This window comes from Acinonyx jubatus, chromosome A2 (assembly GCF_027475565.1).
Source record: "Acinonyx jubatus isolate Ajub_Pintada_27869175 chromosome A2, VMU_Ajub_asm_v1.0, whole genome shotgun sequence".
NCBI lineage: Eukaryota > Metazoa > Chordata > Mammalia > Carnivora > Felidae > Acinonyx > Acinonyx jubatus.
In genome coordinates this window covers 107,137,459-107,281,637 of record NC_069383.1, presented here as the reverse complement: position 1 = coordinate 107,281,637, position 144,179 = coordinate 107,137,459, and the positions used below count along the sequence as shown (strand labels likewise).

Below are 144,179 nucleotides of genomic sequence, written 5' to 3'. Positions count from 1 at the left end.
CTACATAATTTCCCCCACCTCATATACCCTGTAATCTCCATGTGTTTTTTGTTTGTTTGTTTGTTTGTTTGTTTGTTTATTGTCCATTCCCAATCATCAGGTGTAAGCGCCATGAAAGTATGGTATATTTTTAAGAACTGTTCTTTGCTGTATCCCCAGTCTGACTGACACATAGCTGGTACTCAGTGCATACTTATCAAGAGAAAGAATGGATTTTGACATATCTGTCTCCCTTCCCTGACTTTGAACTTCAGGAATGATGGAAACTTGCCTTTTTATCAGAGTCAAAACACAGTGGGCACTTGTTTAAATGTTGTTTGAAGTCAGTGGCCCATCTGCTGCAGTGTGGAGATACCAATAATTTCATGAAGCTTCAGAAAAACCCTTACAGGAAACTCCCTGCACCAATGGCAAAGCCTCATTCATGCTCCATTAGCAGCATTTCATTAGATGACCTCACTGGGGCTTACTCACTTTGAGCAACAAAAAATTTCACAAGCACACAGTGTCTTCTATCATGGAACTATCATGGGGAACTTAAAAATACAGGAAATTGGGAGCAGCCCTTCCTTGTCCAAACCCCCAGCAACAGGGAACCAAATGCTTTAATCAAGCTCATCGGTAAACCTAGAAGTGGAGAGATGTCTGTCTGTGATCTTAACCAGACCTGGTCTGACAAGGCAGCTTGCCAGAGGACTTGCGAGACCAGGAACACGGTGCCTATGTTCCTGTTTGTTTGCTGTGGGACTTTGTATGTGCAATACTAGTTGCTCCAACAAAGGCCATTGGGGCCCCCATCTGGAACTGAAACCAGAGCCTGCAATCCCTGTGTCTTCTTCCTTCCCTTCCTGACCCATGTTCCTGTTTCCTGGGCCAGCAGGGCCTGCCACGGGTGGCTCTCCTGGTCCTGCCTGGCCTGGCCCTTCTGCAGCCTATGAATGCCCCTTTCCCCTTCTGGTGTGTGGTTGCTTTCAGGGTCTGGAAATGGGGGCCCAGCCTGGGTGCAGGTGGGGACTTCAATTAAACCACCCGGAAGGTAGGTCCTGAGGGCACAGATTCCTGTGCCCCTAGGGTCCCAGGGAGATATCCAAGGGTCTATTAATCAGTTCACTCTAAAACTTATTGAGCACTTCCTACTGCAGGCACTGTGTTGGGTGCTGGAGATATAACAGTGAGCTGGTGAACATCTATTTCTAGACTGTGTATGGAGACTCTTTAACTGATATGCCCTCAAGTGCATGCTATTGGACAACTGAACACCTGCTCTTGCCTGCATCTCTCCTCAGTCTATTGCCATGCCTCTCCAGGGTAGCTCTCTTGGAAGCAATGGCTCCAGGACCCTACTGATGTGTTCTGTGACTCCATCACTCCTCTCCTGGGGGACAGGGAGCTAGAGAGTTGCATGCATGCTCTCAAATCCTTCAGTCTCCAAGTGACGTTTCTGTTCCCAGCCATTGGCTAGAAGAGTGGGGCTGACTTGGGGACGTGGGAGTTGCAAATGGGGATCTGGGGGTGGTGGTGCATAGATATTTGGAGAGTAGCAAAATGTCTCAGGCACTACCTCTTCCTACAGAATAAATATTCCATAGCATGGGGGTTGGTGAGGAAGAAGGGTAGAGTTATACTCACCAGAGAAATTCTCAAAGGTGATGGGCTGCTCCCAAACAGTACCTGAGTCACCATGCCTGGGGTGCCCTGAGGAAGAGCCCAAGGAGATAGACTGTCATTAGCCTCTGAGCCATCCACTGGTATGGCCAGCATGCTGTCCACAGACCTTCTAGCCAAGTAACTCCTTTGTGTGGGGTCAGGCCTCCCACCTGACCGCATACAACTGGCTGATTCCTTTCAGCATTCCAAGACCCCATAAATAGCAGTATATGTGGGGGGTGGTGGGGAGCCCTCAGTACCCGAGTAAGGTGAGCTTGTGCTAGACCTACCTGGGGTGAATTACTCTGCCCAGCACAGACTGTGGTGGCAATCAGCTAATGAGTGGGAATTGGGTGCATTGAGACCAGCTCTGCAAAGGGAGGGGACATGGTGCTGTGAAAGGGAGAGGTCAGAGAGGACCACTGTGACCTAAGAGTTTAACAGAAAAAGAGGGCAAGGGTCGTAGGAGAGCACACTCAAGGGACTGAGAGGAACATAAATTAAGGTTGTGTAGGCAACCAGAGCAAGTGAGTTGTTGTCATGTCCTGGACACAGGCTCATGCAAGAGTCCTTGAATTGGGAATGTGACTGGCATGTGACTGAGAGACAAGCAGGGGACAGAAAGGAGAGAAAGCAGCAGAGCAAGCTTGCTTCTGGTTGCTTGATCCCATGGAACGTTCAGCAATGCATCTCAGATTTGTCTTTCAGGGGAGGGGAATCAAGGGCTGCTTCATGGGACATGGAGAGCCCTCATGTCTGGATTGCCCACCAACCCTTAGCCAACTGTCTGGGAGCCCCCAGGTGGGAGGTGGGAGGTGTTGACAGCCTTTCCTGACTGCAATGCTGCCAGCACTCACAAAGAAACAAGAGGAGGCCACGTCCAAATGGACAAACATTGTGATGCTTGCTTAACAGAGCACCTTCTATTTCCTACTCTGACAAATATATTTCCAGAATGATCTGGAAGGCCAGGTTTGAGTGCAAGCTCTTAGGCACTCACAGCACCCCATGCCTTCAGGGGCCCTTAGGAGAAGCTTGGAGTTGATCTGCATGGAACTGGGCCAGTTCTGTGTGGACCTTTGTTTTTACTTTCCTTTATTTTAACTTTTAAAAGAAGTTACAGAGGGTCGCCTGGGTGGCTCAGTTCATTAAGTGTCTGACTCGTGACTTCAGGGCAGGTCATGATCTCATGGTTTGTGAGATCAAGCCCAGCATTGGGCTCTGTGCTGAGTGCTGAGGGGGGAGCCTGCTTGAGATCCTCTCTCTCTCCTCTCTGTCCCTCTCCTACTCATATGTGCATGTACATGCACGCTCTCTCTCTCTCTCTCTCAAAATAAATAAACCTAAATAAATAAATAAATGAATAAATAAATAAATAAATAAATAAATAAATAAAAGAAGTTACAGAGAACTTTGGTTGAAAGACATCCTTCAGATCCTTCTTCTCATTGGAGAACCCCTTTCACTGTTTTGGACATTGAACAGCCAGGCACCCACCTGGTGAAGGCATTCTCTGTTACTAGTATTGAACATAATTTGGCTGCTTATATTTGATAATTATGTAAGTTTACTTTGATGCATTCATTACTTTTAATTGCTGTCTCTTTATCCCAACTGTAATTAGTGAACAATACCTTAATTCTCCAATATTTTTAGAATCTTCCTTGATTACACATTGAATTGGAATGTTCTCACCATCTCGTTCCACCCCATTGTTCTGTGTGGGGTTGAATAAACCTGCCAGAATCTTAGCCCACCTTCACAGTGCCTCCAGCGCTCCAGTGGGCATTGGGGGGCTCACAGGGTCTGTCAGGGGCATGCCCCTTCTAGGCCAGATGGGGTTGATGTGGTCTCGGCCCACTGGGCCTGGGAGAGGCCAGAACCTCTAAGAACTTTTGCATGATGGGGGTAATGTCTTCTGTGACTGGGAGAAACACCATCTTTTCATCATACCTGTTCACTTTGTTCTGCAAAAACAAAAACTCATCTTCATGCATGTGTGTTACTATAAAGGAAATTTAGTGTAGGGAACCATGCACCCCATATCTTGTGCTGGACTGGGGCAAAACGGGGGACTACTTTGGACTTGAGGAAAGGGGAAAAAGAGGGTCTTGAGGACACCTTCTGCTTAAGGGGCTACCTCTAGGGGGGGGTCTCCATTCCTATATGTGGGGTAAGGAAGCACCAAAGTTAGCCTGAATCTGCCTTTGGAGATTTTCTAGTTCCTTGGTAAAAAATAGATTCAGAGTGCCTGCCTGCCTCTCAGCATTCCTGCTGAGGAACTGGCAACTGGCAAGGCTATGAATAATTCCCTTGGTTGCTGTAGCAACAGAGATTTCCCAGAAGCATAATCGGCAAGAGTGAGGTCGGGTTTGCTTTGTTGTCCAAAGCAGGTAACAGAACAGAACAACCTGCTTCTGCTGCACGCTGGATCACATCTACCTGGTGGCCTCACCTCAGTTCCTGCCTGGACTCTGTCCTTGCCTTCCCTTCATCTTCACCTGCATGTGGCATTAGATCATTTGAAAACACTGCAACCAGTGCTTTTAAACCAAGGAGTTTCTCTACTCCAGTCAAGAAAAGGCTGGGCAAATAGCCCAGAGCTCAATGCCGTGGTCAGGGATCCTGCTCTGGCACCCCAGGCAGGCGCCCTGTCCCTCCTGGTGGACAGAGAACAATGGAATTGCAGGCACAAGCTGGGATCAGGGACAGGATGTGGGCGGTCCTTTCCAAGGACATTTGTCACATCCCACCTGACTGTGTCTCACAGACACTTGAATGGCACGGGAGGAGGGAAATCCTGTATTTTACTTTTCTTGTCCCTGTAGAAGAGAGAAGTAAGGAAGAAAGCAAGTAAGAATGAGTGTTAAGTGAGCCAGCCTAGAGTTTCTGACACAATTATTAATGCTTGTTTTTATAGAAACAATACGTGGACAGAATTAAACATTCAAATTGCACTAAAAGCATGTGACTGACAAAAATGACCAGCCCATCACACCACACCTGTCCACTTGCTGGCTTGGCTTTACGGAGGCACTCACATCCCCTTCTTCAGGGGCTAGCTTTGCTCACCCTCATGGCCCAGTGCCTAGAACAGTGTCTGCCACATGGTAGGCATTTTACAAACTATGAGTTGAATACTGAGTTGATCAAGATTTCTAAATAATATGCTTATACTATTACTACTCCATGAGACATTTTTGACATGAGCTGTTGAGAGTCTGTATGACAGATAAGGATTTAGTCCTTATCCGTGACCCCCGTTTCACTCTCTGTATTTTCCCTCTCTCTCAACCTCCACCCCCTCCCCATCTCTCCACTTGGGTATAGAAAAATTTGGGTAAAACTAATAGTCTGTTATAAAATTAATAATTTGCTATGGCTATGGCTATGTAATGTTATGCACTGCAGAGGCAATAGCAGTATACTGTGGGGTTTTTTTTTCTGGTCCTACTTTTGTTATTCTTAAAGTTGCCTTTAAAAATTTGCTTCATTGTCCAGGTACAGTAGTCCCCAATTATCTGTGGTGCCGCTTTCCACAGTTTCAGTCACCTCCTGCCCCGTCAATTGTGGTTCAAGAAGGTCAGTAGTAGCCTAATGCTACATCACATGTCTATGTCATTCACCTCAGTCCATCTCACCACATGGGTATTTTATCATCTCACTTCATCACAAGAACAAGAAGAGTGAGTATGGTATAGTATAGTAAGGTATTTTGAGAGGGAGAACATATTCACATATCTTTTATTATAGTACATTGTTATAACTGTTTTATTTTATTATTTGTTATTGTCAGTCTCTTGCTGTGTCTAATTTATGAATTAAAGTTAATCATAGGCATGTATGCATAGGAAAAACAAAGTATAAAGAAGATTCGGTAATATCTGTGGTTTCAGGCATCCACTGGGGGTCTTGGAGCATATCTCCCCCTAAGGGGGGAGGACTATACCAATCCTTATTTTTTGTTTTTAAAAAATGCCCTATTAGACCTGTCAAATGCATAAAGACATTCTTTCTAAGGTGCTTCATCCCAGCAGAGAACCTGTCAGTTTCTGTCCTGGCACCTCCAGCTCATGCTTGTCGTCCAGGCTGGCCTGCCACATTGAGACCACCTTTAACCTATTTCTTGTACTGACCCCCCCCTTCTTCCTTGATGCAAATATTGCTGTTTCTTGGTTTATTCTGTTGTTTTCCTAGCTTACGTACATCAGTGGCTTCTAAAAAAGAATGTGGTGTGTGTGCACACGTGTAAATTCGGTACAGGTCTTCAAAAGTGCTCCTTCCACTCTCTCCATGTGTTTCACTTTGAAGTGGGAATAAAATATGACTGAAAGAAATTTCTCCTCCTTGTTTTGAGCACAATCTTGTTAATCTCGCATTGGGAAGATTACTATATTTGCTCCCCCATGTCTTCATGTCTGACCTGTTTGGAGCTGGTTTTCAGTATGTCCTCTTTTTCCTGGGTTCTGAGGTTGTACAGTGCTTTCCATCTTGATGTCCTGGTCCTTCCATTCCTACATAGCAGTTGACCTTACCTTCTGAGGGTGAGAGGAGGTGCCATGATCTGAGACTTTCTCAAGTGATTTATTCTTCATAGGAATCTTGTTTCAGAACATAAGAGACTTTCTTATTTCTTGGCTGATATTGATTTATTATTTGGAGCTTTTTTGGGTCCTCTTCAATGTCTCTAACTTCTTCAAGGTGTGTGTGTGCACGTGTGCATGTGTAAAAGACACAACGCAGGCAAAAGTTTAACTTTTATACTCAAAGGGCTTCTATAAATTGACAAAAAGAAGACAAAGAGAAAAAAGTAAAATGCAGGCAAATTACAGAAGAGGCATTCAGATCACCCATAAACTGTAAAAGATGATTATTTCCTGTGGTGGCCAGAGAACTGTGATCTCAAAACCACAGTAAGATTCAAGTTTCACAAGTCTGATCAGCAAAAATGAAAAAATCAGATAACATCCAGGGCTGGCAAGTCACTGCTTCCTTACACTGGGCTGTAAGGGTGGATGAAATGTTATATTTTACAAAAGCAAATTTGGTAATTCTATGAAGGGGTGCCTGGGTGGCTCAGTCAGTTAAGCAATTCAACATTTGGAAGACTAGCCTGGAGAAGAAGTTCCGGCACAGAAGGGTATTTACTACAATGCTGTTGGCTGTTGGGAGTTGGGATTACTGAACTGGGGTGATGTGTGTCAGAATGACTGAATACTCCAGGACACACCCATGTGCATTCCGTAGCAAATGAGCCCATGTCCTTCAGCTGTGAGCTTGTGTATAAATGATGGTGCACAAACTCAGTGAAGTTGTCTGCAGATACACAGAGGAATACTAAAAGAAAACATTAAAAGTATTTCAGTCATCAAATTGTCAGAGGTAGTGTCAGTGCAGTTATTCTTTACATGGTTGTATGGTATTGTGGGATAAAGAAGTGCTCATGACAACGGGTGTCCTTGGGAACAGGATTTTCAACAGAGGAAGAAAGTGATACAGATGTGAGATCAAAGGGGTTCAATAAAGTGTTGCAAACCTAAATTTGAATGGAAAGTTTCCATATAAACTTTTGATAAATTCTATCTTGTTGAAAGTATTTCCTATGACTGTGCATATTGGGCACATATTAATTTTGTAATTTGAGGGGTACAGGTCTCTTGAGAAATAGTTAATTCCTGGTCTGAGGTAAGGGATGTACAGAATGAACCTGTCACATCCTCTCATGTCAGAAAGCAAGGAACTTTCAAACACTCCGGGATGGCACAGTTTCCACTGGCTGAGACAGGACATCTGAACAATAGGAAATAATGAAAAATAGCCAACCACAAGAATAGGAGTACAGAAAATACTCCAATTCTGTGAGGTCATAACAGTGCGTAAGAAAAATTATTGACACTATTAGAGATGCTAGGGAACCTCATAAAATGAAATAACAGATCCTGTCTATCAACTTTGGTGACAACTAACATAAATAGACACAATCAGATATCACACATCTCTTATGAAAGTAGCAACACTACTTAAGAAGTTTTCTCAAAAAAAAAAGTGTTCTCACCAACAAACACATGAACAAATCAAACCTGAGTCTAATAGGGGTGCCTGGTGGCTCAGTCAGTTAGGCGTCTGACTTAGGCTCAGGACATGATCTCGGGTTTGTGAGTTCAAGCCCCGTGTTGGGCTCTGTGCTGACAGCTCAGAACCTGGAACATGCTTCAGGTTCTGTGTCTTCCTCTCACTCTGTCCCTTTCCCACTCTCACTCTGTCTCTTTCTCTCAAAAATAAACATTAAAAAATTTAAAAACAAAACAAAACACCTGAGTCTGATAATGCTTCTAGCTCCAGCTACAGATTTACAGCAAAGGAATGCAACCCCCAAGTCCAGCAGAAAACTCTACAGGACAATCCACTCTGTTTCTTCAACAAGTAAATTGCAAAGAATTGACAGAATGGTGTTGGAGGGAGACAGGGAGAGGAAGGGAGGAAGAAGGAGAAAGAGGGAGGGAGAGGTTGAAAGGACGAAGGGGGAAGGGAAGAGGGAGAGAGAGGCTGAAAAGGACTTAGAGACATATCAACAAATTGCAGCATGTGAACCTGACTCAGACCTACTAAATGTACTATATGTGACAACTGGGGGAATTTTAATACATACAGGATGTTTGATTATATCAAACAATTATTGTTAAATTTTAGGTGTGATATGATGTGGCTATTTCTTAAAAAGAATTTTATCTTTCAGAGAGACATACTGAAATATTATAAACGGCATGACATGATATCTGGGTTTTCCTTCAAAGTAAGCTAATGTTGGAGAGGAGAAAATGGGCACAAATGCACAAGATTGGCCATGAACTAATAATTTTGAAGTGGGATGATGGGAACATGAGATTTTATTACACTCTTTTCTCTATGTATATGTTTAGAATGTTTCATAATAAAAATTCAACCAAAAGGAGGTAAACACATGTAACATACATTTAATAAAAATTTCTAAAGCCAATACTTTTTTAACTATTGAATCTCCTCAAAACTAAGCCTTTTAAGAGTAATTGAAAAAGCAATACAGTAAGTAGCATTCTACAATATTTTTCTACAAATTCTGAATATATACATGCAACACGGTTTTTAAAAACCCATCAATGTGATGTAATGTGTTCTTGTAGCTTAAAAATTTTCTAGCGACATTGCAGATTTTAAAGCTGCTGTATTTCACTCCGACTTGAAGATGATGAGCTCTGGAAGAGCCTGTTAAGGACTAGACAATGGCCCTGTAACGATAATAAAGACACTTACACGGTATCCATAAAATTGTTTCATGGGGCAAAATTCAGTTAGATTCCCTACCTGCTCACTTCTAGGGACATCTGTAATGCATTTTTTTACATTGCAGGGGAAAGGAGAACTCTCTTAGGCTGTTGGTAGGAATGCAAACTGGTATAGCCATTCTGGAAAACAGTATGGAGGTCCCTCCAAAAGTTAAAAATAGAAAACTACACTATGTATGATCCCACAATTGCACTACTAGGTATTTGCCCAAAGGATATAAAAATATAGATTTGAAGGGGTACATGCACCTCAATGTTCATAGCAGCATTATCATCAATAGCCAAGCTATGGAAAGAGCCCAAGTGTCCACCAATTGATGAATGGATAGAGAAGATGTGGTATGTATGTGGAATATTACTCAGTTATAAATAACAATGAAATCTTGCCATTTGCAATGACATGGAGGGAGCTAGAGTATATTAAGTGAAATAAGTCAGTAAGAGAAAGAAAAATACTATATGATTTCACTCACATGTGGCATTTAAGGTACAAAACAGATGAGGGAAGAAAAAAATAAAGGTAAAAACAGAGAGGGAGGCAAACCATAAGAGACTCTTAAATACAGAGAACAAACTAGAGGGTTGATGGAGGGAAGTAGGTGGGGGATGGGCTAAATAAGTGATGGGCATTAAGGAGGGCACTTATTGGGATGAGCACTAGGTGTTATATGTAAGTGATGAATCACTAAATTCTACTCCTGAAACCAATACTACACTATACATTAACTAACTAGAATTTAAATAAATATTTGGGGGAAAAAGAAAAGGAAGAGGCATTGCAGAGTAACAAACATAGTCACATGACTTCAATGTTGTTAAATAAATGATAGTAACATTAGGTATGTCAGGGAAGTCCAAACGGGGTGGGTGTGTGCATAGGGGGAGGGGGGAATTATTCTTTAACCACCTCCCCCCCCTTTCAAAAAATGTTTATTTTTGAAAGAGAGAGGGAGACAGAGTGTGAGCAGGGGATAGGCAGAGAGAGAGGGAGACACAGAATCTGAAGCAGGCTCTAGGCTCTGAGTTGTCAGCACAGAGCCAAATGTGGGGCTCAAACTCATGGACCATGAGATCATGACCTGGGCCAAAGTCAGATGCTTAAACAACTAAGCCACCCAGGTGCCCCTCCTTCCCTTTCATCCATAAGTCACAAACTGCTGTATAAGCCTTTTATAAGTTCCTTAGTATTTTCCCTGTTGATGAACATTTGGGTTGTGTCTTTTTCTAGGCTATCATGAATAAGACTGCTGTGAACACTGTACAAGTCTTTGTGTGGATGTGTGTTTTTCTCCTCTTGGGTAAAATATCTAGGAGTGAAATGGCTGGGTGACAGGGCATGTGATTAATTTTTAATAAAATAATTTAAATAATAAAGCTAGAAAGCTATAGCAATTAAAAAGCTTGGCTGCTGTCCCAGGAACAGGCAAACATCAATTACAGGGAATACAAAAATGGGGCTCTTTCAATTGCCAACCTCAAATGGGCCCTCACTGCCATAACCTAATGATGACACTTCCTTAGAACTATGGTCGCCTAGAACCCCTCCACTTCCAGAACGACTGATTCAAGCATCCCTCTCCTCCCATTCTCTGTCCACATGTTCTCTCACTCAGTCTTTGGCTCAGCTGCTCCAGGATGACTGTTCACTGACATAAATGAGAACTCTAGTTCACTGACGTTTTTAATTTCCCCTACCCACCAGCATTTTCCTTGCCCAGCTTAGCTTCTGAAGTTCATTACTGCCCTTTGTTTTTCACTGAAATCATCTGGGCAAATTTCCAGGCTTGCATGAACCCAAAGACCTGTTTCCTTTTCCTTAAGGCCTACTTTTTGAGTAGCCTGGGGCTGCTGGCTGAGTGTCTCAAAACAATACAGATTGGTCCTATTTATGAACACTAACATCAAATAAGCTGTCAGTATTCCCCCATTGCCTGAACCAACCCACTTTCCTGTATCCCATGTCAGCAGATAGTTTCACCTTGTTCTTTACAAAGGGAAGGAAAGCTGTGAGGTGAGATCTACCATCTTATACTAACATGAAAGTCAATTCCACCATCCATCCACCCACCCACCCATCCATTCATCCATCTATCATCTATCCATTACATTTCCCTCCCTGCCTGTCTCCTTCCCTAGATTTCATCTACCATCCATCCATTCATTCATCCATCCATCCTGCCTGCCTGCCTGCCTTGTTTCCCTCTGGTTATAGTGTCATTGAAGGCCACTCCATGAATATGTTTTTGGGTACCTTCTCTTCCCATCTTTTCAGGAAATTCAGGCACTACAAATTATCTTCTTTCTTTCTTTCTTTGTTTCTTTCTTTCTCTTTCTAAAATGTCTATTTATTTTGAGAGAGAGAGAGAGAGAGAGAGAGAGAGAGAGAGAGAGAATGCTATCAGGGCAGGGGCAGAGAGAGAGGAAGAGAAAGAATCCAAAGCAGGATCCACACTCAGTGCAGAGACCAGTGCCGGGCTGGATCCCACGGGCTGGATCCATGATCTGGATCCCATATCATGACCTGAGCTGACGCCTAACCGGCTGAACTACCCAGGCGCCCCAACTCTTTCTTTCTTTTTATTCAATTTTTCCTTCTCAGCTGAATCCTTCCCCCTGGATTTTTACACTAAGTCTGTCTCATGAAAAACCTTTCCCTTGACTCCAGGTCTTTGTCCATCACGCCTTTTCTCATTATCTTTCCCTTCACAGTCAAACACTTAACAAGTGCTTGCCTCCATGTCTTCACTGTACTTTCACTTCTCCTTCCCTCCATGCTGGCTCTGTTCCTGTCACCCACACAGTCCTCACTGAGGTCACCAATGATTTTCATGTTGCCAACCTAATGCATATGCTTTCTTCCTCATCCTAACCTCTCCATAGCAGTCAGTACCCTTGGCCCCCTGTGTCAGCCATGTGCCTGGTTGCTCTCAGGTCTGTTCCTTGTCTCTTTCCCCTCTGCTCCACATTACAGGTGCCCAGGCTCAGCAAACACATTTCTCAGGCTCCCTTGCCAAGTGAATGGCTTCTGGTTCATTTGGGCATTGGGAAGCCCTTGGTGGGAGATGGGAAGAGAGTGAGCCAAAGCCAGGATATTTTCCCCTTCTCTGCTTCAGGCAACATCTCCAGGAGTAGCTGTGTCTCCTCCTTGATCCAAATCTCCTTGGGCAGCCGTGCCAGTCCCAGTTTCTGAGTGGTCCTCTTTTTTTTTTTCCTCTGCTGAGAGACTCCAACTTCAGAGGTCTGTTATATAGAGCAGAACAGGACAAGGATTTTGAGCAACCAAGCACATGGACTGACATGGGGCCAGCAGCTTTGACTATAATGGATAGGTCAAATGGGGAGAAAGTGTGTGCGTTAAGTTTGGCAACATGAAAGGCATTGGTGACCTCATCTTTCCTTTGTCCATCCATCTGGCTTTAGAGTGGGGTCAGCTTCCTGTCTGTTGCTAACCTCTGAGTTGTCTCATCATTTCTCATTTGCACTCTTAGCCCTTTTAACACTTTTGTAACCATATATTAAGTTCCTTCATTGAACTTGAATGAGCTCTCTCCTAACTGGGTGGTATTGATGAAGTTCTGGGGTGATGGTGGGGCCTTTTTTTCTGAAATTAAGATGAATGTCAATGGAAACTGACTTAAAAAAATTAATTGTGGTAAAATAACATAAAATTTACCTTTGTAAGCATTTTTAGGTGCCCCCTTCAGTGGCGTTAAGTACACTGATGCTGTGCAATCCCCACCATCCATCTCCAGAACTCTTTATCTTCCCAAACTGAAATTCCATCTCCATTAAACTCTAACTCCTTATTCCCCTCCCCCAGCCCCTGCAATCACTGCCCTACTTGCTGTCTCTAGGAATCTGTTGACTCTAGAGACTTCAGATAAGTGGAATCACACAGTATTTGTCTATTTATGTCTGGCTTAACTGGCTGCATGGTGAGTTATCTTCCTCCTTGTTCCTTAGAAACTACTCACACTCACACTTCCACCTCCACGACCCCTGCATTCATTCTTACTTTTCTCTCTAGCTGGAATCTTTCTCATCTTTTCCCTTAGTTATTCATCCCAGTCTGCCCTGGCTGTACTATCACATCATTTTCCCCACTTTCATTTCTGCTGGGTCTGCACATTCATGTCCTGTACTAGGCTACAAGCACCTGAAGGAGACTGCACCTGCCTCTCCCCCATTCTCATTCATTCTTGTGCCATGAGCTCCTGGGGCTATCTTCAGGCTAGAGCTGTCCCAGGCACTGGGATACAACTCCAAAACAACCCCAAGGTTTGATTTAACACAGGAGTCAACAAGTTCTGCTGGAGGCTGGCAAGGTCCTCATAGGAGATGGCTGTGAACCTCCTGACCAATGGCTTAGCTCCACAGAAACATGTTTGTTTGTAATTCTGGGTCCTCAGATGGGCCCTAGTTCAAGACCTGGAGTGGTATTAAAGCTAACTCATATTTTTACCTCTATATGTGATATGGTCTGAATGCTTGTGCCCCCCCCCCTATAAATTCATGTGTTGATATTCCAACCCCCAAAGGAGGTAGGATTAGAAGGTGGGGCTTTGGAGGTGATCAGGTACTAAAGGTGGAGCCCCCATGGAGGGGATTAGTGCTTTTATGAAAGAGACTCCACAGAGCTCTCTGGCCCTTCCACCAGATTGCTGAGGACACAGCAAGAAGTCCCCCAAAAGAGGGCCCTCACCTGATCATGCTGGCATGATCTCAGACTTCCAACCTCCAGAGCTGTGAGAAATAAATTTCTTTTGTTTATAAGCCATTTGGTTTGTGGCATTGTGTTATAGCAGCTGGACCAGACCAAGACAATATGTAGTCACAGGCTGCCCATTTTAAGAGGGAATATTGAGGAAAACCCTCCTGAGTTCTCAGCTCCCACTGGGAAGAGATTCTAAGGGATCAGACATCAAGTGACACTATGAGCAATTCACAAGTTCTAAGAGGAGTGTGGAGTGGTCTTACTTTGCCTCTGAATGGGAGGCCTCAGGAGTTCAGCAAAGGGCAGAACTGGCCCAGATTTGAAAAGAAAGTTCAGGACATACACCCTGCCTGCTTTGATTTCCAAGAGGCCATAGACCTTGGCAAGTTAATGTTTCCTTTGTAACATACACACAACACTCAGTTACTGAGTTCCCAGAAGATAAGCTGAATCATCATTACACAACAGAAAGAGAATCCATGTCTGTATCTATCTGGTCACCTATCCATGTGGCCCTGAGCCAGACTCAGTCATCTTCTAAACTGCCCCTAGATTGGAGCAGTAGCTGTATCCCCTTACACAGCACAGGACTTGCAAGCACCCAGTATCTTTGAGCCACTGGGGGACCTGCAGAAAGCTCAGGCAGAGGATCTCTCTGTTGGGACACACTCACACCCTGGTTCCTTTTCCGAGTGAGGTCCTGTGGAAGGCTTTGGGGTACACAGATGAAGTAGACCCTGTTCCTGCCCTCAGGAGTCTTAACATTTGAAAGACAGAGAGAGAAAGAGAGACAGAGAGACAAACATAAAAGAAATTATATTAGAGTGTGATCTGGGCTATGGGAATTCCCAAGGGAAGAGGGCTGGGGAGGGCTTCCCAAAAAAGATAATGCACAGACCAATTCCCAAGGCATAAGTCGGGGCTCAGAGATGAAGTGAAGGGGCATTCTTGGTACAGTGAACAGAACTGGCAGAGGTGGGCTCACTATGACTCATTCAGAGAGTACCAACCTTCAAGGTTACAGAAGAGCTGGCTTTGCCACTCTGGACTCAGGCCCCACTTCTCTCTCTAGTCTATGAAGGGATAGATATAGAAGTCACATACTGTCACTTCCATACACCTTGGGTATTTCATTTGTTTCATTTGTTAGAAGCAAGTCATTGAGTCCAGCCCAGAGTCCGGGGCTCAAGGAATGGCACTCCTCCTCTTGAATGCAAGGAGTGTCAAGAGCTTTTAAACTATCACAGTCTACCCAGTGGCCACAGGTATGACCTCTTGTATGCAAAACATATTCACCCTTCCAAACATCCCCTACCCAAAGTCCTATCCTACTGCAGAATCAGCTCAGAGCCCAGACTTTTTGTGTCTAAATCAGGCCCTGATGTGGAGGAGGCTCCTGGGGCACATTTCCTTTTAAGGAGCTCCTTGAGTACAGTCACTCTCTATCTGAAGAACTGTGGATTCAAGGGACAAGCTATCTGTGCCCCTTCCCCCCTACGCAACCCAACATACAATGGCGGGACAGGTGCAGTATGACCACCATAGACATCCTGGTTCAAAGGGGGTAGGGATGGGAGGCACACAGGCATCTCCAAGACACACACTTCTGAACCCCAGTTCGGCAAATGTTGGGAGTTCTTTGATTAGTCTCAAGCCAACTTTGGTCTGAACGTGATTCTTCCTGCTCTTGGTTCCACCCTTTGGACTCTTCAGTTTGCTCTCCAAGTTGTCCTTTTCTTCATTTTTTAAATGTTTATTAATTTTTGAGAGAGAGAGAGAGAGCATGAGTGGGGGACGGTTAGAGGGAGAGGGACAGAAAATCCGAAGAAGGCTCTGTGCTGACTGCAGTGAGCCCAATGCTCAGACTCAGGAATCACGAGATCACCACCTGAGATCACGGGTATGATGCTCAACTAACTGAGCCACCCAGGCACCCCTCCAAGTTGTCCTTTGGTTTCCCTGAAATATAGCCTATGTTTGCATCTGTGTGTTTTCTCTGGCTGCTTCTCACCACTAGAATTTGAGAGGAGGGGGTTCCAGAAGTCTTTTTTCATGTAGTACTATCTCTGATCGTTTCAATCCAAGCTGACACTGCTTTGTCAATGTAATTCTTTTGAAAACTTTGTGTACCCTCTGTGAATCTTACTGAGCTTTATTTTTTTAGCCAACTGGCAGCCCCATGGGCATGTCTTCGAGATAAGCCCTTCTCCATCTTGGGCTTCTGCTGAATGGCAATGTCAAGTTTCTTGGAAGGTCCTATTGTTTAATGGAATACTCTATAGCACCACATTTGACCTTTTTGAAGACTTAACAAAGAATTTTATAGCTACCCTGTGGCTTTGAGACCATCTTTTCCTAGCATGGCCCTGCATTACATCTTTACCTAAACTGTTTGTTAATTTTGGCATCATTTGGCATCTGTAGAAGCTGGAAATTTTCAAATTCAGCAAGCTCTTGTTACTTCTTATTTAACAGTCCTTCTTTTGGCTTATTTCTCTTCCCTCGCATTTTCATCTGAGCAGCAAGAAGAAACCAGGAGGCACCTTCAACATTTCACCTGGAAGGCTTAGCCAGACCATCAGTTTCCTCTGGCACATTTTCCATTTCCCATGTTACTGCAGGTGGCAGTGCTGGAAACTTTCTGTGTAAACTTCCCTCCTCTCCAGCTCTGAGAGGCTAAGAGAAAAATTACCAGGTGTACTCACAACTGCAAAGAAAAGATCTTTCCCCTCCCCCCACCGTTCCCAAAACCAGCCAGGGCACGCCCTGGTTGCAGTCTGACCTAAAGGCAGGAACCAATCAAGTTCTGCTGAGTGGTTTGAAATAAAGGCGGGAACCAAACAAGTTCTGCTGAGCATTCAAATTTAAATGTCAACCAATAACAGCTCTGTAACCTCAAAAAAATCCCTAACTTGTTTGTGCCTGTCTATAAAAGAAGCTGTAATATCCTTGCTCGGGGCCTCTTAGCGTCACCGGCAACGAGTGCGCGGAGGACCGGGTTCGACCCTGCAATAAACGACCCTTGCCGCTTGGCTTTGACTCTGGACTCTGGTGGTTTGTTTTCGGGGGGTCTCTTGAATTGGGGCATATCATCTGGGGGCTCGTCCGGGATCCCCCCCCAAACCCACCAGACCCCAAGTCAACGGGTCGTCCCTGAGACGGATCGGTAAGTGAGCCGGCTCTGTCCGTTTCTGTTTGTCTGTTCGTTTCTGGCTCTCCCACGCGGGATCTGTATTGGTGACTGACACGGCCCTGGTGGACGCGCTATAGGGCAGTCCGTCAGGTCCAGTAGGAGACGTCCACTGGCACCCATCTGGAGCACTTTTTGGGCCCATCGGAATTTTTCTGTTCGGGTAGCAGACACCCGAAACGCGCTAGCGATCTAAATGTTGTGTTAAGTGTTGTGTTCTCTATTCTATAACCTTTAAGTGTTAAACTCCTTCTCTTTCACAGGTGACCTGGCCTGGCCCAGCCAGAAATCCTCATAACTTTACTGTTTCTCCTTTTAATCCTTTCCTCCACCTCCAGGATACAGATGGGCCAATCTCAAAGCACTCCTCTTTCTCTCCTCGTTGCTAACTTCAGGGATGTTAGAACCAGAGGACAGAATTTGAGTTTAGACATCCGGTGGGGAAAATTAATAACCCTCTGCCGCTCTGAATGGCCAACCTTCGGCGTTGGATGGCCAACTGAAGGAAATTTCTGCCTCCCTATAATTGCTAAGGTGAAATCAAAGATTTTTCTACCAGGTTGCAAGGGACATCCGGATCAGATTCCCTACATTCTTGTATGGCGGAGTTTAGTGGAAAATCCACCCCCTTGATTGGCTCCCTTCCTATCCTCAGGAACGTGTAAGGTCCTTGCCATGCGGCCTGCAGGTCCCCCAAAATCAAGATGCCAGCCGCACCCTTGTATCCCATATTGCCCGACAGTCAGGACCTACTATCCCTAGACCCTCCACCCTATCATCCCCCTCCCCTCGCACCCCAGGCCCTGCCCGCAGCAGCCGCCCCACCAGTCGCCCTGCTAGTTGCCCCCATAGGGGAACCGGGAGGACGGGAAGTGGCAGCTGCGCCAGACCTGGGAAGATGGGAAGCGGCAGCTGCGCCGGAACCAGGAGGACGGGAGGCAGCAGCCGCGCCGAGCCCCATTGAAAATGAAACCAACCGCGAGGGGCCAGCCGGCCGAACCCACGGGCGCACCCAGCGTGAGCCAAACTCTCGCCTCCTTGACTCCACTGTGGCCCTACCCCTGTGGGAAATAGGACCCCCCGATGAAACAGGCAACCCCCGACTCCAGTATTGGCCCTTTTCCACCAGTGATCTTTACAACTGGAAAACGCAGAACGCTCAATTCTCTAACCCTAAAGATCTAATAGCTCTTCTAGACAGTGTCATGTTCACCCACCAGCCCACCTGGGACGACTGTCAGCAGCTCCTCTGCATCCTGTTCACCACAGAGGAGCGAGAGAGGATCCAATTAGAAGCAAGAAAGCTGGTTCCCGGAGACGATGGTCGGCCGACATCTAACCCTGACCTCATTAATGCGGCTTTCCCCTTAACCAGGCCTCCACAGGACGATTGGGACTACAACATGGCAGAAGGTAGGGGAAGGCTACTCATTTATCGCCAGACTCTAATGGCGGGTCTCCGGGATGCAGCTCGCAAGCCCACCAATTTGGCTAAGGTATATTCGGTGGTACAGGGAAAGGCAGAGAGTCCAGCTGCTTACTTAGAGAGATTAATGGAAACCTTTAGGCAGTTTACCCCCATGGATCCAGAAGTCCCTGAGAACCAGGCTGCTGTCGTTATGTCCTTTGTAAATCAAGCAGCTCCTGACATTAAAAGGAAACTCCAAAGGCTAGAGGATTTAGAAGGTAAACAGATCCAGGATCTACTCCGTATAGCACAACGGGTCTACAACAACAGGGACGCCCCAGAAGAGAGACAGATCAAAGCCACAGAGAAAATGACTAAAGTCCTGGCCGCTATAGTCCAGAAAGAACAGCCACCCCCAGAAGGCATTCAAACAATGCGCCCTCCAAGGCGACACTTAAAGATCAATGCGCCTATTGTAAAGAGAAAGGCCATTGGATACGAGAATGCCCCAGGAAGAAACAACCCCGCCCCAGCCAAAAGCAATGGCAACCTAAAATAGCCCCCATACTGCTTACCCAAGATACAGAATAGGGAGGACGGGATTCGGATCCCCTTCCCGAACCTAGGGTAACATTGCAAGTGGAGGGGACCCTGGTCCAGTTCCTAGTTGATACCGGGGCACAGCACTCAGTTCTGGTCAAGCCCCATGGAAAAGTATCTGAAAAATCATCCTGGGTACAAGGGGCCACCGGACAAAACACCGGTTAGCAAAACATCGCGCAACCCTATTTATAGAGGTTAAGCCCGGGACGGACCCCGTCCGCATGCGCCAATACCCTATGCCCACGGAAGCCAAAGATGGCATCACACCGCACATCCGCTGCCTCCTTGACTTCGGGGTCCTAGGCACCTGCCACTCAGCATGGACTACCCCCCTGCTGCCCATGCGCAAACCCAATAGCGGGGAATACAGACCAGTGCAGGACCTGAGAGAAGTCAATAAGCGGGTGATGGACATACATCCAACCGTTCCTAACCCCTATACTCTCCTGAGCGCCCTCAGCCCAGAAAAACAATGGTATACTGTTCTGGATCTAAAAGATGCTTTTTTCAGCCTACCACTAGCGCCTAAAAGTCAAGAGCTATTTGCATTCGAGTGCACAGATCCAGACAGGGGCATAAATGGCCAGCTCACTTGGACCTGGCTGCCACAAGGATTCAAGAACTCTCCGACCCTGTTCGACGAGGCTCTACACGAAGATTTAAGTGAGTACAGACAACAACACCCTAATATAACTCTCCTACAGTATGTTGATGATCTTTTAATAGCTGCCGAGACACCCGAAACCTGTATCCAGGGAACCGAAGGTCTCCTGGGAACTCTGGGAAACTTAGGCTACCGCGCCTCAGCAAAGAAGGCTCAAATCTGCAAGTCAGAGGTAACTTACCTGGGTTACTTACTGAGAGGGGGGCAACGCTGGCTAACAGATGCCCGGAAGGAGACTGTCCTTCGTATTCCCAGACCGCAGACACCACGACAGGTGAGGGAATTCCTAGGGTCGGCTGGGTTCTGCAGACTATGGATACCAGGGTTTGCTGAATTAGCAAAACCTTTATACCAGGCAACAAAAGATCAACAGCCCTTTAGTTGGATGGAAGAAGCTGAACAGGCCTTCCAACAAATCAAAACTGCCCTGCTATCAGCACCTGCTCTAGGACTCCCCGATGTCTCCAAACCCTTCCACCTATATGTAGATGAAAACCGGGGCATAGCCAAGGCAGTGCTAACCCAGCATTTGGGTCCTTGGCGCAGGCCAGTAGCCTATCTGACTAAAAAGCTAGATCCAGTGGCCGCCGGATGGCCACCCTGTCTCCGGACGATTGCAGCCACTGCCCTAATGGTAAAGGACGCTGATAAGCTGACCATGGGCCAAGAGCTACAAGTCACCACCCCGCATGCCATCGAGGGCATCCTCAAGCAGCCGCCTGACCGATGGCTAAGCAATGCCCGACTCACTCATTACCAGGGACTGCTGTTGAGCCCCCTCAGGGTCGTCTTCACCCCCCCAACGGCCCTGAACCCAGCATCACTGCTGCCAGACCCAGACATGGGAACCCCACTTCATGACTGCGCCGACATACTGGCTCAAGTTTATGGGGTCTGGGAAGACTTGCAGGATCAGCCATTATCGGATGCAGATGCCATCTGGTTTACCGACGGAAGCAGCTTCGTTCACCAAGGACAAAGGTATGCGGGGGCGGCTGTGACTTCAGAGACCGAGGTGGTGTGGGCAGAAGCTCTACCCCCTGGAACCTCGGCCCAGAAAGCTGAGCTAATATCCTTAACCCAGGCCCTAAAGTTAGGAAGAGACCGCAAGCTAACCGTGTACACTGATAGCCAATAGGCCTTCGCCACCGCTCATGTACATGGGGTGATATATAGAGAATGGGGGCTCCTCACAGCTGAAGGGAAAGACATCAGAAATAAAGAAGAGATTCTAGCCCTGCTAGCAGTCTTATGGGAACCCAAAAAGCTAGCAATTGTGCATTGCCCAGGACACCAGAAGACAACCGACCCAATTTCCCGGAGCAACAATTTGGCCGATCAGACTGCAAAAAACATAGCTCGGCCCCCAGCGCAATTGCTGACCCTACAGCTGCCAGACCCCGGACCCCGGGAATTGCCCCCCAGCCCTGAGTATTCAGAAAGCGACATTCAATGGATGAGTAAACTTCCTATGACCCGAATCAAAGATGGCTGGTGGAGAGACTCTAAAAGCAGCATTATACTCCCAGATAAACTAGGATGGCAAGTTCTAGAGCGGATCCATCGCAGCACCCACTTAGGTTCCCGGCGAATGTTGGACTTACTGAGACAGACTGGACTAAAAATCAGAAATGTCTCTGATAAGGTCGATCAAGTAGTCACTAAATGTACAGTGTGCCAACTCAACAATGCGAGTAGCAATCCTCAGACAACAGGGGTAAGACAAAGAGGGAGCAGACCGGGGACCTATTGGGAAGTAGATTTCACTGAGGTAAAACCAGGAAAATATGGGTATAAGTATTTGCTAGTTTTTGTAGATACCTTTTCAGGATGGACTGAAGCCTTTCCAACCAAGAATGAAACGGCACAGATTGCAGCCAAAAAGATCCTAGAAGAAATCCTGCCCAGGTATGGTTTTCCAGTAATGATAGGGTCAGACAATGGACCTGCATTTGTCTCTAAGGTAAGTCAGGGACTGGCTTCCATACTTGGGGCTGACTGGAAATTACATTGTGCATACCGACCCCAAAGCTCAGGACAGGTAGAGAGAATGAACAGAACCTTAAAGGAGACCCTAACCAAATTGACCATGGAGACTGGCGCTAATTGGGTGGTCCTTCTTCCCTACGCTCTGTTCAGGGCGTAATTCCCCATACAAACTGGGACTCACACCCTATGAGATAATACATGGTGGACCACCCCCCATCATCCCTACCTAAAAGATAACCTTATCAAAGCTGAGAACGATAATAGTCTTGAATTCTTGTTCTCCCTACAAGCCTTGCAGAGGGTCCATGAAGATGTATGGCCCAAATTAAAAGAACTCTATGAGACTGGACCCCCACCTATTCCACATCAATTCCGGCCAGGGGATTGGGTCCTCGTCAAACGTCATCGACAGGGAACTCTGGAGCCCAGGTGGAAAGGACGCTTCCAGGTCATCCTGACAACGCCTACTGCCATCAAAGTAGACGGAATCGCCACCTGGATCCATTTCGCCCACGCCAAACCAGTGGACCCGTTCTCAGACCTCATCGGACCTTCAAAGACAACCTGGACTGTTGATCGGACTAAGGACAATCCTTTAAAATTGACCCTATGCTGCCAACGGACTGAGCTGTAACTATGGTACTTACCCTTCTCTTGATTGTTCTGCAAATTCTGTCTGTAAATTCAAACTCCCATGACCCCTATAATTTGACATGGGAAATTACTAATTTAGAGACTCATGAAGTCTACAACAAAACCCTAGGAACTGCCCCATTAAATACCTGGTGGCCAGATTTATATTTTAATTTAGAAAAAAATAGTCCATTAAAAGAAATGGAAGGAAGTAAATGGAGGCAACTGCAAAGGAGGGTAATAAGTAGAAGTGGATTTTATGCATGTCCGGGATTTAGGACGGGGGTGATGAAGCACACATGTGGAGGGTTTGAGAACCTCTATTGCGCAGCCTGGAGTTGTGTCACCTCCAATGATGGGGAATGGAAGTGGGAAGTAAAACCCCAATTTATTGAAAGGTCCTATGTCCAACCATGTACCCGCACCAGGTATGATGAAAACTGTAACCTTATTCGTGTGAGATTTACAGAGGAGGGAAAAAAGGACAGGCGGTGGGTCTTAGGACTCACTTGGGGACTCTACTTATATCAATATCCCCTCTTTGGGACTGCCATTCAAATAAAATTAAAAGTCTCCCCTCGTGTACAACCGGTAGGGCCAAATCAGGTATTAAAAAAAAATAAGAAAAAAAAGAGACTAGTCTATCCCAGAAGGTATAGACTCCCTATGGAAATTGCTAACAGCAGTGTATGAGGCCTTAAACCGATCAGACCCTGAGGCAACAAGGGCCTGCTGGCTATGTTATGATATAAAACCCCCCTTATACGAAGCTGTAGGACTAGCTGCCCCTTTTTCACAGTCAGACGAAGATTCGCCAGCAGCTTGCAAGTGGAATCGAAAGGGCTCCCGCCTCACACTACAAGCGGTCACTGGCAATGGGACTTGTATAGGAAAGGTCCCCTCTAGCCATATTCAGCTCTGTGCCCAGACTAGTCGCCCTATAGGTGAATCTAAATGGATGATTCCAGCTCCTGACAGCTGGTGGATTTGTTCTAAGACAGGACTTACCCCATGTGTTAGCAGGGATGTTTTTAATTTGTCACCCGAATATTGTATCATGATATTAATATTTCCAAAGGTTATTTACCACCGAGAAAATGTTATCTATGATCTGTGGACAGAAGGGACAGAAGCAAGAGAGTCAATAAGAACAAAATGGGAACCCTTTACGGCCACAACCTTGGCCACCTTATTTGGCCTCGGTGCCATAGGGGCAGGAACAGGGATCTCATCACTAGCCATTCAGCACTGAGGGTTCAATAGCCTAAGGACAGCCATTGATGAGGATATAGCCAGACTTGAGGACTTCAATCTCGCACCTCGAAAAATCTCTGACCTCCCTTTCTGAAGTGGTCCTACAGAACCGAAGGGGGCTAGATCTAGTCTTCCTCCAACAGGGAGGTTTATATGCAGCCTTAAGAGAAGAATGTTGTTTTTATGCTGACCACACCAGAGTAGTCCGAGAGTCCATGGCTAAAGTTAGAGAAGGCCTGGCCAAACGGAAGCGTGAACAAGAACAACAACAAGGCTGGTTTGAGTCTTGGTTCAATCAGTCCCCATGGCTAGCCACCCTGCTTTCTGCTCTAGCTGGGCCCCTTATACTCCTCCTTCTCCTCCTCACCCTCGGGCCTTATATTATTAATAAACTAGTTGCCTTTATCAAAGACCGAGTTAACACGATCCAACTGACGGTCCTTAGGACCCAATACCAACCCATCATTACTGAAACATTTGAGTCAGACACATAAGATCCAAGATTGGCTCTTAAGGCACGAAAGAGAGGGGGGAATGAGAGGCTAAGAGAAAAATTACCAGGTGTACTCACAACTGCAAAGAAAAGATCTTTCCCCTCCCCCCACCGTTCCCAAAACCAGCCAGGGCACGCCCTGGTTGCAGTCTGACCTAAAGGCAGGAACCAATCAAGTTCTGCTGAGTGGTTTGAAATAAAGGCGGGAACCAAACAAGTTCTGCTGAGCGTTCAAATTTAAATGTCAACCAATAACAGCTCTGTAACCTCAAAAAAATCCCTAACTTGTTTGTGCCTGTCTATAAAAGAAGCTGTAATATCCTTGCTCGGGGCCTCTTAGCGTCACCGGCAACGAGTGCGCGGAGGACCGGGTTCGACCCTGCAATAAACGACCCTTGCCGCTTGGCTTTGACTCTGGACTCTGGTGGTTTGTTTTCGGGGGGTCTCTCGAATCGGGGCATGTCAGCTCCATACACTGCTAAAGCTATGGGCTCTTCTCTGATTTCCTGACACTTTTTAGTGTGTCCAATCTCAAAGCCATTTATTCAGGAGTTCCTGTCACCTATCGTCTGTCTTCTCTATTCTAGCCTCAAAGTTCTGCTCATGCTACTTTCCCATTCCAGGCTCCTGACATCCTCATTAATTCCACAAATTTTATTAATCCTCTTCTATACACAAGGCACTAGTGTTGGGGAATTCCTAGTCTTTACCCTCGTGTTCTGTTGGAGAGACATGTCACTCAAATAATCCCAGAAGCCGTGATAAAACTGCAACTGAGTGGGGTGCATGAAGGAAAATCAGTGGCCCTCTGTGGTCACACAGTGAGGGGATCTGTCCTAGTGAGTGCGTGGCTGGGGAAAGCTTCCCTGAGGATGTGACATGTACATAGGGAGTGGGGTTCCCTTGAGAAAGAAGATGAAGAGCACATGGTGAGCTCATTAGTCAAGATGGTCAGTGTATATGAGGGACAGGAAGGAGAACTGGAGGCAGGAGCGGAAAGAACAGGAGGACCCTTCCTGAGAATCGCCTAAGGGGCTCAATAAGGACAGGTCACCTCAATCCTGGGTCTTCATCCAGGCAGGTGAGCATTAAGCCATTTGACAAACATTTAACATCTACTTTGTGCTAGCACTGTGTCCTGGGGATACAATGGTGAATGCATCACACAAGTTTCCTGCCCTCAAAGAGTTGTAGTAGCAGGAGAGACAGATTAATAAGCAAATAATGAACTAGAAAATGTCACATGTACAGTAAGTGCTGTGAAGGAAATAAAACAGGGTGAAGTGATGGGGACTGGCTGAGAGACTTCCTTAGGTTGTGTGACTTGGAAAAGCTTCTCTAAGGCTCTGCATCAGATATTGGATATATCAGGTACTATGTGAAGACAGGAGGAGGTGTGCCTCTGTAGTGTTTGAGAGAGGAATATTCTGGCAGAGGCCCTGAGGCTGGAGCATGCTTGAGGTGTCCAGGCACTGAGTAGAGGTCCAGGTAACTGGAGCTCAGGTAGAGACAGCCTCAGAAGTGAGGCTGGGAAGCAGAGTCCAGCGGCAGGAGTGGAAGGAAGGACATTCTTGACAGCTTGTTCAGGATACACTGGACATAGGCTCACAGTCAGGAAACAATGTGCAGATTTATCTTCCTCTATTAATTTGTGCAGACTTACTTTGGCCCAGAGTGGAACAGATAACCCTGCCTGAGACAGGCTTGGTCAGGTGGGGAGCTAGAGGAGGGGTCAGCGGCACCCAGACTGGGTGGAAGGGAGCAAGGAGAAGAGGAGTAGCCTAGGGGGAAGCCTGGGGCTGTAGAAGGCAGGAAGGGCACAGGCAGAAACCCCAATATTCATCTGGACACACTGTCACTGTCTCCTGCAGGCGACTGCAAGTTTGCAGAGGGCGAGGATCTTGTTTGGCTCAGCTCGGTGGATGGCACACGGTAGGAACTTGGCACATGATTCTTGGATGAATGAATGAGTGAGCGGGTGAGAGAGTGAAATGATTGGCGAGTTTCCTCCTACCAACTCAGCCTTGCAGCAATGCCTAACCAGGAAGAGCCTGCGCCTTTTCAGAGCCCTGTGAATTCTGAAGGGTCTATCATAAGTCTTTTCGCCTATAAATGCAAGCAAGCCCAGAGAGGGTGAGTGACACACCCTGGCCACTGTCACACAGCCATTGAGAGCTCTCCCCACCCCTGCCCAGGGTGACTTTATGCCCGCCCCGCGCCCCCGCCCCTCTCGCCTCCGCCCGGCGCCCCTCCCTTCCCTGGCTCTGGCCTTGCTCGAGGCCCTGGGACTGGCAGAGGCGGGTCCCACCTCTCCGCCGCCCTGGGCCGGCCTGGGCCAGCCCCTTGTCCCCCGACCGACGCTTTCAGAGGTCTCTTCTGGCCCGCGACTCCTGCGCCTCCTCCCGCGCTTGGTGAGTGCCCCTGAGCCCCGACGCTCCGAGGGAGGGAGCCTGTCCCAACTCGCGACTCCAGGGACTCTGAGCTGAGGTCCCTCAACTGGGCTCCCGGTGGACGCAAGAGCCTCGCCGCAGGGACGGCGGGTCTGGAGTCCGGATCCGCGATTCCCCCTGGGGCAGGTGAGCCTCCAGTCTAGCTAGGGGTCCTCAGGCTAAAGGACCATGGTATGGGGGCGGGGCTCGCCGAAGGTGGGGCCGGACCCAGCGAACAGGGTGCTTTACCGAGCCAGCACAGCCCAGTGAGTGGACGTTATCTGACCAGCTCACAGAAGAGAAAACTGAGGCTCCCAGAGAGAAAGGGACAAGCCGAAGGTGACTGGGCCGGTCTGTGGTGGAGGGGCAGTCTGCCTCCGGGTCTAAGTCCCTCACCCCATTATCGGGTGTGGAAAAGATCCCCCCTGATTGGCCAAATCTGGGGGCCGTGCACAAGGACCTCTTGTGATTGGAGAGCTCCCCTGGTGTAGCGGGGCACTAACCCCTGGGCCCCAGCTTGACCCCAACCCCGGGTTCCCAGGGTCGCACTACTTGGAACCCAGCGCCCCCACCCCCACCCCCCACCCGCACCTGTGCAGGCCCCTCGTTTGTCACCTTCCTAGAAAAGGCACCTTTTCAATCAGGTGCAGATGGAGACAGAATTTAGTATTCTCACACACTGGGTTAAGAGTATGGGCTTGGCGTCAGGTGACTGTTTTCTCCCCACTCCCTCACTTTTCAGTGACCTTGGGCAAGTTTCTGGAACTCTGACTCCGTTTCTTTGGCTAAAATTGGGGTGGGGGGGATAAATACTAACAGTACCTTACCTGCTAAGATTGTTTCAGGATGGCATGAGTTTATGCACTAAGGCCCTAGGCCCTCTGTGAATGTTGGCAGTCTCCCCCCTGTGAGGATCAACCTTCACGACAATGTTGGGAGACAATCCTGTGACATTTTGGAGACAAGAATTTAAGCCTTAGAGATGCAAATGATTCGCTAAGGTTGAATACAGGTCTACAGGCTCAGGTGGTCTAGGGGGCCTGCCCGTGTGCCCAGGATAGTGAGAAAGACAGCGGATGAAACATGAACCCCCGCGGACCCTGGCTGTGGAACCGACAAGCATCTGCCCTGCCAGTGGCCGAATGGAACAGATTGACTGCAGGAGAGGAATCAGCTCCCCCCCCCCCCCCCCCGCCCCCGCCGTCATCCCCAAAGGGCAGCTGGTGGAAGAGGATACCTTGTGGCTGTGCCCTGCAACTTGGCTGAGCCTCTGCCCTCTCCTAGAGCTGCATTCTTTTGTGGGTCCCCAGACCAAAGCAGGAAAACAGATGGCCCAGAGCTGCTGTCCCTGCCCTGGGCTGCCCCTCTTGAGCAGGATCTGATAGCTGGGTCCTGGGGAGCCAGGTCTGGGCTGGGTGCTTGGGGTGGGAGGCCTGGGAGGCCCTGAAGCTCTACAGCTGTACCCACGCACTGCCGGGAACAGGGGCGCACGCCCCTGCCAACTCAGGAAGGAGGTGGAGGCTTGCAGGCTGCCCACTCAGCCAGCCCAGCTGCAGCAGCCCACGTGGGGCTCTGTACTCCCTTCCCCGGCTCCACCCCCCGCCCCCTGCGCTTCCTGATCTTTCTGCTGGCCAAAGGTCAAGATTGGCTGAGGCCCCTCCCAGCGCACCTGTCCCTGCCACACTCAGCTTCCCTGGACTGTGACCACAGCCTTCCTGGTGGCTACCCTGACCCTGCCTCCCTGCTTCCAAAGGGATCTTGTTTGTATTGCTTTCTTTTCCCACAAGTAATACGTGCTCAGTATAGAAAAAGCCAGAACATTCAGGTAAGAAAAAGGTAATTAATGATAATTATTGAAAATACCCTAAATCCAAAAAACTCTTCTCAGTAACTTTTAACATTTCTGTGGGAATCCTCCCAGGTTTTTACACTGCAGGTGCACAAACATACACACACCCACAGCACTTTTAAAAATTACAGTGGTTTGTCACCTGTGGGGGTGTTTTGACCTACATATTCCAGGTAGTGAAACAGCGTGTTGCCACTTCTAACTGACTGCGCTGGGTTTACCCAGTGTGAATGTATCATAATTTTACAACACTCATGCCTCTATCTGCTCATCCAAATAGAATTTAGAAGTGAAAATGCTGAGTCAGAATTTTCTAGGATTTTGGTATTTATTGCCAAATTTTCCTCCAGAGAATTGGTACGAATTTGTTGTCCCATTAGTGCTACAGGAGCGCAGCTGTTTTCTCATAATCTAGACAACAGCTGATATTTATATTGCTTAAGCCCCTTCCAATTTTAAAGGAGAAAAATAGTCCCTTGTTTTATTATGCATGAATTATTTGATTAATTGCAATTTGAACATTTTTATTTATCTATTGGCTCTAATTTTTTTTCTTTTGGCAAATTGCTTTCAGACACATGTAAAATCTTCCTGTATGAAAAGCCATCACATGCTTTCTTGTATATTTCTTCTTTAGTGTCAAGTTTCTAAGCCCCATACTTACTGGTATTTTCTTACACTTTGATGTTTTCTTCTTGTATTTGATTTTTTTAATACTTATTTTAATCCAATTGACCTGTATTTTGAAGTAAGATGTGAACGATACACCTAGATTTATTTATTTGTTTGTTTAAATTAGTTTTTAGAACAGTTTTAAATTTATAGAAAAATTGAGCAGAGTACAAAGAGCTCCCATATAGTCCCTCAGCCCCTGCCCCCTCCACTGTCACTTATTAGTAACACCTTGCATTATTAACATTAGCCTGGTACATTTGTTACTCTTGATGAGTGGATACTGATACAACATTCTTTTTGTTTTTGTTTACTTTTACTTTTTTATTTTTTTAATGTTTATGTATTTTTGAGAGAGAATCAGAGAGAGACAGAGGTGAGTGGGGGAGGGGCAGAGAGAGAGGGAGACACAGAATCCAAAGCAGGCCCCAGGCTCTGAGCTGTCAGCACAGAGCCCAACACGGGGCTCAAACAAATGGACTGTGAGATCATGTTGGACACTTAACTGACCGAACCACCCAGAGACCCCCTGATACAATATTCTTAATTAAAGTCTATAGCTTACATCACTCTTTGTGTTGTATATTCAATGAGTTTTGACAAATGTATAAGGACCTGCATCTGACATGACAGTAGATAACTGTAAAAAAAATCTCCTGTCTTCCACCTGTTCATCCCTTTCTCCCCTTCCCCAAACCGTGTCAAACACTGATTCCCCCCCACCCCCACCCCATCTTCTTAGTTTTAAGACTCTCATAGTTAGAATAATACAGTATGTAGCCTTTTAAGACTGGCTTCTTTCACTTAGCAATATGCATTTATATTTCCACTGTATCTTTTCATGGCTTAATGGCTCATTTCTTCTTAGCATGGAATAAAAGCCCATTGTCCAGATATACCACAGTTTATTTATCCATTCACCTACTGAAGAACATCTTGGTTGCTTCCAAGTTTAGGTAGTTATGAATAATGATGCTATAAACATCTGTGTGCAGGTTTTTGTGTGGACCTAAATTGCCAACTAATTTTGGTAAATACCGTGGAGTATGATTGCTGAATTGTATGGAGAGAATGTGTTTAGTTTTGTAAGAAACTGCAAAACAATTTTTCAAGGTGACTACCATTTTGCATTCCCACCCGCAATGAATGAGAGTTCCTATCGCTCCCCATCTTCGCCAGCATTTTCGTTGGTGGTGTTTTGGATTTTAGTCATTCTAATAGATTTGCAGTGGTATCTCATTATTGTTTTAATTTGCAATCCTTAGTGATATATGATGTTGAGCATCTTTTCAAATACTCATTTCCCGTCAGTATATCTTCTTTGCTGAGGCATCTGCTTAGGTCTTTCCCCCATTTTTTTAGTTGAGTTGCTTCCTTATTGTTGAGTTTTAAGAATTTTTTGTATATTTTGGATACTAGTCCTTTATCAGATGTGTTTTGTAAATTTTTCTCCCTATCTGTGGCTTGCCTTTTGAAGAGCAGAATTTTTCAGTTCTAATAAAGTTCAGTTTATTACTTTTTTTCTTCCATGGTTTTGTTGTATTTAAAAAGACCCAAGGCCATCTGGAATTTCTTCTACGTTATATTCTGTGAGTTTTATAGTTTTATCTAAATGTAGATTTTACATTGGAGCACCTGGGTGGCTTAGTCGGTTGAGTGTCCCACTTTGGCTCAGGTCATGATCTCACAGCTGGTGAGTTCGAGCCCCTCATGGAGCTCACTGCTGTCAGCACAGAGCCCACTTCAGATCTGTCCCTCTCTCTCTCTGCCCCTTCCCCACTTGTGCTTTCTCTCTCTCAAAAAAAAAAAATAAATCTTTAAAAGAAAATGTAGATATTACATTTAGGTCTGTGATTGTTTTTTGAGGTTTTTTGTTGTTGTTTTTGTTTTTGTTTTTGCATGTGGAAATAGTTTGAGAATAATGTGTTGAACAGTCTATCCTTTCTCTACTGAATTGCCTTTACTGCTTTGTCAAAGATCAGTTGACTGTTTTTGTGTGAGTCTGTTTCTGGGTTCTCTATTCTGTCTATTGATATATTTGTCTACTCTTTTGCCAGTATCACCCTGTCTTGATTTCTGTAGCTTCATAGTCAATCTTGAGGTTGGATAGTGTCAGTATTTTGACTTTGCTCCTCTCCTTCAATATTGTGTTGGATAATTCAGGTCTTTTGCCTTTAGTATAAATTTTAGAATCAGTTTGTTGATATCTGCAAAATAACTTGCTAGGATTTTCATTGAGATTGTGTTGAATCCAAAGATCAAATTGGAAAGAACTGATATCTTGACAATATTGAGTTTCCTATCCATGTATGTGCAATATCTCCATTTATTTAGGTTTTATGGGATTTCCTTCATTAGTCTTGTGGTTTTCCTTATATTGCTCTTTTACATATTTTGTTATATTTACACATAAATAATTTCAGTTTTGGGTGATAATATAAATGGTATTGTGTTTTTAAAATTTTTTTTAATGTTTGTTTATTTTTGAGAGAGAGAGAGAGAGAGAGAGAGAGAGAGAGCAAGCCTGGGAGGGGCGGAGAGAGAGGGAGACACAGAATCTGAAGCAGGCTCCAGACTCTGAGCCATCAGCACAGAGCCCAACATGGGACTCAAACTCAACAACCATGAGATTCTTTGACCTGAGCTGAAGTCGGATGCTTAACTGACTGAGCCACCCAGGCACCCCTGTTTTTAATTTCAAACCCCAATTGTTTATTGACGGCATATTGACTTTTGCATATTAACCTCTCTTGTAATCTTCTGATAATCATTAATTAGTTCCAAGAGTTTTTTGCTGATTTTTGGAGATTTTCTACTTGGACAATTATGTCATCTGTGAACAGTTTATTTCCCCCTTTCCAATCTGTATACCTTTTATCTCCTTTTCTTGTGTTACTGCCTTGCTAGAATTTCCAGTAGGGTGTTGAATAGAAGTAATGAAAGGGAACACCCTTGACTTGTTCCTGATCTTAGTGGGAAAGTTTCTAGTTTCTCACCATTAAGTATGATGTTAGAGGGGCATCTGAGTGGCTCAGTTGGTTAAGCATCTGACTCTTGATCTCAAGTCAGGTCTTGTTCCCAGGGTGGTTAATTCAAGCCCCACATTGGGCTCCATGCTGAGTGTGGAGCCTACTTAAAAAAAATGTGATGTTATAATTTTTGAGTTTTTTTTTTTGTAAATGTTCTTTATCAAGTTAACTTCCTCTCTATACCTACTTTGCTGAGAATCTTTATCATGAATCGTTGTTGGATTTTGTCAAATTGTTCTTTTAAAAACCTTTTTTGATTGATGTATTGTGTAATTTACATCCAGGTTAGTTACCTTCAGGAGTAGATTCCTTAATGCCCCCTACCCATTTACCCATTCCCCCTCCCACAACCCCTCCAGCAACCCTGTTTGTTCTCTATATTTAACAGTCTTTTATGTTTTATTCCCCTCCCTGTTTTTATATTTTTTTTGCTTCCTTTGCCTTAACTTCATCTGTTTTGTATCTTAAATTCTTCATATGAATGAAGTCATATATTTGTCTTTCTCTGACTAATTTTGCTTAGCATAATACCCTCCAGTTCCATCCACGTACTTGCAAATGGCAAGATTTCATTCTTTTTGATTGCCGAGTAATACTCCATTGTATATATATACCACATCTTCTTTGTCCATTCATCCATTGATGGACATTTGGACTCTTTCCATACTTTGCCTATTGTCAAAAGCACTGCTATGAACATTGGGGTGCATATGCCCCTTTGAAACAGCATACCTGTATCCCGTGGATAAATACCTAGTAGTGCAATTGCTGGGTCATAGGATAGTTCTGTTTTTAATTTTTGGAGGAACCTCCATATTGTTTTCCAGAGTGGCTGCACCAGTTTGCATTCCCATCAGCAGTGCAAAAGAAATCCTCTTTCTCTGCATACTTGCCAACATCTGTTGTTGCCTGAGTTGTTAATGTTAGCCTTTCTGACAGGTGTGAGGTGTTATCTCATTGTGGTTTTGATTTGTATTTCCCTGATGATGAGTGATGTTGAGTAGTTTTTCATGTGTCAGTTGGCCCTCTGGATGTCTTCTTTGGAGAAGTGTCTATTCATGTCTCTTGCCCATTTTTTCACTGGATCATTTGGTTTTTGGGTGTTGAGTTTGATAAGTTCTTTATAGATTTTGGATACTAACCCTTTATCTGATATGTTGTTTGCAAATATCTTCTCCCATTCCTTCGGTTGCCTTTTAGTTTTGCTGATTGTTTCCTTCACTGTGCAGAAGAGTCCCAATAGTTCATTTTTGCTTTTGTTTCCCTTGCCTCTGGAGACATGTTGAGTAAGAAGTTGCTGTGGCCAAGGTCAAAGAGGTTTTTGCCTGCTTTCTCCCCTATGATTTTGATGGCTTTCTGTCTTATGCTTAGGTCGTTCATCCATTTTGAGTTTATTTTTGTGTATGGTGTAAGAAAGTGATCCAGGTTCATTTTTCTGCATGTTGCTGTCCAGTTTTCCCAGCACCACTTGTTGAAGAGACTGCCTTTATTCCATTGGATATTCTTTCCTGTTTTGTCAAAGATTAGTTGGTCGTGTGTTTTTGGGTCCATTTCTGGGTTCTTTATTCTGTTCTGGTGATCTGAGTATCTGTTTTGTGCAATATCCAAACTGTTTTGACGATTACAGCTTTGTAATATGTCTTGAAGTCTGGGAGTGTGATGCCTCCAGCTTCGGTTTTCTTTTTCAAGATTTTTTTGGCTATTCAGGGTCTTTTCTGGTTCTGTACAAATTTTAGGATTATTTGTTCTAGCTCTGTGAAGAATGCTGGTGTTATTTTGGTAGGCATTGCATTGAATATGTAGATTGCTTTGGGTAGTATCCACATTTTAACAATATTTGTTCTTCCAATCCAAGAGCATGCAACATTTTCCACTTTTTGTGTCTTCTTCAATTTCTTTCATAAGCTTTCTATAGTTTTCAGTGCATGGATTTTTCATTTCTTTGCTTATGTTTATTCCTAGGTATTTTATAGTTTTTGATGCAATTGTAAATGGGATCGATTCTTTGATTTCTCTTTCTCTGGCTTCATTATTGGTGTATAGTAATGCAACTGATTTCTGTGTGTTGATTTTATATCCTGCAGCTTTGCTGAATTCATGGATCAGTTCTAGCAGTTTTTTGATTGGATCTTTTGGGTTTTCCATATAGAGTATCATGTCATCTGCGAAGAGTGAAAGTTTGACTTCCTTCTGGCTTATTTGGCTGCCTTTTATTCCTTTGTGTTGTCTGATTGCTGAGGCTAACACTTCCAATACTATGTTGGACAACAGTGGCAAGAGTGGACATCCCTGTCATGTTCCTGACCTTAAGGGGGAAAGCTCTCAGTCTTTTCCCATTGCAAATGATATTAGCAGTGGGTCTTTCGTATATGGCTTTTATGATCTTGAGGTATGATCCTTCCATCCCTACTTTCTTGAGGGTTTTTTTATCAAGAAAGGATGATGTATTTTGTCAAATGCTTTCTCTGCATCTATTGAAAGGATCATGTGGTTCCTGTCCTTTCTTTTACTGATGTGATGTATCACATTGATTGTTTTGCAGATGTTGAGCCAGCCCTGCATCCCAGGTATAAATCCAACTTGGTCTTGGTGAATAATTCTTTTATATTGTTAGATCCAGTTGACTAGTATCTTGTTGAGGATTTTTGCATCCATGCTCATCAGGGAAATTGATCTGTAGTTCTTTTTAGTGGGGTCTTTGTCTGGTTTTGGAGTCAAGGTGATGCTGGCTTCATAGAAAGAGTTTGGAAGTTTTCCTTCCATTTCTACTTTTTGGAACAGCTGGAAGAGAATAGGTGTTAACTCTTTAAATGTTTGGTAGAATTCCCCCGTAAAGCCATCCAGCCCTGGACTCTTGTTTTTTGGAAGTCAAATTGTTTTTCTGCATCAATTTATGTGTTCCTATGATTTTTCCTTTTTTTTTTTTTCCTGTTGGTGTGATCTATTACACTAATTGATTTTTAAATGTTAAACCTGGAATACCACTAGTATAAATCCCACTTGACTGTGATGGATAATTCTTTCTTTACATTGTTAAAGATTTTAATATCTATGTTCATGAAAGATACTGACCTATAGTTTTCCTTTCTTGTAATGTGTTTGTTTTTTGCATTAGGGTAATGTTGGCCTGATACATTGAGTTAGGAAGTATTCCGTTTTTGTTTTCTGAAATTGTAACAGAATTGATAAAATTTCTCTCTTAGATGTTTGGTGGAATTCACCAGTGAATCTGGTGGTTTCTGTTTTGGAAAGGTATTAATTATTGATCCAATGCCTTTAATAAATAGGACTATTTATATTATATCTGTTTTTCCTTGTATAAGTTTGGTAAATTGTGCTTTTCAAGAAGTGTTCCATTTCATCTAGGTTATCACATTTAAGGGTATAGAGATATTCATAATCCTCTATTATTCTTTTAATGACTATGGGATTAGTAGTGATGGCCCTTCTTTCATTTTTGAAACTAGACATTTGGGGTTTTTTTTTCGTTAATCTAACTAGAGGCTTATCAATTTTATTCATCTTTTAGAAAAAACTTTTGATTTTGTTATTGTCTCTATTTGTTTTCAATTTTATTGATCTCTGCTCTAAACTTAAAGTTTTTTTTTGATATTTGCTTATTTTTGAGGGATAGAGGGAGAGATAGAGCATGAGTTGGGGAGGGGTAGAGAGAGAGGGAGACACAGAATCTGAAGCAGACTCCAGTCTCTGAGCTGTCAGCACAGAGCCTGACACGGGGCTCAAACTCATGGACCATGAGATCATGACCAGAGCTGAAGTCAGACGCCCAACCTACTGAGCTACCCAGGTGCCCCTGTGTTCTAAATTTTATTATTTCCATTCTTTTGCTTATTTTGATTTAATTTTCTCTTCTTTTTCTAGCTTCCTAACTTATTTTATTGATTTTGGATATTTTTCCTTTAATAATATATGTACTTAATGCTATAAATTTTCCTCTATATACTGCTTTAGCTGCATTTCACAAATTTTAGTAAGTTATATTTTAATTTTCATTTCAATTCAAAATATTTAAAAATTTCTCTTGATAGTTTTTCTTCCACCCATGTGTTGTCCAAAGTGTATTATTTATTCTCTACAAATCTTTCTGTTGGCTTTCCCAGATATCTTTCCAGTATTGATTTTTAGTAATTCTACTGTGGTCTGAGAGCATATTTTGCATGATTTGTACTCTTTTAAGTTTTTTATGGTGTGTCTTGGTGATTATTTTATGTAAGCTCGAGGTGAATGTATATTTTGCTGTTGTTAGATGAAGTATTTTATAAATGCCTGTTAGTTCCAGCTAATTGATGGTGCTGTTTAGTTAACCTATGACCTTACTGATTTCCTACTTGACCAATCTCTCGGTTATTAGGTATTGATAAAGAGGTGTCAAAGTTTCCAAATAAACTAGTGGATTTATCTATTTATTCTTGCAATTCTATCAGTTTTGCTTCACATATTTTGATTCTCTGTTTTTAGGTACATACGCATTGAGAATTATTATATCTTCTTAAGGAATTGAGCCCTTTATCATTATGTAGTGCCCCTTTTTCTTCTTAATAATTTTCCTTGCTCTGAAGTCTGCTTTGCCTGAAGTTAACAGATCTATTCCATATTTCTTTTGATTAGTGTTAGTAGGGTATATCTTCCTCTATCCCTTTAGTTTTGATCTGTGTTTTTATATTTAAAGTGGGTTTATTGTACACATCATAATTGGGTCCTGATGGCTTATCCACTCTGATAGTCTCTGTGTTTTAATTGGTATACTTAGACCATTGATGTTTAAAGTGATTATTGATATAGTTCATAGATTAGATGAATATAGATATTCTTATATAACACATTTATTACTGTTTTTCCTTGTTCTTTGTGTATTTACTTTTATTTTATAGTCTTCCACTATTTTTCTGACTTGTCAGGTTTTCACTGAGCTTTTTATGATTCCATTTTCTCTTCTCTCTTAATGTATTAATTGTAGCTTTTTTGCTTTTTTTAGTTTGCCCCTAGTGTTTGCAGTATACATTTACAACTATCCAAGGCCACTTGTAGAGAAATATACTGTTTTGTGGGTTTTTTTTAAAATGTTTTTTAATGTTTATTTATTATTGACAAAGAGAGACAGAGCATGAGTGGGGGAGGGGCAGAGAGAGAGGGAGACACAGCATCTGAAACAGGCTCCAGGCTCTGAGCTGTCAGCACAGAGCCCATCGTGGGGCTTAAACTCACGGACAGCGAGATCATGACCTGAGCCGAAGTCGGACGCTCAACCAACTGAGCCACCCAGGCGCCCCTATACCAAAGTATTCTTGATTCCTCTCTCCCATACCTTATCATCATTGCTGTAATTCATTTCACTTATCCACAAACTATAATCACTGAACACATTGCTGCTATAAATAGAGCAATAAACATAGGGTTGCATATATCTTTTTGAGTTGGTGTTTTTGTTTTCTTCAGATAAATACCCAGAAGTGGAACTGCTGAATGATACAGTTGGTCTATTTTTAATTTTTTGAGACACCACCATACTGTTTTCTATAGTGGACCTATTTACACCTACTTACGTTCCTACCAATGGTGTGCAAGGGTTCTCTTTTTTCCTACATTCTTGCCAGCATTTACTATGTCTTGTCTTGATAATAACCATTTTAACATGTGTGAGGTGATATCTCATTATGGTTTAGATTTATATTTCCCTGATAATTAGTGATGTTGAGCATCTTTTCAAGTACCTATGGCCTCTGTATGTCTTCTTTGGGAAAATGTCTATTCAGATCTGCCCAATTGTTATTTCTTTTTCTTTTTTCCTTTTAAAATTTTTAGTTAGTTGATTTGTAGTTAGTTAATATACCCTGCGATATTGGATTCAGTAGAATTCAGTGATTCATAACTTACATATAACACCCAGTGCTCATCACAAAAACTGCCCTCCTCAATACCCATCACCCATCTAGTGCATCCCCTACCTACCTCCCTCCATCAACCCTCAGTTTGTTCTCTATTGTTAAGAGTTTCTTATGGTTTGTTTCTCTCTTTTTTTCTTCCCTCCCTTTCCATATATTTTGTTTCTTAATTCCACATATAAATGAAATCGTATGGTATTTGTCTTTCTCTGATTGACTCATTTTGCTTAGCATAATACACTCTAGCTTCATCCATGTTGTTGCAAATGGCAAGATTTCATCCTTAAACAAAAAAAAATTTTTTACATTTATTTATTTTTGAGACACAGAGTGAGACAGAGCAGGAAAGGGGGAGGGGCGGAGAGAGAGGGAGACACAGAATCTGAAGCAGGCTCCAGGCTATGAGCAAGCATTCAGCACAGAGCCTGACATGGGGCTCCAACCCATGAACCATAAGATCATGACCTGAGTTGAAGTCAGACACTTCATGGACTGAGCCACCCAGGAGCCCCAAGATTTCATTCTTTTTGATGGCTGATCTATATCTGTATCTATATCTATATCTATATCTATATCTATCTATCTATCTATCTCCACCCCCCTCCCACATCTTCTTTTTCTATTAATCATGGACACTTGGGCTCTCTCCATAGTTTCTGTTGTTGATAACGCTGCTATAAACATTGGGGTGCATGTACCTCTTTGAATCTGTATTTTTGTATCTTTGGGGTAAATACCTAGTTGTCCAATTACTGGATCATAGGGTAGTTTTATTTTTAACTTTTTTTAAATTATTTTTTTATTTTTTTATTTTTTCAATATATGAAATTTATTGTCAAATTGGTTTCCATACAACACCCAGTGCTCATCCCAAAAGGTGCCCTCCTCAATACCCATCACCCACCCTCCCCTCCCCCCACCCCCCATCAACCCTCAGTTTGTTCTCAGTTTTTAAGAGTCTCTAATGCTTTGGCTCTCTCCTACTCTAACCTCTTTTTTTTTTTTCCTTCCCCTCCCCCATGGGTTTCTGTTAAGTTTCTCAGGATCCACATAAGAGTGAAACCATATGGTATCTGTCTTTCTCTGTATGGCTTATTTCACTTAGCATAACACTCTCCAGTTCCATCCACATTGCTACAAAGGGCCATATTTCATTCTTTCTCATTGCCACGTAGTACTCCATTGTGTATATAAACCACAATTTCTTTATCCATTCATCAGTTGATGGACATTTAGGCTCTTTCCATAATTTGGCTATTGTTGAGAGTGCTCTATAAACATTGGGGTACAAGTGCCCCTATGCATCAGTACTCCTGTATCCCTTGGGTAAATTCCTAGCAGTGCTATTGCTGGATCATAGAGTAGGTCTATTTTTAATTTTTTGAGGAACGTCCACACTGTTTTCCAGAGTGGCTGCACCAATTTGCATTCCCACCAACAGTGCAAGAGGGTTCCCATTTCTCCACATCCTCTCCAGCATTTATAGTCTCCTGATTTGTTCATTTTGGCCACTCTGACTGGCGTGAGGTGATATCTGAGTGTGGTTTTGATTTGTATTTCCCTGATGAGGAGTGACGTTGAACATCTTTTCATGTGCCTGTTGGCCATCCGGATGTCTTCTTTAGAGAAGTGTCTATTCATGTTTTCTGCCCATTTCTTCACTGGGTTATTTGTTTTTCCGGTGTGGAGTTTGGTGAGCTCTTTATAGATTTTGGATACTAGCCCTTTGTCCAATATGTCATTTGCAAATATCTTCCCATTCCTCGGTTGGCTTTTAGTTTTGTTGATTGTTTCCTTTGCAGTGCAGAAGCATTTTATCTTCATAGAGTCCCAGTAGTTCATTTTTGCTTTTAATTCCCTTGCCTTTGGGGATGTGTCAAGTAAGAGATTGCTACGGCTGAGGTCAGAGAGGTCTTTTCCTGCTTTCTCCTCTAGGGTTTTTTTTTTTAATTTTTTTTTCAACGTTTATTTATTTTTGGGACAGAGACAGACAGAGCATGAATGGGGGAGGGGCAGAGAGAGAGGGAGACACAGAATCGGAAACAGGCTCCAGGCTCTGAGCCATCAGCCCAGAGCCCGACGCGGGGCTCGAACTCACGGACCGCGAGATCTTGACCTGGCTGAAGTCGGACGCTTAACTGACTGCGCCACCCAGGCGCCCCTCTCCTCTAGGGTTTTGATGGTTTCCTGTCTCACATTTAGGTCCTTTATCCATTTTGAGTTTATTTTTGTGAATGGTGTGAGAAAGTGGTCTAGATTCAATCTTCTGCATGTTGCTGTCCAGTTCTCCCAGCACCATTTGTTAAAAAGACTGTCTTTTTTCCATTGGATCTGCTTTCCTGCTTGGTCAAAGATTAGTTGGCCATACGTTTGTGGGTCTAGTTCTGGGGTTTCTATTCTATTCCATTGGTCTATGTGTCTGTTTTTGTGCCAATACCATGCTGTCTTGATGATTACAGCTTTGTAGTAGAGGCTAAAGTCTAGGATTGTGATGCCTCCTGCATCTTCTTCAACTATCTTCTTCTTCTTCAAATGTCTTCTTCAAAATTACCTTGGCTATTCAGGGCCTTTTGTGGTTCCATATGAATTTTAGGATTGCTTGTTCTAGTTTTGAGAAAAAAGCTGGTGCAATTTTGATTGGGATTGCATTGAATTTGTAGATACTTTTGGGTAGTATTGACATTTTGACAATATTTATTTTTCCAATCCATGAGAATGGAATGTTATTCCATTTCTTTATATCTTCTTCAATTTCCTTCATGAGCTTTCTATAGTTTTCAGCATACATCTTTGGTTAGATTCATTCCTAGGTGTTTTATGCTTCTTGGTGCAATTGTGAATGGGATCAGTTTCTTTATTTGTCTTTCTGCTGCTTCATTATTAGTGTATAAGAATGCAACTGATTTCTGTACATTGATTTTGTATCCTGCAACTTTGCTGAATTCATGTATCAGTTCTAGCAGACTCTTGGTGGAGTCTATCGATTTTCCATGTATAATATCATGTCATCTGCAAAAAAGTGAAAGCTTGACTTCATCTTTGCCAATTTTGATGCCTTTGATTTCCTTTTGTTGTCTGATTGCTGATGCTAGAACTTCCAACACTATGTTAAACAACAGCGGTGAGAGTGGACATCCCTGTCGTGTTCCTGATCTCAGGGAAAAAGCTCTCAGTTTTTCCCCGTTGAGGATGATGTTAGCTGTGGGCTTTCCATAAATGGCTTTTATGATGTTTAAGTATGCTCCTTCTATCCCGACTTTCTGAAGTGTTTTTATTAAGAAAGGGTGCTGAATTTTGTCAAAAGCCTTTTCTGCATTGATTGACAGGATCATATGGTTCTTATCTCTTCTTTTATTAATGTGATGTATCACATTGATTGATTTGCAAATATTGAACCAGCCCTGCAGCCCAGGAATGAATCCCACTTGATCATGGTGAATAATTCTTTTTATATGCTGTTGAATTCGATTTGCTAGTATCTTATTGAGAATTTTTGCATCCATATTCATCAGGGATATTGGCCTGTAGTTCTCTTTTTTTACTGGGTCTCTGGTTTAGGAATCAAAGTAATACTGGCTTCATAGAATGAGTCTGGAAGTTTTCCTTCCCCTTCTATTTCTTGGAATAGCTTGAGAAGGATAGGTATTATCTCTGCTTTAAACGTCTGGTAGAACTCCCCTGGGAAGCCATCTGGTCCTGGACTCTTATTTGTTGGGAGATTTTTGATAACCGATTCAATTTCTTCTCTAGTTATGGGTCTGTTCAAGCTTTCTATTTCCTCCTGATTGAGTTTTGGAAGTGTGTGGGTGTTTAGGAATTTGTCCATTTCTTCCAGGTTGTCCAGTTTGTTGGCATATAATTTTTCATAGTATTCCCTGATAATTGTTTGTATCTCTGAGGGATCACTTGTCATAATTCCATTTTCATTCATGATCTTATCTATTTGGGTCATCTCCCTTTTCTTTTGAGAAGCATGGCTAGAGATTTATCAATTTTGTTATGTTTTCAAAAAACCAACTCTTGGTTTCATTGATCTGCTCTACAGTGTTTTTAGATTCTCTGTTGTTTATTTCTGCTCTGATCTTTATTATTTCTCTTCTTCTGCTGGGTTAGGCTGCCTTTGCTGTTCTGCTTCTATTTCTGTTAGGTGTGCTGTTAGATTTTGTATTTGGGATTTTTCTTGTTTCTTGAGCTAGGCCTGGATTGCAATGTATTTTCCTCTCAGGACTGCCTTCGCTGCATCCCAAAGCGTTTGGACTGTTGTATTTTCATTTTCGTTTGTTTCCATATATTTTTAAATTTCTTCTCTAATTGCCTGGTTGACCCACTCATTCTTTAGTAGGGTGTTCTTTAACCTCCATGCTTTGGGAGGTTTTCGAGACTTTCCTGTGGTTGATTTCAAGCTTCATAGCATTGTGGTCTGAAAGTATGCATGGTATGATTTCAATTCTTGTATACTTACGAAGGGCTGTTTTGTGACCCAGTATGTAATCTATCTCAGAGAATGTTCCACGTGCACTCGAGAAGAAAGTATATTCTGTTGCTTTGGGATGCAGAGTTCTAAATATATCTGTCAAGTCCATCTGATCCAATGTATCATTCAGGGCCCTTGTTTCTTTATTGACCGTGTGTCTAGATGATCTATCCATTTCTGTAAGTGGAGTGTTAAAGTCCCCTGCAATTACCACATTCTTGTCAATAAGGTTGCTTGTGTTTATGAGTGATTGTTTTATATATTTGGGGGCTCCCGTATTCGGTGCATAGACATTTATAATTGTTAGCTCTTCCTGATGGATAGACCCCATAATTATTATATAATGTCCTTCTTCATCTCTTGTTACAGCCTTTAATTTAAAGTCTAATTTGTCTGACATAAGTATGGCTACTCCAGCTTTCTTTCGACTTTCAGTAGTATGATAAATAGTTCTCCATCCCCTCACTCTCAATCTGAAGGTGTCCTCAGGTCTAAAATGAGTCTCTTTGTAGACAGCAAATAGATGGGTCTTGTTTTTTTTACCCATTCTGATACCCTATGTCTTTTGGTTGGTGTATTTAGTCCATTTACATTCAGTGTTATTATAGAAAGATATGGGTTTAGAGTCATTGTGATACCTGTAGGTTTCATGCTTGTAGTTGTGTCTGGTACTTTGTGGTCCTTGCAACATTTCACTTACAGAATCCCCCTTAGGATCTTTTGTAGAGCTGCTTTAGTGGTGACGAATTCCTTCAGTTTTTGTTTGTTTGGGGAAACCTTTATCTCTCTTTGTATTCTGAATGACAGACTTGCTGGATAAAGGATTCTTGGCTGCATATTTTTTTTCTGTTCATCACGTTGATTATTTCCTGGCTTTCCTTTCTGGCCTGCCAAGTTTCAGTAGATTTGTCTGCTACTACACTTATGTGTCTACCTTTGTATGTTAAGGTCCCTTTATCCTATGATATGTCATGCAGAAAATCAATTCAAGTTACCTTCTGAAGGGAGTTCTCTGTGCCACTGGCTTTCAATGCCTGTTTCCTTCCCCAAATCAGGGAAGTTCTCAGCTGTGATTTGTTCTAGTACACCTTCTGCCCCTTTCTCTCTCTCTTCTTCGTCTGGATTCCTATGACATGGATATTGTTCCGTTTAATTGCATCACTTAGTTCTCTAATTCTCCCCTCATACTCCTGGATCGTTTTATCTCTCTTTTACTCAGCTTCCTCTTTTTCCATAATTTTATCTTCTAATTCACCTATTCTCTCCTCTGCCTCTTAAATCCATGCTATGGCCACCTCCATTTTATTTTGTACCTCATTTATAGCATTTTTTTAAATTCATCATGACTATTTCTTAGTCCCTTGATCTCTGTAGCAATAGATTCTCTGCTGTCCTGTATGCTTTTTTCAAGCCCAGTGATTAAGGTTATGACTATTATTCTAAATTGTTGTTCTGTTATATTGCTTATATTGGTTTTGATCAATTCGTTAGCTGTCACTACTTCCTGGAGTTTCTTTTGAGGAGAATTCTTCCGTTTTGTCATTTTAACTAGTTTTCAGCCCCTGATGCATTTTAAAAGCTTGTGTGCTCTGCACCTGTGAGCACTGCTATATTAATGGAGGGTCATACACTGTCTAGGGTGTGGCCCTTCAGGAGGTGTTTTTTCAGGGATCGTCACTTACTGTTATTGTGACTTTGGTTATTTTATTACCCTACTCGTAGTAATATTTTATACACTCGATCAGGTGTGCTTTGATTTGTTCCTTGGAGTAGCCCTGTAAAGGAAAACAGATAGACAAATAGGACACAAAAACACGCAAACACACAAATAACAAAAAACAAACAAATAAACAAAAATAAAAACCTCAAGACTTAAAAAAAAAATCCCCCAAACACCGACTATAAGTAATGAAAGGGTTTAGGCAGTGCTGATGAAGAACATATACAAAGAAACAAATGCAACTGGAGGGGTGGGGTGAGGAATAAACATTGATTTGGCAGAGAGACAAAAAGGCTGAATTCCGAGAGAGAGAGAGAGAGAGAGAGAAAGGAAAATAAAGAAGGAGGTGGGGAAAACGAAACAAAGATAAAATTATTCAGAGAAACTATATGGCTTGATTTATTCCAGAGAGAGAGAAAGGAGTGTAAAGAAGGAGGCGTAGAACATGTATCAAGACAATTGATTAAATATGCCTGTTCAGACAGACCAGCAACCAGAGTCACCAGCCCAGGGGAGGGAAGAGATAAGGAGGAGAAATGGGGGTGGGGGGAGAGTATATCTATATATCCAGAATGGACCTAGCGTTAATCCAGGCAATGCTGCATCGCTTGTCAGGTGTAGCTGTTTGCAGGGTCTGTGCCATTCTGGTAGATATGCAGTTACCCAGTACAAGGGGGTGTGGATTGGCGTTTTCTGGACCCACCTCCACTATGGGCCCTGGGAGTTATCCCTGAGGCCCCACCTTGGTGGTGGTGATGGTGGTGGTGGTGGTGGTGGTGGTGGGCCGGGGGGGGGGGGGGATGGTGATGTCCCAGTCTCTTTTGCACAGAACCAGACCCAGTGGACTCTGTTTGAGTCGTCCTCACTATGCCGCGGGTGCAGACAGCGGTGGTCCTTCTTGCTCCACCAACTCCCCTGACGCTGCTCTTGGCTAGGACTCAAAGTCCCACCCCATGTGCTCTGGTGCTGGGGAAGCACCTCTCAGTGCAGCAATATGTGGTCCCAGCTGGCTGTGTCTGTGCCGCCACACTACAGGGAGGACTGACTTCTCCTATTGTGAACTGAGAGCTGCTGCCCTCGCCGCCAGCCCCCGAGGTGGTGGACGCAGGCAGGCTTTGTCTTTTCCCACAGCACTCCAGGGAAACAGCTGCCTTATCCTCCTGCAGACTGTGCCCAAGGGGGGGGGGGTGGACTCAGGCAGGTTCTGTGGTATCATGCAGCCCTCCAGGGAGGGAACCACTTTCTCCAGCTGTGCACTGAGCCTCTGACCTACCACCTCACCCAGGCCTGGCTCCCCACCTCCCCAGGTGTGTGAACAGGGAGCCGGCCCCAGTCTGAAGAAAGCCCAGCAGTTAGAGATTGCATCCTTCTCAGTCTCAGTCTGAGGGCTTTCTCCTCTCCAGCAATGGTCCTACACTTCCCTAGCCACTCTTTCTGTTCCCTTTGTCTCTCCGCAGAAGGGGGTCCCTCCCCTCCATGCCCACATACCCTTTTATTAATCTCCTCCAGTTCGCAGTTACCCACCTATCTTTTTTCCAGCTTTCCAATTTTCTTCCTAGTAGATTCAGTCTCTTTTCCTCCCAGGCTCTGGTGTTCAAAGTCCTTTGGCTTCTACACTTCTTTGTTTGAGAGACGCAGGACGTATGGATCCCCCTACTTCTCTGCCGTGTTTGGTTTCAGGTCTTACATTCAAATTGTTATAATCCATTTTGAGTTGAATTTTGTGTATGGTGTAAGACAATGGTCTAGCCATCATTTTTTTTGCATGTGGTTGTCCAGTTTTTACCCATATCATTTATTGAAGAGACTGTCCTTTCCCCACTGTATATTCTTGGCTTTTTTGTTGTAAATACATTGACCATATATGTGTGGGTTTATTTCTTGGTTATCTGTTTTCTTCTATTGATCTATGTGACTGTTTTTGTGCAAATACCATACTCCTTTCACAACTATACCTGTGTAATATAGTTGGATATCAGGGAGTGTGATGCCTCCAGTTTTGTCCTTTTTTCTCAAGATTGCTTGGGCTATTGGGGCATCTGAGTGGCTCCATTGGTACGCGTCTGACTTCAGCTCAGGTCATGATAGCATTTGTGAGTTTGAGCCCTACAGTTTGCTTTCTGCTATCAGTGCAGAGCCAGCCTCAGATCCTGTCCTCCTCTCTTGCACCAGTTTGCATTCCTACCAGCAGTGCAAAGGAGATCTTCTTTCTCTACATCCTTGCCAACATCTGTCGTTGCCTAAGTTGTTAATGCTAACCATTCTGACAGGGATGAGTTGGCATCTCATTGTGGTTTTGATATGTATTTCCCTGGTGATAAGTGCTGTTGAGCATATTTTCATGTGTCAGTTGGCCATCTGGATGTCTTCTTGGGTGAAGTGTCTATTCATGTCTTTTGCCCATTTCTTCACTGGATTATTTGTTTTTTGGATGTTGAGTTTGATAAGTTCTCTATAGATTTTGGATACTAACCCTTTATCTGATATGGCACTTGCAAATATCTTCTCCCATTCCTTCAGTTGCCTTTTAGTTTTGCTGATGGTTTCCTTCACTGTACAGAAGCTTTTTATTTTGATGAGGTCCCAATAGTTTATTTTTGCTTTTGTTTCCCTTGCCTCCAGAGATGTAAGAAGTTGCTGCAGCTGAAGTCAAAGAGGTTTTTGCCTCTTTTCTCCTCTAGGATTTTGGTGGCTTCCTGTCTTACATTTAAGCCTTTCATTGTTTTAAGTCATTTTTGTGTATGGTGTAAGAAAGTGGTCCAGGTTCATTTTTCTGCATATCGCTGTCCAGTTTTCCCGGCACCATTTGTTGAAGAGACTGCCTTTATTCCACTGGATATTCTTTCCTGCTTTGTGAAAGATTGGTTGGACATACATTTGTGGGTCCACTTCTGGGTTCTCTATTCTGTCCCATTGGTCTGAGTGTCTATTTTTGTGCCAGTACCATACTGTCTTGATGGTTACAGCTTTGTAGTATAGCCTGAAGTCTGGGATTGTCATGCCTCCATCTTCAGTTTTCTTTTTCAAGATTGCTTTGGCTATTTGGGGTCTTTTCTGGTTTCATGCAAATTTTAGGATTGTGTATTCTAGGTCTGTGAAGAATGCTGGTGTTATCGTGCTAGGGATTGCAATTTTTTAATTAATTTTTTTTTTGTGGAGTCTTTAGGGCTTTTTATATATAATATTGTGTCAGCTACAGATAGTGAGTTTTAGTTCTTCCATTTCAATTTAGATGGACGTTCTTTTTTTTTTTTTTTTACCATTTATTCAGTTTTGCTATGAAACTGGAAGTCAACCACAAGAAAAAATTTACATAAGATAGAAGTAACAGTCAACACCACAGAAATACAAACAATTATAAGAGAATATTATGAAAAACTATATGCGGGGCACCTGGGTGGCTCAGTCAGTTAAACATCTGACTTTGACTCAGATCATGATCTCACGGTTTATGAGTTTGAGCCCTGTGTCGGGCTCTGTGCTGACTGCTCAGAGCCTGAAGCCTGCTTCAGATTCTGTGTCTCCTGTCGCTGCCCCTCCCCTGCTCATGCTCTGTCTCTCTCTGTCTCTCAATAATAAATAAACGTTAAAAAAATTTTTTTTAATCTTAAAAAAAAAAAGAAAAACTATATGCCAACAAATTGGACAACCTAGAAAAATAGGTAAGTTTCTAGAAACATAAACTACCAAAACTGAAACAGGAATAAATAGAAAACAACAGACTGATAAACAGCAAAGAAATTAAATCAGTAATAAAAAACTCCCAACAAACTAGAGTCCAGGGCCAGATGGCTCCACAGGTGAACTCTACTAAACATTTAAAGAAAAACTCTACCAAATGTTCTTCTCAAACTATTACAAAAAATGGCAATGAAGGTAAACTTCCAAACTCCTTCTATGAGGCCAGCATTACCTGAATACCAAAATCAGATAAAGACTCCACTAAAAAAGAGAACTACAGGCCAATATCCCTGGTGAACATAGATGCAAAACTTCTCAACAAAATACTAGCAAATCAAATCCATAAATACATTAAACTCATTCACCACGATCAAGTGGGATTTATTGCTGGGTTGCAAGGGTGGTTCAGAATTCACAAATCAATCAACATGATACACGACAGTAATAAAGGAAAGGGTAAAAACCGAAAGATCATTTCAATATAGGCAGAAAAAGCATTTGACAGAGTACCACATCCATCCTTGATAAAAACTATCAACATAGTAGGGATAGATGCAACATACCTCAACATCATAAAAGCCATATAAAAAAAGCCCACAACTAATATCATCCTCAATGGGGAAAAATGGAGAGCTTTTCCTTTAAGAAGAAAACAGTGTCCACTCTCACCATGGTTATTTAACATAGTACTAGAAGTCCTAGTCACAGCAATAAGACATCAAAAAGAGATAAAAGGCATCTGGGGGCGCCTGGGTGGCTCAGTCGGTTAAGTGGCCGACTTCGGCCCAGGTCATGATCTCACAGTCCGTGAGTTCGAGCCCCGTGTCGGGCTCTGTGCTGACGGCTCAGAGCCTGGAGCCTGCTTCGGATTCTGTGTCTCCCTCCCTCTCTGCCCCTCCCCTGCTCCTGCTCTGTCTCTCTCTGTCTCAAAAAAAAAAAAAAAAACACATTAAAAAAAAAAGGCATCTGAATTAGCAGGGAAGAAGTCAAACTTTCACTATTTGCAGACAAGATGATACTCCACATAAAAAAAACCCAAACACTCCACCAAAAGTTGCTATAACTAATTCAAAAATTCAGTAAAGTTGCAGGATACAAAATCAACAGAGAAATCTGTTGCATTTTTTACATCAATAATGAGGCTGCAGAAAGTGAAATTCAGGAATCAATCCCATTCACAATTACACCAAAAACAATAAGACATTTAGGAATAAATCTAACCAAAGAGGTAAAAGATCTGTATTTTGAAAACTATAAAACACTGATGGAAGAAATTGAAGATGATATAAAGAAATGGAAAGACATTGCTTGCTCATGGATTAGAAGAAAAAATATTGTTAACAATATCTATACTACCCAGGGACACCTGGGTGGCTCAGTTGGTTGAGCATCCGACTTCGGCTCTGGTCATGATCACATGGTTTGTGAGTTCAAGCCCCACGTCAGGCTCTGTGCTAACAGCTCAGGGCCTGGAGCCTGCTTTGGATTCTGTGTCTCCCTCTCTCTCTGCTCCTCCCCTGCTCACACTCTGTCTCTCTCTCAAAAATAAAGATTAAAAAAAATTTTAAAAAATCTATACTACCCAAAGCAGTCTACGAATTTAATGCAACCCCGATCAAAATACCAACGGTATTTTTCATGGAGGTAGAACAAACCATTGTAAAGTTTGTATAGAGCAACAAAAGACCCCAAATAACTAAAAGCAGCCTTGAAGAAGAAGGGAAAGCTGTAGGCATCATAATTCCAGGCTTCAACTTCTATTACAAAGGTATTGTGATGAAGACAGTATGGTACTGGTACAAACATAGGCACATAGATCCATGGAACAGAATAGAAAACATGAAGGGATACATGCACCATGATATTTATAGCAACATTATCAACAGCAGCCAAATTATGGAAGCAGCCCAATGTCCATTGACTGATGAATGGATAAAGAAGATGTGGTATATATATGTATACACACACACACACACACACACACACACACACCAGAATATTACTCAGCCATAAAAGAAAATGAAATCTTATATAAAATCAGTGCACAGAAATCGGTTGCATTCCTATACACCAACAATGAAGTCACAGAAAGAGAAATCAAGGAATCGGTCCCATTTACAGTTGCACCAAAACCCATAAAATACCTAGGAATAAATCTAACCAAAGAGGTGGAAAATCTATACACTGAAAACTCTAGAAAGCTTATGAAAGAAATTGAAGAAGACACCAAAAAATGGAAAAAGATTCCATGCTCCTGGATAGGAAGAACAAATATTGTTAAATGTCAATACTACCCAAAGCAATCTACATATTCAATGCAGTCCCTATCAAAATAACACCAGCATTCTTCACAGAGCTAGAGCAAATAATCCCAAAATATGTATGGAACCAGAAAAGACCCCAAATAGCCAAAGCAATCTTGAAAAAGAAAACCAAAGAAGGAGGCATCACAATCCCAGACTTCAGGCTATACTACAAAGTTGTAATCATCAAGACAGTATGGTACTGGCACAAGAACAGACACTCAGATCAATGGAACAGAATAGAGAACCCAGAAATGGACCCACAAATGTATGGCCAACTAATCTTTGACAAAGCAGAAAGGAATATCCAATGGAATAAAGACAGTCTCTTCAGCAAGTGGTGCTGGGAAAACTGGACAGTGACATGCAGAAGAGTGAACCTGGACCACTTTCTCACACCATACACAAAAACTCAAAATGGTTAAAAGACTTCATTGTAAGAAAGGAAGCCATCAAAGTCCTCGAGAAAAAAGCAGGCAAAAACCTCTTTGATCTTGGCCACAGCAACTTCTTACTCAACACGCCTCCAGAGGCAAGGGAAACAAAAGCAAAAATGAACTACTGGGACCTCATCAAAACAAAAAGCTTCTACACAGCAAAGGAAACAATCAACAAAACTAAAATGCAACCGACAGAATGGGAGAAGATATTTGCAAATGACATATCAGATAAAGGGTTAGTATCCAAAATCTACAGAGAACTTATCAAACTCAACACCCAAAAAACAAATAATCCAGTGAAGAAATGGGCAAAAGACATGAATAGACACTTCTCCAAAGAAGACATCCAGATGGCCAACTGACACATGAAAAACTACTCAACATCACTCATCATCAGGGAAATACAGATCAAAACCACAATGAGATACCATCTCACACTTGTCAGAATGGCTAACATTAACAACTCAGGCAACGACAGATGTTGGCAAGTATGCAGAGAAAGAGGATCTCTTTTGCATTGTTGGTGGCAATGCATGCTGGTGCAGCCACTCTGGAAAACAGTATGGAGGTTCCTCAAAAAATTAAAAATAGAATGACCCTACGACCCAGCAATTGCACTACTAGGCGTTTATCCACGGGATACAGGTGTGCTGTTTTGAAGGGACACATGCACCCTCATGTTTATAGCAGCACTATCAACAATAGCCAAAGTATGGAAAGAGCCCAAATGTCCATCAATGAATGAATGGATAAAGAAGATTTGGTGTATATATACACCATGGAGTATTATTCAGCAATCAAAAAGAATGAAATCTTGCCATTTGCAACTACATGGATGGACCTGGAGGGTATTATGCTAAGTGAAATTATTCTGTCAGAGAAAGACAAATATCATATGACTTCACTCATATGAGCACTTTAAGAGACAAAACAGATGAATATAAGGGAAGGGAAACAAAAATAGTACAAAAACAGGGAGGGGGACAAAACAGAAGAGACTCATAAATATGGAGAACAAACTGCGGGTTACTGGAGGGGTGGTGGGAGGGGTGATGGGCTAAATGGGTAAGGGGCACTAAGGAATCTACTCTGGAAATCATTGTTTCACTATATGCTAACTAGTTTGGATGTAAATTTTAAAAAATAAAAAATTGAATTAAATTAGATATCCATAAAAAAAGAGAGAGAGAGAGAGAGAGAGAGAGAGAGAGAATGAAATCTTGCCATTTGCAATGACCTGCTTAGAGCTAGAGGGTATTATGCTAAGCGAAATAAGTCAGTATTGTGGTCCAGGTTCACTCTTCTACGTGTCGCTGTCCAGTTTTCCCAGCACCACTTGCTGAAGAGACTGTCTTTATTCCATTGGATATTCTTTCCTGCTTTGTCAAAGATTAGTTGGCCATACATTTGTGGGTCCATTTCTGGGTTCTCTATTCTGTTCCATTGATCTGAGTGTCTGTTCTTGTGCCAGTACCATACTGTCTTGATGATTACAACTTTGTAGTATAGCCTGAAGTCTGGGATTGTGATGCCTCCTTCTTTGGTTTTCTTTTTCAAGATTGCTTTGGCTATTTGGGGTCTTTTCTGGTTCCATACATATTTTGGGATTATTTGCTCTAGCTCTGTGAAGAATGCTGGTGTTATTTTGATAGGGACTGCATTGAATATGTAGATTGCTTTGGGTAGTATTGACATTTAACAATATTTGTTCTTCCTATCCAGGAGCATGGAATCTTTTTCCATTTTTTGGTGTCTTCTTCAATTTCTTTCATAAGCTTTCTAGAGTTTTCAGTGTATAGATTTTCCACCTCTTTGGTTAGATTTATTCCTAGGTATTTTATGGGTTTTGGTGCAACTGTAAATGGGATCGATTCCTTGATTTCTCTTTCTGTGACTTCATTGTTGGTATATAGGAATGCAACTGATTTTTGTGCATTGATTTTATATCCTGCAACTTTGCTGAATTCATGAATCAATTCTAGCAGTTTTTTGGTGGAATCTTTTTGGTTTGCCATATAGAGTATTATGTCATTTGTGAAGAGTGAAAATTTGACCTCCTCCTGGCCGATTTGGATGCATTTTCTTCCTTTGTGTTGTCTGATTGCAGAGGTTAAGTCTTCCAATACTATGTTGAATAACAGTGGTGAGAGTGGACATCCCTGTCTTGTTCTTGTCCTTAGGTGGAAAGTTGTCAGTGTTTCCCTATTGAGGATGATATTAGTGTTGGGTCGTTCATATATGGCTTTTATGATCTCGAGGTATGCTCCTTCTATCCCTACTTTCTTGAGGGTTTTTATCAAGAAAGGATGCTGTATTTTGTTAAGTGCTTTCCCAGCATCTATTGAGAGGATCATATGGTTCTTGTCCTTTCTTTTATTGATGTGATGAATCATGTTAATTGTTTTGCAGGTATTCAACCAGCCCTGCATCCCAGGTATAAAGCTCACTTGATCGTGGTGAACAATTTTTTTAATGTAATAATTTGGAGCTGTTTGGCTAATATCTTGTTGAGGATTTTTGCATCTATGTTCATCAGGGAACTTGGTCTATAGTTTTCCTTTTTAGTGGGGTCTCTGTCTGGTTTTGGAATCAAGGTAATGCTGGCTTCATAGAATGAGTTTGGAAGTTTTCCTTCCATTTCTATTTTTTGGAGCAGCTTCAAGAGAATAGGTGTTAACTCTTCCTTAAATGTTTGGTAGAATTCCCCTGGAAAGCCATCTGGCCCTGGACTCTTGTTTTTTGGCAGATTTTTGATTACTAATTCGATTTCCTTACTTGTTATGGGTCTGTTCTAATTTTCTATTTCTTTCTGTTTCAGTTTTTGTAGTGTATATGTTTCTAGGAATTTGTCCATTTCTTCCATATTGCCCATTTTATTGGCATATAATTGGCCATAATATTCTTTTATTATTGTCTTTATTTCTGCTGTGTTGATTGTGATCTCTCCTCTTTCATTCTTTATTTTATTTATCTGGGTCCTTTCCTTTTTCTTTTTGATCAGACTGGCTAGTGGTTTATCAATTTTGTTAATTCTTTCAAAGAAGCAACTTCTGGTTTCATTGATCTGTTCTACTGTTTGTTTGTTTTTTTTTTTTTGGAATGAATAGCATTAATTTCTGCTCTAATCTTTATTATTTCCTGTCTTCTGCTGGTTTTGGGTTTTATTTGCTGTTCTTTTTCCACTTCCTTAAGGTGTAAGGTTAGGTTGTGTATCTGAGATCTTTCTTCCTTCTTTAGAAAGGCCTGGATTGCTATACACTTTCCTGTTATGACTGCCTTTGCTACGTCCCAGAGGTTTTGGGTTGTGGTGTTATCATTTTCATTGACTTCCATATACTTTTTAATTTCCTCTTTAACTGTTTGGTTAGCCCATTCATTCTTTAGTAGGATGTTCTTCAGTCTCCAAGTATTTGTTACCTTTCCAAATTTTTTCTTGTGGTTGATTTCGAGTTTTGTAGCATTGTGGTCTGAAAATATGCACGGTATGATCTCGATCTTTTTGTACTTAATTAGGGCTGATTTGTGTCCCAGTATATGGTCTATTCTGGAGAATGTTCCATGTGCACTGGAGAAGAATGTATATTCTGCTTCTTTAGGATGAAATGTTCTGAATATATCTGTTAAGTCCATCTGGTCCAGTGTGTCATTCACAGCCATTGTTTCCTTGTTGATTTTTTGATTTGATGATCTATTGCGGTGAATGGGGTGTTGAAGCCTCCTACTATTATGGTATTACTATCGGTGACTTTCTTTATGTTTGTGATTAATTGATGTATATATTTGGATGCTCTCACATTTGGTGCATAAATGTTTACAATTGTTAGGTCTTCTTGGTGGATGGACCCCTTGATTATGATATAATGCCCTTCTGCATCTCTTGATACAGTCTATTTTAAAGTCTAGATTGTCTGAGATAAGTATGGCTACTCTGGCTTTCTTTTGTTGACCATTAGCATGATAGATGGTTCTCCATCCCCTTATTTTCAATATGAAGGTGTCTTTAGGTCTAAAGTGGGTCTCTTGTAAACAGCATATAGATGGATCTTGTTCTTATCCATTCTGTTACTCTCTGTCTTTTAATTGGAGCATTGAGTCCATTGACATTTAGAGTGAGTACTGAAAGATATGAATTTATTGCCATTATGATGCCTGTAGAGTTGGAGTTTCTGGTGGTGTTCTCTGGGCCTTTCTAATCTTTTTTGCTTTTGGTGTGTGTGTGTGTGTGTGTGTGTGTGTGTGTGTGTGTGTGTGTTTTATCTTTTCTCCCCTCAGAGAGAATTTCTTAAAATTTCTTGCAGGGCTGGTTTAGTGGTCACACACTCCTTTAACTTTTGTTTGTCTGGGAAACTTTTTATCTCTCCTTCTATTTTGAATGACAGCCTTGCTGGATAAAGCATTCTTGGCTGCATATTTTTCTGATTCAGCACATTGACTATATCCTGCCACTCCTTTCTGGCCTGCCAACTTTCTGTGGATAGTCTGCTGCAAACCTGATCTGTCTTCCCTTGTAGGTTAGGGACTTTTTTCCCCTTGCTGCTTTCATGATTCTCTCCTTACCTGAGTATTTTGTGAATTTGACTATGATATGCCTTGTTGATGGTCAGGTTTTGTTGAATCTAATGGGGGTCCTCTGTGCTTCCTGGATTTTGATGTCTGTGTCTTTCCCCAGGTTAGGAAAGTTTTCCGCTATGATTTGCTTACATAACCCTTCTACCCCTATTTCTCTCTCTTCCTCTTCTAGGACCCCTATGATTCTGATGTTGTTCCTTTTTAATGAGTCACTGATTTCTCTAATTCTTAAATCATGCTCTTTTGCCTTAGTCTCCCTCTTTTTTTCTGCTTCACTATTCTCTATAAGTTTGTCCTCTATATCACTGATTCTCTTTTCTGCCTCGTCCATCCTTGCCGCCGCTGCATCCATCCATGATTGCAGCTCAGTTATAGCATTTTTAATTTCATTCTGGCTATTTTTTACATCTTTTATCCCTGCATAAAGGGATTCTAATCTATTTTCAACTCCAGCTAGTATTCTTATTATCATGATTCTAAATTCTGGTTCAGACATCTTGCTTGTATATGTGTTGGTTAAATCCCTGGCTGTCGTTTCTTCGTGCTCTTTCTTTTGGGGTGAATTCCTTTGTTTTGTCATTTTGAAGGGAGAAAAGGAATTAATGAGGTAGAAAAATTAAAATTAAAAAAATTAAAATTAAAAAATTAACCCCCCCCCACACACAAATCGAATAAATGATGCTAGATCCTAGGTGTGTTTTGGTCTGGGTGTTGAAATTGGTTTGACAGATTAGAGAAAAAAGGGGAGGAAAAAGGAAAAAAAAGGAAATCGTTTGAGAATTTCAAAAAATGAATACACTGAAGTAGACTAAAATGAGATGATGGAAGTAAAATAAAATTTAAAAAAATATACACAGAAGTAAAGAATATAGTGGAAAAAAATTAAAGAAATATTTTATTAAAAATTAAAAATAAAAATGAATTTTTTCTTTTTCTATATTCAAGAGAAAGAAAAGAAACAAAAAAAAAGAAAGAATAAAAAGGAAAATAAAGGAAATCATTTGAAAATTTGAAAAAGTGAATACACTGTAGTAGACTAAAACAAAATGATGGAAGTAAAATAGAATTTGAAAAAATTTACATAAAGGCAAAAAATATAGTAAAAAATTAAAGAAAAATATTTTTAACAGAAATTGAAGGTAAAAATGAAGTTTTTCTCTTTCTGCTTTCAAGAAAAAGAAACAAAAAAGAGTAAAAAAAGAAAAAGAAAAAAAGCAATTGTTTGAAAATTTGAAAAGATCAATACACTGTAGTAGACTAAAATAAAATGGAAGTAAAATAGAATTTGAAAAAACTTACACAAAAGTAAAAAATATAGTAATAAAAGTTAAAAAAATATTTTTAATAAAAATTGAAAATTAAAATGAATTTTTTCTCTTTCTGTATCCAAGAAAAAGAAGTGTAAAAGAGAAAAAAAAAGAAAGAAAATTGAATAGATGGACCTGCTAACAGATTGAAATAGGACTGAAATTACTTTCTTTTCCCCTAAAAGTCAGTCTATGTAGTGCTTTATAGTCCATAAACTAAGCCGGTGGTGAGACTTGTGTTCCTGAAGAGTGAAGTTGGCCCAGTTGGGCAGGGCTCAGTGTAACGGCTCCGATTTCCACTAGATGGTGCTGGTAGCCTACTGGGATGGATTGTTGTGGCGCTCGTAGGTGCGTATGCGCATGGGCAGGGGTGGTGAAAATGCCTCCACCCAGCTACCCAGTCTGTTCTCCCAGATCAGCAATCACCCACCTGCCCTCTGTCTTCAGTTTTCATCCACTCCCTGCTTTTTCACTCTTTGTGACCAGTCCCCAGGCACTACCTCTCTCCTGAGTTTTGTCTCAGATGCAGCTGCTTTCCCCAGCCCCTTACTTCCAAAAGACTGCGGCTTTGACCTGTCTTGCCCCTCTGCAGAAGGGTCTCACCAATCAATGGCCAAATGCTGGTTGCACCCAGGAACACCTGCTGGACCCTTCTGCTGCTGGTGCCCCGACACTGCGGCCAGGTGCCAGCCCACCCCAGAAAAAGTTCATGAGCTAGTGTAGCAGCAGCATTTCAGGGATTATGGAAGATCACAACACACATCTGGCACTAGGCTTCACCCTTAATGACCTTGTTCCAGCACCAGCGAATGTGGCCATTTTCTGGGGTCTGCTGGGACCAGGTGGCTTCAACAGTCTCTATCAAATGTCTTTCCAGCAGTGGAACTGCTTTTCCCCATGTGGCCCAAGATCCTCCCTGACCCCACTCTGTTCCTGGGGATTTGCCCTTCCCTCCAGAGCACTGCCAGATATCGAGCTGCAGAGTTGCAGACTTTGCACTCCCCGTGTTTACAGTCTTAATGGAATTTAAACCCTCTCCTTTCTCCTTTCTCCCTTTTTAGTTTAGTCCCTGCAGCTGTTTCCAATTTTCCACTTTATCTCCAGCTGCTTTTGGGGAGGGGTGCTTTTCCCATATTCTCTCCCCACTCCCCAGTCTCCATCCTCTCTCCGCTAGCAAAAGCACCTCCCTTCCTGCACCTGTTGCTCCCCAAGTCCACTTCTCTGCGCCATGTACCTGCTGAATTCTGTGGTTCAGGTTGTGCAGATTGTTGTGTTAATCCTCCAGTCAGTTTTCTAAGTGTGTAGGATGGTTTAGTGTTGGTCTGGCTGTATTTCATGGACGCGAGACACACAAAAAACTTCCATGCTGTCTGCCATCTTGGCTCCTCCTCCATCCATAATTTCTTTATCCATTCATCAGTTGATGGACATTTAGGCTTTTTCCATAATTTGGCTATTGTTGAAAGTGCTGCTATAAACAATATGCTTAAACCTTGAAAACATTATGCTAAGTGGAATAAGCCAGGTACATGATTTCACTTACATGTGATACCATGTATGGGCAAATTTACAGAGACAGAAAGTAGATTGGAGGCCAACAGGGGCTACTGGTGGCTAATGGAAAGTTACTGCTTAATGAACATAGAGTTTCTGTTTGGGGTGATGAAATATTTGTGATACTTACACAATACTGTGAATGTAAAAGAGTTCTGAACTGCACATTTAGAAATTATTAAAATGGCAAATTCTCTGTTACATATTTTTTACCATTATTACAAAACTTTTTAAGGTATAATAAACACAAAGATAGACAAACTGACAATGGAACAGAATACAGGCCCAGAGATAGATTTACTCATATATGGTACTGGAAAAATATCTCTGGACTTCCACTTCCTGCTATACACAAAAAATTCTAGAAGAATTGCATGCAATGAAATATAAAACGTAAAACAATAAAGTTTTTTCTAATACCTCTCTTTTTAAAATTAACACTTTATTTTTTAGAGCAGTTTAAAGTTTGCAACAAAATTAAAGGGAAGGTACAGAGATTTCTTACATCTCCACTGCCTTCTGCCACACACAACACCCCCCCATCCCAACATCCCCCACCAGAGTGATACATTTGTTACAGTTGATGAACCTATGCTCACACAGTGTCACCCAGAGTCCATAGTGTACATTGGGGTTTACTCTTGGTGTTGCATGTTATATGGGTTTGGACAAAAGCATAATATACGTACTCATCATTATGGGATCCCACCGTGTTTCTGCTTCCCTGAACATCCTGTGCTCCACCAGTTCATCCCTTTCCTCTTCTCCAACTCCTGCTAGCCACTGATTTTTATTGTGTCCAATAAAAATTGGGGTTTTGCCTTTTCCAGAATATCATAAAGTTAGAGTCCTACATTATGTGGCCTTTTAAGAGTGACTTTTTTTCATTTGATAATATGCATTTAAGATTCCTCCATGTCTTTTCATGGCTTGATAGCTCGTTTCTTTTCAGTCCTATTGTCTGAATGTCCCACAGTTTATCAATCCATTCACCTACAGGAAGACACTTTGGTTGCTTCCAAGTTTTGGAAATCATGAATAAAGTTGCTATACATATCCATGTGCAGGTTTTCGTGTGTATGTAAGTTTACAACTCCTTTTGTAAAGACCAAAGAGTGTGGTTGCTAGATCATATGGTAATGGTATGTTTAGTTTTGTGAGAAACTGCCAAAATGCCTTCCAAAGTGACTGTGTCATTTTGCATTCCATCAGCAATGTGCGAGAGTGCATCCATTGTTTACTTCACAAATCGTTCCTTCGATGTTGTATCTAAAACTCACTGTATAACCAAGGTGATGAAATTTTCTTCTGTGTTACCTTCTAGGAGTCAGAATTTTGCATTTCACATTTAGGTCTGTGATGTATTTTGAGTTAATATTTGAAAAGGGTGTAAGGTCTGTGCCTGGATTCACATTTTTGCATTTGGATGTCCAGTTGTGCCAGCAACATTTGTTGAAAAGCTCTCTTTCCTCCATTGAGTAGACTTTGCTCCTTTGTCAAACAATAAAGATTTTAGAAGACAGAGAGAACTTCTTCATGAACTGGCAGTAGGCAACAATTTCTTAAGTAGAATACAAAACCCACTAATCATAAAGGGAAATTTTGGTAAAGTGTACTATGTGAAGTTTAAGAACCTGTGTTCAGGGATGCCTGGGTGACTCAGTCAGTTAAGCGTCTGACTTCGGCTCAGGTCATGATCTTGCAGTTTGTGGGTTTGAACCCCATGTCGGGCTCCGTGCTGACAGCTCAGAGCCTGGAGCCTGCTTCAGATTCTGTGTCTCCCTATCTCTCTGCCCCTGCCCTGTTCTCTCTCTCTCTTTCTCTCAAAAATGAATACATATTTAAACAATTAAAAAATATATATCTCAGAGGACTCAACTCTCAGTGTTCCATGCTAACTTGGGAAGTTTCGAGGAGGAATCCCTAATTCTCCAATCTCCATGCAACTCACCTACTGTGGCATCTAAAATCCATCCCTTGCAGAACTTTCTCCTCTGGTCCCTTTCACAGTAGCGACTCCCTGCAGCGTCCTGATACTCAGGGAGCCCCAGAGATAACCCCAAGTGGTTGAGGAGGGCAGGTTGGCCAAGGTGCTGTGCAGCTGCCCACTTGGACTAGGGTTGGCTCTCCGAGGCCAGTGAGCCCTGTCTAATGCCGCAGTCTTATTCCATCCCCAGATCCTTCTGACAGATCCCTGCTGCCATGAAGATCGCCGTGATTGGGCAGAGCCTGTTTGGCCAGGAAGTTTACTGTCACCTGCGGAAGGAGGGACATGAGGTCGTGGGCGTTTTCACTGTCCCAGACAAGGATGGAAAGGCGGATCCCCTGGGTGAGTGCGTGGCCCAAGAGCAGGGAAAGGGGGTGCCCGGGCAGGCAGGTAGCAATGGGTGGTGGGTGGGAGCAGAAGATTGCAGGGTCTTGTGTTGTTTGTGGGCATCCCTGGCTGGAGGCAGCTGTACATACTCCACCTTGAATCCTGCTCAGGCACCAACTGGCTGCTGGGATTTTCTGGAACAAAGTAAAAGTCCCTTCCCCACCTGATCATGGGGTGGGGGTTGTGTCCCGGAGAAGGGCCATGGAGAAGCCTGGCCTGCTCCCAGGGCCCTGCTCTCTGACTATTCCAGGCTTCTCTGACCCCAGCATCAGGCTCTGAAAGGGCTGCTAGGTGTGAGACACTGCAGGACAGTGTTCTCAGATATGAATGTGCACCATATCCCCATCACTGGGAGTGCCTGTTATGCCCAGTCCTGAGCCTTGCCCTGGGAGTTTGTTTAGAGAGATGGGTGGGGTCTGAGAATCTGCATTTCTAACAAGTTCCCAGGTGAGGCTGAGCCTCTGGCTCTTGGAGGAGCACTGTTTGACAATCACTAGCCTCTGGGCTGGGAACATCAGCAGCACAGCAGGAACCCAGGGGAGGAAGGAGGGGTGCTCAGCTCAAATGAAAAGACCCTCCAGGGACATTCATAAGTCCTTCTTGGGCCGGATGGATGCAGAATATAAAGTGGGGCTTAAAAACGGAAGGCCAGATTGGGAAAGGAGCCTTGTGGGGCTGGCCAGGCACAGAGGTATGGTTCATAGAAATAATCTCTCTAGACTGAAAAGCATAGGTGGACCCCTGGAACCAGCTCCAGCATCATCATGATGCTAGCCAGTGCACACTCTTGGACTTGACCCCAGTGTGATCTGTGATACAACCTGAACTCACCACAAAATGAACCCTGATACCAGCCACTAAGTGACCACTGATACCAGTCTATGAGTCTGGACCCAGATGGAGCCTGGGTGGGGCTGCTTCTTGACCCTGACCTTGGATGTCTTGCAGAAGTATTCCTTGGTCATAGTGTGGACAGCTTTTGCAAGCACAGTCCAGTTGACTCACTTTGATCCCACGTTCCCTCAACGTCCCCAAATGCAGGGCAGAGGCAGAGGGGGCTACAGAGTGGGTCAGGTCTAGCCGGGGACCAGTTATCAGGATGGATGTTCTAATGGAGAACCCAGGATGGGGATGTGTTCATTACGTGCTGAAGAGGGGCAGGCAAAAGGGAACTCCAAGCTATCAGGGTAGTGAATGCAGCTGGCAGCTGCCACCTCCCAGGCTGGGGAAGTAGAAGGAAGCTGTGGCTTCTAAATCTCGGAAGCTTGGGGCTGGAATTCAGACCCATGAGGACTGCATGGTGCTCCTAGGTGTTGGTAACTGGGCAGGTGCATGTGGGGGTGCTTGCAAGCTGAGACCCAGACTTTGGAAGGCAGACATGATGGGAGGAAAGTGTACGTTTGGGTAATTCTGCAGATGTTGGGAAAACGGCAAATTAATCCAGCTGCTCCTCTGGGAAAGCACTGCTGCAGCTGGGGTTAAGAAGTGAGGTGGCATGGTTGGGTGGGGCTCTCAGGACAGGAACCTGACAGAAAGGAGCAAACCCCACCTCCCTCACTTTCCCCTTCCCCTCAACCTTTTAGTGTCCCTCCATTACCCCTTATTGGCAGTGCTTGACAGGGAGTATTTGACGAAGCAGAAATGCAGTTTTTAGGGTCCCAGCTGCCATCCCAGAAAGTGGCTGAAGGGTGGAGGACAGAAACTTGGGGACAGCATGATGAGGCTTTGGGAGGGGTGAGGAGAAGAGCTTAGCCTTCAGGGGTCAGACAGGAACCTGGGAGAGCAGGGAGCTCAGATGCCTTGGTGGTCAGCAGAAGTAAGTCCAGGCAGAGCAGCCACTGCAACCTTGCCCTTGGCCAGTGCTGTCCCCTTGGTTGTGTTCCCTCTGTGCTGCCCAGTGGAGTCCCGCTGGGCAATGGGGGGACAGGAGGGACAGGCTGGGAAAGAAGATGTAGGAGTCACTTTGCTGGGAAGGCAGTGGTGGCTGTGGGTGGATGGGTGCGGGGAGGGGCCGGTTTCTCACCTGCTGTTCCACAGGCCTGGAGGCCGAGAAGGATGGAGTGCCAGTGTTCAAGTTCCCCCGCTGGCGGGTGAAAGGACAGGCTCTGCCCGATGTGGTGGCGAAATACCAGGCTTTGGGTGCCGAGCTCAACGTCCTGCCCTTCTGCAGCCAGTTCATCCCCATGGAGGTCATCAATGCCCCCTGTCACGGCTCCATCATCTACCACCCAAGTCTGCTCCCCCGGCACCGAGGGGCCTCGGCCATCAACTGGTGAGAAAGAGCAAAAACACCCCCATCTGCCAAGAAGTCATCCTCCCCTAGCCCACAACTTTGCTCTGGGGCCACAAAACAGGCATCATGCAGGGGCCCCTCCTGTGCTGCCAGATGGCATCCACATGGCTGACTGGTGAGATGTTCTCAGTAGTGCCAAGAGTGCCAGAGAGAATCAGGGACAGACCTTGCTAAGTGCTCTGGGTTCCTACAGTGAACTGTGAAGTACACACATCAGTGGTCCCACCCTGGCAGGCAGAGTCACTGGAACAGAATGGGTTAAGGGACTCACCCAAGGGTACCAACCCAGGCAGTGTGGCCAGAGGCCTGCTTGAATCCACACCCACTGCCAGTACACAGCAGCATCCTACTTGGAAAGGGATAGAGATGGAGTAAAAGGTCATCTGAACAAGATGGTTTGACATGGTAAGTGCTAAGGGGACAAATGGAACCATGTGACTGATGGTGCAGTTTAGCTGGGTGATCAGCAAGGGGAGGCATCTGAGCTGGGAAGAGTGGGGGTTTGTAGCCAGACTGAGATTCAGGCTCCCTGACCTCCTTGGTTATGTCTCTTCATTTCTTAGACCTTAGTTTCCTTATCTGTAAAAGGGACATATAATGCCTGTGATACCTGTTGGGGTATTATGTCACATCAAGCATATAGGGCTTTTACCACAACACCTAGCAGGTGCTAGGTGCTCCCGGATTGCCCCCTAGACTCAGGCTTTAAAACTTGTGCTCCCTAGGACCCTTATTCATGGAGACAAGAAAGGGGGTTTTACCATCTTCTGGGCAGATGACGGTCTGGACACTGGGGACCTTCTTCTCCAGAAGGAGTGTGAGATCCTCCCGGATGACACCGTGAGCACTCTATACAACCGCTTCCTCTTTCCTGAAGGCATCAAAGGGATGGTAAGGGCTGGGAAGCAGCCATGCCATATGTGGGCCCCCCCTTACTGGTATCCAGGCCCAGCCTGCCCCCCAGGCTCTTTCCCCAGTTCCAGGATTCTAGAGAGAGAGAGCTCTCAAAGAGGCAGGATTAGGACATACAATGTATTGTTGTTAGGCAAGACTCTTGCTTACAACTGACCGAACCCAATTCGGAAAGCTTATCCACAAAGGGAACATTTTTGGCTCATTTAATATAGAAGACAAAAGACAAGGATGGTGCCAAGCATGGCTGAGTCCAGAGGTAGAAGCCATGTCTTAGGATTCTGTATCTTTGCCTTCCTTCTGATTCTACTTTTCTCTCTTTGATGAGCTTCATCTTCAGGTGGGCTGCCCTCAAATGAGAGGAAAAGTAGTCACTGATGGCTCGAGACTTTTGCCTCTGGATTCCAAAGGAAGAAAAACCCTCTTTCTCACAAAATTCCTGAATGAAAAATCAGAGAAGCCCAACTGTAGTCATATAGGTTAAGTTGTCTGCAGGAGACAGGGTTCTGTTATCAGAGCAAGACAGACAAGAAGGACTGATGTCAGACACAATTGTGGTTGGTACAGCAGGCAGGCCCCATGGGACCTGACCCCTTAGGGACTGGTGTGTCTGTGTGGCTGCTGGTGGTGGAGCCAAAGGAAGCCAGCCAGAGTTGACCAAAAGGCAGAGACACACATGAACTTCTGGTTGGTTCCAGCAGCAGTCAGGAGTCAAAGAGGAGGCTATCTCAGAGAGGAGAACGTTCCCTGTTTGGGAGTAGCGATAAGCAGAGCAATGACGTGAGAGTGCTCACTGCTGCCCAGATGTCAGCCATCTTTTATTTTTCGTGTATGTCAAACAGATGCCTCTTGTATTCCCTCCCATGGAGTCCACCTGCTTACAAAAATAATGAACAAAGTAGACTTGCTGGAGATTTGATAGGAGAGACAGAGAAGGGGCTTATCTGACATATCCCACAGGAAACAACTTTAGTGGTTTAGAGCTGCGCCATCCAATATGACACCTGCTAGTCACATGCACCTATTAAATTCATTAAATTGAATTCTAATTAAAAATTGAGGTCCTCAGTTCCCATAGCTACCTTTCAAATCCCCAGTACAGGAACTACACTGGCTGATGGCCACTGTATTGGACAGTTCTGACACAGAACATGTCCCTCATCCAGAAAGTTCTTCTGGGCAGTCCTGCTTTAGATGTTTCTGACATTCTCATCACTTCTTGGTTTGGGTGTCTCTGGGGGTCCCCCCAGGACCCCCTCAGGATGGGCCTAGGCTCCTTGTCTCTCCTGCCTACTTCCCTGATTCCTTCTTCTACAATCTCCCCTTTTCCTTCACAGAAAAACAGCTTCCTGCTTAATCTCAGACCTCCAAACACTACATGGGGCTCAGAATCCATTCCCCTTAACAGACAGGGAAGGTTTTAGATGAAAATATGGGAATTGTGTTTGTTACATCTGTATAGGGCTTTGTAGTTTATATAATCTAAGTTCTCAGAAGGTATAAGATCTTCTATATAATCTTCTAAAACTGTGTTTGGTAGAGATGGCAGGGTTTTGTACTCCTCCTTCAGAATGGAATTAGATTCAGACTAACTGTACCCATTCCTATCAGGGATATTCCTTGGGTACCCATGGAGTACCTGGCATGGGGCCAGGCAAGTCTGGTCAGTGTGGGGCTGAGTTCAGGTTCATGGTGAACCCAGGGCCTGGGAGTGAGGGGAGGGTTGTAATGCTGGGGATGCTAACTGACCTGGTCTCCCCAGGTGCAGGCTGTGAGGCTGATCGCCGAAGGCAAAGCCCCCAGACTCCCCCAGCCTGAGGAAGGAGCCACCTACGAGGGCATTCAGAAGAAGGAAACAGCCAAGGTGAGTGCAGAGCCCTGCCCACCCCAAAGGCTGCCCATGCATGTGCTGGGGTGCAGAGGGTGTCCCAGGGAAGCTGGGGTTTAGGCTGACTAGCCAAGCTATAATTGTTTAAGGCCTGAAGAGAGAGCAGCCCACGCAGGAGAAGTGTGAGCAAAGCTCCTGCGACACCTGGATAGGCAGGCAACAGGGTGTGTTCTGGGTTGTTCTCTGTTCCCCTTTAGGAAGAATGGACAGGCAGGGTCTCCAGGGAGAAGAGCTGAGGTGGGGCAGTGTGTAAAACATCAGCCACAGTGCTGGAAGTCTCTAAGATGAGATCCGAGAAGTAATTCAGTTTCTCAGAGCTACTGCAGCTTTGGGCATGGGGAAGCTTATGGGCTGTACCTCTGATTAGGGCTTATGGGGTGCATAGGGGTCTATGTGAGCCCTACAAGTGAGGAGAAGCTGTTGGGGGGCCTATGGGATGAGCCTGCACTCTGCTGGGGAGTCTGTGTCAGGCCTTGGCCACCTTAACTGAGTGTTATCTTCCCCAATCATCCTCCTAAAGTTTACACAATCAGTGAAAGGCTAGGGTCAGAGAGCACCCAGAGCTGGGGTACCAGAGATTGGCCTGTTCCAGCTCAGGGACTCAGACCAGTGTCCAACAGGAAGCCAGATGTCCCAGCTCATTCCCCAGGGCTCCACTCAGTCAGGGTTCATCAGGGTGCAGGACAGTTTGGGGAGGGTGGGAAGTGGGAGGTTGGAGGGTGGTGGGGAAGGGAAAGAGAGAACAGGTGTGTTGTCTGGATGGCCAAGGAGTGGGGAAGAGACTGGCTGAGCACACACGTCCTGCCCAACAGATCAACTGGGAGCAGTCAGCAGAGGCGATTCATAACTGGATCCGAGGGAACGACAAGGTGCCAGGCGCCTGGACAGAGGCCTGTGGGCAGGTGTGTTTGTACTTGGCTAGGATTGGGTTGGATACACTCGTGTGCCCTGCTATCAAAATATGTCTGAACTGGCTGTCAAAGAGTCACTGCCTAGACCCCCAAACCCACCCAAGTGCCCCCAGTCACCTCAGTCCCTCTCCTAGGACCATTAGATCTGTCCACCATCTGGTGGCTAAAGGATAAAGTTCCAGCACAGCTCAAGGCCTCTGGATCCCTACAACAGCTCTGGGTTCAAGCTATGTTGGTTGTAAAATATTTTGACTCCCACCCATGGGCTTGCAGAGATCCCAAGTCCAGCTGTGACTTTGATTTGGTCCCAGTGGGGCGGAGTACCATGCTCAGGCTAGGGCTTGGGCATTGGGCAGTCCATATACTGCAGATGGTGAGCCCTGGCACTCACAAGCTCTCAAGAGGTATGGGGATTTGGCAGGACCGTCATTGGGAACAATCTGCTCCCCACAGAGGGCAGTCTTGTTCTCCACAAAGCCTCAGACTGTCCAAACCCCTGACTGCTGACCAACTCCCCAAACTCCATCCATGAGTCTCTCTGCTCCCCCCATCACCACAAGATTCTATGCAATGTGACCAGTGCTTAGTGGCATCCCCAGGGTACTCTGTGATGCCTTGGGCAGATTTTCTCCTAGTGTCTCTCCACCTGAGGTCTGAGGCCAGCGGCCAATACATAGGATCCTAGGGGCACATAGAACTTGAGGGTTCCCTGAGGACTCTGAGGCTCTTCCAGGTCTTGTTTGTGCTACTGGAGGCAGAGTCCTAGGGGTTGCCTAGGACTAGTCTTGTGTTGTGGCTGCCCTAGCTGCCTCTCTCCTCCCCCTAGCCATGCCCAGCTCCCTTTCATCCCCTTAGCCCTGTTCGACCTTGCCTGGAATGCCAGCAGTGGGGGCCTCTTTCATCTACCATCTTTTGGTTTTCCTGTCCTCAACAGAAGCTGACTTTCTTCAACTCAACGCTAAACACTGCAGGCCTGGTGCCCGAAGGAGAAGCCTTGCCTATCCCAGGAGCCCATCAGCCAGGGATAGTCACCAAAACGGGACTCATCCTTTTCGGGAATGATGACAGAATGGTAATGGTTCTGCTATGGGTCACATGTCTGTACTTTAGGCTCCAGGCGACACACACATGTCCAGGTGCTCAGCCCTGGCAGTTAGACCCCAGGCTACTCTGGAGAAATCATGGGAAAGTGAGACTGTAGGCTCCAGGAAAACCCCTGGAAAACCCCTTGCTTGCACCCAACCCACTTCCCTGTTCAGGGAAGGCTGGCCCCTTGCTCTTTGTGACCAGGCCCCCCAGCCAGAGTTGGGTGCCCTGTGAGGGTATCAGAGTCAGGGAGAGGCTCTGTGCTGGGAGCCCTGAATTTGCAGCCTCCTTTCAGTCCAGCAGAGTGTCCAGGTGCCACTGGGTGTGGTGACTGAATCTCTGTGCCTCAGTTTCCTTCTTTCTGAACAGGGACATCATCGTGAGAACCCCTGGAGCCATGCCAGGCACACAACATGCCCTGACTCATGTTAGCAGACTCCACGACTCTGAGTAACAGCTACTATTTATGCAGTGCCTTCTGTGTGCCTTGGCACTATTTTAAAACAATTTAGATCTATTAAATTTGATTTTCCCAACAACTATATGAGATATGTATTAATATTATACCCATTTGACAGCAGAGAAAACTGAAGCAAAGAGGTTTAAATAACCCTCCCAACATCACCAAGTTAATTTGTGGCAGAGTGGGGATTCAAGCCTTAAAATTCTGGCTCTGATCCCCAGGTTAATACTCCCTCTGTACAGTGGTTGGGCAGGTCTGGACTTTAAGATACTGGGGGCAGGGAAAGAGTACAAGCAGGGGTCTCCAAACACTGTGGAGATTTCAACAAATCTCATGGATATGGAATCATTGGCTGCATCAGTGTGTATAGACCAGATAGAATGTGGAACAGCTTTGCTGGGGATGGATGCGAGCTCACTCTGGGTGCCTATCTTGCTGTGTCTTGCCATTGGAGGGCCTGAGGGTGCCTTTAATGTCTGCAATGTATAGTGAGTGGGTGTTTTAGGTATTCATGATGGATACATGCAGTTGAAAGATGCTATCTGTCTTGGGTCAAGTTCCTTTGAAGCAGTGTCTGAGACAGGAGTTCTTGTGCATGTGACTTATTGAGGGAGTACTCTTGGAAAATCTCATACAATGTAGGGCTAGACCGGGGGAGAGGACAGTGCTAAGCAAAGATATAAGGGTTCTGGAGTCTGCCATCTTCTGTCTGATCCCAGGCACTGCAGTGTGAATTGCATCTGCTGATTATGCCCCTGCATACTCACATCGCTAAGTCCTCAGTTTCTGCTGCCCCTGGAGAAGGAGGGTGGCAATGAGGCATCAACCCTGGGCCTCTCTATGCATGGCTGCACTTATCCGCCAAAAGCCATGGAGGAGGAAGGTACATGTAGACTGCTAACGACCTATACCGCAGCAGCTGGAGGATGGGAACACGGGCTAGGAGGAGCTCTGGGTAGGGGGCAACAACTGTGCCCTCTGTGATGTCCACAGGGACAACAAAGCAAAGGAAGTAGCCTTGGCGGAACCCTTGGTTGAAGTATCTTTCAGGAACTTTTAGCTGGGTCTAGCTGGGCTTTAGCTCACAGAAAGCTCCAGAATATCTTCAAAAGTCAAGAGGGTGGAGGCCAAGCAGGGAATCTGGCTTCAGTTATGTCAGGGCATATAGAGAGTGTACTGTTCTTATAATTTTTTTTTAATTTTTAATATTTATTTATTTATTTATTTATTTATTTATTTATTTATTATAATTTATTGTCAAATTGGTTTCCATACAACACCCAGTGCTCATCCCAACTAAAAATTTTTTTAACGTTTATTTATTTTTGAGAGAGAGAGAGAGAGAGACAGAGTGTGAGTGGGGGAGGACAGAGAGAGAAGGAGACATAGAATCCGAAGCAGGCTCCAGGCTCTGAGCTGTCAGCACAGAGCCCGACACAGTGCTCCAGCTCACAAACCGTGAGATCATGACCTGAACTGAAGTCGGACGCGTAACATACTGAGCCACCCAGGCGCCCCTACCATTCTTGTAAACCACTCTTGTCAAACACAGACATCCGTGTCTGCTCCTTTTCCCACCTCTGCCCCCTAGGGGGCATCTGATGATCTTCACCAGAGCTTTCCATGGGGTTTCTAGGAGCTGGGCTACTGGGTGATAACTTTTCTTTTTTTTTTTTAATGTTTGTTTATTTTTGAGAGAGAGAGAGCGCGCACAAGTAGGGAAGGGGCAGAGAGGGAGAGGGGGAGACACAGAATCTGAAGCAGGCTCCAGGCTCCAAGCTGTCAGCTCAGAGCCCAATGTGGGGCCCAAACTCACAAATCATAAGATCATGACCTGAGCTGGAGTTGGATGCTTAACTGACTGAGCCACCCAGGCACCCCTAGTTGTTTTCTTGATTCATATTCCGAGTAGTGCTTGAATTACTTTTGTCTAATAAGTAAGCATTTTTATGGAAATAATAAAATCATTACACTTAAAAAGAAGTGAGAAGGGGGGTGGGTGACGGAGAAGTGAGCTCTACAGTTTCCTCTGTGTTCCTGGAAGAGCAGTGTCTCCACTGTGAACGTCCCTCCTCATTAATCTTGTACCTTTCTTGTGGTGAGGGTTGGAGACGAAGTGTGTGGGGAGCCCAGCACAGTGCTCCGTGTGGAATTGCTCTCTTCCCTGCCATGCAGACAACCACAGGTACTGTGAAGCCTTCTTTTTGCAGCTTCTGGTGAAGAACATCCAGCTGGAGGATGGCAGGATGATCCCAGCCTCACGCTTCTTCAGCGGAGCAGACAGCAGTGTCCTTGAGCTGACAGAGGCAGAACTGGTCATGGCAGAGACTGTGCGGGTAAAAGCCCCCTTCAGGGATTCTGTCTGGTTTTGCAGGTTGTGCACTGCATCTGTGTTTTTTGACTCACACTCCCTGGAGTTGGATGTGCACACCCTCTGTAGATGTATGTGCTGACCCTGGGCACCGTGTTGGTTCTATCATGTCTTGGGACTTTCTGATGCCCCCTTGCTCTTTTCCTCTGTCACTGGGACACTGGGATTTGGCCAACTGGGTCTGACTCTTCTAGGGACTCACTGTCAAGAGTGGACAGATGAAGAAGCCCCTGGAATAGGTGGAAAAGGTTGGTGCCAAATCCATGGCCCTTTGATGAGAATGTGTGCAGTGTAACCTTCCAGAAAAGCTCCCTGAGAGGGAGCCTCCTGCACTGTGACCAGCCCGGGTGTCATAGTCAGGCAGACCTGGACTCCAGTACAGCAGTCATGGATGATGCAGGAGAGCACTTCACTCTCTGAGACTCAGTCCCTTCCACTGCAAGCTCAGTCAGTGGTCACCTCCCAGACTTGTTCCTGGTCCTTCCTGCTCCCTCTGCCCACTTTCTTCTCCCTGGAAGGCATAGTATGGATGGTATTTAACCTTTATGAATGAAGGCTGTGGATGAATTTTCAAGCATTCACTTGTTCAACCATGTAATCAATGACTTAAGAAATACATATGAGCTCCTATCAAATGCTGAGTGCTAAGCCAGCACTTCTCATGAAGTGTCCCTTTCCATGGGGAAAACAGCCAATGAACAGCCAAACAAATGAACAGATAATTTCAGGCCAAGAGTGAAATAACAGGTTGATGGGAACAAGGTCCTTGGAGGCTGGGGGACAACTTTAGAAGGAATAACCAGGGCAGGCTTCCTTGGGCAGGAGAAGGGGAGGGTTTGACCTGAGACCTGAGTGGAGAGAATTCTGGGGGAAGGAGGGCTGGATGAGAGGACATGGGCCAGTCAGCAGCCACAGTGGTGACTGTGGGTGTTGATGACAAGTGCTAAAGACAGTACCCAGCAGGGAAGGGACATGAGAAGCTTACTCTGCTCCAGAGGGCACCAAGCACTTCCTCAGTAGAAAGCTGAACTTTCTGAATGTCTGTAAAGAGAGACAGAGAGAGAGAGAGAGAGAGAGAGAGAGAGAGAGAAGCCTGTTCATTCAAAAATATTTTGGAGGAGCTGCTCTGGCCCCAGCCCTGTACTTGCCCTGGAGTTACAGGGCCAGCTGGACAAACTAGCCTTCTGGGGCTTACAGCTGAGTGGCCCTTGGGGTGAGGTAAGGTTGTGTGTGTGTAGAGCTAGGCCTGAGTCAAAAGCTGTTGTGACTGTGTCCTTCATCTGTGCCCTTGAATAAACTGCATATCCATGGGTGTTGTGAGTGGTAGAGGAGAGAACACACATGGAAACGGGCAGTTTAACAGCACCTATAAGGACCTCAGTAAACATGGGCAGGGAGCCTAAGGGTCATCAAAAGAAGCACGTGCTTGCAGAGTGTGTACACAGTGCAGCAGTGTTCCAATCACTTCAGGAACAGTAGTGTGTTTAACTACTGTAACAACTATGAAGTAGGTGTTTCTATTACTTTCAGCTCCCAGCAGAGGAGCCTGAGGCCCAAGGTGGGGTCACAAGAGATGAGCGCAGGCCTAGGCATGGAGCCCAGCTGGTGGGCCTGAATTCCTGGCCTCCACCACTATCATGCTATGCCGCATGGCCTCTTGGTCATCCTTGGCATCATTATTATCACACCTGCTGGTCCTAGCTGGACTGGCTCTTTCAGAGTGCATGGTCTGGAGGTGACTGGGGTGGAGCAGAAATGGCTGGGGAGGAGAGAGAGGCCAGTGTGGGCCTCTGGTGTTGGTGGAGAGAGCCTAGCAACGGAACAAAATTTGCATTGTTGTGGTCTTTCTGTACATCAGGTACTCTGCCTGCCTCATGTGAGGAATCCCCCACAGCCATTATCAGATCCTTTCACAGATGAGGAAACAGAGGCACTGAGAGACTCTCTGCATCTCCATGGCTTGTCAGGAGCCAAGCTAGGGTGTGAACAGGCCGTGTGGGTTTAGGGTCCACTGCCTTTCAGAGGTTCCACACACATCTGATGAGGGCTGGTGCATCCCATAGGCATCATGCTGGTGTCCACATACCAGCAGGTGACCTGTGGCCCCAGGCCACCTGAGTCTGAAGAGCAGGCAGAGCAGTCAGTGAAGGGTTCAGGGAAGAGGGGCCATGGCAGTTGGTCCTGGAGGATGCTTAGGATTTAAACATGAGCTGGAGGTCCAGAGAAGGACCTCACTGGTAGGCAAGGGCCCAGGCAGAGGTGTGGAGGACAGGCAGTAGTCAAGTGGGGACAGGGAATGGCTTAGCATGGCTGCTGATGGTCACAATGAGGATGGGAAGAGCAAAACCATGACACCTTTCAAAGAACAAAAGAAGGAACCAGGGAGAGGTTGGGCCAGGTCCTAATTGGGCCTGACCACTTCCATCTGGCCCAGTGACCAGCCAAACACTGTCTGAAGCTCAGGCAGAGTGTGAGGCATCTTGATGCTCCCGTCCTCATAGGCCTGACTGGGAGCTCACCCACAGAACAATTGTCCCATCCTGATCCACTGGACGGCCTTCTTAGAATTCTGGATGGTGTTGCTCACTCACACTGGCCTTTCCACACTCACCCACAAGGCTGGCTGGTGGGCACTGCTGACTTTTGCAGGCCGTGGGACAGATGGGCACAGAACCAGCTAGCCTGTCTGTGAGAAAAAGACCCAGGCCTCCTGAACCCCATCAAAGTACCTTGTTTTCACCCTCAGAACTCCCACCCACTTTTCTTTCCTTTCTACACTGCAACACACCCAAACACCAGGATCACTCTGGGAACCTCACCCGGATGAGAGCACCAAGGTGAGGCTGGGTGTGAAGGGGGCTGGGGAGCATCTGGTGCACAGCCAAGCCCTGAGCTCTGTATGTATACTCTTCCTGCTGCACTGAAATGGTGTAGGGATCCCAAAGGAGCTGAGGACAGCTGAGCTCCCTGGGCTCCTACTTCCCCAAGGACACAGTCACTCCAGGAGCCTGGGAGCAGCAGCACCATGGAGTGGACAGAGCCCAGCCTGGCAGCAGGTGGGGCAAGCCCACAGCAGGGGCTGCTCTCACCCAGAAGACACATGCCCCTGGTTCCCCAGGGAGCCCTGTTCTCACCATGCCTGTTTTTCAGAGTGCCTGGAAACGGATTCTCCCCAGTGTCCTTGAGGTAGAAGACTCCACTGATTTCTTCAAGTCAGGGGCTGCATCAGTGGATGTTGTGAGGTAAGGCTGGGATTGGAGAGGTCTGGCTCTGGGTGTCAATGGCCGTGTCACAAGCAATGCCAAGACTCAGTAGCAGAAAACAACCATCATTTCTTATGCTTTGGATCATTCAGGTCAGGGATTCATAAAAGACCTGCATGTGCAGGCCTCAGGGGATCATCTTGAATGGCAGTGGGTGAGTGGGCTGGTAGCAGCTGGAAGAGACAGGCAGGGATATCTTCCTCCAAGCTAGTCTCTCTCTGTCATGCCTGGTGCATGGGCCTGGAGGGCTGGTGGCTGCTGAGGTGTTACTGCCAACCAGGTACCTATGTGTTGAGGCCCCAAAGTGGCTGCTTTGGGATTTGGACTTGTAAGTGGTGGCTTGTGGCTCTGAGAGTGCTGATGCCAGGAAACAAGGTAGATGTGGACCCAGCCTGGGGGACACATGACATCAATGCCACTGACCTGATTGTTTTCAGCAGTCACAGTCCTGACCAGATTTGAGGGCAAGGGCTGGGCACTGAGACCCAGGCCTCAGTGGGAGGAGGATCAAAGACTGTGTGACTCTGTTTTAAAACTGCTACAAGCCCCAACTCCCTCCAGTGAAAGCCAAGGTGTGTAGGGAAAGAAAATGGGCAGCTAGAGATCACCACAGAGTAGGTTACCCATTCTTCAACCTCATATGTATTGTCCTGCTTTCCATTTAACAGCAGTAAGTTCTAATTTGTATAAAGGGACGAATGTGGATATGGTAGAACATCTTTGTTTGCAAGCAACAGTAACTTAGTTCAGTCTGGTTTAAACAAAAAAGAACAACCAAGTCAAACGTTCCATGGTAGCTTTCTTTAGGCAGGGCTGGTTACTCCAAACACTCAAATTACATCGTTAACATTGTCATTGTCTGTTGCTTCATTTCGGGGGAGGATTTCTCCTCATAGTGACACATTGCCTGCACAGTAGTTCTGTTCTAATTTCTTGTGTTATCAGCATTCCCAGTGAAAAGGTGGTTGTTCTCATGGCAGTCTCCACATAAGTCCTAGACTTGAATTTGATAGGAGCTGGTGGAGTCATGTGCCCCAATAAGAACCAATCGCTGGCCAGGAGCAGGCATGCTCTGATTGGCCAAAGCTGGGTCATGTGCCTACCTCCAGCATCAAGGGTTGAAAGGACTACATTCAACCCACATCTCTGGAAAGGGAGGAGAAAGTTGTTTCCTTGGAAAGTGTCAGTGCTATTGGTAGAGGCAGGAGAAGTGGGTGCTGTGAAGGCAGAAGCAGAGATGTATACCACATGTGGGGAGAGGATTCTTGTACTTGAAGAAGGTGCAAAGGAAACTCTGTGGAGCTCACTCAAGTAGAGAAAAATTCACATGGGAAATTAAGCAAAGCTGTGATATTGATAAGGTGTGCAGGAGAATGTCAGAGAAACACTCAACAGCCCTCTGCATTTTGGTTCCCTCGGTAGGGCTGTAGAGTGAGCAGTGCTGATCAGAGGAGGCACTGATAAGGAAAGGGACCCAGGATGAAAAAGGATGTGTGAACTCTAGTCCCCCTGAACACAAGGGAAGACTTACATGTTTCCAAGACCTTTGGGAAAAAACAGGGAGGAGACTAACCTCTGCACTCTGGGGTGAGCCAAGAATGCAGCTGCTGTCTGACCCAATTGAAAAGTCCACCCAAGGCTGAATTGAGTAATGCCCAGTCATCCTGACAACAGGCCTCTCCTTTATTTTAAAATTGTTTTTAAAAAACATCATGTAAATAGTATTTGAGAAGGAGTTGCATGCCATCCACCTAGGGAAGGTTTTGGGGAGGGTTTGATTCAGAAGAGCAACTATGAGATAATGAGAATTGGGGGTACATATTTTACCTGTTAATTTTTGCAGTGTATCAAAGCTTCCCAAAACATAGTGGCTTAAAACACCACTACTTTTTAGAGTCGTGGTTCTGTGGGTCAACAGTTTGGGCTGGGCTCAGTTGATTTGGGCCAGACTGATGTCGGCTGGACTCACGTATTTTCAGTCAGTTACCAGGACAGCTGGAGGGCTGGCTGGTCCAGGATGGCCAGTGCCATCAGAGGTCCAGTGCAGGTTTGTTCATATGGTCATGGTAGGGGCCTAGGAAGCAGAAGGTTCAAGTGAGCACATCATATCCACTACATGTATCAGCCAAATCAAGTCATGGAGTTGACCCTATTAAGGAAATGGACACCATCTCCCAATGGCAGGTGCTGCAGTCACATCTCAAGGCTGGGACTACAGAAGGGGGGTGGGGAGTCTTGTGGACAGTTTTTCAACCTACCACACATATAAAAGCTGAATTGAGCCTCTGTGCTTGGAAACCTTGGGCACTACAGGTGTCTTATACCTCACTCTGACTTGTGTGGGTGGTGAGTATGAATTATAAAATCAATGGTTTTTATTATGCTCAGAAGAAGAATCAGACATCTGAGAAAATGATGTCCTGAGGACAACCCAGGGCTGTCTAGAGCTTCTGAGCTGAGGTTGATGGAGGATGAAGATAAAGCTGACTTTTTGTTTTGAGAATACTTCAGACCATATATCCTTTTGTTTTTATTATGATAAAAAACATATGAATTCTACATTCTTAACAAATTAAAAAAAATTTTTAAATGCTTATTTATATTTGAAAGAGATTGAGACAGAGACAGAGCTTGGGCAGGGGAGGGGAAGAGAGACAGACACAGAATCCAAATCAGACTCCAGACTGTGAGCTGTCAGCACAGACTCGATGTGGGGCTCAAACTCACCAGCAGTGAGTTCATGACCTGAACCAAACTCGGACGCTTAACGGACTGAGCCACCTAGGCACCCCACAATTTTTTTTGATAAGAGCTGAGGGAGGAGACAGACTGATAATCAGCCAAAGAGTCGTTTTTTTTTTTAAATATGAAATTTATTGTCACATTGGTTTCCATACAACACCCAGTGCTCATCCCAAAAGGTGCCCTCCTCAGTGCTCATCACCACTTTCACCTCCTTTCCACCCCCCAAAACCCTCAGTTTATTCTAAGTTCTTAAGAGTCTCTGATGGTTTGCCTCCTTCCCTCTCTATAACTTTTTCCCCTTCCCCTCCCCCATGGTCTTCTGTTAAGTTTCTCAGGATCCACATAGGAGTGAAAACATACGGTATCTTTCTCTGTATGACTTACTTCACTTAGCATAACACTCTCCAGTTCCATCCACGTTGCTACAAAAGGCCATATTTCATTCTTTCTCGTTGCCAAGTAGTATTCCATTGTGTATATATGAACCACATTTTCTTTATCCATTCGTCAGTTGGTGGACATTTAGGCTCTTTCCATAATTTGACTATTGTTGAAAGTGCTGCTGTAAACATTGGGGTACAAGTGCCCCTATGCATCAGTGCTACTGCATCCCTTGGGTAAATTCCTAGCAGTGCTATTGCTGGGTCATAGGGTAGATCTATTTTTAATTTTTTGAGGAACTTCCACACTGCTTTCCAGAGTGGCTGCATCAGTTTGCAATCTCACCAACAGTGCAAGAGGGTTCCCGTTTCTCCACATCCTCTCCAGCATCTATAGTCTCCTGATTTGTTCATTTTAGCCACTCTGATTGGGGGGACGTGGTATCTCAGTGTGGTTTTGATTTGTATTTCCCTGATGAGGAGTGACGTTGAGCATCTTTTCATGTGCCTGTTGGCCATCTGGATGTCTTCTTTAGAGAAGTGTCTATTCATGTCCTCTGCCCATTTCTTCACTGGATTATTTGTATTTCGGGTGTGGAGTTTGGTGAGCTCTTTATAGATTTTGGATACTAACCCTTTGTCCGATATGTCATTTGCAAATATCTTTTCCCATTTCTTGGTTGGCTTTTAGTCTTGTTGATTGTTTCCTTTGCAGTGCAGAAGCGTTTTATCTTCATGAGGTCCCAATAGTTCACTTTTGCTTTTAATTCCCTTGCCTTTGGAGATGTGTCGAGTAAGAAATTACCGCAGCTGAGGTCAGAGAGGTTTTTTTCCTGCTTTCTCCTCTAGGGTTTTGATGGTTTCCTGTCTCACATTCAGCTCCTTCATCCATTTTGAGTTTATTTTTGTGAATGGTGTAAGACAGTAGTCTAGTTTCATTCTTCTGCATGTGGCTGTCCAGTTCTCCCAGTAACACTTGTTAAAGAGACTGTATTTTTTTCCCTTGGATATTCTTTCCTGCTTTGTCAAAGATTAGTTGGCCATACTTTTGTGGGTCCAATTCTGGAGTCTGTCTTCTGTTCCATTGGTCTATGTGTCTGTTTTTGTGCCAATACCATGCTGTCTTGATGATTACGGCTTTGTAGTAGAGGCTAAAGTCTGGGATTGTGATGCTTCCCACTTTGGTCCTCTTTTTCAATATTACTTTGGCTCTTCGGGGCCTTTTGTGTTTCTATACAATTTTTAGGATGGCTTGTTCTAGGTTTGAGAAGAATGCTGGTGCAATTTTGATTGGGATTGCATTGAATGTGTAGATTGCTTTGGGTAGCATTGACATTTTAACAATGTATTCTTCCAATCCATGAGCGCAGAATGTTTTTCCATTTCTTTGTATCTTCTTCAATTTCCTTCATAAGCTTTCTATAGTTTTCAGCATACAGATCTTTTACATCTTTGGTTAGGTTTATTCCTAGGTAGTTTGTGATTCCTGGTGCAGTTGTGAATGGGATAAGTTTCTTTTATTCTCTTTCTGTTGCTTCATTGTTAGTGTATAAGAATGCAACTGATTTCTGTACATTAATTTTGTGTCCTGCGACTTTGCTGAATTCACGTATCAGTTCTAGCAGACTCTTGGTGGAGTCTATCGGATTTTCCATGTATAATATCATGTCATCTGCAAAAAGTGAAAGCTTGAGTTCATCCATGCCAATTTTGATGCCTTTGATTTCCTTTTGTTGTCTGATTGCTGATCCTAGAACTTCCAACACTATGTTAAACAACAGCGGTGAGAGTGGACATCCCTGTCGTGTTCCTGATCTCAGGGGGAAAGCTCTCAGTTTTTCCCCATTGAGGATGATATTAGCTGTAGGCTTTTCATAAATGGCTTTTATGATGTTTAAGTATGTTCCTATCATTCTGACTTTCTCAAGCATTTTTATTGAGAAAGTATGCTGAATTTTGTCAAATGCTTTTTTTGCATCGATTGACAGGATCATATAGTTGCTATCTTTTCTTTTATTAATGTGATGTATCACATTGATTGATTTGCAAATATTGAACCAGCCCTGCAGCCCAGGAATGAATCCCACTTGATCATGGTGAATAATTCTTTTTTTACACTGTTGAATTCGATTTGCTAGTATTTTGTTGAGAATTTTTGCATCCATATTCATCAGGGATATTGACCTGTAGTTCTCTTTTTTTGCTGGGTCTTTGTCTGGTTTGGGAATCAAAGTAATGCTGGCTTCATAGAATGAGTCTGGAAGTTTTCTTTCCCTTTCTATTTTTGGGAACAGCTTGAGAAGGATAGGTATTATTTCTGCTTTAAATGTCTGGCAGAATCCCCCAGAGAAGCCATCTGGTCTTAGACTCTTATTTATTGGGAGATTTGTGATAACTGATTCAATTTCTTTGCTAGTTATGGGTCTGTTCAAATATTCTGTTTCTTCCTGTTTGAGTTTTGGAAGTGTGTGGGTGCTTAGGAATTTGTCCATTTCTTCCAGGTTGTCCAGTTTGTTGGCATATAATTTTTCATAGTATTCCCTGATAATTGCTTGTATTTCTGAGGGATTGGTTGTAATAATTCCATTTTCCTTCATGACTTTATCTATTTGGGTCTTTTCCCTTTTCTTTTTGAGAGGCCTGGCTAGAGGTTTATCAATTTTGTTTATTTTTTCAAAAGCCCGACTCTTGGTTTCATTGATCTGCTCTACAGTTTTTTTAGATTCTCTGTTGTTTATTTCTGTTCTGATCTTTATTATTTCTCTTATTCTGCTGGTTTTGGGGTGCCTATGCTGTTCTGCTTCTAGTTCCTTTAGGTATGCTGTTAGATTTTGTATTTGGGATTTTTCTTGTTTGTTGAGATAGGCCTGGATTGCAATGTATTTTCCTCTCCAGACTGCTTTCGCTGCATCCCAAAGCGTTTGGATTGTTGTCTTTTCATTTTCATTTGTTTCCATATAGTTTTTAATTTCTTCTCTAAATTCCTGGTTGACCATTCTTTCTTTCTTTCTTTCTTTTTTGAACTCTCGAGGGTTTTTATTAAGAAACGTTGCTGAATTTTGTCAAGGACCTTTTCTGCATCGATTGACAGGATCATATGGTTCTTATCTTTTCTTTTATTAACGTGATGTGTCACATTGATTGATTTGCGAATGTTGAACCAGCCCTGCAGCCCAAGAATGAATCCCACTTGATCATGGTGAATAATTGTTTTTATATGCCATTGAATTCGATTTGCTAGTATCTTATTGAGAATTTTTGCATCCATATTCATGAAGGATATTGGCCTATAGTTCCCTTTTTTTTACTAGGTCTCTGTCTGGTTTAGGAATCAAAGTAATACTGGCTTCATAGAATGAGTCTGGAAGTTTTCCTTCCCTTTCTATTTTTTGGAATAGCTTGAGAAGGATAGGTATTATCTCTGCTTTAAACGTCTGGTAGAACTCCCCTGGGAAGCCATCTGGTCCTGGACTCTTATTTGTTGGGAGATTTTTGATGACTGATTCAATTTCTTTGCTGGTTATGGGTCTGTTCAAGCTTTCTATTTCCTCCTGATTTAGTTTTGGAAGCGTGTGGGTGTTTAGGAATTTGTCCATTTCTTCCAGGTTGTCCAGTTTGTTGGCATATAATTTTTCATAGTATTCCCTGATCATTGCTTGTATCTCTGAGGGATTGGTTGTCATAATTCCATTTTCATTCATGATTTCATCTATTTGGGTCATCTCCCTTTTCTTTCTGAGAAGCCTGGCTAGAGATTTATCAATTTTATTTATGTTTTCAAAAAACCAACTCTTGGTTTCGTTGATCTGCTCTACAGTTTTTTTAGATCCTATATTGTTTATTTCTGCTCTGATCTTTATTATTTCTCTTCTTCTGCTGGGTTTAGGCTATCTTTGCTGTTCTGCTTCTATTTCCTTTAGGTGTGCTGTTAGATTTTGTATTTGAGATTTTTCTTGTTTCTTGAGATAGGCCTGGATTGCAATGTATTTTCCTCTCAGGACTGCCTTTGCTGCATCCCAAAGCGGTTGGATTGTTATCTTTTCATTTTTGTTTGTTTCCATTTTTTTTTAATTACTTCTCTAATTGCCTGGTTGACCCACTCATTCGTTAGTAGGGCGTTCTTTAACCTCCATGTTTTTGGAGGTTTTCCAGACTTTTTCCTGTGGTTGATTTCAAGCTGCATAGCATTGTGGTCTCAAAGTATGCATGGTATGATTTCAATTCTTGTATACTTATGAAGGGCTGTTTGGTGACCCAGTATGTGATCTATCTTGGAGAATGTTCCATGTGCACTTGAGAAGAAAGTATATTCTGTTGCTTTGGGATGCAGAGTTCTAAATATATCTGTCAAGTCCATCTGATCCAATGTATCATTCAGGGCCCTTGTTTCTTTATTGACCGTGTGTCTAGATGATCTATCCATTTCTGTAAGTGGAGTGTTAAAGTCCCCTGCAATTACCACATTCTTATCAATAAGGTTGCTTATGTTTATGAGTAATTGTTTTATATATTTGGGGGCTCCGGTATTCGGCGCATAGACATTTATAATTGTTAGCTCTTCCTGATGGATAGACCCTGTGATTATTATATTATGCCCTTCTTCATCTCTTGTTACAGCCTTTAATTTAAAGTCTAGTTTGTCTGATATAAGTATGGCTACTCCAGCTTTCTTTTGACTTCCAGTGGAATGATAAATAGTTCTCCATCCCCTCACTCTCAATCTAAAGGTGTCCTCAGGTCTAAAATGAGTCTCTTGTAGACAGCAAATAGATGGGTCTTGTTTTTTTACCCATTCTGATACCCTATGTCTTTTGGTTGGTGCATTTAGTCCATTTACATTCAGTGTTATTATAGAAAGATATGGGTTAGAGTCATTGTGATGTCTGTAGGTTTCATGCTTGTAGCGATGTCTCTGGTACTTTGTCTCACAGGATCCCCCTTAGGATCTCTTGTAGGGCTGGTTTAGTGGTGACGAATTCCTTCAGTTTTTGTTTGTTTGGGAAGACTTTTATCTCTCCTTCTATTCTAAATGACAGACTTGCTGGATAAAGGATTCTCGGCTGCATATTTTTCCTGTTCATCATATTGAAGATCTCCTGCCATTCCTTTCTGGCCTGGCAAGTTTCAGTAGAGAGATCAGTCACGAGTCTTATAGGTCTCCCTTTATATGTTAGAGCACGTTTATCTCTAGCTGCTTTCAGAATTTTCTCTTTATCCTTGTATTTTGCCAGTTTCACTATGATATGTTGTGCAGATCAATTCAAGTTACGTCTGAACGAGTTTTCTGTGCCTCTTGGATTTCAATGCCTGTTTCCTTCCCCCCATCAGGGAAGTTCTCAGCTATTATTTCTTCAAGTACACCTTCAGCACCTTCCTTTGTCTCTTCCTCCTCTGGAATACCAATTATGCGTATATTATTTCTCTTTAGTGCATCACTTAGTTCTCTAATTTTCCCCTCATACTCCTGGATTTTTTTTATCTCTCTTTTTCTTAGCTTCTTCTTTTTCCATAATTTTATCTTCTAGTTCACGTATTATCTCCTCTGCCTCTTAAATCGAGCTGTGGTTGTCTCCATTTTATTTTGCAGCTCATTGATAGCATTTTTTAGCTCCTCCTGGCTGTTCCTTAGTCCCTTGATCTCTGTAGCAATAGATTCTCTGCTGTCCTTTATTCTGTTTTCAAGCCCAGCGATTAATTTTATGACTATTATTCTAAATTCACTTTCTGTTATATTGTTTAAATCGTTTTTGATCAGTTCGTTAGCTGTTGTTATTTCCTGGGCGATTTTGAGGGGAATTGTTCCGTTTCGTCATTTTGGATAGTCCCTGGAATGGTGAGGACCTTCGGGGCACTTCCCCTGTGCTGTCCTGAATAACTTGCGTTGGTGGGTGGGGCCGCAGTCAGACCTGATGTCTGCTCCCAGCCCACTGCTGGGGCCATAGTCAGACTGGTGTGTGCCTTCTCTTCCCCTCTCTTAGAGGCAGGATTCACTGTGGGGTGGCATGGCCCATCTGGGCTACTTGCACACTGCCAGACTTGTGGGGTGGGGATCTGGCCTATTAGCTGGGGTGGATCAGCATGGTGCACGGGGGCGGGAGGGGCAGGCTCAGCTCGCTTCTTCTTCCGTGATCTGCTTCGGGAGGGGCCCTGTGGCAGTGGGAGGGAGTCAGACCCGCCTCTGGAGGGGTGGATCCGCAGAAGCACAGCGTTGGGGGCGCGGTGCAAGCAAGTTCCCTGGCAGGAACTCATTCCCTTTGGGATTTTGGCTGAGGGATGGGCGAGTGAGATGGTGCTGGTGAGTGCCTTTGTTCCCCGCCAAGCTGAGCTCTGTCCTCCAGGGCTTAACAACTCTCCCTCCTGTTGTCCTCCAGCCCTCCCATTCTCTGAGAAGAGCTGTTAGCTTATAACCTTCCAGATGTCAAGTCCCGCTTGCTGTCTGAACACACTCCATCCGACCCCTCTGCTTTTGCCAGCCAGACTCGGGGGCTCTGCTTGGCCGGCGGGCCGCCCCTCTGCCCCGGTTCCCTCCTGCCAGTCCGTGTAGCGCGCACTGCCTCACCGCCCGTCCTACCCTCTTCTGTGGCCTCTCATCTGTGCTTGGCTCTGGAGACTCCATTCTGCTAGTCTTCTGATGGTTTTCTGGGTTATTTAGGCAGGTGTAGGTGGAATCTAAGTGATCAGCAGGACGTGCGGTGAGCCCAGCGTCCTCCTACACCACCATCTTCCCTCGATGTCTTGTGATTCTATTTCTTCTGTTTTGTTAATGTTTGCTTTATAAATTTAAGTGGCCTGATGTTGAATTCATATATATTTATAATTATTGTATCTTCCTGGTGAATTGGGCCTTCTATCATTATATCATGTCCCTCCTTTTCTCTTGTGATGGTTTTTGCCTTAAAATTGATTCTGTTAATACAAGTATAGCCACCTTTGCTCTCCTTTAGTTACCATTTTCACAGACTACCTTTTTTCCATTCTTTCACTTTCAGCCTATGTGTGTCCTTGAACATGAAGTGAGTCTCTTCTAGACAGCATATTGTTGTATCTTGTTTTATCTTTTTTTAAAATCCATTCAGCCACTCTATCTTTTGATTAGGAAGTTTAATCCATTTTCACTTGAGGTAATTATTGATAGAGAAGGACTACTATTACCATTTTCATTAATTTTTTTAAATGTTTCTTTATTTTTGAGAAAGAGAGACAGAGCATGAGTGGGGGAGGGGCAGAGAGAAAGAGGGAGACACAGAATCTGAAGCAGCTCCAGGCTCTGAGCTGTCAGCACATAGCCCAATGTGGGGCTTGAACCCACAAGCTGTGAGATCATGATCTGAGCTGAAGTCGGACACTTAACTGACTGGGCCACCCAGGAGCTCCTACTATTACCATTTTTAAGAATTGATTTATGTCTTGTAGCTCTTTTGTCTCTTTTGTCCTCTCTTCTTGTGTTTTATTGATTTTTTTTTTTGTAGCAAAATGCTTTGATTTTTCTCATTTTCTTTTGTGTATCTTCCATAAGTATTTTCTTTGGTTACCATGGGGTTTGTATAAAACATTCTATTTTAAGCTGATAACAACTTAAGTTTAATTTTATACAAAAATTCCACTATTTTACCTCTCCCCCTCACACTTCGTTATTGATATTATAACTTACATCTTTTTATATTGTGTCCATTAACATATAGTTTTAAAAAATTATTTTGTCCTTTAATTTCTGTTCCAGAATTTAAAGTTGTTTATGTACTGTTACAATATTACAGTGTTCTGTATTTGTCCATATACTTACCTTTACCAGTGAGCTTTATATCTCCATATGCTTTCATGTTGTTCTTTAGCATCTTTTAACTTAACCTGGAAGGACTCCCTTTAGCATTTCTTGTAACGAAGGTATCTTGGTGATGCACTTCCTTAGCTTTTGTTTTTTAGGGAAATGTCTCTTCTTAATGTTTAAAGGACAGTTTTTGTGGATTTAGTATTCTTGGTTGGCAGTTTCTTTTTCTTTTAGTACTTTGAAAGAAATACTCCTTGCTGTCCTGTAATGTTCTTGCTAGAAATCTACTGAGACTGTTATGGAGGTCCCCTTGTATGTAACAAATTGCTTTTTTATTTCTGGTTTCCAAATTTTCTCTTTGGATTTGACTTTTGACAATTTGATTATAATGCTTTGTGTGGACTTCATTTAGTTCATCTTTTTTTTTAATTTATTTTTAGAATGTACATCCAAGTTAGTTGGCATATAGTGCAAAAGTGATTTCAGGAATAGAATCCTTAATGCCCCTTACCCATTTAGCCCATCCCTCCTCTCACAACTCCTCCAGTAACCCTCTGTTCTCCATATTTAAGAGTCTCTTATGTTTTGTCTCCCTTCCTGTTTTTATATTATTTTTGTTTCCCTTCCCTTATGTTCATCTGTTTTGTATCTTAAAGCCCCCATATGAGGGAAGTCATATGATATTTGTTTTTCTCTGACTAATTTCACTTATCATAATATCCTCTACTTCCCTCCATGTAGTTGCAAATGGTTAAGATTTCATTCTTTTTGATTGCCAAGTAATACTCCATTGTGTATATATACCACATCTTCTTTATCCATTCATCCATTGATGGACATTTGGGCTCTCTCCATACTTTGGCTCTTATTGGTAGTCCATTTAGTTCATCTTATTTGGAAATTATTTGGATTTAAATATGTCTGAATCTTTCCCTAGACTTGGGACATTTCTGGCCATTATTATTACTTTTTAAATGTTTATTTAGACAGAGGGAGACAAAGCATGAACAGGGGAGGGATAGAGAGAGAGGAAGACACAGAATCTAAAGCAGGCTCCAGGCTCTGAGCTGTCAGCACAGAGTCAAATGTGGGGCTTGAACTCGTCAACAACGAAATCATGACCTGAGCTGAATTTGGACACTCAACCGACAGAGCCACCCAGGCATCACTGGCCATTATTTTTTAAAAAATAACCTTTCTTCCCTTTTTCTCTTTCTTCTTCTGAAATTCTCATAATGTATATATTGGTCCATTGATGGTCTCCCATAAGCCTTTTAGTCCTTCTTCTCCCTTTTTATAATTTTTCTTTTTGCTTCACAGGCTTGATCATTTCAGATGACCTGTCTACAAGTTCACAGATTCTTTCTTCTGCTTGATCCAGTCTTTTGTTGAATGCTTCTGGTGAATTGTTCACTTTAGTCATTGCATTCTTCAGCCCCCAAATTTCTGCTTGGTTCTTTTTTTATATTTTCTATCTCCTTGCAGAATTCTCATTTTATTCATATATCATCTTCCTGAGTTTGTTGAGCATCTTTATGATGGTTATTGTGAATTCATTGTCAGGTAATTCATACATCTGTTTCTTCAGGGCCAATTTATGGAGTTTTATTTTATTCCTTTGATGGGGTGATTTCTTCATGTTTCTTGTAACTTTGGGTTTGTATTTGTGCATTTGAAAAAATAACCACCCCTCCAAGTCTTTACAGACTGACTTTGTACAGGGAAAGATCTTCACCCATAAGCCTGGCAAGAGATCCTGGAGGCCTCTCAAACATTTTCTGTGGATGTATCTTCTTTGGACTTGTATATGTAAATTTCTAATTTGAGGAACTTGCTGGGTGTTTCTTGGTTTGTTTGTTCAGGAGCTCATAATCTTTTGCTCCCTCTGGTGTCTGTCTGTTGTATCACAAGTTCTATGAAGTAGAATGATGCCCAGCTCTTTTTTTTGTTCCTAACAGACTTCAGGCATCTAGAGTATTTTGGGTCCTGTCACTACCCTAAGTCAGACTAGACAGAGACCAGCCCATTGAGTAACCCCCCAAAGTTAGAATACTGGATGCATATTCCACATTCCACTCTTCTCATCCCCCTTGAGGGAGGAGAGGCTGCTGAGCTGTGTTAGCCTTTGGCTCCTGTACCATGGATCCTCTGGAGCAGCAGCACATCGCCCAGATGTTTTGTTTTCCAATGGTTGCTAGGCACCTGGAATATGCCAGGTCCCATCAGTACTCTGAGACTGGTAAGACAGAAACCAGACCCTTGAGCAGCTCTCCTGAAAGATCAGAACATTGGACATGTTGTCCATGCTTGTCTTTCCCTCCCCAGTAAGAAGCTGGGAGCTTGGAATTTCCTCCCAATCACATAGTGCTGTACCAGGGGACAGACAGTATGGCAAGAGGGTGGCACAAATTTCCTAATGGCTTCAATGCAGCTGGTTTTACACTTGTCAGAGGTATAGGAGCCTTTTAACTGGTTTTCTCTGGATTTCTCGCAAAGGGGATCGGCTCATGTATTACTGAGTTAGTGTTTCTTTGGGAGGAAGAAGGATCTGGGTCTTTCTATTCTGTCATTTTCTTGATGTTACTTCAAGAGCATTAAGAACTCTGATTCTTTACCTTTGATTCTGCTTCCAACTTTTCCATCCACACACAGATCCTCTTGTTGGGGACAGAAACCCAACTAATGAGCCAGATTCTCCTAATGCTCAACTAATGACCTTATTCTCCTGAACTATCTGAGTTTGGTCTGTGATTCTGGGATGGAATACTGGGAAATATCCTAATTCAAAAATAAGAAGAAGGGACAGGATGAGGCAGAGGAGGAGGAGAAAGAGAGGAAAGAGGACAGAGAAGAGAAAGAGGAAAAGAAAGAGAAGAATGAAAAGGAGACAAAGTATTTTATTCAATTTGTGGACCAAGGAGCTTGTGGGACTCTTTGTCATGCTTCTTAAATACAGCATTAAGAACAGAAGCAATAACAACAACAGAAAAGACAACAACAACACAACAAAAAATCAGAAGCAACAAACTTAAGCTCTTCCTCATTTCTTCTTTGAGCAGTGTCTCTAGGCAGGCAGCTTAGGAGATATCAGAGACCCAGTGTGTTAGCCAAGGTCCCACAGGACACAGATGGCACAATATAGATGGACAATTTAAGAGAGTTTAATGAGGGGTCTATATACAAGGTTTGGGACAGGGAGGATCAATAAAGAATGTCATGGCACCTTGAGACTCACAAGAGTTGGGAGGCTGAGCCTACAGAGGCAAGAAGAAGGAACCTGGCAGTTTGCAGCTTTAGAGAGGGTTTCATGATAGGAGCTGTGACCATTGGAATAGAAACACAGTCCTCCCAACCTGTGGGCCAGCAGTGAGGAAGCAAGAGGATAAATACTGTAATCGCTTTCTTCTTAACCTCCAGTCTCCTACCAAAATCTTTTATTGGCCAAATAAAACCAGAGGTCCAAAGGTGAGTGACTTTACAGTATAAATGACTTTAATATAGTCCACGAAATCTAGCCTGCTAGGACACAAGATAGAGGAGAATGAAAAGGGATTCTGGAGAAGTAGAGGGAAAACACATATCTCACTGTGAGAGCTGGACTGCAACAGGCTTATGAAAAAAAAATACCTTGGCGTTCTTACATCCAAAATGGAGAATTAAGAATTAAAGATCCACCACAGAATGAATAATACTACCGAAAGCATATACAATAATAGATACCAGCATCTGCCCAAAGCTCACTTTTGTGTTCTTGGCTCTGTCCTTTACACTAGGCTATTCAACACTGCTACTTATGTGTGCTGTATAGCCAACTGATACCTCTTAGGAATTCAGTAAAGCTGGGAGGATGGGAACACACTGGCTGAAAAATCAGGGTGTAAAGGCCCTTTGTGGAGCTGGACTCTTGTCCCCTTGCAACCAGATGAAATATATCAAAAACAAATGTAAGGTCCTCTTTGGAGCTCAGAAAACTCAAATACCTGCTAGAAGTGGAGGATGGGGGTTGTGGCTCAGAATTTGTGTTAATGAGAACCACAATGTGAGGTCATGTATTCATTAGTGGCATCAACAAATTGAGCACTTAGTAGGCATTGTGCTGGAGTTATGATTTTAGTAGGGGACAAAACAGATATAATTCCAAGACTGTAAGTGCTTTGGGGAAGACAAAGTAAACAGACAATTAAAATTACACTAGTCTCTCATTCAAGTACTAACCAGGCCTGACCCTGCTTATCTTCCAAGATCATATAAGATCAGATGTGATCAAGGTGGTATGCACCGCCTGGGTTCCATTTTCAGTAACAGCTCCTGTGGAAGTGCAGAGTATCTTGGGGAAGCCATCCCTCACCATCCCTTTCTCCCCAAGGCTGACCAAGGTGGCCAAGCTTTTTTTTTCAGGAAGTCCACTCTCCCATTCATGACTACAGTGTTGGAGTCCCCAGAATTCTCAGAATCTCCTCAGGCTACCAGTAGCATAATGATGTGTGACTTGGCTCTGGAAACCATTAGGAAGCAGCTGTGTGGCCAGCTTGGCAATGCCTACACTGGGCTCCAGTCCTGAGTGGCCACCACCAGCCACCAGGCTTCAGGAAGCACATGGCTCATCAGAGCCCCTTTGCCTCCCTCCCTTCAGATAGGCAGGCTGCAGCAAGCAAAAGCAGTTGGGATCTTTTATATCGAAACAGCAAAACACCAAAAAGGAAGTTGAGAGAACCCCACTCTTTACTATCCAAGCCACACACAAGCCTTCCTGACATTCTGTAAGCATGTGTGCCTTGTACCAAGTGGAAAATAAACTCTAAGTAGACAGTAAATAATAATAATAATAATAATAATAATAATAATAAATAAAAGTAATAAAACTACATTTAACTATTATTTATGAATTGTCCCATTTACTCATCACAAAGTAGTAGAGGACTATTATTTTTCATAAACTTTTTATTTTATAATAGTTTTAGATTTCCAAAACTTTGTGAAGATAATACAGAGCATTCCCACATACTCCATATCTAGTCACCTCATTATTAACATCCTTCATTAGTATGGTACATTTGTCACAATCAGTGATCCAATATTGCTACATTATTGATCATTAAAATTCATCTACTTTATTCAGATTTCCTTATTTTTCTGTGTAATGTCTCTGTGTACTGTCCCAGTACCCCTTTGGGACGCTGCATTACATTTAGTCATTAGGTCTCCTCTAGACTGTGATCATTTCTCAGACTTGCTTTGATTTCGATGATGTTAACAATTTTTAGGAATACTGGTCGGGTATTTTGTAATCTGCCCCTCAGTGGGACTCCTATGATTCAGGTGTTATTCCTTTTTAATAAATGAGTTCTCTAATTCTTGTACCACGCTCTTTCCCTTAGTTCTGTCTTTTTTTCTGTTTCATTATTCTCCATAATTTTGTCTTCTATATCACTGATTCACTGTTCTGCTTCGTCCAACCTTTCTGCTGTGGCATCCATTCAAAATTGTATCTTGTGGGGCACTTGGGTGGCTCAGTTGGTTGAGCGTCCAACTTCAGCTCAGGTCATGATCTCACAGTTCTTTGGATTCTCTGTCTCCCTCTCTCTATGCCCCTCCCCTGCCCTGGCTCTCTCTCTCTCTCTCTCTCTCTCTCTCTGCAAAAAATAAACATTGAAAAAAAATTTTTTAATTAAAAAAAAAAGATTGCATCTCAGCTATAGCATTTTTTATTTCATCCTGATTAGATTTTACTTCTTTTATCTCCACAGAAAGGGGTTCTATGCTTTTTTCAACCCCTGCTAGTATTCTTGCTATGATGGTTCTAAATTCTATTTCAGACATCTTGCTTGTATCTGTGTTGATTTAAAACCCTGACTGTCAATTCTTCCTGTTCTTTGGGGGGGGGGGGTGAATTCCTTTGTTTTGTCATTTGGATAAATAAAAATAATTTATAAAATAAAGATTAAAAACTAAGAAATTAAAACAACAGAAAAAATTTTAAAAAGGGAGTTAGATCCTAGGTGTGTTTGGTCTGATTGTTGAAAGGAGTTTGGTAGGATAGAAAAGAAAGGGAAAGAAAAGAAAAAAATGTAATAAAAAGTTTAAAAACTTTAAAAATTATCTGCAATAAAATAGAATTAAATGAAATAAAGAAAGCGAAATAGAATAAATTTACCAAAAAAGTAGCAAAAAGAATTAAAATTTTTTCAAAAAAGAAAAATAAAGACAAAATTTTCTCTTTCTCTATACAAGAAAAGAAAGGAGAAAAAGAGGAATAAAAAACAATTTAAACAAAAGCAAAAAAAAAAAACAACAAAAAACCCTGAATAGATGAACCAGCAAACAGAATGAAAGCTGAATGGAATTACATCCAGTTTCCCCAGAACTGAAACTATGAAGCACGCAATAGTTCATACACTAAGCAGGTGGAGAGACGTGGTGGTCCTCTAGGGTGTGTGCGTGGTGGGTGCAGCTGGGCAGGGCTTGGTGTTACAGCTCTGTTCTCCACTAGATGGTGCTGCTTAGCTTCCTGGGGTGGATGGCTCTGGTGTGTGAGCATGTGTATGAGCCTGTGGGAGAGGTGAAAATGGTGTCACCCAGTTTTCTAGTTTCTGGCACAGGAACTCCGCTCTCACTGACCTGCAATCAAGCACCCCTCTTTTTGTCTTAGGCTTCTGTCCATGCCCCACTTCTACAATGTCCATGTTCAAGCCATCAACCTGTGAGGCAGCACCTCCCTCCCAAATTTTATCTCAGATGAGGCTATGTTTCCAAATCCATCATTTCTGAGAACCCTGCAGCTTGGACCCAGTCTGACCCTCTGGGGGAGGGTCTTGCTGAGCAATGGCTGAGTGCTGGCTTGCCCATGAAAAAGTTCGTGGGATCACACAGCAGCAAAGGTTTGGAGATTATGGTAAATCACAATACACAGCTGGTGCCAGGTTTTACCACACTCTGGTGTCTTTGTTCTAATATCAGCAAATGTGGCTGTTCTCCGGGGTCTGCTGAGACCTTTGCCTATGGAGAGTCAATATGGCTTCTACAAAATGACCTCCATGCAGGGGAAGGGCTTTTCCCCATGTGGTCCATGGGCCCCTTGGACCTCGCAGCCTGCTTCTGGGGACTCACCTTTCTTCCTCACCAGAACACCACTGGGTATTGAGCTCCAGAATTTCCGACTCTGCACTCCCCTATTTATAGAGTCCTAATGGTATTGAAACCCTCTTCTTTCTCACTGTCAGTGGTTTTGGGAAACAGATTCTTATTCAGTCCCTTGTGACTGTTTCCACTCTTTCTCTTTCTCTCCAGCACTTTGGCAGTACTCTCCCATTATACCACACTCTCCCCCCACCCTTCTCTGTCCTCTCTCTGCAGAAACAGCTCCCTACCCTCCATGGCTTCTCTCTCTCCCAGTTCACCTCTCTGGAGTGTGTACCTGCTGAATTCTGAGGCTCAAGTTATGCAGATTGTTGTGTTAATCCTCAGATCAATTTCCTAGGTGTGCAAAATGATTTGGAGCTGATCTAGCTGCATTTCAGAAGCTGAGAACTTCCATGGTGCTCAGCCATCTTGGCCCCCTTTAAAACTGTCCTTCAGTGGAGATTTATCTGATGTTTTCCCTCATAATTAGTAAGGGGTATGGGTTTGGGGAAATACAGAGATAAAGTGGCATTTTCCTCACATATAAAGGGAGCATGCTATCAACATGATGTATCACTGTTGATGTTGACCATAATCACCTGGCTGAGTTCATACTTGTCGGGTGTCTGTATTGTGAACTTACTCTTTTCCTCCCATTTCCTTATTATATTATTTGGAAGGAAGCTACTACATGCAGCCCGTGTTCAAGGCTCCTGAAAACAAGAGTATTTACCTAAATTATTTAAAATTCTGCTGCATGGAGAGTTGTCTCTCTTCCCCCATTTATTTATTTATTCAGTCATTTATTTATTACAGTATGGAGTTAGAGATATTTTTCTTATACTTGGGTTAAATCCAATACTAATTTATTTATTTTTTCCTCAGATTGTTTAAGCTTTGTCTATTGAAAACTCTTTCATTTGTATCTTATATACATTTGACATACCCCCATCCTTTTGCAAACTCTTCCTTACTTTGTGGCACTACAAGATGTTCTTGTATATTCCCTGCCACAGCCCTGGAATCAAGCATTTCTCCTAGGATTCTTGTTTCCTTTTATTGGATAATGGAATTAGAAACCAAGATATGGGTGCCAAGTGTGCTCATTTTCACTCGTGTGCTATTGCTTCTTGGCTCTCCCAGCTGACAGAGCAGAAAATATATCTATACCTATCATTCTCTCTATATATGCATGTATATCTACATATCTATATTTATGTATCTGTATTCCCCCCCTCTATATCTAGTATATATCTGTGTCTATAAACATGAGGGTGTCAGGGTCTCCAAGACAAAGCAAGTAATGTCAACAAATGTCCTCAATTTTTGTTTTTCTGAGAAAGTCTTTCTTTTTCTTTCACTTAAAAACATTTTTTAAAGTTTATTTATTTTGAGAGGGAGAGAGAGCAAGAGCAGGTAAGAAGCAGAGAGGGAGAGAGAGATATCGCAAAGCAGGCTCCACGCTGGCAGTAGAGAGCCCATTGTGGGGCTCAGTCTTGCCAACCATGAGATCCTGACCTGAGCCAAGAGTCAGACGCTTAACTGACTGAGCCACCCAAGTGCCCCTTATTTCACTTTTTAAGAATAATTTTGCTGCCAGGGTGCCTGGTGACTCAGTTAAGCGCCCAAATCTTGATTTTGGTTCAGATTATGATTTCATGGTTTCATGAGACTGAGCCCCACATCTGGCTTTGCATCGATAGTACAGAGCCTGCTTAGGATTCTCTCTCTCCCTCTCTCTCTCTGCCTCTCCCCTGCTCATGCATGTGTACTCTTTCTCTCTAAATAAATAAATAAATAAATAAATATTTAAAAAACAAAAGAATAATCTTGCTGGATACAGAATTCTATGTTGACTTCTTCTTTTAATACTCTAGATAGTTCACTCCATTCTCTTCTTACTGGCATGGCTTCTGAAGAGAAGCCCAATGTAAATATCATTCTTGTTCTTCTGTAAGTAAGACTCTCATTCCTCTGATTTCTTACAAGATTTTTTCTTTATCTTTGATTTTCTACAGTTTGAATAGGGTGTGCTTATGTAGATATATAGTTTTTTTAAAAAAAATACTACTTTGTGTTCTTTGAGCTTCCTGTATCTGTGACTTAATGTCTCTCTAGTTTTGGAAAATTCTCAGCAATTATTACTTCAAACATTTCTTTGATTCCTTTCTCACTTTTCCTTCCAATATTCCAATTATGTTTACGTTATTCCTTTAGTAATTGTCTCACAGTTTTGGACATTCTGCTCTTTTGCATTCCTTCTTCTTTTTGCGTTTTGGTTTTAGAAGTTCCTATTGACTTGTCTTCACACTTACTGATTCTTTTCTTCCTTGTGTTCAATCTACTGGTGAACCCCTCAAAGGCATTCCTCTTTTATTACTGTGCTTATTTCTAGCATTTCCTTTTAATTCTTTCTTAAAGTCTCCATATCTTTGCTTACATTACTACTCCTTTCTTACATGTTGTCCACTTTTCCCATTAAAGCCCTTATCATATTGAGCATATTTATCTTTAACTCCCCAGTATAATAATTCCCAAATCTCTGCCATATTTGAGTCTGGGTCTCATCCTTTCTTGGTCCCTTCTGACTGCTTATTTTTACTTTTAGTATGCCTTGTAATTTTTTGTTGAAAGGTGGACATACTATATTGAGTAATGGAAACGAGTAGATAGGCCTTTACTGTGAGGTTTTATGTTTACCTGGTTAGGGGTTAGGCTGTGTTATAGTTGTAGGTGTCAAAGAATAAAACTTCTAGCATCTTTGTGTGTTCTCTCTTGTCTTTGGGTTTTCCTAGAGACTAAAGAGAATCTGCCTTCTTTTCACAACAACCCCCTATTATTTTGCAAGAGCACTCTTGATACAGAGTTAAGATGTGGTATGAAAGGAAGCCTTAGATAGTTGTATGATTAGGTCTCAGTCTTTTAGTGAGTCTGTCTCCCTGTGATATAACCTTCACAAGTATCTTTCAGTCTTTCTCTACTCTGGTGTTGCAGGAAAGGTAGAGAGGGCCAGAGGTGGGTATTACCCTTCCCTCAGGTTAGTTAACTTCTAATAAAACAGTTTCTCTTGAGGGTAGGCCTTGTTAAGAGCGGAATGCTGTGGGGGTATTTCAAAATGACTACTTCCCCCTCCTCCTGCCAGAAGCACTAGGGGATTTGCCTCCGATCTTCCCCTGAGAACCTGACGTGTGACTCCTAGAGGTAAAACTCACAAAATCATGGGGTCCCTCATAAGACCAGACCCCCAAGAATTTTTAATTCTCAACTAGTTCTCTATTTAGTTTTATTTATTTCTCAACAATTTTAATTCTCAATTAGTTCACATGATGCTTCCAGCAATTTTAAAGTGTTCCCATCAGCAGCTTCTACTTGTGCATTTCTGCTCAAGCAAGCTGTGTTTTTCTGCCTCTCCAGTGTTGGGGGCAGCACTCTGCCCTGTGACCTCAATTCTCTTGTGGATCTAAGAAGAGTTTTGATTTACAGTTTTTTCTTCTTGTGAGAATGGGAGTGAGGACCTCCAAACTCTTTACATGCTGGACTGAAATCTGGAAGGCTAGCAATCAATCGCCTCTAGATCATGAAAACAACATGGCTTATGCTCAGCACTTGCCTTGCTTTGGGGAGTCCTTTTGGTAAGTGCAAGGCATTGGGTGTCTAGATGGCTAGCGTTAAGGAAATACCTTAGGTGCTGATTCTCTGGAGACATGGTGTAAAGACCTGTATTGTCATAATTCATTGCTGGAAAAAATAAACATGTCCTTTGTGACTCCACTGGGAGACAGTCCTTGGCACCTTGCATCTGGCTTCCTCCTGGCTTTGATCATATGCCTTCTTTTGCTAGTTTTCCCTTATTTCCTTTCCTTGTAATAAATCTTAGTGAGAAGTATGATTACATAGTGAGTTCTGTGAGCTGTCTTGGTGGATCAGTGGGACTGGGTGTGAAAAAAAAAAACAAAACAAAACATAGGAAAACAAACATGTTGGGATTTTAATAGAAGTGTCATTGAAACTGAAGATCACTTTGGGTAGTGATTCATCTGAACAATATTAAATCTTCTAATTCATGAAAATGGAGATTTTTTTCATTTTATTCAGGCCCTTTAAAATTTCTTTCTTATAGTTCTCAGTGCACAACTCTGTTTTCTCCTGAGTTACTTTATTGCTATTATATTCCTCTTGATGCTATTATAAATAAAATTGTTTCCTTAATTTCTTTTTTGTAGTGTTCAGTGCTAATGTATAGAAATGCAACTGATTTTCATGTATTGCTTTTATACCCTGCAACATTGCTGAGTTTGCTTATTGGCTCCAATAATATGTCAAGTTTTTTTAAAAAAATTATATGTCAGGGTTTGTTTTTTTTTTTTGGTGTGAAATCTTTGCAAGTGTGTGTTCTGATAAAACTTTATTTATAAAAACAGGCTGAGGCTAACTGATTTCTGCTTTAAACCAAAAACCTGGGGGTAATTTGCTGTGACCATGCACAGAGACACTGAGGACGCAACCCAGTTGTGCTTATTATGTGAGCAAATAAGTCCTTTCTTCCTCCTTTACTGCCTTTTCTTGCTTCATAGCTTAAAAGCAGTTTTATTAATTTTCCTTTATTTAATAAAAATGTAAATATTTAAGGTATACAATAGTATGCTCTGATATATATAGTGAAATGATCATTACAATCAAACTAATTAACATATCCATCTCACATGGTCACTTTTATTTTTTGGCAGTGAGAGCATCTGAGAATTACTTTTTTCTTTAATTTTTTAAAACATTTATTTATTTTTGAGAGACAGAAAGAAACAAAGCATTGAGCAGGAGAGGGGTAGAGGGAGAGAGAGAGATGAACCCAAAGCAGGCTCTAGGCTCTGAGCTGTCAGCACAGAACCTGACATGTGACTTGAACCCACAAACTGTGAGATCATGACCTGAGCTGAAGTTGGACACTTAACCAACTGAGCCACCCAGGGGCCCCCGAGAGCTACTCTTTTACCAAATTTCTAGTACACAGTACAATATTATTAACTATAGTCAACTTGATGTACATTATATCTCTAGAACTTGTTCACCCTGTATAACTGAAACCTTGCCCCCTTGACCATAAGGTAAACCATCCTTGCAACTGTGAATTCCACTTATTCACAGTGAATTCAGCTTACTAGTATTTTGTTGAGGATTTTTGCATTTTTATTCATAAGGAATATTGGCCTGAAATTTCCTTTTCTTGTAGTGTCTTTTTCTGGCTTTGGTATCAGAGTATTTTGGGCCTCATCAAATTAGTCAGGAAGTGTTCCTTCTTCAATCCTTCTGGGGGGAGATGGTTTTGAGAAGGATTGGTGAAGCCATTCAGCCCTGGGCTTTCTTTGTTGGGTGGTTTTGTGATTATTGATTTAATTTCTTTAGTAGTTATGGGTCTATTCAGATTTTCTACTTCATGAGTTAGTTTATGTAGATTGCATGTTTCTAGCAATTTGTCCATTTAATCTAGGTAATCAATTTTTTTTTTTGCTGTATAATGTATCACAGTATTCTCTTATCCTTTTTATTTCTGTAAAATTGGCATAAGCACTTTCATTTCTGATTCTGGTAATTTAAGTCTTTTTCTATTTTTCTTTTTCTTGGTCAGTCAGATTCGTCAATTTTGTTGATTTTTGATTTTCTGTATTGTCCTTTTATTCTCTAGTTTATCTATATCTGCTCTAATGTTTATTATTTCCTTCCTTCTACTTGCTTTGAGTTTAGGTTACTCTTTTAAAAAATTCCTTAAGATGTACAATTAAGATATTGACTTGAGATCTTTTTCAATGTATGCATTTACAGTTACAGATTTCTGTCTGTACTACCTTTGTTACAATCCATAAGTTTTGTCATGTTGTGTTTTTGTTTTTCTTTGACTAAAAGTATTTTCATTTTCTTTGTGATTTCTTCTTTCACCCATTGGTTGTTTAAGGGCATACCATTCAATTTCCACATATTTGTAAATTTTCCAATTTTTCTTCTGCTACTGATTTCTAGTTGCATTCCACTGTGATCAGAAAAGATGTTTTATGAGATTTAAATCTTTTAAAATTTATTAAGACTTATTGTGTATCCTGGGGAACCTAGTGGTTCAGTTGGTTAGGCATCCCACTTTGGCTCAAGTCATGATCTTTCAGTTGGTGGGTTTGAGCACCACACCGGGCTCTATGCTGACAGCTCAGAGCCTGGAGCCTTCTTCAGATACTACATTTCCCTCTCTCTGTACCCCTCCCCTGTTTCACTCTGTCTCACTCTCTCTCTCTCTCACACACACACACAAATAAACATTAAGGGAAAAAACAACAAAAAGACTTATTGTGTAGCCTAACAAATAGTTTATCCTGGAGAATATCCCATGTGTACTTGAGAAGAATGTGCATTCTGCCCTTCTTGGGTAAAGTATTCTGTATATGTCCGTTCTGTATGTGTATAATTGGTTTATAGTGTCGTTTAATTATTGAAAGATGGGCATTTTAGTCTCCAACTACTATTATAGAAAATTCTATTTTTCCTTTCTGTTTTTGCTATATATATTTCGGGGGCTGTGTTGTTGGTGCCTGTATGTTTATAATTGTTATATTCTCTTGCTGTGTTGAACCTTTTATTAATAGTCTCTGTTTCACATAACCCGTTTTTATATACAGTCTATTTTTTTCTGACAGTAATATAGCAACCCAGCTGCCTTTTGGTTAGTCTTTGCATGAGATACCTTTTCCATCTTTTTGCTTTGAATTTTTTGTGTGTACTTACATCTAAAGTGAATATCTAGCAGCATCTGGATGGATGATGTATTTTATCCAACTTTTCAATGTATGTTTTTAATAGGAGAGTTATTTTCATTTAACCAGATTACTGATAAAGAAGGATTTACTTCTCTTTACCTATTTGTTTTGGGTATGTCTTTTATGCTTTTTGTTTCTCAGTTTTTTTATTACTGCCCTCCCTTTTCTGGGTAGTGTGCCACTTTGATTCCCTTTTTAACAGTTATTTCTTAATTACCTTAGAGATTACAATTAACATATTATAGTGTAATTTAAATAATATCAACTTAGTTTCAATAGTATATACTCTAATCCTATATATCTCTGTTCCTACCCCAACTATTATTGTCACAGATGACATCTCTATGCACTGCATAGCCATTAATATTGACTTAAAATGATTGTGTTCTGCATTTGGCTATTATATAGGAAAAAGAGAGAAGTTGCAAACCATACCAAAAGTACAGTAATACTGGCTTTCATATTTACCCATGTGGTTACCTTTACCAGTGTTCTTTACTTTTTTCTTATTACTTTGAGTTACTCTTCAGTGTCCTTTCATTTCAGCCTGAAAGGTTCTCTTTAGTGTTTCTTTTTTAAATTAACTTTTTAAAAGTTTTTTAAAATTTATTTGTTTATTTTTTTAACAGGAAGTTTTTAAAAAAATTTTTTTAATATGAAAAAATATGGAACGCTTCACAAATTTGCGTGTCATCCTTGCACAGGGGCCATGCTAATCTTCTCTGTATCATTCCAATTTTAGGATATGTGCTGCTGAAGCGAGCACTAAAATTTATTTTTGAGAGAAAGTGAGAGTGGGGGAGGGACAGAGAGAGAGAGGGAAAGAGAGAATCCCAAGCAGGCTCCACACTGTCAATGCAGAGCCCGACGTGGTCTCAAATCCACAAGCCATGAGATCCTGACCTGAGCCAAAGTTGGCGCTCAACTGACTGAGCCACTCAGGCTCCCCAAGGGAAATCAACTTTTAATTTTAGGGAAGATCCTTTGTAGGTGATGAGTTCGTTTTCTCTTACTATTTTCCAAATTCCTTATTTGTCTTTGGGTTTCAACAAATTGACTGTAATGTGTTGTGGCATAAATCTCTTTGAGTTTATCCTCCTTGGAATTGATGGATGTATATATTCATGTGTTTCCTCAGACTTGACAACTTTTGGGACATTATTTCTTCAAATATTTTTGCAGCCCTTCCTATCTCTCTTCTTTGGAACTCCTAAAATGAGAATGTTGATGAGTTTGATGGTGTCCCACAGACTCTACTCATTTTTATTCATTCTTTTTTCCTTCTTTTCTTCATACTGGATAATTTCAAGTTCAGCAATCCTTTCTTCTGTTTGGTCAAATCTGATTTGAACCTCCCTAGTGAGTTTTTTATTTTAGTTATTGTATTCATCAGCTTGAGAATTTGTTTGGTTTATTATTAAAATTTCTATGTCTTTATTGATATTCTCATTTTTTCTTACATCATTTTCCTTATTCCCTTTACTGTTTCTCCAGGGTTTCCTTTAAATCATTGTACATCTTTAAAATAGTTGATTAAATATCTTTGACTAATAATTCTAATATCTGGTTTTACTAAGGATGATTGCTTCCAAATTCTTTTATTTTTACTGCAAATCAGCTATATTTGCCTGTTTCTTTGTATGTTTTACTATTTTTTGTTCAAAACTGGACATTTTGAGTGTTATGTTGTATAATTCTGAGAATGTATCCTCTCAGTCCTCAGTAATTGCTAAGTCTTGCTTGTGGAGGGTTTCATTTATCCGTTTGTGACTTTTCCCAACTTTTTTTCTTTTGTAAAGTGTGTATTCCTCATTGTATGTAGTAATTGAAGTTTCTGTTTTGTTATCTCTGTGATCAGCCAGTGGCCTAGCAAGGATTTTCTTAAATGTCTGACTCCCAAAAGAGGGGGGAAAGTACTGTCTTTTAAAATCTCCTGGAAGTTGCTTCAGCCTTTGGGGGTTAAAACTGCAGCTGCCAGTCTTTGTGCTGGCCCCTCAGTGATCAAAAGGAACATCAGCACTCAGAACATACAATCTACATGTAGGGAGGAGAAGGTCCTTACTGCCCACCCTGGCTCCAGAAAGCTGCACCAGGAACAAGTTCAGCTTCCCCCACTGCCTCCTACAGGAGGGATGGGGAGTAACACCTCATGAAATGCTGAAATCTGCTGACATTTACCAACCTATTCATCATCTTCTTCCCTGGGTGTTGCAAATGTTTGACTCACTCTAGAGTTCCAGAATATTTGATTCAGACAATTCTGCCAGCTTAGGAGCTGTTTAGGTGGAGGAATGGATCTTTGGAGCTTCCTACTCTACTGTTTTCTGTCTATATGTAGGTTTTTATTTCTCTTGAGTAAATATCTGAGAGTAAAATGGGAAGAATATGTTTAATTTTTAAGAAACTGCCAAACTGCTCTCCAGCATGGTTTCCAAAGTACCATTTTAAACAATCCCACTAGCAGTGTATGAGAGCTCAGTTGCTCTGCATCTTTCCCAGTGATATGTATGGTCAGACTTTAATTTTAGATATTCTGGTAAGTGTGTAGACATATCCCATTGTCATTTTAATTTGCATTTCCCTAATGATGGGAAATTGTGATGTTGAACATACTTTCATATGCTTTTTTCCATCTGCATTTCTTCTTTGGTGAAGCATCTGTTCAATCTTTTGCCCATTTTTACTTGGATTGTTTCTTTTTTTGTTAGTATTGAAATATGAGAGTTCTTTATATATTCTGAATGAAAGTCCTTTATCAGATATTATTTGGAAATATGTTCCCCCAATCTGTGGTTTGCCTTTTCATTATTTTTATTATTTTTTTTTGTTTTTTAGAGAGTGAGAAAGCAGGGGAGAGAGGCAGAGGGGGAGAAAGAGAGACAGAGGATCTTAAGCAGGCTCCACACTCAGTGCAGAGCTCGATGTGGGGTTCTATGCCACGGCCCTGGGATCATGACCTGAGCTGAAATCAAGAGTTGGACGCTTAACTGCCTGAGCTGCCCAGGCGCCCCAACCTTTTCATTATTTTAACATATCTTTCAGTGACTATTATTAATCTCTTATTGATTATTATCAACATGTAGATTGTCTCATTTGCTTATCAGAAAATAGTAGAAGAGGTATTATTCCAGTTTTGCTGGTGAAGAAACTAAGGCTCAGAGGAGTTTTCCACTTGTGCAAGGTCACATATTAGTAAGTGGTGGAGACACAACTTGAAACTAGGGCCTTCTGAATCCATGGATTGGGCTCTTAGCCCCAGTTCTAGCTTAACACCCACACTTTGGCTGTTAATATGAAGTTCCCTTCTGGGTAAATGTTTGGCACCATAACCTCTGCCACTAGAATGAGGCAGGTCTGCCCAGCCTCTTTCCATGATCCCGCTTTTCCATCTTCTTTTCTCCAGACTGGTTGAGGAAGTGAAGGAGCTGTGTGATGGACTGGAATTAGAAAATGAAGATGTTTACATGGCAACCACCTTTGGGGACTTCATCCAACTATTAGTGAAGAAGCTACGAGGGGACAACAAAGAGACCGAGTGCATCATTGACTATGTGAGTCCTGGGCCCCTCCACGTGGGCTTGGCTCTGCAGACTTCTCAAACACTCACATCCGTGGATCCACAATGACACATGGGGAAAACCTGGACATCCCAGAAACCAGGGCACTCAAGAGCCTAGCTTCAGTGTCCCAAACTCTCCCTGGTAACCCTGATAGCCTGAGGCTGCCAGTCCAATTAGCCCAGTGCAACAGAGGAAATTGTCTATGAGACAAATTCCGACCCCCAAAGATATGAGAGTAGGATATTAAGAAGTGGCTTTTACAGAGTACTTCTCACCCTCTTTCTCCTTTGGTGGTTTTTCCTAGTAGTTGCCTTCTTGCTGCTGTGGCCCTGGCCCCTACCAGATCACCCTTCCAGGACTCTAGTTCTGCTGGGGGACCCTAGACCCTAGTTCTGGGACCACCACTTCCTCCATTTGTCCTTCTAATCTAGTAATGGCAGGCGCTTGCTGCTGTTATCAATCTCTGGGTTGACTCATGACCTCTCAGCTCTTTCATCACCTGTGCAACCAACTGCATGCATTAAATTCCTTTTGTTGAAATGCCAAAAGAGAGAGAAGAAGGGATGGAGGGAGGAAGCTAGACAGGAAGAGAGGGAGAGAAAGAGACAGAGAATGAGGAATTGGGAACTTTTTCCCAATAAGGGAAACAAGTGATCCTATACATTCAATTTGTATATATGGAAGTGTAATGATGTAATTGCAAATTTATTTTTAAATTTTTAAATGTTTTATTCATTTTTGAGAGAGAGAAAGTGTGTGTGTGTGTGTGTGTGTGTGTGTGTGTGTGTGTAAGTGGTGAGGGACAGAGAGGCAGGGGGCAGAGTGTCTGAAGTGGGCTCTGTGTTGACCATAGAGAGCCCAATGCAGGGCTTGAACTCATGAATCTTGAGATCACCCAAGCACCCCTGCTAGCTTATTTTTAAAAGAAACTCTTGAAAAATCATCCTGAGGTGTATTGGTAGGCTACGAGCTCCCACAGGAATTATCATTGGGATAGTTTGGAACAAAAGCTGATGAAGAAAGTGTAGGCAGCCAGGATGGATACCAGGTTGGCCTTAGGATTGCAGACAGATGACTGATGAACAGATTTCAGGAGAAGAATGGTGTCCCAGAGGATGCCATTTGGGATGGAATTTCAGGTCTACAGGGAAGTGAGCGATGGGGTTGGTGTCATGTCTGGTGACTCATAAGTGTCTGTCTGCCAACTGGCACTTCCTACTTGCAGAGGCCTAGCAACCAGCCTGAGATCACACAGCAGGTAAATGGCAGGACAGGGGTTGCAGACCAAGCAGCCTGACCTCAGATTCTGTGCTCTTCATCGCTTCTTATTGTTCAGCTGCCACCACTGCCCACATAATAGCTCCCTGAGCCAAGGAAGGCAGCAGAACTGGATTTGGCTAGAGACCTGAGAAGGCCAAGGGGCCTTGAGCCCTGGCCCCTTGGCTATCTGTGTGTGTGTGCATGAGTGTGCACAAGTGTGCATGAGTGCACATGCATGTGTGTGCATGAATGGTTATCTATCCATCTCTGAGTGTTTCCTATGTCCTTCTGTGGGTCCGTATCTGCCACTGATGCACATTGTGAAGGATCCACACTGCAGTGAATCCCTGTAAAACTTCCTTTCCCAGGTGGAAAAGGCGGTGAACAAGCTCACCCTCCGAATGCCCCATCAACTCTTCATTGGGGGACTGTTTGTGGATGCTGAGGGTGCCAAGACCTATGAGACCATCAACCCAACAGACGGAAGTGTGAGTGCAGGTTTAGCACCCCCTTCTGCTCTCCTTCCACCTGCCCCCTCCTTGGCCTTTTCTTCTCTCTCATCTACTCCCTCACCTGGTGTCTGGGGACCCCTGCTTAGGGGGCCTCTATTCGCACACAGAATGGTTGTAGTCAGTTTCCAGCCCTCCCTACAGGAATGGCCCAGAGGGGAGCTAGACCAGGAAAGCAGGAGGATTCCAAACGTCTGGAGCCTGCTTCAGAGATGGACCAGAGCTGAAATCCCCCATGGAAGAAATGAAGCCATTCCCTCCCCCTCCACGCATCAACAACAACCTCAGCATGGGCCTTACCCTCTTGAATATGTGTACACCCCACTGTTGGGAATTCTTCCTTGAATCTCATGTTTGTCAGACTTTCTTGACTGTGGCCCTTTTATGTCATGACCCAGTATGTGCATATTGTATTCTCACATACACACCTACCTGAAACAACACTTACTCCTACAGGTGTATACTCAGTTTTCCATTCTCCCCTACCTATGGCATCCCTCAGGGCCTGCGGAAAGCACATAACACACTCAACTGGGTCACTGGAAGGGAGTTTAAAGAAAATAATTGACAAAGGGGTGGACTGGCTGTGGGGACACAAACAAGGGGATACAGTACCCTCGGGCAGAAACATGAGCTGTTACCACCTTGAGGCCTATTTGGGAAATCCCAGAAGGGAAGCTGTCTGGACAGGGTTGCCTGGGTGCTGGGCCCTTGGGCAGGGAGGGTGTACCATGCCTTTGGTAACAAGAAGGGTGCTGGCCTTGCACCTCCCACTTCTCTCTCCTCCTGGCTTTCCTTTGGCCATGCCCAGGTGTCAGGAGGTGTGGGAACCTGCACTATAGTGCAAGTGGGCACTGTCAGGACACAGAGCAAGGATGGGGGACAGGAATGGTCCTGTCACCTTCAACATCTAGACTATTTCACTTAAGAAATCGACTTTCTGCCTAGAACTTACCAAATTAATGGGCTTCTGCTCTTGGTTTGACAATGCTAAGCTGATCCTCAGCCTCATAGCTGCAGCCTGAGTCTGTTACTCTATTTGGGCTCAGTGGGCAAATGAAAAGAAGGGTCCTGGTATGTAGAAACACAAGCAAACCTCTTTGAAGGTCCCTAGCTTTCCTCATTGTGCACACCCTTCCATGGCCCTCCTGTTTGCCTACTGTCCCCACTGAGCCCTCCCAGGTAGCCAGGGGAGCGGTGGCATGGGGCATCTGTGTACACGGAGTCCAGGGAGGGCTTCATGGCTCTGCTCCACCATAGGTCATCTGCCAGGTGTCCCTGGCCCAGGTTAGCGATGTTGACAAGGCAGTGGCTGCCGCTAAGGATGCCTTTGAGAATGGATTGTGGGGGAAGATCAGTGCACGGGATCGAGGCCGGCTCCTGTACAGGTGAGAACCCCACAAACTCCTGTCAGCTACTTCACCTTATGTTTGGGTTGGAACTGCATGCTCGGGTATTGCCAGGAGGAAGTTGGGGTCCCAAACAGGTTGTGTGACCAAGGCCTGAGACTCAGAAAAGCTTCTCAGAGGAAGTGACTTGAGATGCAGGAAGAATTTCACCAGACACAAGTAGCCTTAAGGGAAAAATGTCCTCAGTGGAGGGAACAGTGTGATTGAAGATAAGGAGGCACAAAAGTGAAAGTGCTGATAAGATGGGAGTGGCAAACTGGCAAAGTTAACAGATGGTCCTGGGCAGTCTCAGACATGTACAACACTTCTCTGAGTGGACTGGACCAGAGGAGGGATCACAGCTACTTTATGCAGAAGCCAGCAAGGGAAGGATGGGGTCTGTTCTTCCTGCTGGTCCTTGCTCAGATCTCCCTGACTGCTGGAATCTCACATTTTCCTTTTTTTTCTAAAACCAGGGAAGAAGGGGCTCTCTCCCCTTAGCTTCATCAGAAGTATTAGGGAAGGATGTAGAGTTTACCCACTTATGACCATGGGGTGGGAGTGTGGCCTGGAAGAGAGATACTACTCCCCTAGAAATAGGTGGTCCCAATGGGGGAAGAGCAGTTGCCCCCCCAAAGAAGTGGGGTGATGGTTACAGAAGGGAGGGTGCTGCACAGATGAACTAAGCAGTGTCGAAAAGCCTAGTGAACAAGCCAGTTTCAGGAACCTGACTTTTATGCTCTGGGTCCTGGGGAAGCTGTCAGGCATAGAGTCTGGTCATGATGTGGTCCAAATGTACTTGTCATCTGGTGGGAGAGAGGCCCCATCTTGGCCTTACGGTCAGAATGTCATTTTCTTTCCTATTCAGAGGCCAGAAACACCAGGACAGCCTCCAGCACAGGAAACCAGAGAGAGGGGCCTGTCTAGTTTCCAAATGGAATAGAGATGGTAAGGGTTGGGGCAGGCAAGGGTGCACCCAGCCTGCTCTAACTCAAGTTAGTTTCAAGACCCCTTGAAGAGCCTATGAATTTTAGGAAGCCATTGCCTAGTGACCTAGTGACCCCAGATTAGGTAAAACTGAAACATGCAAGCCCAGGCTGGTGATGCTGAGAGAGGAGCCTTCTGACCCTGAAGCCGACTCCAGAGGTAGATGTTTGCTGACCCAAGAGTGTTTCCCTTGAGCAGTTCTGCTGCCATCTAGTGGCATGTGTCATAATAACACCACCAGCAACATGATAGCGAAGGGTTGGGTGCCTGAACAGCTCTAAGTAGAGACCTGGACTGCTTTGACAGACATCTCAAGCCCAGACCTGAGAACTCCTAGGAACCTGGTCCTGCCTCATGCAACCTCCCAGTCCCCATGGTGGAGGTTCGCCCATTGCTGGCTCAGCAGCCCCTGGTTCAATGAGGAAAATAGACCACCATGGATACATATTATGGAATGCAGAATACATTATAGGGTTCAGACATTATGCAATTGTGGGAGAAGCTGGGAAGAAAGATCTAGAAAAGAGAGTTAAAGAAAGTCACTAGACGGGCCCCAAGAACCACTGAGGGACAAGATAGAGCCTCTCAGGAACCTAGAGAGCCAGTGTCCCCAGCTGCCAGAGAGGGACCACCAAGAGCTGGTGGCAGAGTCTGTAGGAAGCTGTCACCTTTTGTTCGGACACTTCCTTAGGTCCACAGACAAGAATCTGGTGGTGGACCAGGCTGCTGGGAGTGAGGCTGAGCCTTGTGGCACCCCACACTTGCCTTTCCTCATGGCTGTCCTGAGGACCTCTGGGATGACTTTGGTTGCTTCACTGCCTTCCCCACCCCTGGTACTTTCTGGGGACAGGATGCTGGAGGCAGAGGTACAGCTCAGCAAAGTTGACAGTGAACAATCCCACTCAGTTCTCGCTGAGCTTTCCAAATGGCATGCTCAGGTGATAGTTACTTTAGGGTTTTATGACATGGCCACATCACATGCAGGTGACCTTGTCTGGTAGAATTGGAGGGGCTTGGGGCTGATCAAGGGAAAAGAGAGGACTATGAGAAGTAGAAACACAATACAAGCTTCAGGAGGCATCACTCCCATAGTGGGAGACCCTCCAGAGACTATAGTGGGGGGGTCTCTACTCAGAATGGGAAGAGTGCAAAGCAACTCTTGGAGGTTGGGGGATCAGAGGGGGGCCGCTCTGATGCAGGCTCCCATGTCCTGGCAATGTTGCTCAGCAGCAGAGCAGGGATCTTTGGGTCAGAGGGCTGGGAAGGCAATAGCTGTAAGTGCATAGTCCATCTCTCCAATAATAGCTGTCAAGTGGGATTCCCAGGGGATGTAAAGCAAGACTTTAAATAGCTAAAAGTCTGCTTGTTTGGGCTATGTTTAAAATAATTGGATACCTAAATATGTATCCAGCAAGCTTTTAAGCTGACAGGTCTCACCCTGCAGTGAAGAACCTAGGGGCCAATACACAGAGACCACCTTTGGCTTATTTTTTTTTTTTTAAGTTTTTTAATGTTTATTTTTGAGAGAGAGAAAGAGACAAGTAAGGGAGGTGCAGAGAGAGAGGGAGACAGAATCTGAAGCAGGCTCCAGGCTCTGAACTGTCAGCACAGAGCCCAATGTGGGGCTTGAACTTGCAAACCTCGAGATCATGACCTAAACCAAAGTTGGATGCTTAACCAACTGAGCCACCCAGGTGCCCCTGGCTTATTTATAATATAGATTTATACCTGTGACACATCTCTCCTTCTAGTTGATAGAACCCTAGTCTTTGAAATGCCACAACATGGTGTTTCATTATTTGGTCTATAATCCTTCTCAAAAAGTTATTTACACCTTTGCTGTTCTTAACTAGAGAAGTACCTGGGTGTGTCACTGTGTCTGAAGTAACCATGTGGCTATGCCACTAAATTGCTCATGTCTGTTCAGCCCACAGTTTCACTCACAAGCCTTATGCTACATACTGACTGTGTGCCCAGTGGGTGTAGGAGGTCCAGTAGGGAGCAGGAGACCAAATCCTGTCCCAGGCCTCAGGGAGAGGCAAATAGTCCTGGAATACTCAACTAAGTGAATAACTGTAACAGTCATGCAAGGTTTGAAGAAAGGTAGAGGTTGCTATCAGGACACTGGAGGGATATGTTATTAGTGTAGAGAGGGCAGCAATTAGGGTTGGCTTCCCAGGGAGAGTGTGTACTTGGGGTGTTTAGGCCATGCCATGGCTGAATGCAGAGAGGAGCTGGTCAGCAGTCTTTTGTCCCAGACTTATCTCTGGGCCAGAGCTCCCCCATGTACAAGTTTGAGAGCCACTCTGGGTCTGTGGCCTCCACCTTCCTCTGGGCACCCTTTTCCCTGGGCACTCTGCTTTTGGGGCTCCTTTATATCAGAGAAGGGGGCACAGTCCTAATTCCCAGGCTGCCCATAGCAGCACACCCACCAGGGCAACTGGATTTCAGAGAGCTAACAAGGAGAGCTGTGTAGATGAACTTTCCCTTGAATATCTCCCATCATCTCCCCTCCCCCTTCCCACAGATACCATCCTTGGGGGCACACTCCACTGGATCAGCTGGTGCTTGAAGCTGGACATGCTTTCCCCTCATCAAGGTTGTCCAGAGACAGGGTGACCTTTTTGGATGGTGACCTCCTTACTGCAGAGGCAGAGGGACTGCTTTTGCAGAATCATGTGTGTTATTATAAAGCAGTTAATGCATCCATATTTTATGAAGGAAGAAAGGAAAATAGAGGAGAGGAGAGAGGGACAGAAGGGCATCATCCTCATACCCATCCAGCAAAGTAAACCTTACTGTCCCATCTCACAGATCAGAAAACTGAGGTCAGCACATCTGAGTGTGACAGAGCTGGGAGTGCAGGGCAGAGGCACTAGTTCATTGAAGAAGGGCCTCAAAAGAATAAGCAAGGCTGGTCCTGACCTGAGCCCATCTCCCTCCCCTTCTCCACCCCTTGCCCAGGTTGGCAGACCTCATGGAACAGCACCAGGAAGAGCTGGCCACCATCGAGGCTCTGGATGCAGGCGCTGTCTACACACTGGCCCTGAAGACCCACGTGGGCATGTCCATCCAGACCTTCCGCTACTTTGCTGGCTGGTGTGACAAAATTCAGGTGGGGCTGAGGCTCTTACCCACCAAGTGAGAGCTCACACAGGCAAGCTGGGCTCAGCAGGAAACTCTAGGGCAGTGTGTTAGCCTACATACTGCATAAAAAATGACCCAGTTTATTGGTTTAAAACAACCCATCAGCTTACATTTCTGCAGATGGGAAGTTCAGGCAGGCTTGGCTGGGTTCCATGCTAGGATTTCACAAGATCAGTGTCTAGGCTGGGCTTTATCTGGAGCTCTGGGGAGACCCTGCCTGCAGGCCTGTTCAGGTGTTGGCAGAACTCAACTCCTGTTGTTGCAGGACCGAAGGTCCAGGTCCTTGCTAGCTTCTGGCTGAGGCTACTGCAGGCCTCACTCTGGCCCTTGCCACCGCCCACCCCCCCTTGCCTTTCTCAGGCTTGGCATCCCTCTCTCTTAAACTGGAGAAAACTCTGCCTTTATGGAGGTTCCTGAGGTCATGCTGGGGCCATCTGCATCATCTCCCTATCCTCAGGTCAACTGTGCCATTCCACATCTTTGCAGAAGGGGTAGCTCACCATCTCCTGGATCCCAGGGATCAGGATGTGACCTTGGAAGCCATTTCCAGTGGTTTGCCCACCAGAGGCAGGGATGGGTCAATCCTTCCTCAGAGATATCCATTACCAACAGGTTCATTGGGGTCTCTGCCAGAAAAGGGCTCCACGCCTCCTATCCTCTCCATGGGGCTGAGAGGTGCAGGTATGATGGCAAGCCCAACTTCTGCTCCTCCTTCTACTGTTGTATCACTGTTGGCTGGAGCTGGTCCCCACCTGGGGCCTCCTGGGCTGGCACAGTCTCTAGAGACAACTTGGCCCCCCACCTCCTCCCTTGTCTGCCCCAGTGTCAAAGCCAGAGGCCTTACCTGTACCAGGACCAGTTTCTTGTCTGAGGATTCTGCCAGTCTCAGTGCAGGAGGCACCTTGCCCCTGATGGCTGCCTGCTCCACCTGTACCTGAAGTCCTCAGATACCCCTGTTGTACATAATCTGGAAGGTTTGTGTCTGGACAGGTTTGCCTGTCTCAGTCATGGGGATTTCAGGATGCAGACAAGACCCTGTTCCTTTCTGAGCCCCAAGCACAGTCTGGCTGCCCAGGGGGAAGGGGGAAGGAAACAATGGAGCCCCCTATCAGTGACTCCCCTTGTTTGTTCCAGGGCTCCACCATCCCCATCAACCAAGCCAGACCAAACCGCAACCTGACCTTGACCAGGAAGGAGCCTATTGGGTGAGTCACAGCGTTGGGCGAAGACTCCCCACACGTTAGGCACTTTTCGCGCAATTTGTAGTGTGAGCACTCATCCCCTTTTTACACATCTATCGAATGCTATTTATTCACTAATTACTACATGCCATACATTTCAGGTGATGGATATACAACAATGATCGAAACTGATGAGAATGCCTGTCCTCAGGGGACTTATATTCTAGCAAATAAAACAGCTTTCACGTCTAAAGTAGCTGCTCTGTGCCAAGCACTGTTTCAGTGGCCTTATAAGTATAATTTTACTTAATCCCCACAATAGCCCTGTATCAGTCAGGGTCATAGTGGGAAACAGAGGGTACACCTGAAAAATTTTATCTGCAAAGAGTATAATAATGAATATGCATAAAAATTAAGAACTACACAGAACCAAGGAGCAGGGTAAAAATAATAGAGAAATAGACAAGGATAGGAACCAGTGCTCAACAGGAGACAGACACCTGCCCAATCAACATAGAAAAGACTAGGAATTGGGGAAATTATGTTAAACCCAGACGTGAGGGGCCTTGCCTCACCATCAGATGGTCCAAAGGCCTAGGGAGAGAGAAGCCTCCTCACACTGCCTTTTGGGGTGGGGGGGGAGGCGGGCAAAGGATCCACCTTTGTGAAAGGCAACGTGGCAGTGCCTATTCAGTCCCCAAATGTACCCCATCACAGGCATAACTATGGTGGCTCACTGACACAGGTGCACAAGGAGACAAGACCAAGAGCACTCACAGCAGCTGTGCTGGGGCCTTGACAACAAAACCCTGCACAACCCATGCTAAACACTGCAGCCTCCTAACCAGGGCATGGCTTGTGGCTGTGTGAAGGCATGGGACAGAGCTATGGGGACCATGAAGAACAGCTCCAGGAGAAACTTGTTTGAGGGAATCACACTGATGAATGCCCTCTAAATCATCAAATGTGCACCAGAGGCCCAGAGTGGTCAGCACCCAACAGGCATTCCCACCTACCCTGTGCCCCTTACAAGCGTGGGGCCTCTGGGATCCACCAGCAGGGACCTCACATCCCTGTGGATGGTAGTCAAGGGCACTCAGCTTCCTTGGGAATGTGGGGGTATGTCAGAAGGAGAATGTGTTCAGATGTCATTTGCATCAACAGAAATGAGTACAGATGAACACACCAGGTCCTGAAGGACAGGACTGCTGGTGAGGGCAGCCCCTGTTGGGAGAGTGGGCTGTGGATATAGGAAAACCCTGTCCTGTAGCCCCCAGAGAGGGGGCAGCCTGGGAGGGAAGTGGCACTGAGGGCAGAGGTTCCCACCCAGCCTTTCCCCCAGAGGACACAATATGTAGACGGTGCCCCAGGATAGGCCCCCACAACAAGGAACTCCCCTGCCCAGGTGTCAGAGTGTAGAGTGAGAGCCCTGCATAGCCCATGTGCTTGGAGCCCCTTACTTGGGCGCAGGCCTGAGAAGAGCTGGGCAGGGGGACCAGGGCCCACCTGGCTGCCAGTCACAGGAATTTACATGGTCACTGCCCTTCCAGATGCCTCCCGAGGAGTCTGTCCCCATCAGACTGAGGAGGACACTAATGCAGAGCCTCCCAGGGAGTTGGGGGACTGGGAAAGTTGTCCCTATATGGGCGGGTTTATGGGTCTGCTAGAGCTGCCATAACAAAGTACTGAAACTAAGAGACTCAAGCAGCACACATCTGTTGCCTCAGCATTCTGGGGCTGGAAGTTCCAGATTCAGGTGTCAGAGTGTTGGTTTCTTCTGAGGGTATGAGGGAGAATCTGCTCCAGGCATCTCCCCCAGCTTCTGGTGGCTTACTGGCAGTCTTGGGTGTTCCCCAATCTCTGCCCTCATGTTCACTTGGTGTCCTCCTTGTGCATGTCTGTCTGTTCACATGGCTCTGTTTTTTGAAGGACATCAGTCCTATTGGGTTAGGTACACACCCTATTTCATTATGACCTCATCTTACCTAATTACATCTGGGATGGCCCAATTTCCAAATAAGGACGTTCTGGAGTTAGGATTTCAACTGCGAGTTTTGGGGAGTACAGTTCAGCCATGACAGTGGGACTTCCTGACGTCCATTCTCCTTTGGAGCCCCCACAACCCTGATGACCTCACCCTCTTCCCTGGACAACTCACCGTGCTCCCTCCACCTTCTCATCCTGTTGGGTCTGCTGGGTGTACATGGGGTGGGGAGTGGCTCTCCAAACCCCTGAGTGCACCCTGTTGTTCCCAGGATGGTGTGCTGGTCCCCAGATTGTCCTGACCTCAGCCTTCACACACGCTCTTCCCCTTCCTGGGTTCAGCTAAGTCCTCTTTTGGGAAACATTCTGTGGTGATGATGATCATGAATATGATGAAGAAAACAAGTTAGGTAGCCTGAGCAGTTCTGTGTGGACCGGCTCATTAATTGTCGACACTGATGAAGACAATGCCCTGGGTTTTACAGGAGTCAGGGGAATGCAGGGCCTCATGCCTGCTGGGACCACAAGTGTCATCATTAGGCCCCCCAGGACCATGAGGGGCTTCCCTTTGATGGAGTCTGTGCTCACCCAGAGGCTTTCTCTGGGACCAAGGGGCACACTGATGTTGGGTACTATCTCTTAATACAAAGCAGACAAGCCTTATTAGGCCTCCTCAGCTGACTGCTTCCTTCTCTCCATGGAACTTCACCCTGGCCTCACACCCAAGAGGACCGTCACTGACTTCCTCCTGTCCCACCCGTGTGATCCCACTTCTCTTCCATACTCTCTTTGCCCACCTGGGTGGTCCCTGGCCTTCTCCCTGGCCCTGCCTTCTGTCAACTCCTGCACTGCCTGGTGTCATGCCCTACTGGACTATCCTTAGACAGGTCTGACAGTTCCGATGAGAAACCATGTTCCCTAGCATTTTGCCATGCCAGGAAGAGGGGCTATTGCCACGCTGGACATACTGCCCCATCAGGGGCTGGAAGGCCAGGGGTGAGCTCTCTCAGGGGGACCTTGGACACCATATCAAGATGCTTGGAGTGGAACGGGTGTCAGGCTTGGGGAGAGGAAGCCGTTGGCAGGTGCCGTCTGGCACCCAGGCTGAGTGGAGGGACGAAGATACACTTCTTTGTACCATAGGGTCTGTGGCATCGTCATCCCCTGGAACTACCCCCTGATGATGCTCTCCTGGAAGACGGCTGCCTGCCTGGCTGCTGGGAACACAGTGGTGATCAAGCCTGCCCAGGTGGGTCTGGGTGTGTTCCAGGTGGGGCCTATGGGCTGTAGAGGAGGAAACAGGTGCCCTGTTGGGCCCTTTGACCACCTGGGACTGGTTCCTCCTCAAGGGAGGAAAGGAACTACTGATGAGGGCTGGCCTTCTGTGGGCCTGGCTCACAGCAGCAGAGGCAGCAGGCAGCAAGGGTCGGTGTGGGCTGTAGGCAGAGTCTGTTCATTCGACCATGGGGTGGCTGAGTCAGGTTAGCCGTGTGTGTACCTGCAGCTGCTTGGTGAGCAGAGTTATTTTCCCACAGATACCAGCCCTCTGGATTTGGGGGAGCAGAAACCCTATTTGGTCCCTTGTCCAGGCCCCATGCTCTGAGACAGCTTTGGTCGCTTATTTGGCTTCAGAGACTGAAAGTCCTGGAGGGAGCAAAGGAGTGGTGGGATTTGTGCACCTGCACCCTCCCCCCCCCCCAACCAGCCCTTCACACAGAAGCTGCACAGGTCAAGGTCACTCAGGCAGGCTGGAAGGGCCTGAGCAGGGTCCCCTGGGGATGAGGAACCCCTTGCACGAGCCTCAGCTTCTTCACCTGTATACTGAAAGTAACAGCCTGTCCCCTGCCTGCCCCCAGGGGTGTTAGGAACTGAAGGCAAGATGCTCCATCATGTGGCTCTGGACAGCGTGCCCAGGTTTCCTGGCTACTTTGGGGAAACTTGGCTCCAAGAAAGTTATAATTTAAAACCCAACAATAGCGACAGCTAGCATTTACAGTATTCACCCTGAGGCAGCATTTTAGTCCATAACAAATTACATGAAAATTAAAAATTTGCACACATTTGCTTGTTTGAGCATGACAACAACCTTCTGAGATGACCCATAACCTCTCACATTACTGTGGGCTTGTTGTGCACAGATCCAGGCAATTGTCCCTGGAAGACCGGTAACAGGCCTGTGCCCTCCCAGCTCCAGCACCCCACAGATTTGGAGGCTCAGCCTAAGGCCAAGTGGTAGGTGGGACACAACCCAAACTTTACAAGGAAAATTACCTGGGCCAGAAGAGGAACCACTGCTAGCCTAGCAGGCCAGGAGAGAGGAATGGCCTCCAGCCACGACATGGTAATTAGAATCTCGCACCCACCAGGGAGTTCTGGGCACTGCCTGGCACTGAGGTGCTTCCAGGCAGTCCTGGGACACTGCACTCTTTGAGTGAAGAAGGTATGAATGTTCATGAAGGGGCCAGGCCTGGCCACAAGGCTGGAGCCTGCCAGGAGAAGGCACTAGAAGACACAGGAGGTAGCAGGCCTTACTCCCCACTTTCCACTGAAGCTCTGGGGGAAGCTGGCTGTGTTGGCAGTACCCACTTTGATGGGGCTTACCCTGGAGGGTCCTCCTGCCATGACTGCTCCTCCCTGCTTGCTACCTTGGCTGCTGGGAGAGGAAGGCTGAGCCCCACTTCCTGGTCCTTCCTGACCCAGTCTTCTTCCCTCCCTCCCCAGGTGACTCCACTCACAGCCTTGAAGTTTGCAGAGTTGACCTTGAAGGCTGGCATTCCCAAGGGCGTGGTCAATATCCTCCCTGGGTCTGGTAAGAGATGTGGACAGGGGCATCTGGAGGTGACAGGGCTCCAGGAAGTCAGAGATGCACTTGGTCAGAACAGGGCTTGCTGCATGATGTGCTCTAATAGGGAAGAGTGATTGCTGGCCCAGTGATCCAGTGGGGGTGGCCAGCCTGTTGGGGGGATGGCTGTCTCCCACCGTGGGAGGGACCCAGACCTGGAAGGGTTCTAGCTTTCAAATGTTTCCCCAAATGTTTTCCATTTTTTGTGTGTTGTATATACATGCTCTGGAATAAATTACATATCTTGGGAATTATTATATTTAAGAGACTTTATCTGTAGAACATTCTAGACTTAGAGCATTTAGGGAGGTATTACATGAATTGCTTGTTTAGTTTCTTCTGTGGTTAGTGGTCTAGTTTATTGGAAATGTTGTCCCTTCTGGCACACACTTAAAATACATTGGCATAGAGTCGTATTAATAATTTCTTATAATTAATTCCTTTTTTGATTCTCCCTTTGATTGTTATAATATCCCCTTATACTTTTCACTTTTTCTTTCTCTTTTAAAATTGATTATATTTGTGAAAAGTTCTTGTTCCTGTACTTCCCTCAAAAAACAAACAAAATAGCTCTTGAATTTCCTTACCCATCCCATTACTATTCTGTCATTTTTTTCTGCTTTTATCATTTTTATTTTCTTCTCTGTCCTCCTGTGTGCTTTTTTTGGTAACTTTTTGAGTTGAAAGTTTAATTCATTTTTTTTTTTTTGTCATTTAAAGGAAAGCATTTAAATAGAACTTTGGCAATACCTCATACTTTTTTTATTAATTTTTTCATTATTATAAATGTCCCTATTTATTTCCTTAATAGTTTTTGTCTTAAAGTTTGCTTCATCTGATATTAGCATAACTACTCTAGCTTTCATGTGGTTCTTGTCTGCATGATGTATTTTTTTCATCCCTTTACTTGCAACATATTTATATCTGATGTCTCCTTGGACAGCATATATGTGGATCTTGTTTTGATCCATTGTGACAGTTTGCCTTTCTGACTGGATTGTTTAATCCATTCACATGTACTGTGATTATTGACATAGTGGATTTGTGTCTGCCATTTTACTTTTTGCTTTCTGTGTTTCCTGTCTTTTGTTTCTATTTCTCTTTTATGGCTTTCTTTACATTAGTGAATATTTTCTAGTGTAACATTTTAATTCTTTTAATGATTTTTTTCACAATAGAAATTTTAGTTATTTTCCTAGTTGGTTTCTCTAGGATTTTATCAGAAAATACTTCAGATTTATGCTAATTTAATTCCAGGAAAATATACAAATACTATTCCTAATAGTTCTATTACATCTGTGCTGTTATACCACATATTTTTGTGCACACATCACATTGATATACATTACAAACCCAATAGTATGCTGCTATAATTTCATATAATTTTATGTCTATGAGAGAAGTTAAAGAGAAAGGGGAGCAAATATATAATTACGTAGTTTGCTATATTAACCTTATTTACATTTCTGGTTCTTTTCATTTGTTCCTCTTGTTGAGTTACTCTGGTATCTCTTCCTTACTCCTTTTCAGTTTTGCTCCCACCTACCTCTTTTCTGCTATTATTGTCAAATATATTTTATTTATATTTGTTGTAAATCCAACAATACAATTATATACACATTGTTTTTATACAATTGCTTTTTAAATCGGTTAAGAAAAGAAAGAAAATATACATTTAAGCTGTTTTTTATAATTATATAATTACCTTTCCTGGTGGTCTCTGATGGATTACTGTCTGAGTCACTTGCTTTCAGCTTGAAGAACTTCCTTCAGTATTGCTCACAAGGTGGGTCTGCTAGCAACAAATTATCAAAGTTTTTGTTTATCTGGACATGCCTTTATTTTTTGCTTTTATTTTTTGAAAGATAACTTTGCTAAATATGAGATTCTTTGTTGACAGTTTTGTTCTTTCAGTGTTTGGAATGTATCATCCCACTACCTTCTGGCCTCTGTTGTTTCTGATAAACAATCAGTTGTTTCTGTTAATCTTATTGGGGTTCCTTTATAAATGATTAATCATTTTTCTCTTGATACTCCCAAAATTTTCTTCTGTATTTGTTTTTCACTATTTTTACTAAGATGTGTTTGAGAGTGGATCTCCTTATGGCTCTTCTACATTAAGCTTCATGGATTGAGCTATTTACTGAACTTCATGGATTTTTAGACTAATGTTATTCTATCAAATTTGGGAAGTATTCAGCTGTTATTTATTTTAACATTTTTCTCTGCTCCTTTCTGTTTTTCTCTCTTTCTGTAACTCCCATTATGCATATGTTGGTGTGTTTAATGGTAACCCATTCCTTTCTGAGGCTCTTTTCATTTAAAGAAATTATTTTTCTCATTTTTAGATTGCATAATGTCTAGCTTAAAGTTCACTGATTCTTTCTTCTGCCAGTTCAAACCTACTGTTGAGCCACTCTACTGATACTTTTATTTCAGTTACTGTACTTTGTAATTCAAGAATTTCTAGCTGGTTCTTAAAAATTTTATTATTGGGGGAGGGGCCAACATGGTGGAGAAGTAGGGGGAATCCATACTTCCTACGTCTCTCAAACAAAGAAGTGTAGAAGCCGAAGGACTTTGAAAACACCAGAGCCTGGGAGGAAAATAGACTGAAACTACAATGAAGAAAATGGGAAAGCTGGAAAAAAGATAGATGGGCATGGAGGGGAGGGACCCCCTTCTGTGCAGAGACAAAGGGAAGAGAAAGAGTGGCTAGGGAAGTGCAGGACTGTATCTAGACAGGAGAAAGACCTCGGAATGAGACTGAGAAGGATTCGATCTCTAATTATGGGGCTTTCTTCCAACTGGAGCCAGCTCCCTGCTCTCGCATCTGGGGAGGAGGGGAGCCAGGCCTGGGTGCTGTGGTAGGTCAGAGGCTCAGTCCACAGTTGGAAAAAGTGGTTCCCTCCCTAGAGGGTTGTGTGATAATACAGAACCTGCCTGCGTCCGCCACCCCTGGGCACAGTGGCTGGGCCAAGCATGCGGTCTACAGGAGGAAAAAGTGGCCATCTCCCTGGAATGCTGTGGGAAAAGACAAAGGCTGCCTGCGTCCGCCACCCTGGGGGGTTCCCGGTGAGGGCAGCAGCTCTCAGTCTGCAGTAGGAGAAGGTGGTCCTCCCTGAAATGCGGTGGCAGAGACAAAGCCAGCTGGGACCACATATCGGACCACACTGAAAGGCACTTCCCCAGTGCCAGAGTGCATGGAGCGGGACTTTGCATGGTAGCCAAGTGCAGGGTCAGGGGAGTTGGTGGAGCGAGAAGGACCACCCCATCTGCACTCTTGTCACAGTGAAGACAACTCGAACTGACTCCATGGGGTCCAGCTCCATGGAGAAGAGACTGGGGCATCACCATTTCCCCCCCACACCAACACCACCACCAAGGCTGGGCCTCAGGGATCACTCCCGGGGTCCTTAGTGGAGATGGGTCCTGATTACACAAAACCATGCCCCTTTGCACTGGTAACTGTGTATTCACTGGAGCTGCACGGATCCTACAAACAGCTACTCCCAACAAGCAATGCATTACCTGGATTAACTCTAGGTCCACTCTGCATATATAGATATATTCTCCTCCCCCACCATTTCTCTTCCTTATCTCTTCCCTCCCCTAGGCTGGTTACTCTGGTTATTGGTCTGTCTAAACAGACATATTTAATCCATTGTCTTGATACATGTTCTACACCTGCTTCTTTACACTCCCTTCTCCCTCTCTGGAATAATCAAGCCATAAGTTTCTCTGGGTAACTTTATCCTCGTTTTGTTTTCCTTGCCTCATTCTTTATTTTCCCTTCTCTCTGGATTAAGCCTTTTAGTCTCTCTGCCTAATCAATGTTTATTCCTCCCCTCCCACCCCACTCCTGTTGTTTCTCCCTTTGTATGTGCTCTTCCATCAGCACCACCTCCATCCTCTCCTTTACTTGTAGTTGGTGTTTTGGGTTTTTTTTTTCTTTTTTGTCTTTAGTTTTTTGTTTTTGTTTATTTGTTTGTTTGTGTTATTTGTTTGTGTGTTTGCATGTTTTTGTCTCCTGTTTATCTGTTTTCCTTTACAGGGCTACTCCAAGGAACAAATCAAAGCACACCTGGTGGAGGGTCCATATTATCACTATGAATAGGGTACTAAAACAACAAAAGTCACAACAACAGAGAGCAAGTAACAATCCCCAAAAAAACTCCTGAAGGGCCAGGCCCTGGACAGTGTATAACCTTCATTTAATATAGCAGTGCTCTCAGGTGTAGAGCACACAAGCTTTTAAAATACATCAGGGGCAGAAAACTAGCCAAAATGACGACATGGAAGAATGCTCCTCAAAAGAAACTCCAGGAAGTAGTGACAGCTAACGAATTGATCAAAGCAGATTTAAGCAATACAATGGAACAAGGATTTAGAATAATAGTCATAAACTTAATCACTGGGCTTGATAAGACAGCAAAGAATCTATTGCTACAGAGATTAAGGGACTAAAAAATAGTCATGATGATTTTAAAAATGCTATAAATGAGGTGCAAAATAAAATGGAGACAGCCATAGTGCAGATTGAAGAGGCAGAGGGGAGAATAGGTGAATTAGAAGACAAAATTATGGAAAAAGATGAAGCTGAGAAAAAGAGATAAAAAGCCAGCAGTACGAGGAGAGAATTAGAGAACTAAGTGATGCAATCACATGGAACAATATCCATATCATAGGAATTCCAGAAGAAGAATAAGAGAGAGAAAGGGGCTGAAGGTGTACTTGAACATGTCATAGCTGAGAACTTCCCTGATCTGGGGAAGGAAACAGGCATTGAAATCCAAGAGGCACAGAGAACTCCCTTCAGACATAACTTGAATTGGTCTTCTGCATGACATATCATAGTGAAACTGGAATAACACAAGGATAAAGAGAGAATTCTGAAAGCAGCCAGGGATAAATGGGCCCTAACAGGTAAAGGTAGACACATAAGTGTAGTAGCAGACTTATCTAATGAAACTTGGCAGGCCAGAAAGGAATGACAAGAAATCTTCAATGTGATGAACAGGAAAAATATGCAGCCAAGAATCCTTTATCCAGCAAGTCTGTCATTCAGAATAGAAGGAGGGATAAAGGTTTTTCCCAAACAAACAAAAACTGAAGGAATTCATCACCACTAAAGCAGCCCTACAAGAGATCCTAAGGGGGATTCTGTAAGTGAAATGTTGCAAGGACCACAAAGTACCAGAGACACCACTACAAGCATGAAGCCTACCAACATCACAGTGACTCTAAACCCATATCTTTCTATAATAACACTGAATGTAAATGGACTAAATGCTCCAACCAAAAGACATAGGGTATCAGAATGGATAAAAAAAAAACCCACAAGACCTATCTATTTGCTGTCTACAAGAGACTCATTTTAGACCTGAGGACACCTTCAGATTGAAAGTGAGGGGATGGAGAACTATATTACACTACTGGAAGTCAAAAGAAAGCTGGAGTGGCCATACTTATATCAGAAGAAGTAGACTTCAAATTAAAGGTTGTAACAAGAGATGAAGAAGGACATTATATAATAATTACACGGTCTATCCATCAGGAAGAGCTAACAATTATAAATGTCTATGCACCAAATTCGGTAGCACCCAAATATATAAAACAATTAATCACAAACATAAGCAACCTTATTGATAAGAATGTGGTAATTGAAGGAGACTTTAATACTCCACGTACAACAATGGGTAGAACATCTAGACAGAGAATCAATAAAGAAACAAGGACCTTGAATGATATATTGGATCATATGGACTTGACAGATATATTTAGAACTCTGCATCCCAAAGCAGCAGAATATACTTTCTTCCCGATTGCACATGGAACATTCTCCAAGATAGATGGCATACTGGGTCACAAAACAGCCCTTACCAAGTATAAAAGAATTGAGATCATAACATGCACACTTTCAGACCACAATGCTATGAAACTTGAAATCGACCACAGGAAAGAGTCTGGAAAACCTCCAAAGCATGGAGGTTAAAGAACACCCTACTAAAGAAAGAATGGGTCAACCAGGAAATTAGAAAAAAAATTAAAAATTATATGGAAACGAATGAAAATGAAAAGACAACAATCCAAACACTTTGGGATGCAGTGAAGGCAATCCTGAGAGGAAAATACATTGTAATCCAGGCCTATCTCAACAAACAAGAAAAATCCCAAATACAAAATCTAACAGCACACCTAAAGGAACTAGAAGCAGAAGAGCAAAGACACCCCAAACCCAGCAGACAAAGAGAGATAATAAAGATCAGAGCAGAAATAAACAAGAATCTAAAAAACAGTAGAGCAGATCAATGAAACCAAGAGTTAGTTTTTGAAAAAATAAACAAAATTGATAAACCTGTGCCAGGCCTCTCGAAAAGAAAAGGAAGAGGACCCATATAGATAAAGTCATGAAGGAAAATGGAATTATTACAACCAATCCCTCAGAAATACAAGCAATTATCAGGGAATACTATGAAAAATTATATGCCAACAAACTGGACAACCTGGAAGAAATGGACAAATTCCTAAGCACCCACACACTTCCAAAACTCAAACAGGAAGAAATAGAATATTTGAACAGACCCATAACCAGCGAAGAAATTGAATCAGTTATCACAAATCTCCCAATAAATAAGAGTCTAAGACCAGATGGCTTCTCTGGGGGATTCTGCCAGACATTTAAAGCAGAAATAATACCTATCCTTCTCAAGCTGTTCCCAAAAATAGAAAGGGAAAGAAAACTTCTAGACTCATTCTATGAAGCCAGCATTACTTTGATTCCCAAACCAGACAAAGACCCAGCAAAAAAAGAGAACTACAGGTCAATATCCCTGATGAATATGGATGCAAAAATTCTCAACAAAATACTAGCAAATCGAATTCAACAGTGTAAAAAAAGAATTATTCACCATGATCAAGTGGAATTCATTCCTGGACTGCAGGGCTGGTTCAATATTTGTAAATCAATCAATGTGATACATCACATTAATAAAAGAAAAGATAACAACCTGTCAATCCTGTCAATTGATGCCGAAAAAAGCATTTGACAAAATTCAGCATCCTTTCTTAATAAAGACCGTCGAGAAAGTCGGGTTAGAAGGAACACACTTAAACATCATAAAAGCCATTTATGAAAAGCCCACAGCTAATATCATCCTCAATAGGGAAAAAACTGAGAGCTTTTTCCCTGAGATCAGGAACACGACAGGGATGTCCACTCTCACCGCTGTTGTTTAACATAGTGTTGGAAGTTCTAGGATCAGCAATCAGACAACAAAAGGAAATCAAAGGCATCAAAATTGGCATGGATGAACTCAAGCTTTCACTTTTTGCAGATGACATGATATTATACATGGAAAACCCGATAGGCTCCACCAAGAGTCTGCTAGAACTGATACGTGAATTCAGCAAAGTCGCAGAACACAAAATTAATGTACAGAAATCAGTTGCATTCTTATACACTAACAATGAAGCAACAGAAAGAGAATAAAAGAAACTTATCCCATTCACAACTGCACCAGGAATCACAAACTACCTAGGAATAAACCTAACCAAAGATGTAAAAGATCTGTATGCTGAAAACTATAGAAAGCTTATGAAGGAAATTGAAGAAGATACAAAGAAATGGAAAAACATTCTGCGCTCATGGATTGGAAGAATACATTGTTAAAATGTCAATGCTACCCAAAGCAATCTACACATTCAATGCAATCCCAATCAAAATTGCACCAGCATTCTTCTCAAACCTAGAACAAGCCATCCTAAAAATTGTATAGAACCACAAAAGGCCCCGAAGAGCCAAAGTAATATTGAAGAAGAGGACCAAAGTGGGAGGCATCACAATCCCAGATTTTAGCCTCTACTACAAAGCTGTAATCATCAAGACAGCATGGTATTGGCACAAAAACAGACACATAGACCAATGGAACAGAAGACAGACTCCAGAATTGGACCCACAAAAGTATGGCCAACTAATCTTTGACAAAGCAGGAAAGAATATCCAAGGGTAAAAAGACAGTCTCTTTAACAAGTGTTACTGGGAGAACTAGACAGCCACATGCAGAAGAATGAAACTAGACCACTTTCTCACACCATTCACAAAAATAAACTCAAAATGGATGAAGGAGCTGAATGTGAGACAGGAAACCATCAAAACCCTAGAGGAGAAAGCAGGAAAAAACCTCTCTGACCTCAGCTGCGGCAATTTCTTACTCGACACATCTCCAAAGGCAAGGGAATTAAAAGCAAAAGTGAACTATTGGGACCTCACGAAGATAAAACGCTTCTGCACTGCAAAGGAAACAATCAACAAAACTAAAAGCCAACCGAGGAATGGGAAAAGATATTTGCAAATGACATATCGGACAAAGGGTTAGTATCCAAAATCTATAAAGAACTCACCAAACTCCACACCTGAAAAACAAATAATCCAGTGAAGAAATGGGCAGAGGACATGAATAGACACTTCTCTAAAGAAGACATCCAGATGGCCAACAGGCACATGAAAAGATGCTCAATGTCACTCCTCATCAGGGAAATACAAATCAAAACCACACTGAGATACCACGTCCCCCCAATCAGAGTGGCTAAAATGAACAAATCAGGAGACTATAGATGCTGGAGAGGATGTGGAGAAATGGGAACCCTCTTGCACTGTTGGTGGGAATGCAAACTGGTGCAGTCACTCTAGAAAACAGTGTGGAGGTTCCTCAAAAAATTAAAAATAGATCTACCCTATGACCCAGCAATAGCACTGCTAGGAATTTACCCAAGGGATGCAGTAGCACTGATGCATAGGGGCACTTGTACCCCTTTCAGCAGCACTTTCAACAATAGTCAAATTATGGAAAGAGCCTAAATGTCCACCAACTGACGAATGGATAAAGAAAATGTGGTTTATATATACAATGGGATACTACTTGGCAATGAGAAAGAATGAAATATGGCGTTTTGTAGCAACGTGGATGGAACTGGAGACTGTTATGCTAAGTGAAGTAAGTCATACAGAGAAAGACAGATACCATGTTTTCACTCTTATGTGGATCCTAAGAAACTTCACAGAAGACCATGGGGGAGGGAAGCGGGAACAAAATTTACAGAGAGGGAAGGCGGCAAACCGTAAGAGACTCTTAAATACTGAGAACAAACTGAAGGTTGATGGGGGGTGGGGGAGAGGGAAAATGGATGATGGACACTGAGGAGGGCACCTGTTGGGATGAGCACTGGGTGTTGTATGGAAACTGATTTGACAATAAATTACATATAAAAAAATTTTGTTATTGATATTGTCTACTTGATGAAGACAAGTGTGGTCTTTATGCATGGTTTCCTTTAGTTCTTTGAACATATATATAATGGCTGCTTTGACATCTTTGTCTGTTGAGTATGACGTCTGGGCCCTCTCAGCTTCTATTGCCTGCTTATTTTTCTCTATCCTGTGATAGGTTATGCTTTCCTATTTCTTTGCATGCATCATAGCTGTGTTAAAAGCTGGCACAATTTAGGTAATATCCTCTTCTTCCCTTTGCAAAGTTTGTTTTCATTATTTGCTTGTTTATGTCTTTAATGACTTGGCCAGGCTATTTGAGTGAAGTCTATTTGCCCTGTGGTGTGTAGCCAGTGATGACACTCGTCAGGGACACAGCCTTGAGCATGGGATGATAGCAGTTTTAGCAGGGCTCTCTATGACTCTCTTTTCCCCTGTTCTCTGTGTTGCTATCTGCCCTTTTGGTGTCATATTCAGCAGTTCAGCTCCACTAACTAGTCTGGTTGCTCTATTGTTTTCAACAATGACCTGGGACATCAATTGCTCCATGATAGGATCCAATTAAATTTGGACCCCTTTGCAGGGGTAGTTTTTGAGGCCAGACTTTGAGGTTTGTTTCTACCCAGAGGGCTCTCCCCTGGTTCCCTCTGGTAAACTAACTGACCTATGGCTTACCTTAATGCTGTCATAGAGCTATCAGCCTTCTCTTAAGGGCTCATCCCCAAAATCTCCGTTGTTTTTGAGAATGCCCTTAAAATTCAACCTCACCACACAGTTTCCAATAAAGTCAGTATTTTTTAGAAGCTCTCAGTTCTTACAGAAATCTTCTCTCCCTGCCCCAAATCTCTGAACCTCTGGCACAAGTGATGGGTCCTATGAGGGAGCTGGAATTAGGCAGATGAGGCCCCCTGGTCTCAGCCTGCCACACCTGGGTTAGAACCTTCTCTTTATGAGTAGGGACTAGGTGGAAGCCATAGTCAGCAAGAATTTAGCCTTTAAAACACAGAGTTGGGGGCGCCTGGATACCTCAGTTGTTTATGCATCCAACTTCAGTTCAGGTCATGATCTCACGGTCTGTGGGTTCAAGCCCTGCATAGGACTCTGTGCTGACAGCTCAGAGCTTGGATCCTGGAACCTGCTTCATGTTCTGTGTCTCCCTCTCTCTCTGCCTGCCCCTCCCCTGCTCATGCTCTGTTTCTCTCTCTGTCTCGCAAAAATAAATTTTAAAAAATGTAAACAAAAAATTAAAAGAGTTGGAGGAGGTGAAAAACGGTGAGATGTCATATCCCTGGAGTGGGAAATGGAGGAGAGGAACCCTGCCTTCGTGGCCACACCTGTCTGGGGTAGAGTTTCCATCACCTGGAGGGAGAGAATGGTTCATGGCTTGGTTACCACAGACTCTCACTGTTCTTACTGAGATTTAGTAGATTTACTTGAATAAATGTTTCTTCATTTGCTTAAATGGAAGTTTAGGAAAATTTTCAGAGATTGTATATGGTTTTGTTTTGTTTTTTTTTTTTTGTAAATCATTTTCACCAGTTATTGTTATTTCCCTGGGAATTGTCATACTAGTCTTCAGCAGTGACTCCAACCTCATGCTTTTTGAATTTATTGTGTTCATATTTTTATTATTCTTAAATAACATACAACTGTAGCTTTGATATCTTCTTTGACTCAGTAATACTTTAAAAAATCCAATTGTTTTTTCTTTCTAAAATTCTGTTTCTATGTTTCTAGTTTTATTATGTCATGATCAGAGAATATGGCCTTTGCCTGTTTGTTAGTGCTGCCATAACAAAATACCACAAACTAGGTAGCTTAAGCAACAGAATCATACTGATCAAGTAGACTAGAAATCAGAGAGGAAGGTGTCACTAAGGCGATGCTCCCTCTAATGGCTCTAGAGATGATCCTTCTTTGCCTTTTCCTAGCTTTAGAAGCATCACTGATTTCTGCTCTGATCTCGACATGGTACTTTGTCTCTATGTGTGTCTGTATTCAAGTCTCCCTCCCACTTTTTTTTAAGATTTATTTATTTATTTGGAGATAAGAGAGAGAGAGAGAGAGAGAGAGAGAGAAAGAGAGAGCCAGCAGGGGAGGAACAGAGACAAAGGGAGAGAGAATCCCAAGCAGGCTCCACACAGCACAGAGGCCGATGTGGGGCTCACACCCACAAATCATGAGATCACGCCCTGAATAGTAACCAAAAGTCAGATGCTTATCTGGCTGAGCCACCCAGGCACCTCTCAAATTGTGTCAGAGGATACCATTGACCTAATAAATCCATTACTGGGTTAAGGCCAACCCTAATGATGTTATTTTAACTAATTACATCTGTAACAACACTATTCCCAAATAAAGTCACATTCTGAGGATATCAACATATGAATGGGGGAAGACACAACCCAACCCACAATAGCCTGTAAACATTCTGCTTTCTAAAATGGAGAATTTCTGGGGCACCTGGCTGGCTCAGTCAGTGGAGTGAGCGACTCTTGGTCTCAGGGTTGTGAGTTCAAGCCTTACATTTGGTGTAGATATTACTTAAAAACAAAATCTTTAAAATAGAAATTTTCTTTTTTTTTTTTTGATGTCCTTTTTTAAAACGTTTATTTATTTTTGAGAGAAATAGCTCAAGCAGGGGAGGGGCAGAGAGAGAGAGAGAGAGACAGACACAGACACAGACACAGAATCTGAGGCAGTCTCCAGACTCTGAGCTGTCAGCACAGAGCCCAATGCAGGGCTTGAACCAACAAGTTGTGAGATCATGACCTAAGCCAAAGTCAGACATTTAATCGACTGAACCACCCAGGTGACCCTAAAATGGAGAATTTCTTTGTGATCTGATATATGACACATTCTTGTGAATATTTCTTGAACAGCCTGAAACAGTGATGATGATGATGATGATGATATACACTTTATTTTTCAGAGCAGTTTAAGGTTTACAGAAAAATGGAGTAAAAAGTACAGAGAGTTCCCATATACCTCATATCCCCATGTGTGTACAGACTCCCTCACTATCGACATCGCACAACAGAGTGGTACATTTGTTACAATTGACAAACTTACACTGACACATCATTATCACCCAAAGTCCATAGTTTTCATCAGGATTCACGCTTGGTGTTGTACATTCTATGACTAATGTGTTATGACATGCCTCCACCACTGTGGTATCATATGGAATAGTGTCACTGCCCTAGGACTTCCCTGTGCTTCACCTACTTTGCCTCCCTTCCTCCAACCCCTGGCAATCTTTCACTGTCTCCATAGCTATGCCTTTTCCAGTACATCATATAGTCAGACTCATATAGTATACAGTCTTTTCAGAGTGGCTTCTTTCACTTAGTAATATGTATTTAAGTTTCTTCCACATCTTCTCATGGCTTGATAGCTCATTTCTTTTTGGTGCTGAATAATATTCCATTGTCTGGATGTGCCACAGATTATTTATCTATTCACCTACTGAAGGACATCTCAGTATCTTCCATGTTTTGGTAGCTATGAATAAAGCTGCCATAAACATCTATGTGTAGTGTTTTCTGTAGACATAAGCCTTCAACTCACTTGGTAAATACCAAGGACTGTGATTGGTGGATCATATGCTAAGGTTATGTTTACTTTTGTAAGAAATGACCGAACTGCCTCACAAAGCAATTGACCCACTTTGCATTCCTACCAGTAATGAATGAGAGTTCCTCTTTCTCCACATCCTCTCTAGCACTTGGTGCTGTCAGTGTATTGGATTTTGGCCATTCTAATAATTGTGTAGTTGTGTCTCATTGTTGTTTTAATTTGCAACCCCTAATGACATATATTGAGCATCTCTACATATACTTATCTGCCATCAGTATATCTTCTTGATGTGGTGTGTGTACAGACACTGCCTGTGCAATTTTTTCATTGGGTGGTTTACTTTCTTAGTGTTGATTCTTTTTTTGAGATCTTTGTATATATATTTTTTAATGTTTATTTATTTTTGAGAGAGAGAGACAGAGAGAGAGGGAGACACAGAATCTGAAGCAGGCTTCAGGTTCTGAGCTGTCAGGACAGAGCCTGATGTGGGGCTCAAAACTCATAACCATGAGATCATGACCTGAGCCAAAGTTGGACACTCAACCAACTGAACCACACAGGCGCCTCGAGATCTTTGTATATTTTGGATAGCAGTCCTTTATCAGATGTGTCTTTTGCAAATATTTTCTTTCCCAAACAGTTATTTTCTTTTTAACAAGAATTGTGGAATGGAATTAGTTTCTTAACTATATGTAGAGGATGAGAGTGTCTCACTTCAAACCAACTGAACCAGAATCTTCACGGGTGCACCTGGGCACATGCAGTTTTACAAGCTCAGAGGCAGGGGAGCCATGGAAATGAAGGGGTGACTGGGTGGAGGAGACCAGGAATAGGCAGTTGATAAGGTGGGGAAGGGAAGTAAGTATCAAGACTGACTCCCAGTTCTTGGCTTGAACAACTGGTTGCAAAGAGAGGTTGTTTACTGAAATGGAGAACCTGGAGAAGGAACACGTCTGGGGAAAGATTAAGAGTTCAGTGTCAAATATGTTGAATATGAGAGGCTGCAAGGCATCCAAGTGGAGATACTGAGCAGTCAGAGGAATCATAAATGGATCCAGATCGCAGGCAGATTTAGAGGATGATGTGTCTGAAGATGGCATTTGAAGAGGCGAGCCAGGGTGAAGCTGAGGAGACAGTGTGCGTTGAAGAAAGGAGAAGATGGCCTTATTTTAACTTACCTCTTTAAAGACCCTGTCTCCAACACAGTCAGATCTGAGGTACTAGAGGTTGACATAATGAATTTTTAGGGCATGCAATTCTGCCCACAGCAGAGAGGGAATAAGCCCCGGGCATGGAGGGTACTAAGTACTTGGGGTGCACAGCCCAGAGGCCTGGCCTAAAGAGGCACGTGTGAGGGGTGGCAGAGCTTGTACCTTACCCTCAGCACCTGCTGGCTGCCCTGACTCCCTCACTGACTCCAACCTGCAGGCTCGCTGGTTGGCCAGAGACTCTCAGACCATCCCGATGTGCGGAAAATTGGGTTCACAGGTTCCACAGAGGTGGGAAAACACATCATGAAAAGGTAGGTGTTGGGGGTACCCCTAGTCACAGTGTGAAGATGTGGACAGTGCTGTGTGTGAGCTTGAGGCGGGTCTGGGTCCAGTGTCTGAGTTTCTGACCAGCCCCTGTGGAGGCCAGTGCAGCTGCTCCACGGAGCACACTCAGACCTGGGGCTGCTGGAGGCTCCATGTGATTTGGGGCCCTGAGCATGCATGGCCACTTGGGACAGAGCTGCTCTGAATTGAGATGGGCTTCAAGTGTCAAAGGCCCCCTGGATTTTGAAAACTTAGTGCCCAAAGTAGCTCATTAATAACTTTATATTGATGGCAGTTTGAAATAATTTATGAATTGGGTTAAATAAAATACATTTAAATTAATTTCATTGGTTTCTTCTTAGTGTTTCTTTTAAAACTAAAAGGAATTTACTTTTGTTTTTTAGTGGTTAGTAAAAAAAGAAATTCTCTTACATTTGTGGCTGGTCTTTGAGGCTTTTGTTCTATTCCATTGGACAGCCCTGTTCTAGAACATCCTTTTGTCTCTTTTTCCCGGGACTTGCCTCAAACCACCTGGGTTTCTATGCCCTGGCTCTGTTAATAATTCATGATAGGACCAGGGCCAAGCCCTGACCCTCCGGGCCTCAATTTCCCCACCAGTTGAGTTTGCATGCTCCAAGGTGCTGGTTTGTGCAAACAACAAGCTTGGGGCTACAGACAGGGCTGGACTGCAGCACAGTACCTCATAGCCCTGGCTGTCCCAAGACAAACACTGGATGCCCCAGCACGACCCCACTGAAGCTGAATTCTGGGGATGGGTGTCAGGCATGTGTACTTGAGTAATAGTTACAAATAGAGAGGAGCTGGAGTTTCTGTTGGATATAGTGATGCCTTTCTCTGAGGTCACATGACCACCCACCACTGCCTGTGCTATAAGACTCGTGTGTGAGACCTTCCAGAGCAGTCCAACTACGACATGACAATTACACGGGAGAAAGGCTTCTCTTGTGTTAAAACACCACCTTATTGTAGCCCCCAGTGCAGAGCAGTGTTCTTTTTCCCTGGGACACTTCTGTAGCCCATGACCCTGCTCTCCAGGGGCCTCTCTGTGCCCCCACAAGATGGGGTTCTCACCCCTTGGCCCCACACATGCTCTCTGTGGGACAGGGTGCATCCTGGGCCCTGGTGCCTTCCTTAAGTGGGCACCTTGTTTATGAGGATCACAGCAGCTTTACATGGCATCCTTTTCTGGGCCAGGAGCCACAGCCAATGTGGCTGGTAGAGTGTATCTTTAGGGTCAGTGGAGGCTGACATCACAGCCTGTGAATGGGTCCAGGAAGAGCAACTCTGAAGTGTTTTGAGTGCAGCAGAGCAAGCCTCAGCATTGAAGAGAGGGAGGCTGGTGGTGGTGCAGGACTGATAGTTGGGGTGCAGATGGATGGATGCGGGAGTGGGGGCAGGGGCTAACCGCAAGTAGTCACAGGAGTTGATTTACAAGTAAATCAGCTGGTCTTCCCAATGCTGTGTAGGCAATAGTCCTATGTAAGCACATATGTGCTAGGGTGAGTGAGGGCTCAGTAAATGTCAGCTCTGAGGACTTCAGGGCAGGAGGGCTTGGGTGGGTGTCCTGTGGCTTGGGGACTGCCATCATCTGAGGACATTCCAAGAATACCCTGAGGCTGGCACCTGAGATGAGAGCCTTCTTCCCGGGCAAGTCCTGAGCGAGGAGACCCCCCCACCACTCCCACCCTGTGCCATGCTTGTGTTTCACTGGCCCACTCCTGTGAGTGTCCCTTTGAGGACAGTATCAGTAAGTCCACTTTGTGCCCACTGATATAGCATGCGAAGGACCCCCAACTTCTCTCTGTTTGCACCTGTCACTAAACATCCAAGGGGACAAAGGCCCTATGGCACTGTAGCCACCCCAACGGGGGATTGGTTCTGTGTTTGGTTTATTCATTGGATAAACACAGCTGCATGACCAGACACATGCCTGTCCACCCTGGTGGGGCTTATTCTCTGATGGGCAGGGTCAGACACAAATACTCCACACAGCAAAGCACATCAGGCACAGAGCTCAGGAGCATGCAATTTATAGGGAGCAACCAGGGCAGGCACCCCAGCAAGGGGACATTGGAGCAGAGGCCAGAAGGAAGTGATGAACCAAGTTCAAGGATATGTGAAGCAGGAAGGGTCCTGAGGGGGCTGTGAGAGCAAAGACCCCACTGTGGGTATAGCCTGGGTGTGGAGGAGGAGGAAGGCAGTGGTGTGGAGAGAGGAGTGAGGCAGGGAGAGCAGATGAGTGTGGGAGTGGGGAGAAGCCCCCACTGACCCTCTTCTTGCTCTTTGAGTACAGCATGCTTTGGAGCTTCCCTCGGCTCCTCCACCTGGAGCCCCTGTGTCCCCATCTCCCAGGGACTCAACCCTACCAACCTATGTCCCTTTCAGCTGCGCCCTGAGTAACGTGAAGAAGGTCTCCCTGGAGCTGGGCGGGAAGTCGCCCCTCATCATCTTTGCTGACTGTGACCTCAGCAAGGCTGTGCAGATGGTGAGGGCCGGCCTGAGGGGGGTGGGGGTGGACATGGGGTGCCCATCGCTGATTTCACAAACTCACAAAATTGGCCTAGACTGGCAGGAAGGAGCCTAGGGGACAAAGAATTCCATATGCCTTCCAGAAAAACAAACTTCCCGAGAAGTTTCATAACTGTCAGGATTTGAAATCAGCTTCACCAAATGGGAAATGTTAGCCATGTTCCCATCTGTTCTGGTCAGCATGAAAACCTTTCCTTTTTGCTATGTCTGTTTGCCCAGTTCCACCACTGACTCATTGGGCAGCCTCAGGCAAGTTACTTAACTTTTCTGGCCCTTGCGTTCTCACCTGTATCATGGGGAGAATACACCTATGGTTGTTACAGCGATTCAACATGCTAGTAAGTCTGAAGGGCTTAGAAGATGTAGCAGGTGCTGTGTGTCAGTTGTCCTTATGTTCGTATTGTCACTCATTGTTATGCCTCAGTCCCCCTCTCCACACTTTGGGAGCAAGCCAGTAAGGCCATGTTCAACCATGTGCCCAAATATGCCCCATTCTGTCTAAGTCTCAAGGTGTCTTGAAGCACAATGTGACACCCAGCATGGACAGGAAAGAGAGTACAGCCTCAGGGAAGCTGAGGGAGACAAGTACATCAGCCCAAGGGTCTTGACCCTGGTGCCAAGGCCACTGCTGCAGGGCCAGCAGCCCAGGCCATGTCATTGGGCAGTGCAATCCCAGCTGCCATGAGAGCTGAGCTTGACCCAGAGCAGTCAGGCTCACCCTCCTCCCCTGGCCCCCCACATAGGGCTCCCCAGGTCCAAAATACAGGCTCCCTTGAGCCACTGAGGACAGTCATTCTGGACCCCTGCCAGGAGTTCTCTCAGGCCTGAGCTGGCACCTTGTCCCTCAAAGACATGGGGCTGCTGCCTGCTCCAAGCTAGCAGACCCTCCAGGCCCAGCCCCAAGAGGGTGAGTTCTGACCCCTCCTGTATCACCCCAGGGAGCATGCCTGTTTACAGGGTCTCCAGGCTCACTCCCCGACTCCCACTTGTGCTCCACTCTCTGCAGTGTGGACACAGGTGTCCCCAGGGGATGGGACTCATCTCTCCTCTTGAGGTGACTGAGGAATGAGTGGAGCCTGTATGCCCAGCACTGGCTGGGTCTGGCCCACCATCCCATCAAAGGTCAAGACATACACATTCTTCCCCTTCCTTATAGGAAGGGGGTACCTGGGGCCGATGGGACGTGGGGGGATGGTGCCTTGGGAGAGGTTGTAAGCCAGCATCTTTATCCGTTCTCTGAAGGGGATGAGCTCTGTCTTCTTCAACAAAGGTGAGAACTGCATTGCGGCAGGCCGGCTCTTCATAGAGGACTCGATCCACGACCACTTTGTGCAGAAGGTGGTAAGTTATGCTGAAGAGTCCTCACCAGGAAGACTTGGGCTGCAGGGGGTTGGGGACAGGGAGACAGGGCTGGGCCAGGTGGAGTCGGGCACTGTTCATCTGAGCAAGGAAACCCTCAGGCAAAGCCATATCATTTTTACTGGTTTTTATTGTTTCAGCAAGAAATAGCAACCCTGCAGCTCACACTGGCATAACCAGAAAGGGCCTGTGCTAGGGCACGTCTGCAGCAGTGAAGCCTGAGCCAGGAATTCAGGTGCATGTGGCTTACTAAGGATGAGCTCTCAGGTGAAGACTAAGAGGTGAGAGGGACTAGGAGAGGACAGAGACAGGACATGGTCTCAAGTGACATCCAGCCCTAGCCTGACCCACACATAGGAACTCTGGAACAAGAAGGACAGCTCTTAGGTGTACCCCTGGGTCAAGGGGCCAGGCTTTTATCCCCTGGCAACAGTTGTTGGCTGTGAGTGTCCATGGACTAGAGGAGTTCTCCCTGGGACCTGGGACCATCAGCAACCACTTCTCATGGCTGCTGTGGGATGGGTGCCCACAGGGACATGGCGCTGATAGCATAGAACCAGAGGGAAAGTCACCCTGTTAGAAAAGGCTGTGGGGGAGGATGTTGGTTGGCATGACTGGGTCCCAGGTCCATCTCTGGTCCATTTAGTGATTGCAGGACCCACAGGGCTCTGGTTGGCTCAGCTTCAGCCAAGAGCCCTTCCCCACATCCTGGAAAGGAGAGTCTGATCACAGTGGGTAAGTGAGGGGATGCTGGAACACAACACCTGTGTGCAGATTTAAGCACACTGTATGAAGCCAGGAAAAAAGAGAGAGCAGGACTGAGACAAGGCAGAACAGGTGTTCAGAAGGAGTTCTGGAGAAGGTCTTTTGTTTTAGAGAGAGAGAGAGTGCATGTGCACTTCAGTGGGGGAGGCACAGACAGAGAGAGAGAGAATCCCAAGCAGGCTCCATGCTGTCAGTGTAAAGTCCAACATGGGGCTCGATCCCACAAACAGCGAGATCACTACCTGGTTCGAAACTGAAAGTTGGACACTTAACCCACTGAATCACCCAGGTGTCCCTGGAGAGGGTCTTGCATAATGGGTAAAAATATGAAAGGCAGGGAGGAAAGGAGCAGACCTTCTAGAAAAGGGAGTGTAACAGCTTTTTCCATGTCATAAGCTAGTCCCAAAACTTAGTGGCTTTGGTAAATGCTGTTCGTACAGTCATAGTCCTGTGGGTTGGCATCGTGGGCACCTGAGGTTAGCTCGTGCATCTGCGGCCGGCAGGAGAACTGGTGGCTGCACTGGGGAGGCTCATCTTTGTCCTTGTGTTGCTTCCTCTCACAGTGTGTGCTCGGGCACATGCGGGGCCAGTGGCAAGATTCCCAAGAGTGAGAGCAGGAGTTGAGAGCCCTCTTGGATCTCTCAAAGGTTGCTCATGCCACATTCTACCTGCCAAAGCAAGTCACAGGCCACCCCAGTTTCAAAGGGTGGGAAACCAGCTCCACCCCGATGGGAAGTGCATACAGTGGGTGTATAACCCACTGTAGTTTGGGAGCTGGGCAGCCTGGTTGAGCAAGTCCTTCGCTGTGACTTGCCCAGCACAGGAATAGCTGAACCTGGGACACGGATGGGGAATCATGATGGAGGGGGCGGCTCACTGAGTGGATGTGGTTATGGGGAGTACAACCCTTCTGGAGTCTGCAAGAGAGTTATGGAACCCCTGCAGGATGAGGTCAGGGGTCAGAATCCCAGGATAACTGTCAGGATCATCTCAGTTCCCAAATATAGCAAGGGAGATGTGCACTCAGGACACTCAGCACTGTTGCTCTTGGAATCCTAGGGAGTTTGGGTGGAGGGTGGCCAAGTGAGAGCAGAGAAGGGGAGCAAAGCAGGAGATGGGGACCCCCTTCAGCACAGAGAAGAGGTTCTTGGTGAAAGGGCAGAGGGTGTTCCTCGGGGACTTGAGTGTCTGCTGCATCTGATTAGGCCTGTCTGGAGTGTGTGTGCAGAGCCTGAATGGAGGGGTGAGACAGCCCTCGCCTCAGAGGTAGAGGAGATGGCCAGTCAGGCCTGACCTTGATGCAGCCACAGGGAGGGTGTAGATGACCTTGTTTGATTTTAGGAAACCAAGGAAGGAGCCTGGAGAGAGAAAAATGGAAGGGGTGGATCCTCCCTGGAGCCCAGAAGTTCTGATGCCTACATCCCACTGGTTATGCCACCTGAGTTCTTTTCCATAGCACAGCATCCCATACCCAGAGGCTTTTATGACTCTCTGCATTCAGCCCCAGAATCCAGCAGACACCATCCGGCACATCCTTTGTGGAGACCCAGACCTGCGTCTCCAGGCAGCAAAGACTTTTGTGTTGGCTGAGGCAACAGGGAAGGCTTCCTGGAAGGAGGAGGCCCTGATGCCGGGCCCTGAAGCAGGCAGAAGTGGGAGCAGAAGTGGGTGAACTCAAGGCCCAGGCCCCTCTGCTCTACTCTTACCACCGGGGCATTGCAGCAGGACTGGTGTTCCCTGGCCCCACCCCATCCCCATCCCATGTTCTGGAATCCCCAGACAAATGTTCTTTCAGCTTCTCGGCCTGTGAAGCTGGGCACAGGACCAGTGTAGAGACACACTCTGTTGACACCACCCCCAACCCCATGTCCGGCCCTCACCCATATCCCTGGACACCTCTGTTTTCCCAGCTCATCTGATGCTACGCTCAGGTCTCCTTGCACATAGGATACATCTTGGGTTTCAGCTTGGAAGGCAGGTTTGGAACCAGAATATGGAACATCCTGAGGGTGTGTGGAATTTCTTCAGGGGCCAGTGGCTGGAGGCCAAATGCAAAAATGTCAGTGGGTCAGGTTTGGAGCATTGCCAGGAACTTGGGCACCTGAGCAGGACCTGACTGGGAGAACTTTCCACAGGTAGAAGAGGTGAAGAGGATGAAGATCGGTAACCCTTTAGACCGGGACACCAACCATGGGCCGCAGAACCACCAAGCCCACCTACGGAAGCTAATAGAGTACTGCCAGCGTGGTGTGGAGGAAGGGGCCACGTTGGTCTGTGGTGGGAGTCAAGTCCCTCGGCCAGGTCAGTCAGAGCACTCCACTTGGGTGAACTGAAAGGCCAGTGGCATGGCCTCTGGTTTCCTGTCTACTTCTAATTGGAGGTATGTGAAGGCCATGGTTAGGCTCCCAGGTCTCAGGGCCCATCTGTGACACGGGATGCCATGGCCTTGGCTATCTGGACACCTACCAGACCAGGCGTGGTGCTGGCAAGGTGAAGACAGCAAAGCTGAAATCCAGTCAGTGCTGGTTTAATGTGTATCATAGTGGACTTTAATTTGCCATACAGCTCTGTGCATCCTTGAAATTCTCTCTTCCTATGGATTCCATGGCACTGGCTTTCATGGCTTTCTATCTTTGGCATTACTTCTCAGTGGCCACTCTTCACTGAACCTCCCTCACCACCTGTCCCTTAAATGGAGGTATGCTCAAGTCTCTCCTGAGCTTGGAGTGTTGCTTATGGCAGACACTTTCCCTGGAGGATCTCACCCCCTGCAGTGGCTCGTACCCTCCCAAATATCTGTCTCCAAGCTCCTCCTCATCCAGAAATCCTGCCCACCTGGACACTCCACCTGTATGTCCATGGCCCCTTTGAACTGAATGGGTACTGAATCCGTCACATCTGAGTTCCCCCAGCCCCAACCTGACCCAGGCATACACCTGCCTGTCTGGAATCTTCCATCTTATCAAGTCACTGGAGCCAGAGGAGCAGGAGCTGCAGCATGGACTATTTGAACTGCTTCCTTGTTAGACTGCCTGCTACATGGGGAAAGACACTGTGTCTGTCTCTGTCTGCACCATTAGGTCCTTCATGCCAGCACTGAGACTCATATGAAACCTGAGTTAATTTCATGGAATGAAGGAGGGAAGGAAACAATGAATATTAGACTCCTCTCTTTTCTTGACCCCCTACTCTAAATTAACTGCCTGATTCTCTTAAATTAAAAATCTTTCTTGCCTGCCCTGCATCCCTCCTACCATCCTGCCAACTCTCCACAGCTTGTCCTGCCTGGACCATCATGTCTGCTTCCTGAGGAACCTCTTGAGCCATGCTAACCCTTCACTCATGTAGCTGCCAGAAGTCTGCTTATATCTTCCCCAACATTGGAGCAATTTCTACAGGGACCCATCCCCCTGCAGTGACAAGCTCAATCTCCTCACTTCATACACAGGGTCTTCCATGATCTGTTTCTAACTTGCTCGCCCATGACACATGCTCCAGCCATTTTTTATTCTCTCTGAATACATCTCACCTTTTCTTGCTCCCTGTGCATTTGCTGCTCCTCTGATAAGCAACCAGCTCCCGTTTCACCACCTGGTGAATTCACCAACCAGCTCAAATAACAGCCAGACCCAGACCATATGTGCTCCTGTGTCACAGCTGCTCCCTGGCATCTTCTACAGTGACAATTGTATAGCCACTGACTGCCACTCTGCAGAGTTCAGAGGCTGATTGGAGAGAATGAACTGAAGGCATGGTTTGCAGAGCAGTGAGGGGAGGGAGTGCATTACCTCGAAACCAGGAACAGTGGGGAGCCACCATCACCACCCCCTGGCCTGAGGGCCAAGAGGAGGGCATAGAATCCCTGGTATCTGGTGAGGGGTAGAGCTATGGTGTACAAACTCTACTAGAAGCCAGAAGATGAGGGACCGTGGGCATACAGTCCCCCTCATGGGGCCCAGAAGGGCAGAGAAGAGTATGAAGGAACAGGAAAGGGACAGAGCCTGGCCAGCCCAGAGCCTCCAGCACCTGATGGGCAACAGTTCGTTTGCAGATTGAGTGAATACAGGCCACACCACATGAGCCAATATGTGTTCATACCTAACTTTTAAAAAAAGTATTTATTTATTTTTGAGAAAGAGAGAGAGGGAGAGAGAGACAGTGTGAGTGGGGGAGGGGCAGAGAGAGAGGAGACATGGAATCCGAAGCAGGCTCCAGGCTCTGAGCTGTCAGCACAGAGCCTGACACGCGGCTCGAATTCACGAACCACGACATCATGACCTGAGCCAAAGTTGGATGCCTAACCGACTGAGCCACCTAGGCACCCCTCATACCTAACTTTGGTTTTAAAAATTGTAATTAATGTTACAATATAATTTACAAATGTGTGAAAAATATGGAATATTTTATTTAAGCTACTTTTAAATTTTTTTTTAATTTTTTTTAACGTTTATTTATTTTTGAGACAGAGAGAGACAGAGCATGAACGGGGGAGGGTCAGAGAGAGATGGAGACACAGAATCTGAAACAGGCTCCAGGCTCTGAGCGGTCAGCACAGAGTCCGACGCGGGGCTCGAACTCACGGACCGTGAGATCGTGACCTGAGCCGAAGTCAGCCGCTTAACCGACTGAGCCACCCGGGTGCCCCTTAAGTTACTTTTAAAGTTAATTTCTTTTTGTTTTTCTAAAAACCAGAAAGAGAAAATTTCACGTCTCTCAATTTTCCCTAGTGAGGCTAAATGAAATCTCAGTCAGGTAGGGTCTCAGGGCCCCTGCACTCTGTTTCTAGAGGAGAAATAGAGGAAGCATTTCTGCAGTCAGAGGTGGTTCCACCTAGAACCAGGGCCTGTAGGGGCGGCAGTCTGGATGGGAGTAGGTGGTGGACATGTGTTGACAGGAGAGCAGGAGGCACTTGCCTCTGTGCCTGGGGCATCAGCACCCACACTGAGGTGTCTGGAAGGAGATGGGAAGCAGTTCTGGGAGATCCTGTCTATGAGAACTTGTGTCCAACCTCCCCCTACTCGACCTACTCCACAGGGACTGATGGAGAGCCACCTGAAGGGCTATACTAGGTACAGAATCGCTGTTCTATCACAGACCAACACTGAGCATTAGCCTCATTTTCCTCAGCAACGTTTAGTTGAAAGAGTTGTGATAATCCCATGGACTCATATTCCTGAGGCAGGAAAGGCACCCACAGCATGTGGTCTTCACCACACAGGTGTCACAAATTGCAGTGCCAGAGTGGGAATGTGTGCATGGTGGCCAACAGGACCAGGTCTGGCCTGGGAGAGGACCACCCACCTACACACCACGGACCTCTGTCTCCCCCTTAGGTTTCTTCTTCGAGCCAACTGTTTTCACGGATGTGGAGGACCACATGTTCATAGCCAAGGAGGAGTCCTTTGGGCCCATCATGATCATCTCTCGGTTTGCTGATGGGTAGTGTGCCCTGCTTATGTCTCTTGAGAACCGGATCCTCTTCCATGCTTTACCGGGTTCTTCCCTTGAGCTTTGTGGGTGGCGGGTGTGGCCAGGAGAATTCAGGTGGGGTGGAGGCTAAGGATGAAGCCTAGCCTAGTCTTCCCAGTCCTTGTCAACCACTGAAGTTAGGAGAGTCCCAGGAGGTCCAGGAGGGCTGGGTCCAACTGAGAGCATCCACTTCATCTCTCTGATGCCTCTCACAGCCTGCTGGTCCTGTTCCCATTATCCACTGCTGTGTAAGAAACCATCCCAAACCCCAGTGGCTTGAAATAACAAGTTACTTATTTCACTTGTGAATCTTCAATTTGGTCAACATTCGATGGGACTGGCCATCTCTACCTCCATGTCAGGGCCTCCCCTTAGGCTTTCTGTGGCATGGCAGTTGCTGCTTGGCACCTCACTCACCCAAAGAGGGCCAGTGGAAGATGTAAGCCTCCTCAAGAACCATCAGTCAGCCTCAGGCACCCCGGAACTTCACTTTCCCGTCTCCTATTGGTCCAGCAAGTCATCGAGGCCAGGAGAGGAATAGGGACCGGCCATAATTGCTTTACCACAGGTTCTTTTCCTGACTATTATTTTTCAAAGTAGCACCTCTGAGCAGATTCTAGAATGGCACCTCATTCTCAATACACCATACTTCCAGCTGTCAAAAAATTATCAAAATTATCTTCACATGTTGTGTTAGAATGAGACACTTTTCTGCCATCTACCAAGCAAATATTGTGCTGAATCTTCAAGCCTATAATGTCTGTGGTGGGGACGCCCCCAGGGCAGCTCCATGAGGAATGCCTGACAGGTGTTCCTTTCCATGTGGGTGTGGCTTGAGCCTGTCCCACTCTCTGGGCTCCTATCCCCTGGTCTATAAAGTGAGGGGTTCACCCATGATGACCAGAATGGTCTGACTTTACTCTGCCTCCTCCCTGTCATTCTTTCCTCTTCTCTCAGCTGCCCTATCTCCTCCATACTTGCTGTTGGCCCAGCATGATTTCTCAGAGGGTCCTGCATGATGGGAAGCTTGGAGTAGGTGGCACCTCCCCTTGGAGGAGGGGGGTAGGTCTCCCTGCATCCCATGCCTCAGGTGGCCCCATGACCCTCTTCACAGAGTTCTTCCTGGGTTTTCCTCGCAGTGACGTGGACACCGTGCTGTCTCGGGCCAATGCGACAGAATTTGGCCTGGCTTCTGGCGTCTTCACCAGGGACATCAACAAGGCCCTCTATGTTAGCGACAAGCTGGGGGCAGGCACCGTGTTTGTCAACACATACAACAAGACCGACGTGGCCGCTCCCTTCGGAGGGTTCAAGCAGTCCGGCTTTGGCAAAGACCTTGGTAACCTAATCCTGAACACCTGTAAGGCCTCTTGGCCCCCGCCCGCCCAGTCCTGGGGGCCAGGGGTGTAGCACTGACAAGATGGCTGCCAGTGCTCACCTCTTACCAAGAGGGGACAGGCGATAATTCAGGCGGTATGCAAGATCCTGCTAGAAAGTGAGGACTGCAGGAAGCAGACAAGACAGAGTGATCTGGCCAGGGAGACTGGGAAGGTGGCTTTAGGGGGGACCAGGGTGGGCCTTTCCCAGGAGGAGGTGCCTGCACTGAGACACCAGTGTCTGGAAGAGGCAGAATAAAGACCTGAGGGTGTGTGTTCCTGGAAGAGGGGATAGCAGGTCTTGAGAGACCAGCTTTGGTCTTGGAGCTGCAGAGAAGGGCCTCAGTTCAGGGACAGGAGGGCCGGAGGAGAAGAGGCTAGGGAGGCTGGCAGGGGCCAGAGAGCAGTGTCCTGGTGGCCATGGTCAGAGCTTCATCCACAGAAATAGGGGAAGCCATGAAGGCTGAGTATGGAGGCCTATAGGGCGGTGTGAGTCCCCAGTGTAGGGACAATGTCACCCAAGCGAGTAGCCACATACAACCCGCCTGGCCTGACAGGAGAAGTGGAGATCTGGTCTGGCACTCCTCTTTCCCTGGGCTGTTGCATGATTTAGGATGAGTGCCACTCTCCCCATCCTGGCACTATGGAGTCTAGCAGTTGAAGACTGGTTCCAGTTGGGGATTCTACCTCTGAGGCCCAGCCGTGGTGAGGGGGGCAAGGCGTGGGAGAGCAGCTGTCTCCCAACACTCCATCCTGAACCCAGCTCAGGATCCTCAGGGAGGTGGTTGCTATTTTGTTTTCTCTCCCACCCCTCCATCCATCCTTCACAAGCTGTGGGAACCCCCAAAGGTGCTGGTTAAAGGGACCCCAACAACACCCCCAAAGCCTGGTACCACACTGTGCACACAGAGGTGGGGCTCGCTCACATGCATGTGCACAGGTGTGATGTTGGACAGTCCTGCTCCATTTGTCCTTGTCTGCCACCTCTTCCCACCTCCTCTTCTTGGTGTCCTCCATGGAAATATGCAAGGGCTATTGTCATCCAGGAGACTGTGGGTGCCAAGTCCCCAGGGTCTAATCTCTGGCACTTAAGGCTATGCCCCCCGAGCTCCTCAAGCTCATCCTCTCTGCTGCCACCTCATCCCCAGTGTCCTGTGCACATAAACCAGGCATCCCCAATAGCCCATTGAGTCTGAGCCAAGAGAACTCAGCAGGCCCTGTCTGGTGAAGTGTGGCTCCTGGAGCTAACCTTAGTGGGTGGGGGAGATGTCAGGCAACCACAGACCCAACATACTGGTCATGGGGCCAGACATACAACTGCAGAACACAGCCAGCTTCTGGGTGCCTGTGAGTTCCCTTTCCTAGTAACGGCATGACCTGGAATTAGCTGGGGGGCAGCAGTGGGAACAGGCACCTCTGGTTAGTAAGGGCCCCAAAAGAGCCTCTTGGCTGCCCTCTGGCTGATGGGGCTGCCATTCCTCGAGAGGAGGTAGTCAGAGGAGGGAAGTTTCTGGAACATTTGCCCCAGATTGGTCTGTATTCTGATGCCTGTGGTGGAATCCTCACCTCCCCCTATCCACCCAACTGATTCCTGACCCCCCAGGGCCTCAGCTTCTCATCTGTAACTGGGGCTGAGCCTAAGCTGACCCCACATGGTTGCTGCATGGATCTGTGTGACAACAGGGGTGCAGTGCTCAGAACAGTGTCAGGCCTGCTGTAGGGGCTGCTGTGAGGATGTTTCCCAATGGCACATGGTGTCTTGCAGGAGAGGAGGCCCTGAACGAGTACCTGCGGGTCAAGACAGTTACTTTTGAGTACTGAAGAAAGATGTCCTGAGAGAATGCCCCACTCTCTACGATGTGTCCTCGCCCTGCACAACCGGGCCTGCCCTCTCAAGGGGAGGCCTAGGCTGCTCCCCCAGAAGTCTCATGCTCTCACCCCCTCCCGAGTGCACAGCACCCCACTTGAGACACTGTTGGAAACCTTCCTGTCCACACTCTCTGTCCCTGCTGGGACAGCCCCACCCTTGCCCAATCACAGTGCCCTTTGTTTGGGTGAGAAATTGGCCCCAAGGCGAATAAAGGTTCTGACCAGTGGCAGCAGGACTTCCGTGTCTCTCCACTCCCTCTGTGGGTACCCCTGGTGACCCTGCAAGTCCTGGCACTCGAGTGGCATTGCCCAAGGAAGGTGTCCTGGGGAGAGGTGCAGGAGTAAAAAATATTCATCAGCTTCAGCCTGAGAAGATGGGTGCTGAGATGAAGCTAGGAGTGTGAGATATTTGTGGCGTGATCCCTGGGAAATGCAGAGCAGAGGAAGAAGGATGGGCAGCAGAAGCGTCGTGCCAGGATGCAGCTGTCTCCCTGTGTTGCAGCAGCCTCCCTGGATGGGACAGGCCCTGCCCCACCTGCCCAGCCCTCCACTCTGTTCACTCTTTCTCCTGTCACCCCGCAGGACTCTGGGGCCCTCCCTTCTGCACTCCCACTCCTGAGGGCACATTGACTTACCTGCTGTTGCCCCAGTTTACCCCACATGGCACTCTGCTCGGCATCCCACCCCTCCACCCCTACCCGGCTCTGCCCCTCTGAAGTTCCCCTCCTCCCCCTGCAAGTCCTGGCCATGCTGGGAGTGTCCTGGCCCAGCCTCTGCTCATCTGGGAGCATCTTCAGTCCTCCTCCTTTAGCTAAGTCTGTCCCCCAGGACCTATGAAATCTGTCTCCCTCCCGCAATGGGAGGTCCCTATGCCTGGCTACCTTCCATGATGGCTTCTCTTCCTTTCAGGACACACTTTTACAGAAGGCCCGTCCAGACTACCCTGGTAACAGTGAGTGGTAATAGTAGTGAGAAGCAGTAGTTCACTGAGTACTAACTGGAGGCATGGAGGTTCCAGGCCCTCACTATGTATTTATCTCATTTAATCCTTCCATTAGCCCAACTGCTTTTGTCCCCATTTATAAACAAGGAAATTGAGGCAGAGGCATTTACTTGCCCAAGGTTACAAGACCACTTGAAATTGCATTCCCTCTAGTTTCTGAGTGAGAAGGACTCTGGAGCCCTTTCTGCCTACAGAGCAATTCACCCCTCTGAGAGCCCCTCAGTATTGAGTTCCTGACTCCCTCCATTGCTGGGGGTCAGGCCCACTTGGATTTGCTCTTTGACAGGCCTTAGCTGCTGTGGTCTGGGGGGAGCAAGCTAATCCACTGGCTA

The 144,179-nt window shown here is 44.5% G+C and overlaps 1 protein-coding gene, 1 long non-coding RNA gene and 1 other non-coding gene across 6 annotated transcripts in view; 1 reads left to right on the top strand and 2 right to left on the bottom strand.

Annotated features, from left to right (window-relative positions):
• Positions 1 to 2,122, bottom strand: part of LOC106984980 (uncharacterized) — a 7,568-nt gene extending 5,446 nt beyond the window's left edge. The window contains exons 1-2 of the long non-coding RNA XR_001431802.3: positions 1,938 to 2,122; positions 1,630 to 1,695 (exon numbers count right to left, since the gene is read on the bottom strand). This is a non-coding gene — a long non-coding RNA (uncharacterized LOC106984980). The remainder of the gene's footprint in view (positions 1 to 1,629; positions 1,696 to 1,937) is intronic.
• A 23,706-nt stretch (positions 2,123 to 25,828) lies between these two features.
• Positions 25,829 to 143,080, top strand: ALDH1L1 (aldehyde dehydrogenase 1 family member L1). 4 transcript variants are annotated; one of them, XM_053218823.1, is made up of 23 exons: positions 25,829 to 25,849; positions 60,025 to 60,176; positions 62,259 to 62,493; positions 63,240 to 63,405; positions 65,189 to 65,290; positions 66,127 to 66,216; positions 67,160 to 67,297; positions 69,985 to 70,110; positions 73,296 to 73,387; positions 101,621 to 101,768; positions 103,406 to 103,525; positions 104,807 to 104,934; positions 108,886 to 109,036; positions 110,203 to 110,273; positions 113,376 to 113,481; positions 114,954 to 115,041; positions 129,350 to 129,443; positions 131,863 to 131,962; positions 133,249 to 133,347; positions 136,266 to 136,431; positions 139,464 to 139,569; positions 140,739 to 140,938; positions 142,741 to 143,080. In XM_053218823.1, exons 2-23 carry the CDS (start codon positions 60,050 to 60,052, stop codon positions 142,794 to 142,796), a joined length of 2,709 nt encoding a protein of 902 aa, XP_053074798.1. In that variant the 5' UTR covers positions 25,829 to 25,849; positions 60,025 to 60,049; the 3' UTR covers positions 142,797 to 143,080. The 4 variants fall into 4 exon arrangements, with proteins under 4 accessions (XP_053074798.1, XP_026905625.1, XP_026905624.1 ...); XM_027049824.2 differs by lacking the exon at positions 25,829 to 25,849 and adding an exon at positions 26,157 to 26,328; XM_027049823.2 differs by lacking the exon at positions 25,829 to 25,849 and adding an exon at positions 26,194 to 26,493.
• On the bottom strand, positions 98,877 to 98,983 carry LOC113596475 (U6 spliceosomal RNA). Its single transcript, XR_003417216.1, has one exon. It is a non-coding gene; the product is annotated as a U6 spliceosomal RNA (small nuclear RNA).
• Positions 143,081 to 144,179: the final 1,099 nt, after the last annotated feature.

Bases quoted from the DNA above. Each gene is read 5' to 3' on its own strand.
- ALDH1L1 (XM_053218823.1), top strand. From the start codon at position 60,050: ATGAAGATCGCCGTGATTGGGCAGAGCCTGTTTGGCCAGGAAGTTTAC. The intron at 113,482-114,953 runs GTGGGTCTGGGT...CTCCCTCCCCAG, and splicing joins TGGTGATCAAGCCTGCCCAG to GTGACTCCACTCACAGCCTT. The intron at 136,432-139,463 runs GTCAGTCAGAGC...TCTCCCCCTTAG, and splicing joins GAGTCAAGTCCCTCGGCCAG to GTTTCTTCTTCGAGCCAACT.